Source organism: Oncorhynchus mykiss, chromosome 12 (genome assembly GCF_013265735.2).
Source record: "Oncorhynchus mykiss isolate Arlee chromosome 12, USDA_OmykA_1.1, whole genome shotgun sequence".
Taxonomy (NCBI): Eukaryota; Metazoa; Chordata; class Actinopteri; order Salmoniformes; family Salmonidae; genus Oncorhynchus; species Oncorhynchus mykiss.
In genome coordinates, this window is record NC_048576.1 from 80726618 (window position 1) to 80870208 (window position 143591).

General features: G+C 43.2%; 7 protein-coding genes across 10 annotated transcripts in view; 5 read left to right on the top strand and 2 right to left on the bottom strand.

Moving 5' to 3' along the window:
* The first annotated feature begins 882 nt into the window (after positions 1-882).
* Positions 883-8407, top strand: LOC110538582 (splicing factor U2AF 65 kDa subunit). Its single transcript, XM_021625480.2, has 11 exons — positions 883-1166; positions 1923-2097; positions 2231-2334; positions 2498-2649; positions 2776-2892; positions 3003-3141; positions 3264-3343; positions 5900-6022; positions 6143-6229; positions 6334-6576; positions 6740-8407. The coding sequence occupies exons 1-11, from the start codon at positions 1118-1120 to the stop codon at positions 6875-6877; spliced, it is 1407 nt and encodes a 468-aa protein (XP_021481155.2). The 5' UTR covers positions 883-1117; the 3' UTR covers positions 6878-8407.
* Positions 8408-9920: 1513 nt separating this feature from the next.
* On the top strand, positions 9921-31753 carry LOC110538583 (myosin phosphatase Rho-interacting protein). 2 transcript variants are annotated; one of them, XM_036938657.1, is made up of 23 exons: positions 9921-10160; positions 11139-11216; positions 11371-11436; positions 11988-12139; positions 14608-14692; positions 14858-15029; positions 15874-16063; positions 17097-17202; positions 23120-23224; positions 23463-23519; positions 23742-23810; positions 23948-24037; positions 24156-24265; positions 24430-24961; positions 25083-25187; positions 25315-27984; positions 28157-28304; positions 28472-28589; positions 28916-29075; positions 29331-29432; positions 29730-29816; positions 30007-30166; positions 31172-31753. In XM_036938657.1, the coding sequence occupies exons 1-23, from the start codon at positions 10035-10037 to the stop codon at positions 31186-31188; spliced, it is 5505 nt and encodes a 1834-aa protein (XP_036794552.1). In that variant the 5' UTR covers positions 9921-10034; the 3' UTR covers positions 31189-31753. The 2 variants fall into 2 exon arrangements, with proteins under 2 accessions (XP_036794552.1, XP_036794553.1); XM_036938658.1 differs by having other exon boundaries at positions 24457-24961.
* Positions 31754-31958: 205 nt separating this feature from the next.
* Positions 31959-38046, top strand: LOC110538584 (uncharacterized protein CG5098). Of its 2 annotated transcripts, none has more exons than XM_021625486.2 (6): positions 31959-32091; positions 32988-35033; positions 35377-35470; positions 35563-35612; positions 35892-35963; positions 36797-38046. In XM_021625486.2, the coding sequence occupies exons 2-5, from the start codon at positions 32991-32993 to the stop codon at positions 35931-35933; spliced, it is 2229 nt and encodes a 742-aa protein (XP_021481161.2). In that variant the 5' UTR covers positions 31959-32091; positions 32988-32990; the 3' UTR covers positions 35934-35963; positions 36797-38046. The 2 variants fall into 2 exon arrangements, with proteins under 2 accessions (XP_021481161.2, XP_021481160.2); XM_021625485.2 differs by having other exon boundaries at positions 31988-32368.
* An 8233-nt stretch (positions 38047-46279) lies between these two features.
* On the bottom strand, positions 46280-60346 carry LOC110538585 (serine/threonine-protein kinase SBK1). The gene is made up of 4 exons (XM_036938659.1): positions 60061-60346; positions 55054-55292; positions 50068-50270; positions 46280-49658 (listed from the first exon to the last, which is right to left on the bottom strand). The coding sequence occupies exons 2-4, from the start codon at positions 55238-55240 to the stop codon at positions 48873-48875; spliced, it is 1176 nt and encodes a 391-aa protein (XP_036794554.1). The 5' UTR covers positions 55241-55292; positions 60061-60346; the 3' UTR covers positions 46280-48872.
* Positions 60347-81502: 21156 nt separating this feature from the next.
* LOC110538586 (ras-associating and dilute domain-containing protein) lies at positions 81503-109408 on the bottom strand. 2 transcript variants are annotated; one of them, XM_021625490.2, is made up of 15 exons: positions 108552-109408; positions 107895-108233; positions 107395-107630; positions 105991-106325; positions 100941-101645; positions 100659-100696; positions 99641-99935; positions 97384-97603; positions 96851-97023; positions 91003-91147; positions 89029-89192; positions 88482-88866; positions 83735-83886; positions 82806-82945; positions 81503-82629 (listed from the first exon to the last, which is right to left on the bottom strand). In XM_021625490.2, the coding sequence occupies exons 1-15, from the start codon at positions 108677-108679 to the stop codon at positions 82530-82532; spliced, it is 3555 nt and encodes a 1184-aa protein (XP_021481165.2). In that variant the 5' UTR covers positions 108680-109408; the 3' UTR covers positions 81503-82529. The 2 variants fall into 2 exon arrangements, with proteins under 2 accessions (XP_021481165.2, XP_021481164.2); XM_021625489.2 differs by having other exon boundaries at positions 83735-83889; positions 108552-109406.
* A 3617-nt stretch (positions 109409-113025) lies between these two features.
* Positions 113026-128087, top strand: LOC110538587 (growth factor receptor-bound protein 2). The gene is made up of 9 exons (XM_021625491.2): positions 113026-113410; positions 120501-120575; positions 121800-121935; positions 122167-122258; positions 122390-122509; positions 125200-125389; positions 125759-125854; positions 126086-126202; positions 126425-128087. The coding sequence occupies exons 3-9, from the start codon at positions 121858-121860 to the stop codon at positions 126599-126601; spliced, it is 870 nt and encodes a 289-aa protein (XP_021481166.1). The 5' UTR covers positions 113026-113410; positions 120501-120575; positions 121800-121857; the 3' UTR covers positions 126602-128087.
* A 1691-nt stretch (positions 128088-129778) lies between these two features.
* The window catches only part of LOC110538990 (protein FAM83F), a 14203-nt gene continuing 390 nt past the window's right edge, over positions 129779-143591 (top strand). The window contains exons 1-4 of the mRNA XM_021625949.2: positions 129779-130951; positions 141319-141486; positions 142505-142626; positions 142747-143591. The exon at positions 142747-143591 is cut by the window's right edge and continues 228 nt beyond it. Coding sequence (XP_021481624.2) covers positions 130481-130951; positions 141319-141486; positions 142505-142626; positions 142747-143591 — 1606 coding nt within the window. The 5' untranslated portion in view covers positions 129779-130480. The remainder of the gene's footprint in view (positions 130952-141318; positions 141487-142504; positions 142627-142746) is intronic.

Here is a 143591-nt window from a genome sequence, read left to right on the forward strand (position 1 = left end):
ATGTGGTGATCGATGGTATCAAAAGCAACACTAAGGTCTAGGAGCACGAGGACAGATGCAGAGCCTCGGTCTGATGCCATTAAAAGGTAATTTACCACCTTCACAAGTGCAGTCTCAGTGCTATGATGGGGTCTAAAACCAGACTGAAGCATTTCGTATACATTGTTTGTCTTCAGGAAGGCAGTGAGTTGCTGTGCAACAGCCTTTTCTAACATTTTTGAGAGGAATGGAAGATTCGATATAGGCCGATAGTTTTTTATATTTTCTGGGTCAAGGTTTGGCTTTTTCAAGAGAGGCTTTATTACTGCCACTTTTAGTGAGTTTGGTACACATCCGGTGGATAGAGAGCCGCTTATTATGTTCAACATAGGAGGGCCAAGCACAGGAAGCAGCTCTTTCAGTAGTTTAGTTAGGGTCCAGTATGCAGCTTGAAGGTTTAGAGGCCATGATTATTTTCATCATTGCCATGTAATTAGCCATGGCAAAATATATAGAATAGTTTTTAAAAAATGCTTTAAAACTGCAAGATTTTCTCTAAGTCTCATGGCACATCGGCCCCAGATGTGCGGTCCAGCCCTGCACACACACACACACACACACATGCACTGTTTTGTCAGCTTCACAGCTTCTTTGAGCTGTCTCATTCCATGCCAAATGTTCACCCAATGTCTCCATCTCCAACCTGTATCAAATAAACTTTATTATAAGTGTTGTAGAGAAAACATGTTGCTATCTTCTCATCTTTATACTAATCCTCACGTGGCATTCAGTTTCTCATATTGATTACGATTACAGGATTGACTAAAACTCTACAAAGTGTGATTGCTCTACGTACAAAGTGTGATTGCTCTTGAACGCTCCCCTTGCGCGTCGTTTCTATGATATTCCCTGATCTGCACACTGTTTGAATGTTTGGCTACTCTCGCATCTGGGTAGCTATGTTCTATCACTCTGTGGAATGGGTAGCGCAAGCAGTTTGCCTGGACGACTGGAAAAATCTATGGAGCCGTCTACTACAGTGCTGTGCAATTACAGCTAGCTGGACTCTGGACAGTCTGGTCCGTCAAAGCAGTCAGGCAGATACAGAATATCATCGGTTTAAAATATTGCATTAATCATGGCTGATTTTGAGGAATTCGAAAAACAGCTGAGCGAAAACCGACAGGGTGATTTCCCATTTTATTTCAGCCTTCAATTTTGGATGTGGTTCTAGCTATGGTTCTAATGGTTCTGGCTATCTATTGGCTTTTTGATAGCTAACTAACATTAGCTAGCTAACTAGCATGCATTATTGTGGGTATGTAGCTAGTTGTCAAGTTAGCTAGATAGCTTTGCTAGAAGAGCTAGCCATGCTGTATGCAGATGTAGCTTATTTGACTAGCTAGCTAATTTAATCATTAGCCACTTAATTTATTGATTAGCAAACATGGCATGGCTATAGTTCGAGTGAATTAGCTTATCTAACGTTACCTAGCAAAATTGATAGTTAACTAGCTAACTATAGCTGCACCAGATATCTAGATGCACTCACTGATCTATTGCACTAGCCAGCTAGCGTTAGCTAGCTAGTTACCAAAATAAGCAAGCTAGCTATCCCAGACTGACTGATCAATTTCATTTGCTTGGTCAGCTTGCAGGTAGGTTAGCTATATATTGGTCCATAATAAGCATCCCACTGGAATGTTATGAACTAATTTCTGTCAAATCTATTCACATAGCTGGAAGCAGCTTCTGTGTATTTTACCCCGATCAAATTAAGTTTATTCAAGAGTTCATACTAGCTTATTACAACCCCTCTCTGCATGTTTGGTATGTCAGGTGTATTACAGTGACCCATTGTGCTTAATGAGGCTGAAACATGATTGAATATAGCTACCAAAAGCTTGGCTTATGTTCCATCCTTTCTCTTCCCACCTACATAGAGAGAGAGAAGGAGAGACTCAAGAAGAGGAGCGGGAGTGGGTCTCAGAGCCGCAGTGAGAAACATCGCAGCTGGAGCAAAGACCGGGGCAACCGGAGCCGAGAGAAGCGAAGCCGCAGTAGAGACAGGAGGAGCCGGGAGCAGAGGAGCACCTCGCGGGAACACAAGAAGCACAGGTGAATATTTAGCCCCTGGTACAGTACCTGGAGCCACTCACTGACAGAAGGCAGCATGTCAGGTATACTAAGGTATTGCCTTTTCAGTGTTACCTTTGCCAACAATGAGCCAACATGTATTCCGTTTACTCAGCTATTCTCCACGAAGAACAAGGAGGAAAAGGACCTGCAGATACTGGGATGTGCCTCCCCCTGGCTTTGAACACATCACACCATTGCAGTACAAAGCTATGCAAGGTATCTGTCAGCTTCTCTTTGCCTGTGGCTAATATCCTACTGTAATGTTCCCCTGTTTTATTTATTTCCTGTTAAGTTCATACATGTAAGAATTAATTGTCCAGTACAGTGCCAGTTACTAAGGTTGTGTGAAGTTTCTCTTACTCTCTACTTTTCCCTTCAGCGGCTGGGCAGATACCCACAATAGCCCTGCTGGCATCATCTGCCATGAGTGGGTTGGCAGTAACACCCACCCAAGTGCCCATAGTTGGCAGTCAGATGACTAGGCAGGCTCGACGTCTCTATGTTGGCAATATTCCCTTTGGTGTGACAGAGGTAAACTTCCCAGAGGACTTACGTTGTCTTGCACATTGAAGTGACAACATCGTATTTCATGGTATTTTTGCAGTTACTGTATGGGTTTCAGCTGTTATTTTTTCCTTTATTTATTTCTGTTTTTAGGAGTCCATGGCAGAATTCTTCAATGCCCAAATGAGGCTTGCAGGCCTATCACAAGCCCCTAGCATCCCTGTGCTTGCTGTGCAGATAAATCAGGATAAAAACTTTGCATTCCTAGAAGTAGGTTGCCTTGTGTCCTCTCTCTTCTGTATATGTTGGTGTGTAACATTAGTTGCCTTGCATAACTTACTTAAACTGTCTAACTCCCTGTTTTGCCTCTTCCTCTCCAGTTCCGGTCTGTCGATGAGACCACACAGGCCATGGCTTTCGATGGAATCATTTTCCAAGGTCAGTCGTTGAAGATAAGACGACCACATGACTACCGGCCCCTACCTGGCATTTCAGAGCAACCTGCTTTTCATGTCCCAGGTTTGTACAGTGGCAACATGCTTTCTTAGTTATGTAGTTCACATTCATAGCACCAGTAGATATCAGCTACAGTACAGGTATATTGCAGTTGAACGTGTTTATTGTTGTTTTTGTCTCTCTAGGTGTCGTGTCCACAGTGGTACCAGACTCCCCACATAAACTGTTTATTGGAGGCCTACCCAACTATCTCAATGATGATCAGGTACTTCACTCAAACAGTCATTTCACATTGACAACACAAGCATACCTTACCCTCATTTGTATTACTTTCTTGAACTGGTCACTGAAGTGACAGACTTACAGTATTCTGTTCTGGTTGGGTGGGGGAGAAGTGACCTTTGTCCTTTACACTTACAACCATGTTGAGGCCACAGGAGGTTGGTGGCGCCGTAATTGGGGAGAATGGGCTTGTGGTAATGACTGGAGCGGAATCAGTGGAATGGTATCCAGGTGTTTGATGCCATTCCATTTGCTCCTTTCTGGCCATTATTATGAGCCGTCCTCCCCTCAGCAGCCTCCACTGGTTGAGCTACAGTGAGCTAAATAAAGCTTATAGGCACACGTGAATAAAACATACTAGGGAGTAACAATGGGAATAACATTTGGCCTAAAGTAGACAGTATGATCTTAACTGTAGCTTACGCTCTTTCCCTGGCCATAAGTCCATGACAGGCATTTAGTAGTGTAGAGATGCTTATAGGAACTAACACATTCAGCACTGACAGCATTTGCTTCAGTCACACCCTGCAGGTGTGAGAGTGCTTTTGTGCTAAGCACAATGTACACCCTACCCAAAGGAGAAGTTGCTGTTTGAAAAACATTGAAAAATTGACCTTCAATTGAATTACAATTTTCTTAAAATTGATATTTTTTCAGGTTCTGTTTTCATTGTCTACAATTTGACCAGTGTTGTATGGAAATCAAAATATGAATGTAGTATTTATGTCTGATATTTGTGAATATGCCAGTAACTCCTCCTTTTATGCAGTTTGTTTTTACACTTCTGTTAGCAATCATGAGATTACATTTCATTAGCATTATTCATTAGCATTAGTTAATGTGAACACATTATTTTTCACTCCATAAATCGCTCTGATGTGTTTGAATAAAAACTCAGCTAGTGATTTCATGACTGAACTAAATTGTGAATTAGTATTTACACACATTATTTATGCATAATCATCAACACAGTTTCAATCTCGTTCACTTGATTTAAGAGATAACAATAGTATCTCTATCAGATAAGTAGTTTATAGTCACTTATGGTCCCATGAAAACATACTTTTGAATGGGATAAATGCGTGACCATCTGCTAGCAGGAGCTATAAGTATATGAATTGGTGGGTTAATAGGCTTGATTATCAGTACTCCAGTGAGTGAAAAGTGTAACTGTTCAGCTGTATGCTAATTTCTCATTTTAACCATGCTTATTTGACAAAGGTAAGCAAAGTCCAGTTCATAAGATGGAGCGAGGTAACATGTCCTAGATATCACAATATGCAGGCTTGAGTAAAATTCCTGGTTAAGTCAAATGGTTGCCAACAACCGTATTCCATGATTCCTCACACCAAACATATTACGCCCTGACTGTGCTACATCTTCACTCCAAGCTCCAGAGAGATTGGGAAACGGCATAGTTCTGCAATGTTGTTGTGCACTAAATGAATTGGATTCTAACTTTCCATTCCTCCTGATTTCTTACCCTGATTGTACATTTTCTTATTCTTTTTTACTCTTGCAGTCACTGCTACTGCTTTGATACTCACAGCTCTTTCATTTTTGTTCCCCCACTTTGTCCCCAGCTAGGGGCCTGTAAGATCGTTAAGTCTGCGCTCATAATTTGTTCAGTAGTACTGATCTACTGCTGCCATGCCAACATGTAACACAAGGCAAGTAAGACATTCCGTTCCTCCCATGGATACACTCCTAGCCAGCAGGTTCCCTTCCTGGCTACTCTTTCTCTCTCTCCCATCACTCTTTTGAAACGCGTTAAGGACTAAATTAGTTAGGGGTGGGATAAAATAAACAGATACCCGATTAATGTTAGGTTTTGGGGTGGTTCTCAGCCTTAAAAATAAAGTTAAGACTGTGTTAACATGATGTACTGTCATGAAACAAGTGCATTTTGTAGATGAAGTGATAGCCAATCAGTTTACTTTGATGATGGGTTCATCATTATTGGATTTTATAATCAGTGCACAATTTTCACCACAACTTGTGTTATTACTGTTTAATAACTTTTATTATTGTTAAGGAAATTAATTTCTGGTAAAATATTAATCAAATGAAATACATTACACAAAGTTTGTTAATCCAGTTCTGTCTATCTGTACCTGTTAATGTTTTGTCATACAGAAAATCAGTCATTCAGGGCTCTTTCAAAAATCTCATATATAGTTTCCCTGGATTATTGTGGATTTAGTATATGTCATACTTAAATAGAGTTCATCTGTAAAACATCAGCCGTTGTGTGCATATACAAATTATTAACAAACAATTGATTTGCTTAAGCAATCTTAATCTCATCACACTGAAACTGATAAACATTCTACAATTTTTTTATTTATTTTTTAATACAAGATACAAATATTTTGTTTTCTTTGACCATGTCATTTATTGCACTTCTCCAGGCCATTCACCGTGGTATGATTTCTCTCCTCATGACTATTAGATGGAGGCTTAGAATTCATTCAGTAGAAAATGTGGTGGATTCATATTACCCTGCTTATGCCTCTGCTTGTCTTCATCTCTTATGCAGGTGAAGGAGCTCTTGACATCATTCGGACCACTCAAAGCTTTCAACCTTGTCAAGGACAGTGCCACGTCACTTTCCAAAGGTTATGCCTTTTGTGAATATGTTGACATCAGTGCGACTGATCAGGTACAGATGAGCAAATGCTATGCCTTCTCATGGTTATGATTTATCATTTTTTGGTGTCAAATTAATCTTGTTTTTAAGGTTCTATTCCATATTTGAAAAGTTTCTGTGTATGTTTGTCAGGCGGTGGCTGGGCTCAATGGCATGCAACTGGGTGACAAAAAGCTCATCGTCCAGAGAGCAAGTGTGGGAGCCAAAAACGCCAATCCGGTGAGCGCAGTTCGCTTGTGCATTTTGAATTGCAAGAAACAAATGTGAGTACCAGCAGTCTAAATGTGTCGTCTGTCTGGGCTGTTTTCCTTCCTCCCACCTAGACTGCCATCATCGAGACCCCGGTGACGCTGCAGGTGCCTGGGCTGCAGGGACTTCAGAACTCTGGGCTGCCCACGGAGGTGCTGTGCCTGCTCAACATGGTGATGCCTGAGGAGCTGGTGGATGACGAGGACTACGAGGAGATCCTGGAGGACATCAGTGAGGAGTGCTGCAAGTACGGCAGCGTGCGCTCCATCGAGATTCCCCGGCCTATCGAAGGAGTGGAGGTCTCTGGCTGTGGCAAGGTAAAAGGTTGAACTGAGGTTATTCAGTACAGAATGAGACTCTGCTCTTCACTCTTCAATACAAAACTGTAATACACCACATGAAGTATGAATTGTTGTTGAAGTAACATGTATGTATTTGCTATTTGGATCCTGATGAAGTTGATGGTTATTTTTGTTTCAGATCTTTGTGGAGTACGTTTCTGCTGCAGACTGTCTGAAAGCCATGCAGGCCCTCACTGGCCGCAAGTTTGCCAACAGAGTGGTGGTAACCAAATACTATGATCCAGACATGTATCACAGACAGGAGTTCTCAGGGTAGAGGGGAAACAGGAGGCAATACATGGAATTAACTGGGACCTCCTCTTTCCTGCTTCCTCAAACCTGGTTTCAGCTCTTCAGTATCGTGTGTTCTCTCTCCAGTATTCACAGCTAGTACGTTGTAATCCTATCCTCAATTACTACAGTAGTACAGATTTTTGGGAAAAAATACTACATTTTTACATGTGTCTTTTAGATACTCTAACTGATATATTACACCAACAAAAAATATCTGTGTGCAGTGAATGAATTTAATGAAATGTATACAAATAAATAAAACCATGCTATTTGTGTAGGATTCCCTTTGCAGAAGTAGTATGAATGTCATGTGTGCTTAGATCTAAAACCAGACTGTAACATAGCCAGTGTTGCTGTCTTTCTTAACTCTGGAGTCAATGAGATGATACAAAAGTGAAATGTTTAGATTTCTATTCTGAGCACAAGCTTATTTTGTCTCTTAACTTAAAGAATTGTTAAGTCGAGATGAACCTATATTTGATAGCTATCATACTTTCACTGTGTGATTCTGAGAAGTAACTAACAGTGAAATGTTATTGTATACCCCCCAGAGTCAGATGAACTTGTGAATACCATGTTTATGTCTCTGCATCCAGTAGGAAGGAAGTTAGAGGTAGTTTCACGAGCCAAGTACCATAGACTCCCAGTCATTGAGCTAACGCTAGTTAGCAACTTCCTTAAAATTGCATGTAGAGACATAAAAATGGTTTCCACAGGTTCATCTCACTCTAGGGAAGTAGAAAACATTTCCACAATCCTGAAGTTTAAAACTCAAACACCAAAAAACATGTGTTAGAAAAACACTCAACACTAATATTTACAAAAAGTGAACAAAACAATTGTTTCAAGAAGTCATGATTTGGGCATTTTCACCTCTAAACCCATAACCTTGACATTTGCAGATTGTTTTGTGTTTGTGCTCTGGATTAAGAATTTGTGTCATTTCGATTGTAGCAAAAAATTACAAGGTCACAAAAATACCATACTGGCCATAGAAAGGGACATTATGCATAGTTTTTTTAATAAGAAATATTTGGTCATCCTACAGGAAAGGACGAGGAGATTTTAGAAGATGTGCTTTCAATTTATGTAAATAATGTATGTAGCTAATGTATATCCTGTGTTTTTGTTATCTGATGCTTTCTTAATTGTATGGAAGAAAATTGGTTAATTTATTTTTACCCAAAGGTTTTTTAAGCTTAATGAAAATTGCAGACGTGAGTTGATCCAACATTGTCGTTGTATGACAGTAATTCATATCATTCATCATTACAGTGAGACTACCTTTGAGTGTTTTATTATGTACTGTAAATCACATACGATTACAACAAAAACAGTATGCTTCATTATGGGTACATAGGAAATCAGCTTTCAACTAAATAAATGCAGTTCATTGATTCAAAATAATTAGAATTACTGTTTTTGTAAATGTGGTTTTGAATGTGCCAAAACTGAAAGCATTTTTATGTACACATCTAACCTGGCACTGCCATGCCTTGAATAAATGCCTGCATCCTCTGTCAGTCTATAATATCATTATTGTTGCTATGAAATAAGGCTAATGTCAATTTCAGGACAGAGGCATCTTGTGATATCAGATCAGGTGAGGAAATGTGAATACACTGAACGCACACCAGACTGATTATCAGTTCAGCTATCTGTCAGTAGAAGGCAGCAAAATGTTGCTTTATCAGGCTGGTCTCATAGACTAGACATAACATAGTAAACGAAAATCCAGGACACTCAAATGAGTATAATATGTTAATAAAACATTAGAAAAAAGGTTACTTAAGGCACAAACGAAAGGAGGGTATATAACACAAATCTGTATCAACCCAAAGGTTGCATGTTTGAATCTCATCACGGACAAGCATTTGAGCTATTTTGTAACTTTTCAACCACTTTCTTCTTTTGAGCTACTTGGCAACTGCGTAGCATGTTATTAACAAACACTTTCGCTAACCCTGACCTTAACCCTTTAACCTAACTCTTAACCCTAATCTTAACCAGGGATGGGTAAAATGTACAAAATACAATTACAAAATATAATACACAAAATACCATAAATATCGTATCAAATTAAACCACACAATACTTCTATTTTGAAATGTATTTAATTAAAATACATGTATTTTGTATTTTAAAATACAGAAATATATTTGTAATTAGCCGGCCCAGAATAGCAATAACATTAAAGACACTTCTTACATGCTATAACTGTAAAATGTTGTTGTTTATCTTGCTTAGTTGAATGCCATGACTGTAAGTCACTCTGGGTAAGAGTGTCTGCTAAATGACCAAAATGTATATGTGAAAATGAACATACCAAAATTAACTGCAAAGCATACTGAGTATTATTACCTTGTAATAATAAGGTACCTTGTTTTGGGGTGGAGCTCATTGGAATAATACTTGGCATGCTTTGCAATTGTCAATTTTTACATATACATTTATATTTAGTTCATTTAGCAGACGCTCTTATCACACCATAGTGCCATGAGACTTACGATACCAATGCAGGGTGAAAGGGGGCAACAAAATTGTAAACCACTATAAAAAAAATATATAGAAAGGTATTTTGTATTTTGAAAATACAATTTACAGCTCTCGAAAGTATCTTATTACAAAATACATTGGAGTGTAGTTCAACCCAGTGTAATACAAATGACAAAATACATATTTCAAATACTTGTAACAGAGCTACTACCCATCTGTAACCTCTAACCCTAGCCTAGCCTAGCTAACATTGGCCACCTAGCTAACGTTAGCCACAACAATTTGTAACATATAGTACGGATTAGAATTTGTAAGATAACATACGAATTGTAACAGATCATACGAATTGTAATTTATAACATATAATACGAAATGGATGAACGACATCCACAAATGAATACATACCAAATATAACGTATCATACTGATTTTAGCCTCACGGATTTTCGTTTGGTATATTACGTAAACCCATGAGTCTAGGTTGGATTTATATAGCCAACTCCTCAGCTGCCTAGGACATCCCAGATTTCGAGAGAGCTCAAAGCGCACAGGATTTGACAGATGTTCGAATCGGATAAACTGCACCGCAACGAGAGAATTGGGGAGCATTTCAGATTTTCATAGTTATAGCCCATATACGACAAAATGTCAGGACAAAAGAGTGCGAATCCGTGTAAAAAATTCCAAGCGAACATTTTTTATAAAAGTAAATGTCAGAACTGCTTCAAGTCTCGGGAGCTGCATATTCCAACTGATCATGATAAGGACCAGGTAAGTGAACAAAAATATTTATGTTTTATTAGTTTTAATACTTTGGCTATTACTTTTCTGAATGTTGATGACAGGGATGACAGATGGGCATGCACTCAATGTTATATCAGACAGAGACATTCCTTCATATTGTGTCAGGTATCGCGTTCATTTGTGAAATGTAATGAACATAACGTAATAGCCAATCTTATCTGTTGTAGAAAATGAAGCAATTTGACTGAATGGCCCCAATGCATGAGTCAAATATTTGTCACCACACACCTCCCACACTGTTGTAAAGAGACCGTTGACAGCCCAACTGTCAGCGCTCAGCATGCCATAGGCCACAACAGGTTATTATTATTTTAGAAAACATATACACCATTGCTATCGGATTATTTTGTGCTCATCTCTGTGTGCCTTGTAAATTTAGAGCCATTGGTCATTGAACGTCAGCTAAGTAAGCTCCTGTTTTAAAGCATCTGACTCAGGTGTGAAAGTTAAGTATAAATATCCAAGTCTGTTGGAATTTTTGAGGAAAGAATTATCTCATGTTGAGAAGCACTCATAACACAAGAAACAAAACTCTCTGACAAAGAGTTGAGCAAGTTGAGTAACTGGCAGAGAGTCAGAACATTCCAGTCTTTGGGGACTCGAAAAGAGCACAAAGAGCAGTTTATCTTCTCTTTTCCATGTCAACAATATTACCCTGCCTCTTGTTTACGGCCTGTTGCATGGACATACTTAATCTGTTCACACATTTTGTAAATGCAGCATATGAACACTGAATCACGAACGGTCACTGGCTAATCCTACAAAGGACATTCCCTAAAAAGATAGGATTGTTATTCCTTTGACATTCAAAACATGAATCAACGAGTATTGATGCTCCCTGCCAGAAAAATCCAAGACCCATTGGATGGCATAGAAAAACGATTTAATTTGATAGAACCTTCACAGGTGTCAACTAATTTCTCCTTGTTTTCCCATGCTTGACAGGCCAAACCCATCTATGGAGGCTGGCTCTGCTTGGCTGCTGAGGGGACAGACTTTGACAATCCAATTCAGAGGTCAAGGGTAAGAGAATGACAAATAACTATCTAGTCTTGGACTATGGTTGTACAGAAATGTATCAGTAGTACTAGTTTATATTCTGATAGACCTGCAAGTTATTCAATATTTGAGGCATTATTGCAACATTATCCATAACAACTCTATCTCTAAATGGCAGAAATGGCAGCGACGATTCTTCATCCTGTATGAACATGGCAGCATGAGCTTTGCACTGGACGAGTTGGTAAGAGATTCTGTATTTGAACACACACACACACACACACACACACACACACACACACACACACACACACACACACACACACACACACACACACACACACACACACACACATACACCAAAAAGCTAAGCAAACCAGATCATCCAACATTAATAGAGGTTAACTACAGTGTATTGTCCTGATGTATATTGTCCTTTAATGTTTTATAAGAGGATTCACTATGCATCTTTTAGCCAGATGTTGTGTGTAGTACCAGAGCTGATGATTTGGGATTAATCTGTCCTCTAATTCCACATCCCCCTCTCCCACTGATCTGATCTTCTGAAATCTCCTCCTCTGCCCTCTTTCATGTCACTCTATATAGCCTGTATTAAAACTCAGTTGCAACGGGTAATGTCTTGTTCGTGATGTCCTTTAACCCTCCATAATATCTTTCTATTTCTATTTTTTTTTATTTCTAGATGGTGTACAAAAGATACCATGATTAGCATCATAATCTCTTCCAGAATTTCCAGTCAGACAAAACTATTGACATTGTGTATCATTCCTTTAGACAAGCACTCTGCCACAAGGAACAGTGAACATGAATCTGTGTACAGCGGTGATTGACGCAGAGCCTAAGACAGGCCAGAGGAACGCTTTGTGCATCATCACACCTGAACAGGAGTTCTTTATCCGGGGAGAGAACAAGGAGATCATCAATGGGTCAGTAATGCTTCTTGATATTACAGTATGATATGATATCACTCCTGACTTAACTTCTCTGATATTACAGTATGATGTGATATCACTCCTGATTTAACTTCTCTGATATTACAGTATGATATGATATCACTCCTGACTTAACGTCTCTGATATTACAGTATGATATCACTCCTGACTTAACTTCTCTGATATTACAGTATGATATGATATCACTCCTGACTTAACTTCTCTGATATTACAATATGATATGCTATCACTCCTGATTTAACTTCTCTGATATTACAATATGATATGATATCACTCCTGACTTAACATCTCTGATATTACAGTATGATATGATATCACTCCTGACTTAACGTCCCTGATATTACAGTATGATATGATATCACTCCTGACTTAACGTCTCTGATATTACAGTATGATATGATATCACTCCTGACTTAACTTCTCTGATATTACAGTATGATATGATATCACTCCTGACTTAACTTCTCTGATATTACAGTATGATATGATATCACTCCTGACTTAACATCTCTGATATTACAGTATGATATGATATCACTCCTGACTTAACTTCTCTGATATTACAGTATGACATGATATCACTCCTGACTTAACTTCTCTGATATTACAGTATGATATGATATCACTCCTGACTTAACTTCTCTGATATTACAGTATGATATGATATCACTCCTGACTTAACTTCTCTGATATTACAGTATGATATGATATCACTCCTGACTTAACTTATCTGATATTACAGTATGATATGATATCACTCCTGACTTAACTTCTTTGAAATTACAGTATGATATGATATCACTCCTGACTTAACTTCTTTGAAATTACAATATGATATGATATCACTCCTGATTTAACTTCTCTGATATTACAATATGGACAAGGAGATCATCAATGGGTCAGTAATGCTTCTTGATATTACAGTATGATATGATATCACTCCTGACTTAACGTCCCTGATATTACAGTATGATATGATATCACTCCTGACTTAACGTCTCTGATATTACAGTATGATATGATATCACTCCTGACTTAACGTCTCTGATATTACAGTATGATATGATATCACTCCTGACTTAACTTCTCTGATATTACAGTATGATATGATATCACTCCTGACTTAACATCTCTGATATTACAGTATGATATGATATCACTCCTGACTTAACTTCTCTGATATTACAGTATGACATGATATCACTCCTGACTTAACTTCTCTGATATTACAGTATGATATGATATCACTCCTGACTTAACTTCTCTGATATTACAGTATGATATGATATCACTCCTGACTTAACTTCTTTGAAATTACAGTATGATATGATATCACTCCTGACTTAACTTCTCTGATATTACAGTATTATATGATATCACTCCTGACTTAACTTCTCTGATATTACAGTATGATATGATATCACTCCTGACTTAACTTCTCTGATATTACAGTATGATATGATATCACTCCTGACTTAACTTCTTTGAAATTACAGTATGATATGATATCACTCCTGACTTAACTTCTTTGAAATTACAGTATGATATGATATCACTCCTGACTTAACTTCTTTGAAATTACAATATGATATGATATCACTCCTGATTTAACTTCTCTGATATTACAATATGGACAAGGAGATCATCAATGGGTCAGTAATGCTTCTTGATATTACAGTATGATATGATATCACTCCTGACTTAACGTCCCTGATATTACAGTATGATATGATATCACTCCTGACTTAACGTCTCTGATATTACAGTATGATATGATATCACTCCTGACTTAACGTCTCTGATATTACAGTATGATATGATATCACTCCTGACTTAACTTCTCTGATATTACAGTATGATATGATATCACTCCTGACTTAACATCTCTGATATTACAGTATGATATGATATCACTCCTGACTTAACTTCTCTGATATTACAGTATGACATGATATCACTCCTGACTTAACTTCTCTGATATTACAGTATGATATGATATCACTCCTGACTTAACTTCTCTGATATTACAGTATGATATGATATCACTCCTGACTTAACTTCTTTGAAATTACAGTATGATATGATATCACTCCTGACTTAACTTCTCTGATATTACAGTATTATATGATATCACTCCTGACTTAACTTCTCTGATATTACAGTATGATATGATATCACTCCTGACTTAACTTCTCTGATATTACAGTATGATATGATATCACTCCTGACTTAACTTCTTTGAAATTACAGTATGATATGATATCACTCCTGACTTAACTTCTTTGAAATTACAGTATGATATGATATCACTCCTGACTTAACTTCTCTGATATTACAATATGATATGATATCACTTCTGATTGATCTTTTCTGTAAATTCTTGTCTTTGATGGACAATATTTTGAATCCCTGTCATGTCCGTGTCGTTTTCTATTTACCAGCTGGAGTGAACAACTAGTCGTTTACCCACGGACCTTTAAGCAGAATCAGAAGATGAAACGTAAAGTAGAACCCACTACTTCCCAGGTGATAACTTCTTCTTTTCATAACATTGTAACCAAGATGCCTGGTCACCGGTGGCCTAAATACATGTTTGAAAATATTGCAGAAAAATATGTCAACTACTGTATATGTCAATGATGTGTTATGCCTCTACACATAATGATAATGAAAACTTATTGTGTTCATCAGGAGCCCAGCCCAGCAAAGATGGCTGCCACTGAGCCCAGTTTCTCAGTCATGAAAAGTGGTGACCCTTGCTCCAGCCTGTGGCAGGGAGAGTGGCCCAGTGGGGGTCCGGATGTGGCCCCTGTCTGGACTGTGACAGATACTGATCCCCTGGGCCTGGACGAGACCCCTGCAGGTGTGGAAGCAGGAAACCAGCCAACACATATACACACACACTCAGACAGGCTTTCAAGTCTGTCAGACATTCAAAGCCATTTCCTGCCCTCTAACACTGTCCTAACTTCCTGCAGGTGGTCATGCATACAGGATGAGAAAGTTGGCCTTTATTAGTGGACAGATTCATTACCAGTGTAGTAGTGTTATTGAAATATTGTATAAAAGGATGCATGGCTCATGGTAAACAATCCTCTCTAATATATTTCACAGACACAACTAAGATTAATTATGCGAGCAGAGCAGACATTTCTCTTAATAGCGGTCATGTGATGAACGGTAAGTACACCCTAAGTATGTGGAGGCAGACTTATTGGTGTGTCTGGGCCTAGGTTATAACGGAGAGCAGGATCAACTCCTGTAGTGCAGACTGTGCCTGTAGGGGACTTCATTAGGCTGATGTAGATGACAGGTTTTACAGATGCTTTTCCATGGCCTGGGAGCAGATGAAAAGGAAAACAAACTGGAGGCATCTCTTTAATGAGCTGTGGTCTGTTAGGTGCAACTTTATAGTGGCACTATGTAGGGGTGTCCCTTAAATGTCTACTATGGTCAAACGTGACACTTCCTTAGATGGGAGACATTATAGTAACTATCTGACCAGATTCCTCATGTAACAAGTCTTAGAAGTTCGATTTTTCAGAAGAGGATTCTCATAAAAATCTTGCTATTTGTGTTTCGGTCCAAAAGCAATGACCTAAAGTATCATGCAAAACATAGACCTAACCTGTGCAGTCACAGTCGGAAAACAGCCCTCTTTATTTAATAACTCTCCTCAAGTCATGATCCCCACTACCTCCCTTCAGCCTCCAGTGACTCCCTGACCTTTGACGGTAGTCTGCGGCTCTCCAACGGCTCCTGTATCAGTAGCTCTGTGAGTTCCCTGGACTCTGTGGCCAGCAAGGGGACTGACACCAGCAGCGACAGCCAGCCCACAGAGCCTACGCCATACAGAGACCACCCACCGGCCAACAAGAACAACAGGGCAGAGAGAAGGTGAGAATCATGGAGAAGACATGTTATCAGTTGTGTCTGATATTGGGAGATCTATAATGAACGCAATGTTCTTGGACATTAGTTTCAATTTTATTTATTTGGTTTTGTATTTGTTGTGTGTTGTCATGAAAATGCTAACAGGCATAAACGGGTTTGGCATGGGCTAGGACCAAATGTGCTAGCAATTAGCACTAAAGGACAGCAGATGCCTCCCTGTTTCTCTCTGTATAAAATGGTACACACATTACACACAGCCCAACAGCACATCAAAGATCCATATTCTTCCATTAGGGAGGTAAAGGTTTTTAAATGAAGCTTATAGAAGCACTCCCAGTTTGTTCCCTAACTAACAGCATATACAGTATTTGGGCTACGTGATGGGAATACCTCCTTGGTCTGTGTGTTTCATTCATTGCCTTCTAAGGACAGACAGAATCCTTGCCCTGAATAAGGCCTTGAAATTCCTAAAGTATTGTGTAATTAGATATTTTGAAGGAATTCTATTTCTGAGTTCCTCACAAACTGCCAGTCATCAGAAAGTAGGAGAAATGTCAAGGCAAGACATTACACTGACTGAGGGCACAGTATTATGTTTGTGCCAACTCATACAGATACATACATGCCTCAACAAGAATTTACCATCCCTGTTATAACAGGACAGATGCTACACCCACAGTTTATTAAAGATAGTATTCGCTTTTGTGGTCATACTGTATATACAAACTCTCTATCGGATTCTTCTAGGGAATTCCATCTATGTAATATCTGCTATCTTTCTAAACAAAACATGACACTGGAGGTGAGGATGTCACTTGAAATTCCAATTCAAAAGTAGCACTAGATGGATGTAGGTGACATGGATGTCCTCAGTCTAGGCCCATCTTGGGGGTACAGAACAAGTGGCGGTGACATTATTCAGCTGTCATCCTGAAGTTCTTCCTGCAGGAAGTGATGTCACAGCCCACCTGTGAGGGGCCATGGAGGACACCATGGCTGTTTGTTGAATGACAGGCTTGATTTTCCTGCTTTTCAGCTGTTACAATGAGCCAGGGAAGGCTGGGAGGAGTGCTGTGGGAGAGGACCTGGGTCAGGCTGGATCCAGGAAGGGGAGGAGTGAAGCTCGCAGCAACCAGAGAGAGGTATCAGTCACACCGTCACAGTGTTTTTACATTGCAGTCAGTCCTCCCACTCCCGGTAAGGCTTGTCACATTCCTCCACTATAACACCATCACTTGAACCACACCTCATGATCCAAAGAGTAACCATAGCTTTTAAGAATAGCAACACTTGTTACTCACCAGGAGGGTCCAAGACAAGCATTGCCCTTTCGGCAGAGCCCTTTAGGACAGTGTCCAGTGAATAGTGTTTCCACATCTATACATATAGATTGGTATTTTACACACCATTGATGGAGTCTGTCATTGTTAAGGTAAAGTACATGTGTACACCACACATCTGTTCCCGCTAGTTCTCCATTGGACTTGTTTGGACATGACTCCTAAGACCAGGTGTTGGAGAGGCAAAGATGTCACCTCAAATGTTTCGGCTCTGGCCTGAATGCATGGTGTGTAAGGCTCATGGACAGGGATGAAGCTCTGCTCTTACATTCCACACTGTCAGGTGTGTGTGTGTACCACATGTGTGTCCACACTGTCAGGTGTGTGTGTGTGCCATGTGTGTCCACACTGTCAGGTGTGTGTGTGTGCCATGTGTGTCCACACTGTCAGGTGTGTGTGTGTGGCATGTGTGTCCACACTGTCAGGTGTGTGTGTGTGCCATGTGTGTCCACACTGTCAGGTGTGTGTGTGTGCCATGTGTGTCCACACTGTCAGGTGTGTGTGTGTGCCATGTGTGTCCACACTGTCAGGTGTGTGTGTGTGCCATGTGTGTCCACACTGTCAGGTGTGTGTGTGTACCACATGTGTCCACACTGTCAGGTGTGTGTGTGTGTGCCACGTGTGTCCACACTGTCAGGTGTGTGTGCCACGTGTGCCAATATATGTGTGTTTAGTTCCATACCGAAATGCAGGAGTTTGGCATGGCTAAGTCAATCCTCCCATCAGCCGTGTTGAGGCATGTGTTAGTGTGTGTGAGTAAGACAGGGAGAAGGTGAATAATTCAGGACTGTGTTGTGTTCTCTAACTAAACTGGTTTTGATGCTCTGACGGGGATCCGTCTGCACTTCATGTTGTGTGTTGTAATCTCAGAATGGCATTCCTCTTAGATACATTTTCCATTTACCTAAACATGGATACTATGTAATTAGGGATCTGCCTGTAAGTCCCAGACAAACCTCTGCTAACTCATAACGGTGATGGTATCTTACAGTATAATGACCCAGCTGTTGTATCTGTAGGGAGCTGTTGTATCTGTAGGGTGCTGTTGTATCTGTAGGGAGCTGTTGTATCTGTAGGGAGCTGTTGTATCTGTAGGGAGCTTTTGTATCTGTAGGGAGCTGTTGTATCTCTAGGGAGCTGTTGTATCCAAAGAGACCTGTTGTATCTGTAGGGACCTGTTGTATCTGTAGGGAGCGGTTGTATCTGTAGGGTGCTGTTGTATCTGTAAGGAGCTGTTGTATCTGTAGGGAGCTGTTGTATCTGTATGGAGCTGTTGTATCTGTAGGGAGCTGTTGTACCTGTAGGGAGCTGGTGTATCTGTAGGGTGCTGTTGTATCTGTAGGGTACTGTTGTATCTGTAGGGAGCTGTTGTATCTGTAGGAACCTGTTGTATCTTTAGGGTGCTGTTGTATCTGTAGGGTGCTGTTGTATCTGTAGGGAGCTGTTGTATCTGTAGGGAGCTGTTGTATCTGTAGGGAGCTGTTGTATCTGTAGGGACCTGTTGTATCTGTAGGGTGCTGTTGTATCTGTAGGGACCTGTTGTATCTGTAGGGTGCTGTTGTATCTGTAGGGACCTGTTGTATCTGTAGGGTGCTGTTGTATCTGTAGGGTGCTGTTGTATCTGTAGGGACCTGTTGTATCTGTAGGGTGCTGTTGTATCTGTAGGGACCTGTTGTATCTGTAGGGTGCTGTTGTATCTGTAGGGAGCTGTTGTATCTGTAGGGAGCTGTTGTATCTGTAGGGTGCTGTTGTATCTGTAGGGACCTGTTGTATCTGTAGGGAGCTGTTGTATCTGTAGGGAGCTGTTGTATCTGTAGGGAGCTGTTGTATCTGTAGGGAGCTGTTTTATCTGTAGGGAGCTGTTGTATCTGTAGGGACCAGTTGTATCTGTAGGGAGCTGTTGTATCTGTAGGGAGCTGTTGTATCTGTAGGGAACTGTTGTATCTGTAGGGTGCTGTTGTATCTGTAGGGATCTGTTGTATCTGTAGGGTGCTGTTGTATCTGTAGGGACCTGTTGTATCTGTAGGGTGCTTCTGTATCTGTAGGGACCTGTTGTATCTGTAGGGTGCTGTTGTATCTGTAGGGACCTGTTGTATCTGTAAGTAGCTGCAGGGAGCTGTTGTATCTGTAGGGACCTGTTGTATCTGTAAGTAGCTGTAGGGTGCTGTTGTATCTGTAGGGACCTGTTGTATCTGTAGGGAGCTGTTGTATCTGTAGGATGCTGTTGTATCTGTAGGGAGCTGTTGTATCTGTAGGGAGCTGTTGTATCTGTAGGGAGCTGTTGTATCTGTAGGGAGCTGTTGTATCTGTAGGGAGCTGTTGTATCTGTAGGGTGCTTCTGTATCTGTAGGGAGCTGTTGTATCTGTAGGGAGCTGTTGTATCTGTAGGGAGCTGTTGTATCTGTAGGGACCTGTTGTATCTGTAGGGAGCTGTTGTATCTGTAGGGACCTGTTGTATCTGTAGGGACCTGTTGTATCTGTAGGGTTCTGTAGGGAGCTGTTGTATCTGTAGGGACCTGTTGTATCTGTAGGGACCTGTTGTATCTGTAGGGAGCTGTAGGGTGCTGTTGTATCTGTAGGGACCTGTTGTATCTGTAGGGAGCTGTTGTATCTGTAGGGAGCTGTTGTATCTGTAGGGACCTGTTGTATCTGTAGGGAGCTGTTGTATCTGTAGGGTGCTGTTGTATCTGTAGGGATCTGTTGTATCTGTAGGGTGCTGTTGTATCTGTAGGGACCTGTTGTATCTGTAGGGTGCTTCTGTATCTGTAGGGACCTGTTGTATCTGTAGGGTGCTGTTGTATCTGTAGGGACCTGTTGTATCTGTAAGTAGCTGCAGGGAGCTGTTGTATCTGTAGGGACCTGTTGTATCTGTAAGTAGCTGTAGGGTGCTGTTGTATCTGTAGGGACCTGTTGTATCTGTAGGATGCTGTTGTATCTGTAGGGACCTGTTGTATCTGTAGGGAGCTGTTGTATCTGTAGGGAGCTGTTGTATCTGTAGGATGCTGTTGTATCTGTAGGGAGCTGTTGTATCTGTAGGGAGCTGTTGTATCTGTAGGGTGCTTCTGTATCTGTAGGGAGCTGTTGTATCTGTAGGGAGCTGTTGTATCTGTAGGGAGCTGTTGTATCTGTAGGGAGCTGTTGTATCTGTAGGGACCTGTTGTATCTGTAGGGAGCTGTTGCATCTGTAGGGACCTGTTGTATCTGTAGGGTGCTGTAGGGACCTGTTGTATCTGTAGGGACCTGTTGTATCTGTAGGGAGCTGTTGTATCTGTAGGGAGCTGTTGTATCTGTAGGGACCTGTTGTATCTGTAGGGTGCTGTAGGGAGCTGTTGTATCTGTAGGGACCTGTTGTATCTGTAGGGACCTGTTGTATCTGTAGGGAGCTGTAGGGTGCTGTTGTATCTGTAGGGACCTGTTGTATCTGTAGGGAGCTGTTGTATCTGTAGGGAGCTGTTGTATCTGTAGGGACCTGTTGTATCTGTAGGGAGCTGTTGTATCTGTATGGTGCTTCTGTATCTGTAGGGTGTTTCTGTATCTGTAGGGAGCTGTTGTATCTGTAGGGAGCTGTTGTATCTGGGTGATGTTGTATCTGTAGGGAGCTGTTGTATCTGTAGGGAGCTGTTGTATCTGTAGGGAGCGTATGTATCTGTAGGGAGCTGTTGTATCTGGGTGCTGTTGTATCTGTAGGGACCTGTTGTATCTGTAGGGTGCTTCTGTATCTGTAGGGAGCTGTTGTATCTGTAGGATGCTGTTGTATCTGTAGGGACCTGTTGTATTTGGGTGCTGTTGTATCTGTAGGGAGCTGTTGTATCTGTAGGGACCTGTTGTATCTGTAGGGAGCTGTTGTATCTGTAGGGACCTGTTGTATCTGTAGGGTGCTTCTGTATCTGTAGGGAGCTGTTGTTTCTGTAGGATGCTGTTGTATCTGTAGGGAGCTGTTGTATCTGGGTGCTGTTGTATCTGTAGGGAGCTGTTGTATCTGTAGGGACCTGTTGTGTCTGTAGGGAGCTGCTGTTGGTCATGCGTTTGAGGCTGGGAGGGACTATCACTGAACAGTATCTCCTGAGTCAAGTGCACATCTGTTTGTGAAATGACAGTCACCATGTTCTCAGACTGGCTCCGGTGATTAAGGTAGTGACTAAAGCATAAGTATCAGTCTGTCTACTCCCGACAACAACAAACACATGACCAGCATTCAGGATTAACACTACAGAATAGAACACATGTACAGTCCATACTGGTACACAGTATGCACATTGTACTAGATGTAGAAAACATACTGTTGATGTCACAGAAGGCTGCTGAGGGGAGGATGTCTCATAATAATGTCTGGAATGGAGTAAATGGAATGGCATCATACACCTGGAAACATGTGTTTGATATGTTCGATACCATTCCACTCCTTCCCTTCCAGGCAATACTATGAGCCCGTCCTCCTCAATTAAGGTGCAACCGGCCGCTTGTAGTTGATTTTTCACAGACTATGGCTGGTGTACTGTATATATTTCTGTTTATAATATGAGATACTGTATGAACTGTTGAACCCAGTAATATGGTTTAGTTAGACACATCATACACAGGATGGCCATCCCATGGGGTCAAAGGTTTAACATTAATCTCTGATTAAATCCCTCTGTAGGATTTTTCTCTTAAATTCCTGCCCGACAGAACATATTATCCCATGTGATCATTTATGTTCCTCCAGTTACAGTAGGTTTAGTTTTTTTTGCGGGGGGGGGGGGGGGGTATTGGAGTGAGAGGTCAAATGCCTGTTCACAGTTCACTCTGTCCCCCAGGCTCAGATTCCCCAAATAGTCCCACTTCCCCTTTCTCATCCTATCCTAGGGAAAAGAGACTTCATTGGAAGACAGCAACTGTCCAGAATGGTCAGTGTTGTTGGAGAAGGTAGGAGGCTAGTTCACACTGCTGGCTGGAGCAGAGTGTTCTCTCCCTCATGTTACTGTTATGTGTCCTTGGATAGTTTTCTATGCAAATAGCTGGGCACAGACGAAGAATGTTCTGGATTTACTGAAGTGGTCGTTTTTCCTTTTTTTTTAATTACGAAAGAGTAAAAAGAATGAGGCTGTTGAAGGCTCAAGTAAATGAGAAAATAATCTTGTTTCATATGGTGCCGCTGTCTCTAGTTTCATTTAGCGCTGGCTAATCTAGATTTAAAGGGACTCTCTGATGTGTTTTTTAGAGCTATTTGGTTAGCCAGGATGAAACCCAATATGAGGTAGCTTTGGTAGGTAACAGTCAGGGATATGGGAATCTTGTCAAGACAGAGATTTGGGACTTTTAACATCCCTGGGCTTGTGAGACTGGATGCCAGGGGCCATCAGGGATAATACAGCCTCCAAAGTCTTTTCATACACTCCCCAGCCAAGCCCAGTCACCAGAGTGGAACTCATTCTTAATGTGAGTAAGGTTTAATAGCCCCTGTATAGAGAGCACTTCCTCTCTCCTGCTGTGTCCCACAATAAGCCTTACATCTCACAACACTGCCTGCCAGAGACCTGCCATGACTTGTGGGTTCTCTGCTTGATACAATGCACACGTCCGAGCCGTCTCAGTCATGATAGAGTAAAGGGAAACGACATCTTGTTTTTTATTTGCAACAAGCTTACAGTAATACAGGACATGATCACATTTGCTAATCCATCTGACACCTTCTACATTGTTACTTCAGTAATTGATAGTGTCCTGTTGTTACACCCAGAAACTGCAGTCGTGTGGAGATCTACGCCCAGGTCAACTCACCGTCCCTCCTCCTCAGAGAAGAGCTAAGTCCCTGGACCGCAGGACCTCGGAGTCTGTCATGACTGTGAGTGCTTAATACTTCTGGAATTTCTGTGCACTGAAAGCACATAGGGCCAAGTTGTAAAACATGTCAGAAAACTGTCACAGTTCAAACAAGGATGCTCTCATAATTTAAACAAGTATAAATGAAAGCCCCAAGTGGATTGACGGCAGTTTACTTTTATGTTGAAGTGTCTGAAAACATCTGTATGGCCGTGCCTCTTTGAACTCCTGACTAACTTACTGTCTTATCTTCCTTACAGCCTGATTTGCTGAACTTCAAGAAAGGATGGATGATGAACCTGGATAAGGGGGATCAGGTATAGGAATGGACAGATCCAGAATGTCTTTTACTTTCGTCACTGAACACCTTCTCACGTTTCTACCCCAAAGGCACATGGATCCTGAATGTGTGTGTGTACATTTAGTGATGTTTAAGGTGCTGTGGATCCTTGCTATGAAGGTGAAGCCTGACAGTTCAAATGTATTATGTAGGTTTCTGCATCTACTATCCCTTATAATGTCTGTCTGCTCCCCTCTAGTGGAGGAAATACTGGTTTGTGCTATCAGCTGACAGTCTGAGGTACTACAAGGATTCCTTCGCAGAGGAGGCAAGTTCATGTGCATTTTCATTTTTACTGAATGAAGTACACACAGATATGTGATTTTGTGAGGACAGGGAAACATGGTTTTGTTATTTTTTTTCATCCCAAGTCTTGAATTGATGTTTGTCATCTTCTCTTGTTAGAACTCAGATCTGGAGGGGGAGATTGACTTGACCAAGTGTCATAATGTCTCAGAGCACCAGGTCCAGAGGAACTACGGCTTTCAGATCCATGTAAGACTAAATCTATACCTACAAAAATTGAAATCAACAGATGAATGTTGATCCATTCTATACATACAGTAAGTCTCCTATACTCAATCAAAGTAATATTCCTAATGTCTTCCCTCAGACCCAGAAGTGTGTCTTTACTCTGTCAGCCATGACTGCAGGGATACGGAGAAACTGGATCCAGGCCCTCATGAAGAATGTCCATCCATCTAACGCTCCTGATGTAGCCAGGTAAATGGCGTCTGTAATACCAGCCTCACTACTACATAGTACTGCATTAGTAGACTACCACCATTCTATAGTAGTGATGGGAAGGTCTCTGCCTTTGTTTAGGCAGAATGCCTCATTTCCTCCATCAGTAAGTATTTGTGTTATTCTGTTGCGATTGTAAACAGCTTGCAAGTCCATCACGTCCCTTACAGCCCATCAGAGTCACTGCCCCTCCCTAAGCCAGACGTGACCCAGGACTCCTCCCCCTCCTCTGAGGTCCCTACAGAGAGAGTCCAGGGGCCCAAACAGAGCCGCATCCGTGAGAGGAGACGCGAAGGGCGCTCCAAGACCTTTGACTGGGCTGAGTTCAGCCCTATGGCCCTGCTAGCCTCTGAGCAGGAGGTGCAGCAGGAGACAAAGGAGCCTCTTCGGATGGAGGTAGGGGACCTGGAGAGGAAGAGGAGGCGAGAGGAGAGGAGGAGGAGGTATGACAGCATGCTAGGCTTCCTTGTGGGCTGGGAGATGGACTGTGACAGAGGAGGTATCAGTCCCAGGTCACCCAGGACTCACCAGAGGGTACAGAGGGAGATTGAACAGTGCTGGCAGCAGGTGGAAAGGACTGCCTTTAGACAGGAGAAGACTGTTCCATTGTACACTGAGTCCCAGGGCAAGGATAAAGAGGATATGGGGATTCTACTGGAGACCTACCACAGGAGGGTGAGTCTGTGTATCTCAAAATGAATCCTAACAGGAACAATGTTAACGTTATGAGGTGCTTTCTCTGCTGCTGGTTGGCTTAACGGTGGACTTACTTTATCTCTGTGTCTTGTGATTAAAGGTAGAGGAGTTGAAGGGCCAGTTGGCAGAGTCAGACCATCGCAGGCTTGAGCTGGAGGCTCATTTGAGCACTGCATTAGGACGCCAGAATCATGCCTCCCTGCCGGTAAGGCAAAGTATATGTTGGCCTATTCATAGTATGGATATGCTCTGTATTTCCATCTATAATACTTCCACTTTGCAACAATGATAACTACCTAATTATAGACAATTGTCTTGCCTCCTCCTGTAAGCTTGAGGCCCCAATGTGCCCAGAAGCTGATCTTCCCTCTTTGAAAAGCCTGACTGACATGTACAGGGAGACCAGAGAGCTCCTCCAGCAACAGGAGCTGAAGAAACAGAACATACAGGAGCAGCTCCAGGAGCAGCTTGGCCTGGCCCTGTCATCGGCCCCTCTGGAGAAACACAGCTCCCCTGGAACTCACCCATCACCACCACCCAGCATCTGGCTACATGACACCGAGGGAAACCTCCAGGGGCTGGAGGATCTGTTCCCTGACTGCCCTATATCAGTAAACACACCTGTCATGTCACCAACCTCAGACACAGAACTCTCATCCTACTCTGTGCCTCAGAATGGAAGTGAGAACAGAGGGTCTAACTTGGCCAGTGAAACTAGCTCTCAGACACAGTTTGAAAATGGAAGCCATCGACAGACATCGATTCCAGAATCGCACACAAAAAGTTGTGCATGGAGCCCAGATTCACTGAGCATGGGGGAAACTCAGGAAAGAGCCAACAGCGTGAGAATAGACAACCTACTATGCTGTGAGACACCCAGACCCACGGAGGAGTACGTAGACCCAGACCAGGCCATCGTGATGAGGAGACTATCCCAGGAGGTAGAGCTGCTCAGCAGCCAGAACGAGGCCCTCAACCAGCGTAACCAGGAGATGCTCAACCAGCTGACAGAGGCAGACAGAGAGATAGAGAGACTGAAAGCAGAGCTTATCACTCAGTACAGTGGGCCTCAGTTCCTCCCTGAGGCAGAGCAGCACAGCCAGACCAAAGTGGAAGGCCTGGAGAAGGAGCTGCACAGGAGAGATGAGCAGCTCCAGGAGGCCCAGTCCCTACTAGCCTCAATGGACCAGCGTCTGAAGGAGACAGAGATACAGCTGCAGCTCAGGGAGGACACTTTCAAAGACCTGGGCTTCCCAGCAGAAGAGGATGATGATGATGATGATGAAGAGGAGGAAGCTGGGGAAGAGAATATCAACACACACCACCTTGGTGAGAAGGAGCAGCAACACCTTCAACAGTGTCTGCAGGCCATGGAGGCCAAGCAATTAGAACTAGAGAGACAGCTCCAGCACACAGAACAGACCTGCAGGGAGCTGCAGGCCCACAACACACAACTCAGAGAGGCTGAGCGGTTGTACAGCCAGAGAGCCATGGAGGCAGAGGCTGACATCGTAAGGTTTAATGAGGAAGTAGAGAAGGAAAGGACGGTGGAGAAAGAAAGTGGATTAAGGTGTAGCAGTGAAGGCAAATGGCAGGAGGAAGTAATATTGGATTCAGGTGGAGAAAGGGTTCAGCAAGTGATGGAAGGGATAAGGTTGATGTCCAGAACCTTAGGGAGAGTAGTGCAGGTGATTGACAGGTCAGATATGGATGTGGTAAAGATGCCATTAGATAGAAAGTGTGTGGAGGTGAACAAGACAGTGGTCAGGCAGCTTCAGTTAGAGGAGGAGTTTTGGGGAAGGCTGTTGAACAGTTTGAAGGTCAACCCATCCCAGTCCAATGAGGATAAACTCACAGATGTGATTCTAAGTCAGATTTTAGAACACATGGTAGTGGAAAAGCAAACGCTCCTCCTAGCTCATAGTCTTTTTTCTCATAATAAGAAAGATTTAAACATAAACACTGGAGGCCTGGACAGGATGAATGGATGCAGCTCTTTGAGAGTCCTGGACATCATTGGAAACATAGCAGGTGAAACAGGTTCAGAAATGAAAGAAGAAGATGATGATGAGAGGATATGGAATGTGTACAACCAGCATAATGACACCGATGACTTCCGACATTTCACAGAGATCACACAGGAGAGAATTTACCTGCTCAACCAAATCGCCTCCTCAGTCGGAGCCTCGGCCAATGACGAGCTCCAGTCCCTGGCACAAAGACTTTGTCATTTCCACAATGTAAATGATCCCCGGTTAGCTTCCATACACTGCACCGCCATGGAAGCCTTCTCATCCTATCGTCTCAGTAGGCTTAACACTCTACACAATAGCACATTTCAAGAGACTCAACAGGGACTGCTCATTGCTTCTTCTCCTTTGATGTGCAGCAGATGTGCTGGGCTGCTGAGTGAAAACCAGCAGCTTGGGGCCAGACAGTCAGACCTGGAGAGACAGGGGAGTTCCTCAGTGGGATTAGGGTTGACCCCCCTGAGGCAGGGAGAACACATAGTCTCACAGCAAACAGCCACACAGCTACTAGACACTGCAAGTGAGCAGAAGACAGAGACGCCTGTAATGAATGCTGCAGGTAAAATGGAGGTGGAAAGCCCAAACCAGGGAGTGACTGCAGTAGAGGAAGTGTGCTGGGTTAGAAGGTGTGCAGAGGTGGTGGAGGGTGACTTCCTGACCAACAGCATTGAGAGTTCAAAGATAAAGGTAGAGAGTAGGGTAGATGAGGTAGAGAGTAGGGTAGATGAGGTAGAGAAAGGAATCCAGGAAGTTGATACTGATAAGGAAGTAGAGGAGAGGAGCACTACTGAACCCCATGAAGAAGCAAACACTGTGGGGGAGGAGGAGCTGGAGATTGTGTTATCATCAATGAGAGGTCGTGTGAAGGATCTGGAGGTGCAGCTGTCTGTCATGGCCAACATGAAAGCAGAGCATGATGGGAGAATGGCATCTCTCCAGCTGAAACATAAGGAGGACATAGAAAAGCTAAAGGTAGGGCAACTCCCATAATAACAATTGTCGATGATCATGAATTATATTTTTGGTTGTTCCTGAATTCACTAGAATTAAGATGTAATGAACCAACCCCAGGGAGTAGTGATCATTATAACAATGAATCTGTGGATCACCTAACAGTCCACTGCGTCTGTGTTTGCCCCTGCAGGCCACATATGAGCATGGCTTTGTCACCATGGAGGAGTCCCAGCAGAGGATTGTGGAGGAACTGCAGCACAGACACCAGCAGGACCTGCAGCGCCTGCAGTTAGACACAGACAGACTGCTGGAGGAGGAGACGGCTGCTACTATCACAGGTGAGGGGGGACAGTGTGTGTGTGTGTTGTGTGTGTATGTTTAAAGGTGAAATGTTTTTAGGATATTTACAGTATGTGTGAAGGCAGAGTTTCTCAGAATATTGATAAGCTCACATTTCCATGCCACTCTAATGGAGTGAACATATCCCCTTTTATTGTGGCATTAGCAATTGAAGCAATGAAGAACGCTCACCGTGCCGAACTCAAGAGAGAGATACAGAGGGCATGCCATGAAAACAACAATGCAGGAGATGTGAATCTTGGAGAAATATGCAGGCAACACAGGTAAATGTACTACCTGTTGATCTATGTGGTTGTAAATCGTCAAGGAAAGCACATGGCCAGATAGTACACTGGATTGGCTAACAAACACTGAGTTTTGGACTGATAATCTGCATACTCCCTGTCCTTGGCTCTGTATATGTCTGTCTGTATAACACACAGTGCACCTTGTGTCCAGTCTTGGCCGTGGTTTTCAGCTCTCAGGACCATGTTTTGTGTGTGTGTGTGTGTGTGTGTGTGTGTGTGTGTGTGTGTGTGTGTGTGTGTGTGTGTGTGTGTGTGTGTGTGTGTGTGTGTGTGTGTGTGTGTGTGTGTGTGTGTGTGTGTAGTGAGGAGCTGGTCTCCTGTCACAGGGAGCTGGAGGTGTTGTCCCAGCAGTACTCTCTGAAGTGTCTGGAGAGCTCCCACCTGGGCCAGGCCCTGGAGGCAGAGAGACAGGCTCTGTGTCAGTGTCAGCAGGAGAACCAGGACCTCAGAACTCGCAACCAGGTCAGTCACATTATGACCATGTATCATCACAAGTGTTTCTGCTCCAAGCCAACTAAATCTGCTGCCGGGTCCTCTGTCTTAACACACATAGTAGAATGCATAACGCATACTTTTATAATCGTCATATCAGACTGTTACAACACTCTGCAACAAAACCTTGAGGGTCCCTTACATTTCTCTAAGTATTTCCCAATTATATCTTTGTCAAATACAAAGTAGCAGTGTTAGTAATGATGACTGTGGTTGTCTTCCCAGGAGCTGAGTGGCCATCTTGCTGCAGAGATCACCAGACTTTGCTCTCTGGCCAAGCAGGACGCCTTCCCTCTTAGTCAGGAGAGAGATGTGTATGAGCTGGAGGTAAGTCTTCAGTAGTACTTCACTGCACAATAGCTATGCTGCTTAAGTATAACACAAAATTGTTGGATATAATCTTTATCTAGTCCAGTCAAGTAAAGTTTGATGTAAAGGTAAACTGAATCTGCCTTTGACTGGTAACACCACTAGATGTCACCCTTAGCAACATGACCAACTTACAGCCTCTAAAACATATGACATACTCATGTGCTGTACATTCTGTGCTGATCTATGGCACCTTGGTCCTCTGGTGTTGTACCTGTGTCTGAGGCATCAACTGTGATTCTGTCTGACTGTTAGATCTCCCTGCGTGTGAAGGAGTCAGAGGTGCAGTGCCTCAAGCAGAAGATCACCTCGCTCAAGGATGAACTCCAGACAGCCCACAGGGTGAGATCACAGCACAGCACACAGAATAACAATAGCCTTTGTCTGTATAAATGTATGAAGAGTAGCCATAAAATGGACAACACTATTGTCCTGCTATTACCATGTATTACTGTACAAATATTAGCATGGGTCATACTCTATTTAACCTGGTAATAGTGCCTGTTTATAGCCTAATCCCTGTTCCCCCCAGGATAAGAGGTATGCAACAGAGACGTACAAGGACATCTACACAGAGCTAAGCATCATGAGGGCCAAGGCAGAGAGAGACCTGGGACATCTCAGGGAGAACCTGAGGTTGGCCCACAAAGCACTAGGAGAGCTCTCACCTGCAGTGGACACAGCTAATAATGGTATACATGACTTTAAGCTGGTGGCCCGGCCTTCAGGGATTCAGAGATGAACCACTGATGTGAAAACGACAAGGTGTTGAGTGCTGCCACTCTGAGGTCAAAACCTGCATGACAGCCAAGGTTTGCTGGATGTTTCCCCAACCACCTCTGGTTTTGGCAGCATCACTAGTCTGTATCGTACAGATGTCATTCATTGCGTAATACAGACAATTTGCGAATAACCTCATTCTGTTATGTATCTTAATAATATTGGATGTATCTGAATCCTCTGACTGTTATCTGTGCAGTTTGCTGTAGCATGTCAGTTAGTCCTTTAGATTTTGAATAACCCTTGACGTTCTGTCCATTTCTTACACAAATGAAAGAAAGGGGCTCTAATTAGAAGTCATCTTGTACAGTGTACAGCAGCATAACCCTACAGAGATCTCCTTTGGGTACACATGCATAATAAATATCTGAAACATCTGTTTTGCCCTTTCATGGGCCTTTACAGTGTATCTTAGGGGTGTGGTTGTCCGTTATTCTTCCTCATACATGCACTTTGACCTCTCAATACTGGAGCCAACTAGTTGGTTGTAATCTTTATACTGGAGGCAACTAATGGTTTTAATCCTTATACTGGAGGAAACTAATGGTTTTAATCCTTATACTGAAGGCAACTATTGGTTTTCATCCTTCTTTCATCCATCATATACTCCCTAGTTCTGTTATACTGAATAATAGAACGGACTGTCCTGGTAATGTAGCCAGCATTTTGGGCATGGCTGCACCTTGTGAATAATCTACAAATTCAGTGAATGGTGTAATGTTCTTGTATTTTCTGCATGTCTACGAAATGTAGGAATGTCAGGGAAAAAAATAGTATGCCATGCCAGTATTAGAAAAGCTGTTGGTGATTCTTTATGTGGCCTGACAGTAATCACTTTTGAAACACAAGCTTTACCATTATGATTTAACAGTCTTGATGCTGGATCTGATTTCTGATATTTGTTTCTTTCTCCGTAGAGTGTCAAGGAAGATAACTGCAGCTGAACAAAGAGACACAACGCACAACATGGATTGTTCATCGGTCTATCCATGTTTACACCATTTAGCACTTCGAGATCCAAAGTTATATTGTCAAACATGTTATGTTCTATCTACCATTACTGTACTACAGAATTTTAAAAGCGCATTATTTGAGGATTCTGTATTTTTTTACATCATTGTATCTAAACGCACACTACTATTTAGCCTGTCTACGTTTGTAGATAGGTTAGACATTTTGTAGACGTTTTCCTGACGACTAACATTTATCTCAAGAAGTTTGTAAAATGTGTAGAATTATTACACTGCTTTGTCCAATCCAGTTATTGAACGGGGATATTTCTAAAGACAACTCAGATTACGTTTCATTTTCTTACCTGTGAAATACATGAACAAGTATGTATGTACCGTCTGAGTCTATAATGTAAAAGTATTATTTGTTTGTGAGTGGGTGGTTTTATTTGGAGACGTTTATCTTGGTCCTGCTAGTACACATGTTTATGTTCTTTATTAATGTCAAGTAATCTAATGATAAATTAAATGGATTTATTTTAAATAATTGTATGACCTTTTATCAGTCTGCTACTGAATAATCATCACATAATCAAATCATCAGAGGACAGGGAAATATACAACATATTATATAACTGTATTATATTTTATTTTACAACAAAAAAATAACATCTTTATCATGAATGGAAATGCATACATTTATCATTATTAATAAAATATTTGTTTAGGTCCACATCAAATGAAACTGACAAAACTCTCATCTCCCATAATGCATTGCCCGTTTACCACCAGCTGCCAGCTGAGTTCTTTACCAATGCAAGTAAACTACGATATGCTCTTTTTGGAAAGGGAGCACCCCTTCAGCTTACTTTATTAATTTTAATAAGGTAGGTAAAATAGTTCGTTTATTTACAACTATTTTCCAATAAGTGGGTCCTCGGCAACATGTTTGTTATAACGCATGTTATTATGGATGAATAGCGAGCTAACTCCAGCTAGCTAGCTAAAGTCGGGTTGTCAACACAGTCACTGGCTAACGTTAGCTGTGGTTATATTGCGGCTTTGTTTACACACTGTTTACAAAGGCCTGGATGCAAGTAGCTAGCTAGCCACTAGCCAGCTACCGTCATCAGTGCACTCACCTGCAGCAAGGAACGACGAAGGGTAGGTAACCGGTACAATGTTGAACGGGCAGCTCCCATTTTTCTCTAGTAACGACGTTAGAAAGAGATAATATTTCAGAAATGGATTCTATGTCGAAATGGTATCACGCAATGCGACCTTACATTTTGTAGACTGAATTTTCTGTCACGAGTTGCAAATTGATAGTCATCAATAATAATATTAATGCTTGGTTTAACGATAAATTGTTGTTATAGTGATGCATTAATAGTACAGATGTAGGATCTTAACTTGATCACTCTTGTTGATGAGAATTTTCCTGCACGGCAGGAAATACAAACTTAAAAGTGTATTCAAGGTTTTAAAATGCTTCTAAAGTTTGTAATTTAGCTTTAAAATTTCGTACATGATTTGCCCTAATCAAAAATGTATAAATCCCTACAAAACATGTTTATTAATTATAATCCACATAGCTAATAATTCACATTTCCTGTTGCTTCATGATTATGTTCCTGCTGTAGCAAACTGCCTCAAATTAAAATCCTACATCTATTGTGTAGAAAAGCTACTTTTGAAATTCTGTCTATATAGGCTAGGTTTAAAGTTTGCCTACTGAATAACCTATGGGCTTAACCGTCTTTGTGACTGTATCTGTCTTAAGGTTATGGAGCTGTCGTCTCAAGACCCTCATCCTATGGCTTTGGATCTCTCAAAGAGATGTGGGAAGAGTCATCTGAATCCCAGGACCACAGAGGTTCTGGACCTGATGAAGAAGCCCAGCTGGCACAGCATCACTGATGACCATGTGTCTATGCCCTGCATGCAGCTCCTCTCTGAGAAAACACTAACAGACACAGGTGTCAGACTTTCCTACGGGACTAGGACTTGTGTTCGCTCCCCCCTTTTACATAATGGTATGGACAGAAGCTTACGGGACTCAGGGTTGTACGAGCCACACCCTACAGAAAGCCTAAATGCAGAGAGCCCCATTTCTGAAAGTATTGAGGGAGACGAGAGCCAGAGTGACTCTGATGTCATTTTGCTTGTTTCCAGTTCTAAGGAAGCACCCTCACCTCAGGACTATTTAGACAGGGGATCTGTTAGTCCCTTAGTGAATTCTCCATCCCCTGGCGCTGTCTCTTTGGGTGAAGCTAAAGGTTGTTTTCTACTGCCCCAGACACTGAGTTCCCCCAGTCCTGACAATACATATTCAGAGGATTCATCTGAAAGCACAGAGGAGATGTCGGTGAATGCAAAACCTGTTCTTAACCTGTCGGAATTAGCTGCTGTTTATGGGAAATATGTCAGGTCTCCTGTGGATATCTCAAGTGATGATAGTGATGTCATTGAAGTTCCCATCACCAATGAAAAGAAAAAGATTTGCAGTTTACCTGTTGATGTTCAAAATGAGAAAAGGCTGACAGGTGAAGCTAGTAATGTTGTAAAAAAAAGCATTTCTCCACATCCTAGAACAATAGAGCCTGGGGTCAGCGCTCAGAAACTCACCAACAATGTCACTCGCCATCATTCAAAATTACATACCAAAAACTCAAGTAGAATATTACCCAAGGAACATTCTGGCGACACAATGGACTCAAAAGAGAAGTCATCTAGTTCAGAGGATGAGTCTTGGTTACAGCCAACTGTCTACCTGTACAGGTGTGTAGTAGAATCTGATGACTCTGATGTGGACCGTCGGACAGTTCGACAGGACCCCTCTGAGAGCCTACGTTCCTTTAGAAGGCCACAGAGAGGATCATCACCTGCTACAGAGTCAAGGACCAAGGCCACACATGTGGAAGACACCCAACAGGAGTGGACAAAGCCCTCTTCACCCAGGAGCAAAAGGTCAGGAACCAAGCAGAAAACCCACCAGAGAAGCCCAGCAAAGCAAGCCTCAAGTAGTAGAAAAGCAGCAGCAAGTAAAACAAAACGGAGGAGGGAGAAACACAAACAAGCCAGCTCATCCTCCATGTTCTCCCATGAAGAGGCAGAAATCAAGCTGAAATATGCAAACTACAAACAGGACAAAAGGGCCAGTAAATCAGAGGACTTTTGCCCTTTTGTGCACATGGAGCAGAGGGAGTACTCTGCTTGTACAGTGATCAACGATCAGCAGGAGGAGAAGGATGTGAGGCGGAACAAAGGACAGCAACAACAACCAACTGGGTCTTTGTCTGGTGTCGTTCCTAAGACGTCTTGTTATCGTCTGGGTCGCCTCAGCTCAAAGAGTAAGTGTCAGCCCCTAATGGTGTGCTGCCTGTGTGGTGGGTCTGCTAATGCTGTGGGCCTAGGGGACCTACACGGACCTTACTATCCAACTGGACCTGCTTTGGAGGAACAAGGCAAACAGCAGGCCCAGAGGGAAGAATACAAGGACAGTGAACTGTCTGTAGATTGTAAGATAGGCCTATGTGGTCAGGTAGGGGAGAATGGGTTACATGAACTGAGCAATGTGCCTAGAGTAGAGGCTGTAGTTGATGACTGCTGCATCACAGTCAGTGATAGTGAAAGCTCCACATTGCCTTCAGCCAAAAAGCTCAGAACAAATGGCTGCGTGGTGGACGGCCACAGTCTGCCTATGGTGCCCCACAACACCAATGAATGCTGGATCCACGAGGACTGTGGCATATGGTCCACAGGTGTTTTCTTGGTTAAAGGAAAGCTCTACGGTTTGGAGGAGGCTGTTCGGTTCGCCCAAGAAACAGTGAGTCAAATTCAACGATACCTTTGTTTGAGATAATGTGCATTTGTGCTTGCGTATCTCGAGTGCAACATAGATGAGAACATAACTGAAAATATGATCATATTGCTGTGTATGCTAAATCAAAATGCATTGGTGTCTTCCTAACATTCCTGAAATGTAGGTTCGGTCTGCCTCACTTTATCAAAATATGTAAACAAGGTCAAACTGAAGCAGCTCAGATAGACAGAGGACCATTATGCTTGTGACTAGGTAACACACAGTGCCTTTCTCCTTCACTGTTTCCTTGGCCTCTCAAATACAGCTTTATGCAAACATGCTTTTTTACATGTCCTTTCTTTTCCAGGTGTGTTCAACATGCCACGCAGCAGGTGCAACCATGGGCTGCTTCCAGAAAGGGTGCCCCAATAAGTACCACTACTGCTGTGCAGCTCAGTCAGGTGGGAAGCTGTCCTGCTCTGCCTATGTACAATTATGTCAATGAAGAAACATTGTGTTGACTAAATGTTTTATTTTCTATCTATCTTTGCAGGCTGTGTGCTTAATGAGGAAAACTTCTCCATGAGATGTCCAAAGCACAAGGTAGATGTAGCAGTTGTCATTCCAGCAGTACCTGGTAAAATAACAAAACGCAGGATGTTTAAGGAAATATATGTACATTTGTGAATAGCTATCTTACTAACATTTACAAATGTAGGTGTAATGATTAATAAATGGTGAGCAAACGGTTTGTAAATGCCTTATAAATGGTTTATTATGGACCCTTAAAATATAGGGTTGCCTAAAGATCATTACTTTTTGATCTGAGATCTAGGCTACTAGCGCGGTGTTTCTGAAATATTGCACTTTTGTCCTTTCCAGAATAAATCATTCAGAGGTGTGAACATGCCAGAAAACAGATGACAGGAGAGAAGGAATTGGACACCATGGAAGGTATGTGATTTTCTATGCCCTTGACATGTTACATTCATCATGTGAGACCAGACGGTTTAAAATGTACTAACTATAGATGTGTGTCCTTTGGAAGGGCTCCGGCTTTATTTATAAATAGGACAGTATTTAGTCATTGATGCTCATCATTGTTCTGTCTGTGTATGTTTTATCACAGCTCAAACACTTAAGGTGGATTGCAAAGCTAAAAAGTTTGGGAACATTAACATTTACATTTTAGTTTTTTAGCAGACGCTCTTATCCAGAGCGACTAACTGGAGCAATTAGGGTTAAGTGCCTTGCTCAAGGGGAAAACATCGACAGATTTTTCACCTAGTTGGCTCGGGGATTCAAACCTGCCACCCCCTGCTCTAGAGGATTCCAAATTCAATTTGGATTATTAGTTGATTAAGGAACACACACAATCTACAGTGTCCGTTTGACAGGGATTGTGCACAGACATGTCAGAAAAGCCATGATAATTACTTTGAAGTTTAAAGAGGTTTGAATTCCATATAAGAATCCTAACAGGAAGGTTTAGAGGCACAGCCAGTCGCTCTGCTGTTGATGAGTGCAGGTAGACCTTCCCTCAGTGAGATGAGCTGTGTGGAACATGAGAACCTACCTAGTGATTGGGACCCTGGCAGAACAAGGTGTGAAAAAGCAATGGCACTGATTTGCCAACTGTGCTAAAAGAATATCCTTAATCTGCTGCAAGGGCTTCTGGGTCAGTGTGTGACCCTAGCTACTATATAAGTGTACTGTAAACTTGAGTAACTGATTATTTTTGTCCAATTCTATAACAGTGTCACTGTTCCCTTGTGTTTCCCTGACAGCATCGGATAGATACTCTCCTTCACCCCAGAGAAGAGGCTGTGGAAGAACTGCAACATTCTATTCATGTTTTCTTTTATCTCTTCAATGTTTACATTGAGTCCATGTTACTTTAGTATTATTAATGATTCTGAATTGATTGTACCAATGAAGCCAAATGTTCTTATTGTGTGTCTGCCTGCAGATGGCCGTAGTCTTTTTGGCCCGTCTCCACTGTGGAAGCTTGAGAGTTGTGTTGCCAGGTTTGTTGTGCTGTTTGCTTTGTTGAAAGACCAAAATGTTATATTTTGTTTAAGTTTTATATCTATGTTTGGTCTTTTTACCTTTTAATACTGATTTGACGATTGACATGTGTTTGTGTTCACAATGTGTGACAGAGTTGCTATTGTTTCCTTATTTGATAGGAACCTTTATTTAATAGGAACCTTGAGAGGACAATAGTTGAGTTCAGTATTCATCCTAATTAACTTTGAAAGGCCAACCAGTCACTCCCCTGATAATATGACTTGTTTTGCAAGATTGCTACTTTGAAATTCAGATTTCTGTATGTTACTATAAGGATTTTTGCATCTCAGATTATTCTGCTGGTATGCTTTGGTAATCATTCGGAACTAAATGACAACAGAGGAAGTGATGGATCTCCAGAAAGGCTTCTATGTCTGCGCTTACACAGGGAGCCCAATTCAGATTTTTTATTTTTTTCCCCACTAATTGGTCTTTTGACCAATCACTTCAGATCTTTTCGCATCAAATCTATTTCAGATCTGATTGGTCAAAAGACCATTTTAGTAAAAAAATATATCAGAATTGGGCTGCCTGTGTAAATTCAGTCATAAAGGCATATTTATTTTCTATTTATGATTTAATCATGTTGTGCATATTTATTTATGTAATGTTCAGCTGACATGGTGGTAGTGCTGCTCAATGAGGAAAAGGTACAATGTTGCACAAAGTTTGCAAAGGTTCAACCCACTGGGCACACACTGGTTGAATCAACGTTGTTTCCACGTCATTTCAATAAAATTACGTTGAACCACTGTGGAATAGACGTTGCATTAATGTTATTGGCTCCAGAGATTATCATTTTATACTGGGTTCTGTTAATGCAGTCCATTAAGGAAATGTATGGGTGTTCCAGTCTTACATATGTGTGAGGAAGAGATGGCTGACACATGGAATTAATTGTCTGTAACAGCTTGCAACTGTTGCCTTTTTGTCATCTGTTTGAATAAAAGCTGACATTCCTGTGTAAGATGTGATAATTTTTATCATAATTCATCTCTTTTATTAGATGTAACCGTGATTCAGTGGGACAGGTTAGGTTAAGATTTTCTATATAAAAATGCTCGAACATATGTTGAACTTGTGATGCATACAACAACGGGAAGTCGATGTATCCGTGCTGTTTATGTTCTCTTTATGTATGTACAGTAATTGTAGATAACTGCCCTATTCTAGACTGCTACGGTCATATTGAACCATTCACCCTCTCCTTGTATGAATAATTATTCTGCAAACTGTTCAGACGCCTTCTGTGAGCTATTCATCTATTCCTCTACCCCTGTTATCAGGAATAATCTGCTCTCAATGTTTTACTGCGCGTGTCTGCCTCACTTTTAACTGGGTGTCATCCTGACCTGGTGGGTGGTGCACACAGAGCATATCTCACCTTGTTGAACCTAGAATATAACCGTGTTCCCACCTGCTAAAATAGACTGGCATCCCATTCCTGTGTGAGAGAGCTGTGGCTTTGTCTCCAGGAAGAGGGTTTAACTGAGCAAACCTCTGCATTTTAAGCAGCCAATTTCACAGAGAATATTCAAACAGCTGTTGTGTTTCCTCCCCATGGAAGATGAGACTATATTTAGCTGCCTTTCATTACAAGGGTTAACACATGGACAGCCATTTGGAATGGCAGCTCCATATGCTAACAGTTTGATATCTTAGCATACAGATGTAGGATCTTAATTTTAGCACTTTTGTTGCTGAGAATGCTCCTGCACTGCAAGAAGTACCGATGAACTTTGTGATTTACATAAATTCACTGAAAACCCACACTAACACACAGTGCCTTCAGAAAATGTTCAGACCTCTTGACTTTTTACACATTTTGTTACGGCCTTATTCTAAATGGATTTGAAAGAAATCCTCTGGGATCTGGGGAAGGGTACCAAAACATTTCTGCAGCATTGAAGGTCCCCACTAACACTGTGGCCTCCATCATTCTTAAATGGAAGAAGTTTGGAACCACCAAGACTCGTCCTAGAGCTGCCGCCTGGCCAAACTGAGCAATCGGGGGAGAAGGGCCTTGGTCAGGAAGGTGACCAAGAACCCGATGGTCTCTCTGACAGAGCTCTAGAGTTCCTCTGTGGGGATGGGAGAACCTACCAGAAGGACAACAATTTCTGTAGCACTCCACCAATGGAAGCCACCAGATGGAAGCCACTCCTCAGTAAGAGGCACATGACAGCCTGCTTGGAGTTTGCCAAAAGTCATCTAAAGTCTCTCAGACCATGAGAAACAAGATTCTCTGGTCTGATGAAACCAAGATTGAACTCTTTGGCCTGACTGCCAAGTGTCAAGTCTGGAGGAAACCTGGCACCATCCCTACAGTGAAGCATGGTGGTGGCAGCATAACGGTGTGGGGATGTTTTTCAGCAGCAGGGACTGGGAGACTAGTCAGATTTGAGGTTAAAGATGAACGGAGCAAAGTATAGAGAGATCCTTGATGAAAACCTGCTCCAGAGTGCTCAGGACCTCAGACTGGGGTGAATGTTCACCTTCCACCAGGACAATGACCCTAAGTACACAGCCAATACAATGCAGGGGTGGCTTCGGGGACAATTCTCTGAATGTCCTTGAGTGGCCCAGCCAGAGCCTGGACTTGAACCTAATCGAACATCTCTGGAGAGACCTGAAAATATCTGTGCAGTAAAGCTCCCCATCCAACCTGACAGAACTTGAGATGATCTGCAGAGAAAAAAGGGAGAAACTCCCCAAATATGGGTGTGCCAAGCTTGTAGCATCATACCCAAGAAGACTCAATGCTGTAATCACTGACAAGGTTCTTCAACAAAGTACTGAGTAAAGGGTCTGAATACTTATGTAAATTTGATATTTCAGTATTCTTACTTTTAAAAAATTTGCAAAAATGTCAATACAATTTTTTTGTTTTGTCATTATGGGCTATTGTGTGTAGATTGTTGAGGGGGGAAAAATAATTGTATACATTTTAGAATAAAGCTGTAACGCAACAAAATGTGAAAAAAGTCAAGAGGTTTGAATACTTTTCCGAAGGTATTAATGTATATTAACAGCAGCACTTTTCATGTAGCATACTTTTGGCTAGATACATTTCTTGTGACAATATAGATCAAATTAAGATCCTACACCTGTAGGGGACTGATTATGCTGGATGTCTGTCTGAAGATAACAGATGCTGAAGAGTTTGGTGGAAAATACCAAACATATATTATGCCTCATTGGACAATTATGAAACACTTGCATCATCCAACATAATGTGGGTTGTATTTCAGCCCTTATGACAGTGGAAATATTTGCTTCCTGCATAAATTCCATGACATTTCACATTTTTCCTACAGTACCCTACTGTAAGTATTTCCCCAACCCCTGTCCTCTATCACCAATGTGTGGAATACAACAATTTGACACATCAGTTAATGCTGTGACCGGGTATAAGAGAATAATATAACGCAGGCGTAGGTTGTAAACCCTGTAGAACTCATCAGATGATGATGTAACTAGGGCAGTTCCACTATAAAAGCCTTTTCAAATGTCAACTGGGTATAAGAAAAATGTATTTAACGTAGGTGTAAGTTGTAAACACAGCAAAATGCCAGCATCATAATTGCTAACCTTGTTTGACTTTGGGCCATTTCAGTGAATGGAGTGACCTGTAAGAGCTATCATTTAACTCTGTATCAAGTGTTTTGTTAGGACAAGCGTTTTAGCTGTATCTAAGATAAATAATCGCTTGTTTATCTTTGAGATTAAGTTAAGAGAGACAGGGAGAGCTCTGTCACGCTAAATTATCTAATTATGTTTATGCCTAAAGCCCACACTTCTCTCACCCTTTCACTCTCTTTCTCCATCTCTCTCCCTCTCTTTCTCTCTCCTCTCTCTCCGTCTCGTTCTCACTCCCTCTTCCTCTCTCCGTGCATGCAGCAGCCTTAGCTCTGGGCGCAGTGTTATCTCAGCTCCCAGGACTCTGACAGGCTCATTCGATCACAACCACTATCTCAGCAGCTCAGCACAGCAGCACAATGCCATTGCAGGTTACTCAGAATCTCATCATCCAGGGTCACAAAATAACTGATGCACAACAGGGCCATGCACAGACCATTTGGGGTCAATGAAAAAAAGGGCTCTCCCCCCAAAAATGAATTATCATTCAATTATATCAAATCAATTATTACAAGAACAGAGGAAAGCAGCACAATCTGATGAGTAAAGTATTTTGCTAAACTATTTTGAACTGGAATAAATGCTGCACTTATTAACAATGACCAACACAATTCCAGTCATCATAGAAGATAAGAAATACTATAGCCTACCATTACTAGGCTATATCCAACCCAACTCCATTTGAAATACTGTAGCCTACCATTACTAGGCTATATCCAACCCAACTCCATTTGTTGTCACTATCATGTGTCCCAATGGTTTTCAAACTTTTTGACCCATGACCCCGATTAAGGACTGGTACAAAACCCGCGACGCAACCCCAACGCAAGCACATGCACGTGTGTACACACGTGTACAAATGTAGCCTGTCATTACAGCCATAAACAGTGATGCATTTTCAAAACGCAATATAGACTACAGAACTACGTTTTATATCTGCATTTATAGCTGAAATTCATTCATGTTCGCAGCCAATATCAACTTGGGGTATATCATGTCACTTCTCTGGAGTCCAGAGCAATCATACGGCCTGCTTGTAGCATACTATAAGTGGAGCTTGCAGGATCTGATTGAAAGCATGCTGTTTCTGCACCGCGCCATCATTTTGGAGAACATCCTGCCTGCGGAGTGCTCATTGGCAGCAGGGTTGCCCTGTTCTTCCTCACAAATATTGTAATACATTTTCCAAAATATGTTACATCTTCATCCCATAATATTGAAGGCATGTTGCAGCTGCTTATCCTTAGACAGAAGCCACCCAAACTTGGTCAGAAATATGAAATGATAAATCAAATCGTCAGGTAGACTATTGTTCTGGCAAACTGTATTTTATATGGATGATAAACGTAGGCCTACTATGTTTTGCCTGGCAAAATGGAAAAAAAATTCAGGTCACTTATCTGGATATGCGCGACCCGATACCGTTGATTGGTCATTGGTCAACAATCAAGACGAGCAACTATTTGATTCTGAAGCATAGATGAGAATTTAAGGATGGGCAGTGGATTCATAACGACAAAGACAACGAAAATTATTTTTTTCCAGGGGGGGGGGGGGGGGGGGGGCGGGTCCACCCATGCCTATGCCCTATGCCTAATGCACAAAACGTGAAGGCACAAAATAACATAATTATAACTCTTTTATCTCTGCCAAAATATCTGCCCTCACCAATTCTCTGTTACATAATCAGTCACACATTTGAGGCACACATGCACCACCAACCAGACAGCAACAATCCAGGCAGTATAGATCAAACACCATCTTTACAAATCATGTAAGTGCCCCCACAGTATATCACCATATCATCATAGGTTACAGCTCTGTACTTTGTCAGCGGCGCTGACAATATTTCACCACACTATTACAATTATTATTGGCTTGTGTTGTTGAAGCCCAAAGATAACCTGGAGAATTACGGAGTGCATCAGGTTGACGTATTGGACACTGGGATACATGTTGGACCATGAGGGATGGCTTCTTCTCTCCCCTGGGTTCAATGACCTAGTATCCTCAGTGAAAGAAGTCGTGGAATCGCCTTCACATGAATATTTTATTGTCCTGTAACCATGACTCAATCTACTCTTTGAAAAATAGTTATTCATGTTGTAATGGATAATTTCCTAATAGAGATACTTTTTCATAATTTATGTCTGATTATTTTATAATTTGAGTCAGATTATTTTTTATAATCTGAGTCAGATTATTTTTCATAGTTTGAGTCAGATTATATTTTATTGCTTGAGTCAGATTCTTTTTTTTATTTTTATAATTTGAGTCCATTTCACACCAGTTATCTATTTTTTGCCAAACATATTTTTCTATGTGATATGTCTTAATTTCTTGTTCTCCCTCTATTATTATGTGTCTATTGGTATTGACAGATATTGCTGCACTGTTGGAGCTAGAATCATAAGTATTTAGCTGTATCTGCAAAAACATCTGCAAAACTGTGATTTGATTTTATATTTGATTTGATTTGAGATGTCTATATGTAGAGGACTTGCTCCCAACAATATACTCTTGTGGATGTGAAAAGCCTCCTGCATGTTTACCCCTCAAGGTTTTCCAACCTCCAGGTCTTGGAGATGAAATGTACAGTTCCACTAGACCTGTAAGCCATTCCTCTCTCTACTTGGCAATGAGTTCACACGCTCACAATTGCTCAAGGCTCTTATAAAGGCTCTTCCACACAGTCTAAACAGGCATACTGTGGCCAGTTTAATATCCCTCTGTGTTGGATACAGTATCACACTCTTTTTTATTCACATGTAAAGATGTTAAATCTTCATTTGAGCCAGTTTGCTACAGCAGGAAAGCCATCCTGCAGCAACAGGAAATGGGAATTATTATGTGGATTATAACCAAAGGGACATTTTTGTCGGTGTTGATACACAAAATCAGGTCTGAAATTTCTAAGTGGAAATGACAAACTTCAGAAGCCTTTTTAAACCTTGAATACACTACAAGTTTTCCTGCAACAGGGTGATTGAATTAAGATCCTACATCTGTACAGGTCATCTCTGTGGTCTTACACTCTGTGTGCATGATTAGCTAAGGAGACTGAACATCATTGTATTTTTTTCATTAGAAGTAACATTCAAATAGTATTTAAGGATGTATCAAACCGTTATCCTCCCAGCCGCTCTCCCCCTGCTAGCCACAGCTACAGTAGAGACAGTAAACATGACAGTGCAGTGCAGTGCTCTATAGTAATTGCTATGCTGAACATGCAGTCCTGATGATTTCCACTCCAGCAGCAGCAGCACTGCCTTGGCCAGGGTGAGCTGTTGGTTTCCCTGCTGTGCTGCATCCAAGCAGATCCACAGGCCTGCCCTGGTACTGGTTGTCTCAAGCACGGATGCTCACCCTATTCACTCACCCCTTCTCATTATCTCCACACGCTTCATCAATGTGATACACAGTGTAGGCCCCAGAAAGAATATCAAATATTTTTCAGGCCTCCCGAGTGGCGCAGCGGTCTAAGAAACTGCATCACAGTGCTATAGGCGTCACTACAGACCCAGGTTTGATCCTGGGCTGTATCACAACCAGCCGTGATCGGGAGTCCCATAGGGCGGTGCACAATTGGGTTAGGGGAGGGTTTGGCTGGGGGGGCTTTACTTGGCTCACCACGCTCTAGCGACTCCTTGTGGCGGGCCGGGCGCCTGCAGGCTGACCTCGGTTGTCAGGTGAACCGTGTTTCCTCAGGCACATTGGTGCAGCTGACTTCCAGGTTAAGTGGGCTGGTGTTAAGAAGCACAGTTTAGTGGATCATGTTTCGGAGGACGCATGACTCGATCTTCGACCTCCCGAGCCCGTTGGGGAGTTGCAACAATGAGACAAGATAGAAATTGGGGAGAAAAAATCAAATATACTGTATATATATTTCAAATGAGCTAGCAACATTTTGTGGCCAGTAGTCTCCGAACTACACTCTACATTATTAGACTACATAAGCCTTTTACAAGTAGTTATTGGTTAGTAGTGAGGGTTTACGTGGACTAGAAATCCTGGGTCACATTTGCCGAAAAACCCATCTGGGATTGTATAATACAGACCAGCCCTGTTTTGGATAGAATCACTTTACTGTACATTACAACTGAGCAGAAACAATGCATCAGTGGTTTCAGAATTGAGTGGGGCGTCATTGAGTGGGCTCTCTAAAATACCTTTTAAATAAACACCAGAACCATGATTCATCCAGATGAATTATACTTTCAACACAACACAGAGTGGTCATTTCCACTGTGATCTAGTCTAGTAGCACATCTCCATTCTGTCGCCACCAGCCAGCCATGCTGCAGCCTCTCAGGCACCGCACACTTCAAAGCCACACAACAGATTCAAGCTTAATTTCAGATTGCTTTATTTCATTTTGAATGAAAGGAGAGGAAAGTTTAGGGAAGACAGCGTTCTATTGGATGGTCTGAATAAGAGATGAGTTCTGGCAGCACATGTTCTACAGACAAACTCCACAACAAAATTACACGGCACAGAAAGACAAGACAGAAAGACAAGACAATCCCATAACGTTACTAATAACAAAACACATAAATAACAGATTTATGAAATATCTACTCATGGGAATATATCAGCAGCTGAGAGGCAACAGAACTGGACTGCTGCTTTCAAAATGCATTGATGTTTATTTAAAGACAAAAAAGTGGTAAATGTATTTTTCTCCTGATCAGTCTAGTGTGTTTCTGAGGGGGTGGTGGGTGTGGCAGAGGGGGAAACAGAGCCCAGTGTGTTTCTGAAGGGGTGGTGGGTGTGGCAGAGGGGGAAACAGAGCCCAGTGTGTTTCTGAGGGGGTGGTGGGTGTGGCAGAGGGGGAAACAGGGCCCAGTGTGTTTCTGAGGGGGTGGTGGGTGTGGCAGAGGGGGAAACAGGGTCCAGTGTGTTTCTGAGGGGGTGGTGGGTGTGGCAGAGGGGGAAACAGGGTCCAGTGTGTTTCTGAGGGGGTGGTGGGTGTGGCAGAGGGGGAAACAGGGCCCAGTGTGTTTCTGAGGGGGTGGTGGGTGTGGCAGAGGGGGAAACAGAGCCCAGTGTGTTTCTGAGGGGGTGGTGGGTGTGGCAGAGGGGGAAACAGGGCCCAGTGTGTTTCTGAGGGGGTGGTGGGTGTGGCAGAGGGGGAAACAGGGTCCAGTGTGTTTCTGAGGGGGTGGTGGGTGTGGCAGAGGGGGAAACAGAGCCCAGTGTGTTTCTGAGGGGGTGGTGGGTGTGGCAGAGGGGGAAACAGGGTCCAGTGTGTTTCTGAGGGGGTGGTGGGTGTGGCAGAGGGGGAAACAGGGTCCAGTGTGTTTCTGAGGGGGTGGTGGGTGTGGCAGAGGGGGAAACAGAGCCCAGTGTGTTTCTGAGGGGGTGGTGGGTGTGGCAGAGGGGGAAACAGGGCCCAGTGTGTTTCTGAGGGGGTGGTGGGTGTGGCAGAGGGGGAAACAGAGCCCAGTGTGTTTCTGAGGGGGTGGTGGGTGTGGCAGAGGGGGAAACAGGGCCCAGTGTGTTTGCTTGTGTTAACATACAATAAGTATTTTCTCCAGTGGCAGAAAAATAAATACTGAAACTTTTCACTCTAGAGATTTATTTCAACAGCGTTCCTGCAGAGCAATATTGATTCATGCAAACATTTCTGAAAAACACAACACACAGAGAGAGGCGAGTCTATTCTAAAATGAACTGTTGTGCATTTCTCCCAAATGCCTCATGTATTTCAGATTTTCCATGGTGGACATGATATCCAGTATCCCATCCTGTTTTCCACCTTTTATATTGTTTCCATTTCAAAGGTAAGCCACACAAAATAAAACAAATAATTAAAGTCACATCCCAAACGTACTTGTGGACATGTAGGTAGTATCCCCATAGTCCCACTACATCGTCTGTGATCTTGTGATGGAAGCCTATACAAATACAGCACGTCAAATACAATGGAACAATTCTTTTTTGCTATTTCAGCCCTGGATTTTGTTTTGAGAACAATATCAAATTATGCAAATTTGTGCCACAGCAAAATTTCACTATACAACTATTTTTTTGCACATATTTTTCACTTGAACAATTACTGTACGAGCTGATTTCACACGTTTTCTTTATTAACCATGCAATTAAGAAAATGCTCATCCATTCATCCTTTGATGCTTTCATCTGACATCTGCATGTACACATTTGCCAAACGAATGTATAAAATAAAAAACCAGTCAAAGAAATTCATTTGTAGGATTCTGCCTTTTTACCTACTGTTAAAAGCTAAAAGATAAGAAATGAGTTATGGTACGACATGCCCACAGAACATGTAGGTTCAGCTGGAGGTTTTAAATGATCCCTAAAAGAGGATGTATATGGTGTGTATATGGTATAATACATTATAAAGAGTATACCTGAGAAAACTCTAAATGAAACCACTTTATGCTTTACATAAAACATGAACATTTCGTCCTCATGTCACCATGACACAACAGTCAATAAAGTAAAGTAAAACCATAGTAGCGTTAAGCTTCTAATGGTTATGTCTACTGCAGGCTATCACCTAAAGTCAGCATCGGTGTTCTTATCCATTACTGCATTACTGTCATGGTGTACCAGGCCTAGCAGGCATAGCAGGCAGACAAGAGGAGGTGAACTAAACACTCGGACTGACATAATAATGCACTATAGCTACTGCTAAAGAGGTAATGGCCAACATCAACATAATCCATTCACATGAGATGAAAAGCAGTTCCATGGGATTATATGACATTGCTATGGGGGAAGGTCAAATGCAGTTTCCCTTTTCAAAATAGCTGCTTAAATTGCGCTAGCAGTAAAACACTGGCAAACGTAAAGTATAAAACAAGTCAAATCTCTAATGCTACTTTAGAAAATAAATAGAAAAAATATATGTTCAGAAATCAAGGACTCAAATAAATAATATTAACAAAAACGACATTACATAAAGCTCTTATACCCACAGAACATAAGGGTATACAATACAAACACACCATAGTACCATTGGTTCACATTGCACTATGGTAAAAGTCACAATGACAGCCAACACTCTCTAATTATCTTTTACTGGTGCAATTACATCAGATTCAAAATGGTTTAATTTCTTCCATTATTCCATGAGCCATTTATCAGAGAAGTCATTTTTTGCAGAGAAGTTGCTTGAACATATTGCTTTATGATAGGATCTGGTGAGCTCCAATACAACTTACTAGGACATTATGTTGCTATTCTGTAAAAGCTTGTTTTGTCCTTCACATGTTTGTTGTCTCTGTCCGATCTTGTTGTACATTTTAGTCTGAATATAGCTACAGTACAATACATCAATAAATGCCTGCAGACGCCCACACATCTGTTCAGTAATCAGTACTGGTTGTGATTGTCTTTTGTCATTCCCTCAGAGTTAATCGTCAGTAGGAATGTCTGTCAGAATCTATAGTGAAACAACCACCTCCTTCAAGCACCAACCATCATTTTTCCTCATCTTCCTTTCTCCCCAACCTGGTCTCAGAGCATTTTGTATTACTCTGTTCATAAATCCGTGACACTCCATTTAGCATGATATGCTACGTTTCGTTTCGTATGGTATGTATAATTTGTGGATGTCCATCACCCATTTCGTATGATATATAATGATTTAAATTTCGTATTATATATTACAAATTTTCTAAACGTACATTAAGCTACAAATTTGCAAAAGATACTATATGTTACGAATTCTATCTAGGGGGCTAACTTTAGCTAACTGGCTAACGTTAGCTAGGCTGGGGGTTAGGGGTCAGGGTTAGGGTTAGGGTTAGCTAAAAGGGTTAAGGTTAGGGGAAGGATTAGCTAACATGGTAAGTAGCTAAAAAGTAGTAAGTAGTTCAAAAGTTGCTAGAGTTATCCGTGATGATATTCATATTTGCTACCTTTTGGTTGCTAGACATTCGAGTCATACGCCTGACCAACCACCCAACTTTCGTTTTTGCCTTAAGTAACCACCTGTCTTATGTAACCTTACAAAAAGTAACATATCATAATAATTTCAGTGTCGAGGATTTACATTTACGATGTTACTTCTAGTCTATGAGACCAGGCTGTTCTTCCACCTCTTCCTTTAACCAGGAAGATTGTTCTCTGTTATTTGACCATCGTATGTTAGTGTGTGTGTATGTGTGTGCACATAGCCAATCTCTACACACAGATTTCAATGGGCGTGGCGACCAAGATGCGTCCGGCCCCTCCGTTGTCACGGGAGACACGTTCGTAGCTGCTGGTGGAGGAGGGGGAGCCGGTGGAGGAGTAGTGTCCGCCCATGGGCTCTATCAGGCTCTGCTGCTTTAGCCTGTCCACCAGTACATCCTCTTCAGATGACGACGAGCTGAGCTCCACCTGGGGCCCACTGCCCACTGACCCTCCTCCCGCAACGCTGCTGCTGCCCGACTCATTGTCCAGCATCCAGTGGTGGTTGAAGTAGCTGAAAACCTCCTTAACAGAGCAGCGGCGCTCCTGCTCGATGGACAGGAGCCTGCGGAACATGCGCAGCCCCTCGTCTGTGAAGCGCCGCCACTGAGAGGGCACCGTGCCCGTCCGGCGCCGCTGCCAGCGCACAAACTCCTGGTAGAAGGCGTCCGACGGCAGGGCCTTCTCCCAGGGGAAGTTGCCGGTGAGCATGCAGAAGAGGAGGACACCGAAGGCCCACACGTCAGTGCTGTAGTCCACGCAGAAGCCCTCGTGCTGAGAGGCGTCGCACAACTCCGGTGCCGTGTACGGGATGGTTCCGCTGACACGCTTCACTGGGGAGCCGGCACGCCGCGTCATGCCGAAGTCTGACAGCTTGACCTTACGGCACTCTTTGTCAAAGATGAGGATGTTCTCAGGCTTGATGTCCCGGTGGACTAGCTTCTTACAGTGCAGGTAGTCCAGGGCGATGGCCACCTGGTGGACACAACGCTTAGCCACCGCCTCTGGAAGACCCACCTAAACAGAGACGAGTACACACTGAGGTCAAACAATCCACCAGCAAGTAAAATATTTAAGCCGTCCGTGAGAATGTGTGTTTGGCAATAAGCCAAGGATTTTATGTAACTCTCCACTGTACATGTTGACTAGGGGTTATCAGGTATTACATTAGTTGTAGAAAATAACTTTCCATAAATAGTCTTCAATGGATGACGAGTGGTTAGATAATGACTTGGATTATGTTGCTATCTGAGCTTTTTCTAAAAATAGATATACAGCACCGATATCTCACATTAATTTTACACATGAACATTTATTATGTTGAATCTGTACATTATCCTTCAGCTGGAAATAAAATTGCTTTTATGTTATTCCTATTTCAGACATTATGTTGAGAGCCTTCTATTGTAACAGCAGATGAACACACCTGAGGGGGAATGACGTCGAAGAGGTCTCCTGCCAGGGCATACTCCTGAGCGAAGACGTAGTAGTCGTCTGTCTCAAAGGCAATGCCGAACATGTTGATGATAAAGGGGCAGGGAGACAGGTAGAGAGAGATGCTGTACTCCCTTAAGAAGCTCTTCAGTTTGGTTGTTTTCTTCCTCAAGAACTTCAGAGCCATCTTAGTGCCTAGAACATAATGTACAGTACTGGATGAAAAATGTTCTGTGAGTTCTATGAGACAGTTAGCTGCACCAAATTTAGGCTTGTAAATAAATTAAACTGATATTAATTACCAAACCTGTCTGGGATTAATTCAATTTAGTGAGGTTACAGGATTTCATCCAAGACCACATTTTTTTCACTGAGGGAGTGATCTATAAATATATTTATAAATATTCCAAAGCCTCTGTCAGAATAGTTTAGTCACGACACCATCCTCTTTACCTACAGAGGGGAGGGGATGGGGCTGCATGGGCACTTCAGCTTTGATGCAGCGGATTTGGCAGTAAATTGAAAGTGATTACATACAAAAGTGTTTCAGTAAACACGTACTGAAATAGAGCCAGTAAGTGCAACACTAATAAAATTAGAGCCAATGATTGGGAGGGGGAGCTGCTTTTCCTTTGCCTGTCTGTAAACCCTTGTGATTCATATACACTCAGTATAAAAAACATTAAGAACACCTTTCCATGTCAGACTGACCAGGTGAATCCAGGTGAAAGCTATGATCCCTTATTGATGTCACTTGTTAAATCCACTTCAATCAGTGTAGATGAAGGGGAGGCGACAGGTTAAAGAAGGATTTTTAAGTCTTGAGACAATTGAAGATATGGATTGTGTATGTGTGCCATTCAGAGGGTGAATGGGCAAGACAAAATATTTAAGTGCCTTTGAATGGGGAATGGTAGTAGGTGCCAGGCACACCGGTTTGTGTCAAGAACTGCAACGCTGCTGGGTTTTTCCACCCTCAACAGTTTCCCGGCTGTATCAAGAATGGTCCACCATCCAAAGGACATCCAGCCAACTTGACACAACTGTGGGAAGCATTGTAGTCAACATGGGCCAGCATCTCTGTGGTACACTTTCGACACCTTGAGAGTCCATGCCCCAATGAAATTAGGCTGTTCTGAGGGTAAGGGAGGGGGGCAACTCAATATTAGGAAGGTGTTCCTAATGTTTGGTATATGCAGTGTATAACATAAAGACACAGGAAGCGTGACATGGATTATGTCGTCTGGGAGGAATAGCGCAGAGCAATCTGGAAGGAAACGTCTCAGAACCTTCTACCGACCACAGCCTATTTCCCCGAATGACAGGAAAACAGAAATTAGCAGAGGAAATATGGGAAGGGGACAAGGTCAAGACTAGGAGATGGAAATTTGCCAGATAGAAATGCCTCAATGTCTGTCTCTCCCTGGTGCCACAGTGGCTCTGTGAGCTCAGGGGAAAAGAGAAGCTTCTTCAATAGCATCACCTCAGCTCTGGTCAGAGCATAAAGTAGTGAGCATGCAGACCTGACGCTTGGGTTCAATCTTGGTTTCATCAGACCAGAGAATCTTGTTTCTCATGGTCTAAGAGTCCTTTAGGTGCCTTTTGGCAATCTCCAAGCTGGCTGACATGTGCCTTTTACTGAGAAGTGGCTTCCATCTAGTGGCTTCCATTGGTGGAGTGCTGCAGAAAATGGTTGTCCTTCTGGAAGGTTCTCCCATCTCCACAGAGGAACTGGAGCTCTGTCCGAGTGACCATTGGGTTCTTGGTCACCTTCCTGACCAAGGCCCTTCTCTCCCGATTGCTCAGTTTGTCCTGGTGGCCAGCTATAGGAAGTGTCTTGGTCTTTCTAAACTTCTTCCATTTAAGAATGATGTTCTTGGGGACCTTCAATGATGCAGACATTTTTTGGTACCCTTCCTCAGATCTGTGCCTTGACACAATCCTGTCTCAGAAGCCTACAGACAATTCCTTCAACCTCATGGCTTGGTTTTTGCTCTGACATGCACTATCAACTGTGGGACCTTACATAGACCGGTGTGCCTTTCCAAATCATTTTCATCAAGTTGTAGAAACATCTCAAGGATGATCAATGGTAACAGGATGCACCTGAGCTCAATTTCAAGTCTCATTGCAAAGAGTCTTGAATACTTATGGAAATAAGGTATTTCTGTTTAGATTTTTTATACATTTGCAAAAGAAAATGTAAAACTGTTTTCTCGTTGTCATTATGGAGTATTGTGTGTAGATTGATGAGGATTTGTATTTATTTAATCCATTTTAGAATAAGGCTGTAACACAACATGTATACTTTCAGAATGCACTGTGTATTTTTTCATAAAAGTCCTCTTGGGTTTCTAACCACCTGCACACATCTTTACTCTACCTTGTTTTGTTAATGTCACTGTTTGTCTTTCAATTGTCTTTTTTTGTGTGAATAAATTAAACTAAAACTAAAAACGGAATGTTGAACTATTAAAATCAACAAAAAAAAATTGTATTGGGAAAATATTTGCACTGCAAATAGAAGATAACAAATATTGTCTCTCTATAGTTGTATACAAAAGTGAACACTAAATATTAATTGAACGTACTGTACATTTTGAAGAGATTTAGATGGATATTCACTCCCAGAGAAATTGTGAATATTAATTCTAACTAAATCAGATTTGAAAGTGAAGAACTGTTTTGATAGCTTGCTTCAAAATGATTTGATCTCCTAATATACATTTTTGCTGAATTGTGGTAATCCCACATGATGACTGATATGCAATGAATTATTCCAGAACGACAGCTCTACATTCAAGCTAATATCCACCTGTATGATGGATTGAGTGAGCATTATCAAAGCTATCATCAAACTATAAAATAAAGATTGGTCTCCCCTATGAATCATCCTAATCTGAGATTATACCCAAATTTACAGCCACCCTAATCCAAATTTACAGCCACCCTAATTACACAGCAGCATGATTAAGAAGTCATCATATAAATACTATTCAACACATCTCTGACGGCAAGAAATCTTCTCATTATTTATGTCCTGAGCTGATAACGTCAAATGTTTGAATTTGGGAATGTAATATAGTGGCAGCGTGGGATCCGAGAGCTGGGTAAATATTTTTTACCTTTATTTAACTAGACAAGTCAATGAAGAAAAAATTATTATTTACAATGACGGCCTACACCGGCCACACCCGGACGACACTGGGCCAATTGTGCGCCGCCCTATGGGACTACCAATCACGGCGGGTAGTGATACAGCCTGGATGTAAGTGTTTTTGGACATGATTTAGGTCTAATGACAACCCAGTGACAGTGGTTTTGTACATGATTTAGGTCTAATGACAACCCAGTGGTAGTGGTTTTGGACATGATTTAGGTCTAATGACAACCCAGTGACAGTGGTTTTGTACATGATTTAGGTCTAATGACAACCCAGTGATAGTGGTTTTGGATATGATTTAGGTCTAATGACAACCCAGTGACAGTGGTTTTGTACATGATTTAGGTCTAATGACAACCCAGTAATAGTGGTTTTGTACATGATTTAGGTCTAATGACAACCCAGTGACAGTGGTTTTGTACATGATTTAGGTCTAATGACAACCCAGTAATAGTGGTTTTGTACATGATTTAGGTCTAATGACAACCCAGTGATAGTGGTTTTGGACATGATTTTGGTCTAATGACAACCCAGTGATATTTAGGTCTAATGACAGTGGTTTTGGACATGATTTAGGTCTAATGACAACCCAGTGATAGTGGTTTTGTAAATGATTTAGGTCTAATGACAACCCAGTGATAGTGGTTTTGGACATGATTTAGGTCTAATGACAACCCAGTGATAGTGGTTTTGTACATGATTTAGGTCTAATGACAACCCAGTGATAGTGGTTTTGTAAATGATTTAGGTCTAATGACAACCCAGTGGTAGTGGTTTTGGACATGATTTAGGTCTAATGACAACCCAGTGATAGTGGTTTTGGATATGATTTAGGTCTGATGACAACCCAGTGATAGTGGTTTTGTACATGATTTAGGTCTAATGACAACCCAGTGATAGTGGTTTTGTAAATGATTTAGGTCTAATGACAACCCAGTGGTAGTGGTTTTGGACATGATTTAGGTCTAATGACAACCCAGTGGTAGTGGTTTTGGACATGATTTAGGTCTAATGACAACCCAGTGATAGTGGTTTTGTACAATATTTAGGTCTAATGATAGTGGTTTTGGACATGATTTAGGTCTAATGACAACCCAGTGGTAGTGGTTTTGGACATGATTTAGGTCTAATGACAACCCAGTGATAGTGGTTTTGGACATGATTTAGGTCTAATGACAACCCAGTGATAGGGGTTTTGGATAGATCCAGTTGGTGTGTCCTTTCACTGCTTTATAAAAGAGCGGAGGACAACTGTGCTTTTTGGTGGCTTGTGTATGTCATTATTCCCCTAGATGTAGGAGGGTCATTTGCTCCCCCCCACACACTTTAGAGTTAGTTAAATAAGACTGTAAAGTGTACTGAGCAGATGGTTGACATTTTGTCTTGCATTTTATGTCACAAAGGTTGAAAAGATTTGCTAAAATGGGTCATTTTGATAAGCAATCTGGATGGGGTTTGTGCTTCACTGCTATTCCGAAACTAGGGACGTCGCATTCACTGTAATTATGGTCCACAAATGAATTCTTTAAAGAGTGGAGCGATCTAAATACTTCAAAGATGTGTAAGATTACTGTGGCCGTGGAAAACATGTTAAAAAAAACACATTTTAGATGGAATCTGGAGTGAATCGAAATGTTCTGATTGTAAACACTGATATAAAACCCCAGAATGTTTCATTTCTTTTCACATCAGCAAGCAATGTTTCTGTTTTGTTGAGCTCTGTTGGTGGTCTGTCTGGAATAGACCAACTGACATGAATATAACACATTGGTTATTCTCAATGGCGCAGGTAGCTTCCATCAGAGACAAACTCACCCCTGATTTTGTGGATGACCAGGTCCACTTTCCCATAGGTACCCTTACCCAGCTCCCTGATGACCTCATAGTACTTGCTGATGTCTAGCTTCTCCAGGTTCTGGGCAGCAATGAGCTGCAGCTCCTCCAGGATGTCAATGGAGGCGCGGGACCCAGACCCGTGGGACCCATGGGGAGAGGAGCTCATTCTGCCTGGGAGAGATGCCTGGAGCACAGGGATCTGGTGACTGCTGTTGTTCCTAAAGAAGTTAACAGGAGGAGCAGGAAGGAATGCAAGGTTAAAGAGAGATAGGCACGTAGCCTATACAGTGAAAACGGTGGATACACCAATGGCTTTTGTGTCTCACCTCTCTCTACACACAGAGAGACACACACCTCGCTTATCGACAACATCAAAGACAATGAGTGTTTTGTATCCGAGACAAATAAGCTCTTATGTAACCATTGCATCCTGCGTTAAACACAGATCTACTTTCCGCTGTGTGAAGCCCCTTTCAAGTGACCGAGATCACAGGCCTCAGTTTCCACCCAGAGAACAGTGCTGGGAAACACACAACCACTGAAGAGGAAAGAACAGAGACAGCTAATTCCCTTTCCACTTCACTAATCAGTCACTCGCACTCTGGATTCAGATCATTTGGCTATGCTTCTTCTGTTACTCTTCTGTGCCCTACAAAACTTTGGAAGGCACAGCTCCTGTTAGAGTTCTGTGAGATCCATAAAACCTTTAGTCTAAGTCTGAGCCTCAAATTACTCCGAGCATCAACTCAACATTCACTTGCATGGAAAAGGAGAGACACAGCGAAAACAGTGGTTCATTCTTGACAGGTACTTTCATTATCTTGCCTGCCGGTGAAATTTTGTCAGCTCAGCTCATTGCAGATCTGTTTCAGTCGGCCGTCTGATCCAAGACCATGTAACGACAAGCCAAGAAACACTCATTTGCAATATCCTTTCTTTCATCACCCAGGGCAGACAAATCTCTGAATGACTGAATGAACTTCACGGCCCTGATGGTACAGCAGAATAGTGCCATCTCTCATTAATGAAGATAAGAATGTGTTGAATGAGACAGGATGTGAGAGACATCCTGTGGATAGTCCATCTGTGTATGCCTCAGGGACGGTTCCACAGTGTGTGTGTGTGTGTGTGTGTGTGTGTGTGTGTGTGTGTGTGTGTGTGTGTGTGTGTGTGCACTTATTTTTCTGTGAGTTTGTGCATTGTACATGTGTGACAATTCACTGAGGAGGTTGTTTCAACAGGGGAGCCAGCTGGCTGTCCATCAAAGCAGTACTATGACTACTAGCAGCAGTCGAGTCAGCATCCCACTGACAAGGTTATTAAAACACACAACAGCCTAGGCAGCCCAGTCTCGGTTCTCTTCTACATATGAAGATGAACCAGCGCCTCAAACACACACACACACACACACACACACACACACACACACACACACACACACACACACACACACACACACACACACACACACACACACACACACACACACACACACACACACTTCTGCATGGTTTGTGTCATATCAAAGAGCCTGGAGATGAAAGGAGAGTCAAACAGTGGTAATTAAGCTCTTCTCCTCTGCTGCAGCCCTGACTCAGCCCCACAGCAGCCACCAGGCCCGCTCCCTCGCTGCTCCCAGTCCCCGTCCCTGGAATATTCATGCCCCCAGTCCCCGTCCCCGGAATATTCCTGCCCCCAGACCCCGTCCCCGCTTCATGCCCCCAGTCCCCGTCCCCGCTTCCTGCCCCCAGACCCCGTCCCCGCTTCCTGCCCCCAGTCCCCGTCCCCGGAATATTCATGCCATCGCTATTCCCAGGAGGACCTCTGGGAGCATCAAGCTCTGTTTGTCACACAGATAGAGCACTGTGACCACCGTGCCATGTCTCTCCTCAATGTGATTCAGCTCATCTCTATTCAAAGCACAGATGGAGCACAGTTTGACTGGTGTACCTTGAGTCACAGCCCTCATCCCCACCCCTCCTCCTTCTGTATCCCCATGTGACGCTGGTCTTTGCATAAAGCACTAGAGAAAAGGTGGTCGATGAGGATTGGTGACTGGAGGGCCCAAGGGGCAGTACTGCATGTGGGGGAGGGGCTGGGTAGTACTGCAGATGGGGGAGGGGCTGAGCAGTGCAGTAAGAGGCCTGGACACTGAGGACCTTTTTGTCGCCTTGCTGCATGCAGCTCACAGCTCATAGAGGGCAGACAGGCAGACAGGCTGTAGTTAATTGCTGGCGATGCCAGGGATATTGACTTACAGTCTGGGTTCTATGTGACTATAGGTAGGATACGTGACAACCCGCACAAAGTGCTGAGAAATGGTCATCTGCCTCCTGCTCTCCACACTCACACGTGCACGCAGACACATTTACACTCACACAAACACACCCCACACAACAGAAAGAGCAGCACAGCAAGAGCTGCCTTGGCCAGCTGATCAATGCTGCCTGCCAAGGTCCATTCTTGAGTATTTACACCTAATAATAATGTCTAATGTCTAATCAATAGATCTGGGAGTAAAGAGGTAATCCACCTACAAAATGTTACCATCACTGTAACATGAGCCGGAGTGATTCATTTGTAGATATGCAGTGTAAATTGTGAATATCAAGCTTTGTTAGTAAGATTTAATGTGATTAAGTACGATTTTCTAGAGGGGAAACAACAATGTAAATGACTGATTGACATGTCAAAATCTACACAAATCAAGAGACTGACTGTGAAATGGGATCACAGTTTTGTGATTTATTCTTCATGGCATTACCTGTCTCCCACAGTTACGATGTGGATGATTGCCGCCCAGTCCATGATTAAATGAGGAGTCTGGCACTCTTATAAATGTGTCCCATGTCCTCTGTAACACACGTTCACTGCCTTGTCTTGCTTAGCCATTTAGATTCAAATAGAAACTGTGACATGGTCTTTGATGTTGTAAAATGTATTCTTCCATGGATGCAACACAGCATCCATCTACAGCTGATTGTGTGTGCATAGCATGTCCTCTGTGTTGCTGTTCAGTGCAGTAGGTATTCTAACAAAGGTATCACAGTTACTTAGAGAAGTCCTACTACAGCTTTACTGGACGAAAGGCCGTTGATGCAGTGAGATTGCAATTTGAGTTCTGCTGGTCTGGTAGATAGTTCAATTACCTGGGCCATTGACCATGTTGGCAGGCTGTTGGAGTATGTCCTAAACCCAAACAGAACATCCAGCCAATGTACTGTTTTCTTTGTTTAACTGAGGAGTGGGGGCCATTCGCCTCAATTTGCTGTAAATGTTTGAACGAATCTAACACAGCCCATTTTGCCATCCTCAAAAAAGTACATTGTCCTACATTTCCAAACAGCTAGGGGGTGTGAATATAGTTTTGTGTGTTTGCATAGTACCAAAACTAATGTGCAGAATAGGTCAGCCTGTGTGGAGGGTGCTTTAGTTGTCATGACTCATAACACCTATGAATAATAAGGGTCAACATGGTTTATTTGGTGTTGTAACAGTGAGCAATTTAGACCAAAAGATAGAACAGTGCAGAAGTCCTTCTCCTGGGGTCTGTCCACTGGTAAAATTGGCTATATCCCAAGGACTAGGTGAACTGGGTGCCACTGTTGTTTCCTCTCACAGTCAAGGAGAAACGCCAGACAGACTGGCACCTTGATACCCTTAGCATATTATTGTCAAATACAAACAGGTGAGTGCCAGTAAGAAAACACCCACAATGCCCCCAAACCAGCAGCTCTCAAATCACAAAGCTCACAATTTGAATGATATAACGGTACATCTAGAATTAAGTTTGCGTCGTAAGAGAGGGATGGGTTTCTGTTGTCTCTCACAAACCATTCAAAATCCCCAGAGGGGTTTCTCCAACCTCCACCAACAGCAAAGTCAACTGTTTTCACTCACATTGCTTACATAACACTGTCACTCTCTGTCTGAGAGGAAAGCCATCCAACCTGCTGCTCTGGGTAATGCTGAGTATCTGAATATGATCCCCATTACATCTACAGTATGGTCAGTGAGGGACACTTCACAAAGAGTATAGTTTGCATATGCTCTGAATGCTACAGCTGTTTCTCCACCTCACACTGCTGTATGGCCAGTGTGAGATGGAGATGACAAAGGCAAAGGTTAGAATAGATATCCTCTGAACGCTCTGGCTAAGTGACCACAGAACACACAAGTCTTTGGATCACATGTCCCAGCACAGACAAAGCATAGACACTATTATCGTCAGACGCTATTATCTACAGCGTCTGACGAGAACAAGGACATGTTGTGTCTACAAGCAGCATGGAGGATTCATATGGAACTTTACTGTAGGTGTTAAAAGAATAGAAAAATAATTTGTGTAAAAGGTAAATGTGCGTGTGTGTGTGTGTGTGTGTGTGTGTGTGTGTGTGTGAACAGACAAACAGATAAGGCACTGAGGAGAGGAGCATAGGAACATCAACACCAACACACAACAGTTTACAATGACAGATGTAGCACTTGAGCACATCATATCCATTTCAAATGGCCTTCTACACAGGTATTTATTAATAGACATAAATATCACTGCAATTCATTGGAAGGCTATTTCACTATGATGCTGTCAAGCCAAATGGCTTCAGCCATAGGCTATCATACCCATTGTCCTTCTCCTACTGTTGACTATACTGGTCTCAGGCTACATGTTACGATGCCGTAGAGGTATTAAATAATAGGTTACAGTAAGACAATAATGCACAACAAATAACAATTTGAGAGATGTAAGCACACAATTTAAACCACCAAGCTAATTCTAAACCATATGTTAAAGCACATCGACTTGCTTGTAAACATGCCATTACGGGATGAAAACAGACCAGCAGGAATAATGAATGTGTGAAACATTATGCAAAATCAACAAGCAGGTATATAAAATCCAAATAAAAGCACTGATAAATTGATTGAAATTGTTATGATCCAACCAACAATGATGATTCCTTGTTATCAATCAATGTCTCTTACCTCTCAGATTGCGCTGCATGCAAGAGCTGGTGCTGTCATTCCGTTCAGCAGAAACTTTACTTGTATAGCAGGATAAACCGTTACAGGACTGGTCTGATTTTCAGTGCAAAATCGTGTCTCTGAATAGTGCAGATTCAACGCTTTGTTGCCAATATGCACAGCGGCGCACAATAATATCACCTTGCTGGTGCTTCTGTCTGCTTCGTCAGTACCTCTGTCAGACTGTCTTGCCCTATTGTTTCTGTCGGCCTACGGCTGCTAGATGCAACTACCGCCAGGCAGCGAGACTGCATCAACGCCAGCCCTCCGCAGCGGCGGTCCAATCCGAGAGCAGAGCGAAGCAGCAGCGGCGCGACATAAGGGAGGGAGGGGGTCTTGTCTCCATACAGATACCCAACATTCTCTCTCTTTGCGCAATGGGAATAAACAAGTAAAAAACCAGTGGAGGAGATATAATGTCATGTATTTGAGTAATATTTGACCCAGGACGTTTAAATAGCCTACAAATGTGTGTGGAACAAGTGTTGGTATCGGCAGGTGTCAAAATCGAATCAAATTGTATTTGTCACATGCGCTGAATACAACTGGTGTAGACTTTACCATGAAGTGCTTGCTTATGATCCCTTCCCAACGATGCAGAGTTAAAACATAATATAGAAAATAGAAACACAAGAGGAATCAACTAAAATACATGAGAATGGAACTACATACAGGGAGTACCAGTACCAGGTCAATGTGCATAGAGTGGGTACATATGTACATGAAGGCAGGGTAAAGGTGACTGCATCAGGATATGGACAGGTGGACAAGTGATTGACAGGTCAGGAGTTTGGACATAGGCTTTTGAAATGATGCCAATATTATGGATGCTTTAGTGCAGCAGTCAAAATGGTACTGAAAGCAGGCCTATTACATTCTAGACCACCATGTCCCATGGGACAAAGAGTAGCCAAAGCATGGCGTTTGAATTGTCATTGTCAACTTCTGAATCAGAACAAGGCATGCATTTAGATTGTAAAACTTACTCAAGGAATGAATAAGTGAGTCAAGGATATTATTTACATAACAAATGTAATTGAAATTCACAGACAGGCAGGTCAAGCAAGGTTGACCCATAGCAGGTCCATGTCAGAGGCAACCGTGCAAGACAAGTGATCATGAGTGTGGAGTGGGAGTAGCCTTTAGTGGTGGTCTCAGAGAAGATGTCTCAGAGAGTTTGATTCATGGTCACAGCAGAATTCTACCATGGCAAGGCAGTAAAGTATTCCCACATAAAGATTACAGTGTACTGCTGACCGTGATCTGCCCTGGCAGCTCTTTCCATCCTCAGTGGTTCTTCGTGACATTGAACCAGTGTAAAGCTGTGACTATGTGGAGTGAGCCAGAGACTAGAGTCTGAGAGTAGGCCACTTCATTGCTGAATAGGCTAGTTCAGAATTTCCGTTTTTGCATTGAATCACGTTCTCACAATCAGCATTTACCGTTATTAGTAAATTGCAAATTGCTGGCATGTGAGGGTGGAGAATTGGTGTGCTGTTCATTTGTAGATAGCAATGCACACATATTTCAAACTATTGTGACAGGTAGGCAATTGCATCCACTCACATTTTTCCCCCCAAATGCACTAAATCAGGCTGTGAATGTGACCAGAGTACTGGAGAGCATGTGCCCGAGGCAACGGCTTTCATTTGTTATATTTCTATGAGTATCCATTTCTAAACGGACACAGAGGACAGGCTTCCCACTACGTTAGGATCCCTCTCCACTGCACTTCTAACCGGATTGCCTCCAGAACATTTTGGTTTGGTCTGATTCATCCTCATCTGAGCGGGTCCAGACGCAAGACCTGCGTCACAGCAGTGGATTGGTATTCTGCTGGTAACAGGATTTGCCTCAAGTGAAAGACGGGATGATTTCTCCAACTGGCAGTCTGGCATGGCGGGACAGTTGTTAACAGGCCCATTAGACATGCACACGTCAGCAGCAGAAAACATACATTGATTTATTTGGAGGCATGGGCTTGAATTATTATTTGGCATAACATCGAGAGAGAGAGAGAACGAGTGTGTGTGTGTGTGTGTGTGTGTGTGTGTGTCGGGTGGGGTGGGGGGGGGGGGGGGTGAAGGGGGAATTACTTTCCATTGTGGCACCCTGGTCTGAACATCAGAGAGCACTCCTGTGATGAATGGATATAAATGGAAATAAATTATGTGACACAATAGTAACAGATTGTGTTGACAGTCTGAATGTTCTCTCCATCGATTAGTATAAAGGACTCATTTTCTCCTCGGGTCCTCATCATGACAGTTTACAAAAACCCTCTCTGTGTCCCTCTGTGCAACACAAACAACTAACTTATTGAGCTGTAAAACATACAAATGTGCCTTGGGTTAAAAATTCTGGTGTAAAATGTTCCAGTGTTGTGGCAGACGGCTGAAATATACATGTTTTCCTGAGCACCGTTAAGTAGATGGCTGTTGGCTGATTATCATGGCTCCCTGTTTAAATGCATTGTTTGATCAATTCCCCTGCAACTGGAATAATGAGGTCCCAGGGTTCTGCTGTAGAAAGCAGAGCACACAGACAGACAGACAGACAGACAGACAGACAGACAGACAGACAGACAGACAGACAGACAGACAGACTTGCTTTTGCAATATAAACACGTTCCCATGCCAACAAAGCCTTTCGAATTGAATTGAATGGCGAGAGAGAGAGAGAGAGAGAGGGAGAGAGAGAGAGAGATAGAGAGAGAGAGAGAGAGAGAGAGAGAGAGAGAGAGAGAGAGAGAGAACAAGGGGAACACCTGCAGCAGTGGCACAACCTCGGCACCAGCACCAGCCTTCTGCTATAAGTCTCACGCACAAACACATAATGGCACACTAGCACACACCTGCTCACACAATCTCACACTAGCTCACACGATCTCACACGATCTCACACTAGCTCACACGATCTCACACTAGCTCACACGATCTCACACGATCTCACACCAGCTCACACGATGTCATACTAGCTCACACTAGCTCACACTCATCCACACATGCGATCTCAAATGCTGTCTTCACAGACAAAATCATAGGCATTCTCATAGGATATGAGACTTGGACCAGGGAGAAAATGTAACCTAGATATAGAGATGCATCCCGTATCCTCTCATCCATTCCATTTCATTTGGACTGATTTGCATGCTAGACAGACGCTGGCTGCTGTTATTCAGTGTGACTGACTGACATTGACTAGGTTTATTAGAGAGCCAGGCCGTCAAACAGCTGGGGCCCCTTCTTTGAAGGTTACTGTGGCAATCTCCCAGAGTGCTCCACACCCGACATGACATCCCCCTGGGCTGCAGCCCAGTGTCCTAATCTCTACCTCCTGCAATCCCTCGCTCATTGCCTCCTAAACAACAACACCACTCAGACCTTGTGTACACTGCCCTTCCTCCTACATCTCTGCTCTGTACAGCCATTTCCTCTGAGATAGCCAGGCCTCATTTCTCTGAGCTGATGTTAATATGTTGTTGTGTTTTCTGAACACTGTGTTACTCTTTCAGGGCTTCGGAAATGAGCAGAGGAAGATTGATGGGGTTATGTAATTAGGCCTTCTCAAATGGAGAGTTTGCATGGCAAGGGGAATTAATCAGGGCCAGCGTGGTGGCAGTGTTTTCAAAATGCCTGACAGCGACAATGTCAAATCAAATCACATTTTATTTGTCACATGCTTTGTAGACAACAGGTGTAGAATAACAGGAAAATGTTTACTTACAGGTCCTTTTTATAACAATGCAGAGTTAAAGACAAGATACAACATTTTATAAAAAATTGAAATAGGGACACAAGGAATAAATACACAGTGAAAAACGAATACAAATAATGAGTAAAAAAACATGGCTTTATACAGGGAGTAGAAAATAACAAGGCTTTATACAGGGAGTAGAAAATAACATGGCTTTATACAGGGAGTAGAAAATAACATGGCTTTATACAGAGAGTAGAAAATAACATGGCTTTATACAGGGAGTAGAAAATAACAAGGCTTTATACAGGGAGTAGAAAATAACAAGGCTATTTACAGGGAGTAGAAAATAACAAGGCTATTTACAGGGAGTAGAAAATAACATGGCTTTATACAGGGAGTAGAAAATAACATGGCTTTATACAGGGAGTAGAAAATAACAAGGCTTTATACAGGGAGTAGAAAATAACAAGGCTTTTTACAGGGAGTAGAAAATAACAAGGCTATTTACAGGGAGTAGAAAATAACATGGCTATATATAAGGAGTAGAACCTAACATGGCTATATACAGGTAGTACCAGTACAGAGTCGAGGTGCAGGGGTACAAAGGTTATTGAGGTAGCTATGTAATGTACATACAGGTAGGCGGTAAGTGACTAGGCAACAGGATAGATAATAGACAGTAGCAGCAGCATATATGGTGAGTGTGAAAGTGTATGTGTGTGTGTGCATGTGTGTGTGTGTGTGTTGTCAGTATGCATGTATGTGCATGTTATGTGTGTGTGGGTGTATGTAGTGTGTGTCTGTGTGAGTGTTGAGAGGTTAACTGGCAACCTGCCATCATAGAGTTCAACATCAGAACACTCTTTTTCCACTGAACCATAGAACTGCAGGGATCACCAGAAATCTAACGGGGTCACAAATTACCAGTAACAATCCCCAACCTCTGGAGGCGCCCATTTCCGCTCTTTTCCACCAAACAGTGACTGTAGTGGGGCCTAAAACAACAATGTTCTGGGCTGTTCTGGGCTATGTGTGATTAAAGCACCCCACCCAGTACAGTATGTTATGGGAACACAGGAAATCCACTGGATTATGTAACTGGCCTGTTATAATGGTTTCTGTCAGCCTCTGAGGCAGAATCAAATCTATTGATCATACCTGGGCTCTATTGTCCAAACCTCTAATGTGTGTAGAATAAAAGCACAGTTGTGAAAAAGCTTTCTGCTTTTTGGAGCTCTCCTGTTGTTGAACATCTGCCGTGTGGCGTATGTGTTCGAAAACAGTGGAGTTAGCAGCCCATTGAGGCCGAGGAGAGCTTCACGTGTAGCCGACACTACACTACACTGACACGTGCAAGTGTACACCAGGAGAGAAAGATGTAGACCTGGACACTCTGGCCGCTGCTGTCTCTTCTTTGGGAATAGAACTGTGACGACAGCGGCAGCTGATCATGACGTGCAAACGTGCCTTTAATTAGTTAAGGTTATTGTAGTATTCTGGGATCATGGGAGCCAATCACAACAGCTTCATGACTCAACAACAAGGGTATATTATGAATGAAAATATGACTCAGTTTGTTTGTCCAGTATTGCATTTGTAAAACACCTTGGATTTATTTTTTCCAACGCCATGTCTCTGTGTATATGTGCATGTATCTTTGCAAGTGCATGTGTGTGTTACGTGTGTATGATGTGTGTGTGACGTGTGCCCGTGTGTGTAAGTGTTAAGAAATACAGCACGTCTCCGACAAACCGACACAGCTGCGCTCATGGCTATTCCCACGACATGCCGTTCCAATCCTCTGACCGGCGCTCTGGTGCACAGCTCACCACACAGAATATTAACATTGTCTTATTATCAAGGAACTGCAGCACCAGACACCTCCCCTCCCTGTGGAAAGGGGGAGCCAGCCAGGGGTAGGAACTAAAGAGGGAGAGAGGCTGTACCACCACTGCACAGTCCAGCTATTCCCAATTCATTCCACTCAATAGAGGCTGATGTGTATCTGCCACAGGCTGACCTCCTGTGGCTGCAGAGCCAGGGAGAGGAGAAAGACAATAGGTTTTTAATTATCTCAGTGGAAACCAGCCTTGAACTTTGGGTTTTCTCTCTTGCTGTTTGGAGAAACGTGACAGTGATTTAATGACCAGAACCATTCAGAATGTATTCTGAATGGTTCACTTTCAGCCGACACGTACATCGATGATGCACATCAAAGACACAAGGCAAATGACACTGGCTGTCTTGACAGAAGTTTGGCAGTGACATTTTCTCAGCTGAAGTACTCTCTCAATAATCAGTTGCAAATGTTCAGCAAGTGTGAAATTCAAGTCTGTCTCTGCAGGCTGCTGCTGCCAGAGTACAAAAGATCATGAAATCCTGCATCTCCAAATCTAACCAATAATATTTCAAATAAACATGACACATAAAGAGCTCTCAGCTCATCTCCAGCAGAGCAACTGAACAAGTCAGTGAGTCAGAAAGTCACCTCAATGAACCAGATTTCAGAATATATAAAAGACAGGTTCACCTAAGGATTGCACTGACTATGACGCATCTGCAACCAAATATAAACCAGAATTTGAATGCTTTTTGACATGATGACTCACATACATGGATTGTGTGGTATCCAAAACATGGCCTCCATTCAGACAAAGTAGAGGTTTGTGTATTTGAAGTGATGTACTGCAGTGTGCACAGTGTCCTTCATACAGTATGTTCTAACCACACCACACACCGCCTTGGTGAAGCAGTCTGCAAGTAGCTCCCTACACAGACAACACTACTCCTAATGCAGGAGACCAGATGGGATGAGCCACTCTCTAGTCACAGTAAAAGTCCAAATTGTTCAGTCTCATCCCTTCAGCAGTGAGGCTCCCCAACCCTCTGACCGTCCTCACCCTTGGGGCAGCTGGCTGAGGTCTTTGTGTTCCCTAGCCTTCAGCCATGCTCTCTGTCCTCACCTCCACTCGCAGGCCAGCACGCCATGCCGCCCTGCTTCCACTCTCTGCCGCCTGTCGAATCAAAGCGACAGGATTAAAAGCTGCCTCCTGTCCTTTCTCTTCAAGCTCTTATTTATTTATATCCACAGAGGGAATGCAGCAAATGAAATGTCACTTTGAACTGACTTCAGAGGGCGGTTTTCAAAGTGATCTTGGTTATGCCACATGGATTAAAGCCGACTGTTATTTTAATTTAATTTAAATGTAATTGATTTAATCCCATAGTAGATCCTCACCTTTTGATTCAGTGGGATATAGCCCCTGGTGGCCTCGGATGTGAGAGTGCTGCCCACTTGCATTGTGTATCTTCATTCCAGCCTGTGTGTGACTGAACTGAAGAGGACATGAGCAACATGCCACCTCTCCATCACACTCTTCCCAATCCTCCTCTCTCTCTGATCTTCCTTTTTGCTCTGCCAAGTCCCACTGTGAAGCTGCAGTAGTTGAAGTATACAAAACATTAAGAACATCTGCTCTTTTCATGACTGACCAGGGGAATCCAGGTGAAAGCTATGATCCCTTATTGATGTCATTTGTTGAATCCACTTCAATCAGTGTAGATGAAGGGGGGAGACAGGATAAAAATAGTTTTTTTAAGCCTTGAGACAATTGAGACATGGATTGTGTATGTGTGCCATTCAGAGGGTTAATGGGAAAGACCAAAGGTTTCAGTTCCTTATAGTTGGGTATGGTAGTAGGTACCAGGCACGCCGGTTTGTGTCAAGAACTACAACGCTGCTGGATTTTTCACCCTCAACAGTTTCCTGTGTGTATCAAGAACGGTCCACCGCCCAAACGGCATCCAGCCAGCTTGACACAACTGTGGGAAGCAATGGAGTCAACATGGGCCAGCATCCCTCCTTGTAAAGTCTATGCCCTTATGAACTGAGGCTGTTCTGAGGGCAAAAGTGGGTATATAAGGAAGGTGTATTTAATGTTTGATATAGTGTACAACAACAAACCAGTCACCAGCCACCACCAGGACACAGCCAGTCACCAGCCATCACCAGGACACAGCCAGTCACCAGCCAACACCAAGACACAGCCAGCCACCAGCCATCACCAGGACACAGCCAGTCACCAGCCATCACCAGGACACAGCCAGGCACCAGCCATCACCAGGACACAGCCAGTCACCAGCCATCACCAGGACACAGCCAGTCACCAGCCATCACCAGGACACAGCCAGTCACCAGCCACCACCAGGACACTGCCAGTCACCAGCCATCACCAGGACACAGCCAGTCACCAGCCATCACCAGGACACAGCCAGTCACCAGCCACCACCAGGACACAGCCAGTCACCAGCCATCACCAGGACACAGCCAGAGCAACTTTACTAAGAAGAGACTGACTGAACTCACAGCACAGCATCATAATGCATCACAGGACAAGATATACAGCAATTTGTCACGAATACCACCGAAGGTGGCTCCCCTTCCTGTTCGGGTGGCGCTCGGCGATCGTCGTCGCCGGTCTACTAGCTGCCACCGATCCCTTTTTCCTTTTCGTTTGTTTTTGTCTAATTGTTTTCACCTGTTCCTTGTTGGGGTTTTGGGATGGGTGTTATTTAAGTTTGTTTAGCCCGCTGGTGTTTGTGCGGGCTTGTGGTTATTTTACGTTAGTGGTTTTTGCTGTCCGGTATTTTTTAACAGTGGTTTTGGGTTTGTTGCATCTGTGTTTTGGGCTTCACCCATGTTTGTACCTGTTACTGTGATTGAGGACATTAAAGCGTTTTTTTCCATCTACCTTCTGCTCTCTGCGTCTGACTCCACACCCATCACTCTCCCGGCATTACACAATTAGTCTCACTGTCAAAATAAGCACTTCTCTTTTGTCTGGAGTTTGTTGTGCACTGCACTGAAGGCTAGGATTGACGTACAAAAACAATACCCTTGAACAATATCACAGATACACATGGCACATTTATACTGCATGAGGATCATATTTGCATTAATTACATACAATACATAATGGACCAAGGATAGTCTAGCAGGGGCATTAGTCTAGAAAGTCTTTAGTCAGGCGCATTTTGGAATGAAAGACTAGTCATAATCCTGGATAGCAATGGCTTGTGGGAGGTTGCTTGTCCTTATTCTCCAGTCTCAGAGACACTCTGCGTAATGTTCTCCTTCTAAAGCTGTGTTACATCAACTTCAATGATGCCTCCCTGAAAATAGGCATTGGATATATCCCTTTGTTTTCTACTGCTGTTGGCCTCACAGTTGGTGATGAATTGATTTATGGTTTGTGGCTTAGTCAGGGCTCCTGAACATGCTGTGCTCAAGAGAGTTTTGGCTGACTTTATTTTTGACTGATGTTCAAAAGCAATGACCTGCTGAGGTTCACTGTTCTCAGCGAGGCACTGGGTGTTATTGGCAAGTGAATTGGCACTGCCCTGCTGCTCACAAATCAAAATGGCTTTGTGTCAAAATCAAAATGACGGCTATGCTTGAGGGGTTATTACAGACAATAAATGTCATTATAAATGAACCAAAACAACCAAAACTGAACGAAGAGTTAGACTAAGATGATGACCTGGAAACAGTGAGGAGCAACCCAGACAGAGATGAGTGGATGCTCCATCATCTGAGTCTGGTGATAAGGTGCCCACCGCCAGCTGGGATGAGGAGGTGGAGGAATGAGAAGTTGCCTGCCAACCAGCTGGGAAGAGGAGATGGAGGAATGAGAAGTTAGCCACCAAGCTGCTCTTCAGTCCAGTCACGCTGCGGTAGGCAGTGCTAGGGCATCACAGGGCAGCGCAGTGTACAGGAACACCCACTGAGCCCATGCTGGCCTGGAAGTAATGCTACACTGAGGATCCCAACAGAACAGAGACAGAGTGTAGGGGTGGAATACCAACTAGTTCCACAGTGGTGGCGAGTATTGAACTTTACTTAAACAAAACAAACACTATCTAGTACTTTGGTCTGTTCTGTTTCCACAGTGTCTTTCCTCTGCCAAATAGATTATTCCCAAATAACCTTATAGAGGTTGAAGAGTTTCAGGCTGAAGTCAGGTGGATAAGAGAGCTCAACACAGGTTGGTGGCACCTTAATTTGGGACTCGTGGTAATAGCTGGAGCGGAATTAGTGGAATGGTATCAAATATATCAAACACGTGGTTTCCATGTGTTTGATGCCATTCCATTTACTTCGTTCCAGCCATTATTATGAGTCGTCCTCCCCTCAGCAACTTCCTATGGAGCTCAATGTATGTATGGTATCATATCTGTTGGCCCCTATTGGATGTTTCTCTCACTTCAGTCCAGTTGGCAGACTCAGCCCATCCTTAGATTGTTTATTCTTCAGTCCCACTGCCACAGTGTCTCAGATGCAGCCTGCCTTCAGTGTCTACAATGTCCTGCAGCCTGCGTACAAAAGAATACAGCCGTGCCATGAATAGAGAAGCGTGTTTCTTAAATCTCTTCATATGGAACCAGAGGCAGAGCTGCTGCTGCCCTCCACCGCTACAGCTGACAGTACCTTAGCTCAGAATGGGCATTGATGCAAGGGAGTAATCTGACAATGTGTCTCGTCTCATATTCCTGAACATGCAGGGATCTGTGGACTTCTCATGTCACCAAGAATGACAAAATCCCTAAGATCCTATTTATGTCAGCTGGATGCCTTAACAGGAGCCAGTCATTCTGTGATGACATAAAACAGAGAATACATGGTCTCTTAAAACAGCCCTGTGGATAAAGAACAGGGTATTACAATTTAGGATCATTATAATGTAGCAGTTGGTATCAGAAGTGCAGTTGATGAAAATGCTGACATCTAGTGGTAAAGAGATGAATAAAGATATGAACAAGATTGAATGTTCATTATTATTTGGCTATTGATAATAACACTGGCTTCAAATAAAATATGTTTCACTAACGTTCATAACAAGTCAACAAATTATAGCACAAATATACTATAGGCAGCCATGAAAAATGTATGAACTATATACTCGTGAATCTACTATCGACTCCTTTTTGGCTTTGTGCAGATGACCTTTTAATGGTCATTCTTGTCACCTCCCTTGGCAACGTGTCAACATGGTGCCTAGAAAGATTTTCAGTAAACAAAAAGTAGGATAAGGCGAGAATAAATGATTCCTAAAAAACATGAGGCCACCAAACGTAAAAATAAGTAAGTAGATTGTGAAATAAGAACAACTTCGAAAACACATGTTATATTTCTCGGGCAACGGCACAACCCCCAGCCTAAAATAATTAATGGAGCTGCATTGAAAATATAGTGGAACATCACTTCAGAAAAAAAACATGTTTTTATGCATTGTCAACAATGCTAAACCAATGGACACATTTAATTTCACATGACAACATTGTAACAACACACCTCGACAGTAAAATCACAGTAGTCCTACTTTACTTCCAACAGGGGGCGTTGTAACACAATATTTTGCCATACACTGAGTATTCAAAACAGAACAGCTGATCGTTCCATGACATAGACTGACCAGGTGAAAGCTGTGATCCCTTATTGATGTCCCTTGTTAAATTCACTTCAATCAGTGTAGATGAAGGAGAGGAGACAGGTTAAAGAAGACTTTTTAAATCTTGACAAAATTGAGACATGGATTGTGTATGTGTTCCATTCAGAGTGTGAATAGGCAAGACAAAATATTTAAGTGTCTGAACGGGTATGGTAGTAGGTGCCAGGTACATCGGTTTGTGTCAAGCACTGCAACGCTGCTGTTTTCTTTGCACTTAACAGTTTCCTGTGTGTATCAAGAATGGTCCACCACCCAAAGGACATTCAGCCAACTTGACACAACTGTGTGAAGCATTGGAGTCAAGATGGGCCAGCATCCCTGTGGAATGCTTTTGACACCTTGTAGAGTCCATGCCCCGACAAATTGAGGCTGTTCTTAGGGCAAAAGGGGTATTGTCATACATTGAGTAAAAAATGTCATAGGTTATAGGTTATGAGGCAATGTTTTTATGGAAGACTGGTAAAAATGTAAGGGCCTGACCATTCAGTATCTAGTATAAGAGGCAATCTTTTAATCTATGAACATCTGTATTGCTGTTGGAATCTGCTGGTGCTTTACTCTTAATCAGTTTCCAGACTGGACACTGCAATGCAGGGCTGACTCATGTAGTTCAAAGTTATTAGTCTTCTACCTGCTGTTGCTCTCCACCACCACCCCCACCCCATACACCCCTCATACCCCCCTCACAGCCACAGTCTGTGGGACTTATAGGTGCCCTCTGCCCCCCAGCCTGGTCTGGATATCTGCTGGGAGGGTTAGGTCTACAGTGAGCTACACCCCAGACCCAGAGCTGACGTGTCCCCCTGAGGAGCTCTACACCGGGCTCCCCAGTCTCCAGATGAAATTTCCTGTGTCGGGGAGGGGGGGGGGGGGGGGGGGGGGTGCTCTCTCAGGGAAGGGCTCTCTCTCTCAGGGAAGGAAACCTGGGAGAGCAGTAACCAGCACACTCTGGAGCTTGGTGTTTAACTAGTCACCACTATGTTGTTTCCTGCCCTCATTGTTATAGATAGGGAGGAAGGATGAGACATTTCAAATCCTGGTTTGCCCTTTGTCAGTCTTCACTTCCCATTACGTCAGTCTTCATTTGCCATTCTATTTTGGTCAATGTCGAGTCTGTATCTAAATGAAAAGGTTTGTTGAATCACGACTCAAACATTGTACTATTAAAAGGAAATGGAAAAATAAACATGTTTTGGAACCACCGTAACTCATTTCTCTTTGTCTTCAGAGCCCAGAGTGAGACACTGAAGACCAGCACTGAGGCCATCACAGATCCAAACACAGACCCCAATACTGTCTCGTACCCTGGAACACCTATCAACCAGGACATAGTGAAGGAGAAGAAAAAGAAGAGGGCTATTATACTGACCAAAGATGAGAAGACCATGGTATGGTGCAACACATAATACTCAAATATACACTACCGGTCAAAAGTTTTAGAACACCTACTCATTCAAGGGTTTTTCTTTATTTCTACTATTTTTTACATTGTAGAATAACAGTGAAGACATCAAAACTATGAAATAACACTAATGGAATCATGTAGTAACCAAAAAAGTGTTAAACAAATTCAAATATATTTTATATTTGAGATTCTTCAAATAGCCACCCTTTGCCTTGATGACAGCTTTGCACACTCTTGGCATTCTCTCAACCAGCTTCACCTGAGATGCTTTTCCAACAGTCTTGAAGAAGGTCCCACATATGCTGAGCACATATGCTGCTTTTCCTTTACTCTGCGGTCCGACTCATCCCAAACCATCTCAATTTGGTTGAGGTCGGGGGAATGTGGAGGCCAGGTCATCTGATGCAGTACTCCATCACTTTCCTTCTTGGTCAAATAGCCCTTACACAGCCTGGAGGTGTGTTGGGTCATTGTCCTGTTGAAAAACAAATGATAGTCCCACTAAGCCCAAACCAGGTGGGATGGTGCATCACTGCAGAATGCTGTGGTAGCCATGGTGGTTAAGTGTGCCTTGAATTCTAAATAAATCACTGACAAGTGTGACCTACAAAGCACCCCCACACCATCACTACTCCTCTTCCATGCTTTAGGGTGAGAAATACACATGCAGAGATCATCCGTTCACCCACACCGTGTCTCACAAAGACACTGCGGCTGGAACCAAAAATCTCAAATTTGGACTCCAGACCAAAGGACAAATTTCCACCAGTCTAATATCCATTGCTCGTGTTTCTTGGCCCAAGCAAGTCTCTTTGATATTGAGATGTGTCTGTTACTTGAACTCTGTGAAGCATTTATTTAGGCTGCAATTTCTGAGGCTGGTAACTCTAATAAACTTATCCTCTGCAGCAGAGGTAACTCTGGGTCGTCCTTTCCTGTGGCGGTCCTCATGACAGCCAGTTTCATCATAGCGCTTGATGGTTTTTGTGACTGCACATTAAGAAACTTTCAAAGATCTTGAAATGTTCCATATTGACTGATCTTCATGTCTTAAAGTAGTGATGACTGTCGTTTCTCATTGCTTATTTGAGCTGTTCTTGCCATAATGTGGACTTGATCTTTTACCAAATAGGGCTATCTTCTTTTATAACACCCCTACCTTGTCACAACACAACTGATTGGCTCAAACACATTAAGAAGGAAAGAAATTCCACAAGTTAACTTTTAAGAAGGCACACCTGTTAATTGAAATGCATTCCAGATGACTAACTGACTAGGTATCCCCTTTTCCGTTTTACCTTATGAAGCTGGTTGAGAGAATGCCAAGAGTGTGCAAAACTGTCATCAATGCAGAGGGTGGATACTTTGAAGAATATCAAATATAAAATATATTTTGATTTGTTTAACACTTTCTTGGTTACTACATGATTTGATGTTTTGATGTCTTCACTGTTATTCTACAATGTATAAAATAGTAAAAATAAAGAAAAACCCTTGAATGAGTTGGTGTTCTAAAACTTTTGACCAGAAGTGTACATTAGGAGCCTTATACGTAGTACGTAGTAGCAATGTGAGGACTCTCAAATGCACCTTGTGAGAACCTAGCCTGAAAGTGTTATGCAACAGGGCACTGTGAGAATGGTTTTGTGTTTCATCCCATAAGGCCGCCTTAGAGAAAACCTGCCAGGCCTTTAGGTCCAACCAGACGGAGTATGAGCGGTTTATGGATCACACGACTCTCTGGCTCCAGGAGCACCAGGAACAGGCAGTGGAGCTGTTCAGCCTGTGTGATACAGACAGCCCTGGTACCATCCCTCTTCTGGGTAATCCATCCCTCTTCTGGTCTGTTACACGCTCATTCCCAGCCAAATGACCCAATATGAGCTGGAAAATCTATCAAAGCTTTAATCTGGGGCTCATGGCTGCAATTAAGGTATGTCAAAGGATTACCTCATAATGAGTCCAAATACTATTTTCATTGCTAGTAGTTCACTCCAGCATGTTTCAGTGAGTTCCATTTGGAAATGTTGTGATGATTCTTCCCACTGTAGACCCCTTGAAAAGTAAGGTCAAATGTAACTGGCTGTTCTCAGCTCCTTTAAATGTAACATAAAGAAAACCACCGTGGCAAGCGATTACAAACCGTTTTATGAGAATCCTGAGTCAGTCCTATCTGAATGCCACTGACTGTGTAGGCTTTTATTGAAGATATATAAGTGCTTATGGTCAGTGTTCTGATTCAGACTGCTTAGAATGCAAGCACTTGTTCATTTCCTGGAGAGCTTGTAAGTGGCCATCTCACCCCCCACAGAAAACAGCTCGTCCTGGGAAACAAAAACAGAACAATGTTCCTTTTGTCCTTCAGGCCCCAGACATTGAGTTTACTGTAAGTTTCTTCAGAAGAAAACATTAATCCTTCAGAAAGTTGGAGCCAAGGAGAACCAAGGAGCACAGTCAGCCTTAAACCTTAAATCCATCATTCAGGCCTCTTTTATTTACATTTTATTTCACCTTTATTTAACTCTTGGCTAATGCCTCTGTGGATAGAGCCATCCAATGGCTGATTCACTGGAGAAATAGCATCATCATTGGTATAAGAATCACTATCTAGGGGATTAGCACGTTATAAGGGACATATAATAGCCACAATGTCTGTAGATTGTCTCTGGTATAAAAAGCAATAAGTTCAAATTGAAAATCCCTTACATCCTTAGGTATGACAGATTTGGGGATTCCATGCCTGCAATTTCAGCTGGATCTGCTGCCTCAGCTACTGAGGAGAGGCAACGATGGGGAGATTGATTACAGGGACATGAGCAACCAACTAACTACAGAGAGTAAGGTAAAGCAAAATCAGCATTCTATTCTATTCAAATCAAATCAAATTGTATTTGTCACATGCGCCGAATACAACAGGTGTAGACTTTACAGTGAAATGCGTACTTACAAGCCCTAACCAACAATGCAGTTAAATAAAAGTAACAAATAACTAAAGAGCAGCAGTAAAATAACAATAGCGAGGCTATATTCAGGGGTGCCGGTACAGAGTCAATGTGTGGGGGTACCGGTTAGTCAGGGTAATTGAGGTAATATGTACATGTAGGTAGAGTTATTAAAGTGTTGAAACATAGATACGCAATAACAGAGAGTAGCAGCAGGGTGAAAGGGGGGAGGGCAATGCAAATAGTCTGGGTAGCCATTTGATTAGATGTTCAGGAGTCTTATGGCTTGGAGGTAGAAGCTGTTTAGAAGCCTTTTGGACCTAGACTTGGCAGTCCAGTACAGCTTGCCATGCGGTAGCAGAGAGAACAGTCTATGACTAGGGTGGCTGGAGTCTTTGACCATTTTTAGGGCCTTCCTCTGACACCGCCTGGTATAGAGGTCCTTGATGGCAGGAAGCTTGGCCCCAGTGACGTACTGGGCCGTACACACTACCCTCTGTAGTGCCTTGCGGTCAGAGTCCGAGCAGTTGCCATATCAGGCAGTGATGCAACCTGTCCGGATGCTCTCGATGGTGCATCTGTAAAACCTTTTGGGGATCTGAGGACCCATGCCAAATCTTTTCAGTCTCCTAAGGGGGAATAGCTTTTGTCGTGCTCTCTTCACGACTGTCTTGGTGTGCTTGGACAATGTTAGTTTGTTGTTAATGTGGACACCAAGGAACTTGAAGCTCTCAACCTGCTCCACTACAGCCCCGTTGAGGAGAATGGGGGCATGTCCGGCCCTCCTTTTCCTGTAGTCCACAATCATCTCCTTTGTTTTGATCACGTTGAGGGAGAGGTTGTTGTCCTGGCACCACACGGCCAGGTCTCTGACCTCCTCCCTATAGGCTGTCTCGTCGTTGTCGGTGATCAGGCCTACCACTGTTGTGTCATCTGCAAACGTAATGATGGTGTTGGAGTTGTGCCTGGCCATGCAGTCATGAGTGAACAGGGAGTACAGGAGGGGACTGAGCACGCACACCTGAGGGGTCCCCATATTGAGGATCAGAGTGGCGGATGTGTTGTTATCTACCCTTACCACCTTGGGGCGGCCCGTCAGGAAGTCTAGGATCCAGTTGCAGAGGGAGGTGTTTAGTCCCAGGGTCCTTAGCTTAGTGATGAGCTTTGAGGGTACTATGGTGTTGAACTCTGAGCTGTAGTCAATGAACAGCATTCTCACATAGGTGTTCCTTTTGTCCAGGTGGGAAATGTGGAAATGTGGAGTGCAATAGAGATTCCATCATCTGTGGATCTGTTGGGGAGGTATGCAAATTGGAGTGGGTCTAAAGTTTCTGGGATAATGGTGTTGATGTGAGCCATGACCAGCTTTTCAAAGCACTTCATGGCTACAGACGTGAGTGCTACGGGTCGGTAGTCATTTAGGCAGGTTACCTTAGTGTTCTTTGGCACAGGGACTATGGTGGTCTGCTTAAAACATGTTGGTGTTACAGACTCAGACAGGGAGAGGTTGAAAATGTCAGTGAAGCCAGTTGGTCAGCGCATGCTCGAAGTTAACGTCCTGATAATATGTCTGGCCCTGCGGCCTTGGGAATGTTGACCTGCTTAATAATTAAAGCTAGGGGGCAGAATTTTCACTTTTGGATAAATAGTGTGCCCAATTTCAACTTCCTGCTACTCATGCCAAGAATATAAGATATGCATATTATTCATAGATTTGGATAGAAAACACTCTGAAGTTTCTAAAACTGTTTGAATCATGTCTGTGAGTATAACAGAACTTATGTAGCAGGCAAAACCCAGAGGACTAACTGTTCAGAATTATTTATATTTTTTTCCCATCTCTCTTCCCTATATTGTCTTTGCCATTGGAAATTTAATTGAAATATACTTCCAGTTCCTACATCTTCCACACGATGTTGCCAGTGTTTGGAATATGGCTGAGGTTTTTTCTTTTATTTCAACTGTTCCGAGTTGGCAGGAAGTAGGCCAATTCGGAACAGGGGACCCTTTTGTGAGTTGCACAAGACGTGATGAGTTGGTTTCTTTTCATTCATGTATTGAATACAGATTGCCCCGTCTACAATTTGATCGATTATTAACATTTAAAAATACCTAAAGTTGTATTTTGGCAAAGTTTCCACTCGTTATTAATGGCACCTGTTTGAACTTGTTATCAGTATAAAAGACACCTGTCCACAACCTCAAACAGTCACACTCCAAACTCCACTATGGCCAAGACCAAAGAGCTGTCAAAGGACACCAGAAACAAAATTGTAGACCTGCACCAGGCTGGGAAGACTGAATCTGCAATAGGTAAGCAGCTTGGTTTGAAGAAATCAACTGTGGGAGCAATTATTAGGAAATGGAAGACATACAAGACCACTGATAATCTCCCTCGATCTGGGGCTCCACGCAAGATCTCACCCCGTGGGGTCAAAATGATCACAAGAACGGCGAGCAAAAATGCCAGAACCACACGGGGGGGCCTAGTGAATGACCTACAGAGAGCTGGGACCAAAGTAACCATCAGTAACACACTACGCTGCCAGGGACTCAAATCCTGCAGTGCCAGACGTGTCCCCCTGCTTATGTCAGTACATGTCCAGGCCTGTCTGAAGTTTGCTAGAGAGCATTTGGATGATCCAGAAGATTGGGACGATTCGATCTTAGTCCTGTATTGACACTTTGCCTGTTTGATGGTTCATTGGAGAGCATAGTGTCCCGCTCTTTGAAAGTGGCAGCTTTTAGCTCAGTGTGGATGTTGCCTGTAATCCATGGCTTCTGGTTGGGGTATGTACGTACAGTCACTGTGGGAACGGCATCATCGATGCACTTATTGATGAAGCCGGTGACTGATGTGGTGCACTCCTCAATGCCATCAGAAGAATCCCGGAACATATTCCAGTCTGTGCTAGCAAACAAGTCCCGTAGCTTAGCATCTGCTTCATCAGACCACGTTTTTATTGACCGCGTCACTGGTGCTTCCTGCTTTAATTTTTGCTTGTAAGCCGGAATCAGGAGGATAGAATTATGGTCAGATTTCCCAAATGGAGGGCGAGGGAGAGTTTTGTACACGTCTCTGTGTGTGGAGTACAGGTGGTCTAGAGTTATTTTTCCTCTGGTTGCACATTTAACATGCTGGTGGAAATTTGGTAAAACGGATTTAAGTTTCCCTGCGTTAAAGTCTCCGGCCACTAGGAGCGCCGCCTCTGGATGAGCATTTTCCTGTTTGCTTATGGCAGTATACACATTGTGTGTGGTCTCAGTGCCAGTTTCGGTCTGTGGTGGTATGTAGACAGCTATGAAAAATACAGATGAAAACTCTCTCGGTAGATAGTGTGGTCTACAGCTTATCATGAGATACTCTACCTCAGGCAAACAAAACCTCGAGACTTCCTTAGATATCGTGCACCAGCTGTACGATATATACAAATATACATAGACCGCCACCCCATGTCTTACCAGAGGCTGTCGTTCTATTCTGCCGATAAAGTGTAAAACCCGCTAGCTGTATGATGTTCATGTCGTCGTTCAGGCACGACTCGGCGAAACATAAGATATTACAGTTTTTAATGTCCCGTTGGTAGTTTAATCTTGCTCGTAGGTCATCGATTTTATTTTCCAATGATTGCATGTTTGCCAATTGAACGGATGGCAGTGGGATTTTACTCGCTCACCAACGAATTCTCTGAAGGCAGCCCGACCTCCGCCCCCTTTTTCTCCGTCTTCTCTTCACGCAAATAACAGGGATTTGGGCCTGTTCCCAGAAAAGCAGTATGTCCTTCACGTCGGACTCGTTGGACTCGTTAAAGGAAAAAGCTACTACCAGATAACAGTTGGTTAGGAGCACGTAAAACGTCAGCCATCCTCTCCGGCGCCATTCTTCACCCACGCCATTCTCAAACATTCTAGTGTGGATGTTTGAGCATGTTTCTATTGGTTTCTATTGATGTTTTATCATTCTGTTTGAAAGAGTGGAGGGTAAGGATGAGAGAGAAGAGAATGCTGTTCCCTGCTGTTTTGAGATCACTAGAGAGAAGCTACAGCCCAGTCCTAACTGTCAGCTGGGATTGTGGAGCCCACCACCTCCTGAGACAAACAGGTAAGACATTCACATACACTACATACTGCACAAACCAGCACTCAGACATACAGTATCTATACACACAGAAACAATCATGCTACAGTACATCACACAGACAGGTCCACTTAAAATGAACTCCCATTGAAAATACATGTCAGCCATTTATGTTTACCCCGGAGGTTCGAAGTCGCCTGTGTAAAATGAGGCAAAGCTAAAAGCCAACAATTTGTAGTCAAGATGAATTGTTTCACAAATTCTTGTGGTTCAATTGGAACAAACAAGCAGCACTAATGAACAGTAAATATGTAGGATCTGCCCACAAATTGCTGCTATACCAAAACAGCCAGTCTGTGAGGTTAACCATGACAACCAACCCTCTCAGGACAAAGCTATTTCTGACCTTGTAACTCTGTGATCAGAGCTAACACTTTGGGACACATCTCATAAAGACCTTGCATTGCACAGTAAGGAGTATAAAATAGCATAGCTGATCATAAGAGACAGTATATTAATCATCCACCTATTCTACTTCCAAACATGTTTCAGGTTCATTCTTCTGAGTATCAGGCTTATACTATATGACTACGGAGGAGCCCATCCAGGGAGCTTTGAGGTGGTTTCTTCCCAGGAGCACCAGGGTGTCCAGCCTGTTCAGTTTGATCGAGGAGCGGGTTGGGATCCAGACCACCAGCCTGCAGGTGTTCAGAACCAGAGTTCCCTCCCAGGAGTCCTTCCTACCGCCAGACAGCTCTCTGGGGGAGTGTGGCTTCACTGGAGGCCCTGAGGACTCACCCAGACAGGCAACACTGTTCTATGACTACAGGCTGGAGTTCAGTGACTGCCCCATCCTCAACTGTGACCACTACTTTGGTTCTAAGCGACCTCAGATTGGGGAGGACTACTTTGGTTCTAAGCGACCTCAGATTGGGGAGGACTACTTTGGTTCTAAGCGACCTCAGATTGGGGAGGACTACTTTTGTTCTAAGCGACCTCAGATTGGAGAGGACTACTTTGCATCAAGGCCTGTCTAGGTGACCTGTATAACTTATAGTATCAGCTGTGTGATTTACTATATCAGCACTTTTTTGATGTACAGATTTCTCTTTGTGTTACTAGCACCACGAAGCAATTACAGTTGATAATTGGCTGTGTTTAGCTAATTATTAAATCTGATAATTAAAAGTGCATTAATGTCAGCGTTATACGAGGGGAGAAAATTGACGACTTGGGCAGAACACTCTTCAAAATCAGCAGCTTCTGACATAGTTTTGTGTTTACCTGCAAGCATGAAGTATGCAAAGTGTGAGATTGCCTTTTCAATGCCAAAACAACCATTTTCCTCAGGGCACAGTGGAGAACCCTGGGGTGTGTCAAATTGAGTGGTGTAGTGGAAAGTGCTGCTCTAGTGGAAACCAAAGGGCACTATAAATGGCGGCTCTTGTGGTGGCCCACTAAAGCGTGTCTGCCCTGAGTGAGACACACCCTTGGTTCCCTGCTACCTCCCCCCGTTTAAAAGCACTTGGTCAACAGCTGGAGTCCTTATTCCCCCCAAAGTGTGCCGTTGGTTTATTTGTCCTTGTTACGTCCCACGTCGTAGAGTTCAACCATCTGGGGATGCAGGTTGTACCGTCTGTGAGGCAACAACCTCTATGGGTAGAAGGCAATGTAGGGTTGGGGAATAACTCAGGAATTTTGGAGCTCTGATTTTGCTTTAAAATCTAAATAACATTTATTTAATATGTTCAAAAATACTGGACAATATAAGTATAAAAAAATGGAATACTCTTTTATTTGTCATCAATCAAATTGAAGACTTAACACTGTTAAGAGAGATAGTTGACTTAAAACTGTCATAAAGAGTCATTTGTTTATAAACATTTCATAAACAGTCATAAGTTATAGTGTCACTGTCACTACATGGGAAAAGTCAGAGATGTTTAGCAGTGATACCTCCAGGAATCCATATTAGATTATCACTGAGATCCACTGAAATGTCTTATAGATAACCATAGAGTCCATGACAACCTTTCGTTATACTGTAGTGCTTCAGAAAGTATTTCACTAATAGCACTTCAGTAAATATCCAAAGTATACAGCCACTACAACATTAGAATGAGTCATAGTTTTTACTCAAAAAATACATTATAATTTACAGTTCTATAAAAATGGTATATTTGCATAACTCCTTATGGGTTTTGGCATTTGTAAAGCTGAGCAATCTTCAGACAGAATGCTGTGCACTAGCCATTTGTAGTCAGTAGATAGTGTCCTTGAAGACACTGAAAAAGCTCAACCCTGCTCAACTGCCTTAACCGCTGTTCTTTTCTGCTCTCCAAAACCCAGTGTTTTCTGGGTACGAAGGACAGCTCACCATGTACATTTATTCACATGCTGGCAAGAAAAGGGGGCAACAGAAAACACTTCTGCAAAGCTGTCTGGACCATGTTGTTGATACACATGTAGTGTTTGCGTTTGAAATGGCATTCATTCAAAAGGGGTGCTTCAGAGAAGACTTGAGCAATAGTGGATTCAGTCTAGTGGTTTCATCCACCTTTGAGTGTCCTCCTGTTCATTCTATGTACAGTAAAGCTTCATTTAAAATACTCAGTGAGAAGAGATTATTCACCAAAACAAAATAAACAGTCAAGTGTCTTATCCTTTGGTTGAGGAACACGTCTCGTAAAGTACTGACAGACAACTAAGCTCCTTAGTTGGATAAAAAGAGAAGATTAAGCTCCCTTCTGAGGGTCAACGGTCACTTGGGGAAGCCTCCAATGAAACCTTCCTTCCACTCAGCATGTGATCACTGAGCTCTTCCCCGTTGATTTGGACTCGTTTTTGGCCACCAGCAATCTGAGGGCATCTCCAGATGAACGAATGAGCTCTCTACCACTTTGACAGAGAGAACGAGAGAGAACGTCAGAGGGTGTGTTAAACAGAGGGAGGGAACGACACTACTCTATGTTGTGTTTTATAACTCTTACTACCTAAATAATATCCAGTACTCTATTACAACTTCTTAATCAACACAGGGTGGTAAAGACCAGTCTCCATCTTACACTACTTACATGTGGTATTCCATGCCCACCAGACTGATGCCGTTCACAGCCAGGATACGATCTCCCAACCTCAGCTTCTGGCACTGGGCGGCTGGGGACTCTGGTACCACTGACTTGATATAGATCCCAGTCATCTTCAGAGGTGTTTTCTACACAGGACACAAGAGGATGCAGGAAGCGTTGAGGTTGGGTCTGAGGACATGCCGTACCTACACTATAGTATCATTACAGGAACATCTCCGCTGTTTCAACTCTATCCTACAGGGGGCACCACATGTTATAGAATCCTCCACAGCACTACACCTGCATGCATATACATGAGTAGAGGCTTTCACAGACCAGGCATGTTTCTGTTATGAATTAAATGATGAAAATAGCACTTTAGTGGAATTTGAAGCCAAAGGCAGACATTGGAATGAGGGTAATAATAACCATTGCAGCTGCCTATTGTGCAATAGAGGAGTCTACCGGTTCTTAGAAATTAGCTTAGTGTTCTCAATGTGGTTCATGGCTGACTTCAAAAGGAGGTCAACACATTTACCACATGTTGTACACCTGTTAGTAAACCCAAGCTTAAGCCCTCACCCACATACCATAACCACACACACACACACACACACACACAAAGTCCCACATAGGCTCAACAGCTCTTCTTGCGATCTGTAGTTGAGATCTACGTCACAGTTCAACTCATCATTCATTTCAAGCTAGATTTCCCTGACTTTGATGCATGATGATGTAACACAGTTAATCATGGGGAATATGTAACCTTTGTAACCAAACAGAATATTAGAGCTTTTTCAAGTTCCATTGATTTCCCCATGCAGAGAGGTGAAAAATAAGAAAGGGAGGTAGAGAAACAAAAAGGAAGATGAGACTTGGGTGAAGGAGATGAACAAAGGAGGAGGTGGAGGAATAAAGACAAGGATTTCACCTACCATTCCATCCACCAGTGCCAGGCCTAGACCATGAGGTCCTCTGTGTAGCTCCACAGTAAACACTTCATCCCTCTCTTTCTCCTCCTCTTCCTCTGCATTATCTTCCTCCACATTCCCATTCCTTCTCTCAGAACATTCCCTTGGGCAGCTGCCTGCTGAGGAGACACACACAAGAACACCCCACATTATACACAGTATCCAATCCAACCTTAACTCTGTTTAAAGTTGTACTTTTCCTGTTATTGTGGTCATTTTAATGAAATTATAAAGAAATCATATCACTGTGGCAATTTGAGACAGGGTTTACTTCAGGAGAAAACATGAAAGTAGTGTCTGTTCCCCTTTGGTTTTCCCTCTACAGTACCTTCTAGGGGTCTCTGTCTGTCTGTCTGTCTGTCTGTCTGTCTGTCTGTCTGTCTGTCTGTCTGTCTGTCTGTCTGTCTGTCTGTCTGTCTGTCTGTCTGTCTGTCTGTCTGTCTGTCTGTCTGTCTGTCTGGTCATATGAAAGAGAAGTTCACAATACTGGGCTTGTTTTGAAGACCTGAGGCATTAGTGTTATAAGGATTATTATTTCTACCAATAGGAAAATATATGGATCAAAGACTGGAGGTTCATCTGAGCTGCTTCAGAGGGACACGCAGTTGGTTTGACCTCCTCAACATACATATAACTACCACTAATATTGAACACAGATGTTGCATTTGGACTCCATATAAAAATCATGTCAAGTCTGAGTGCTATAAAACTGTGGGGAGTCCACTAAATGCATAGACGTTGTAATGAGAACCATACAGAACCCCACTGAGAACAAGCTCTACATGTAAAGCTTTGGGGCCTTGGGAAAGCTCTTCCTCAGGTTGGTCCGGTGCTCTGTGGTGTATTTATCCTGTCACAACAACCTAGCCACCAGCAACAGTACCACCAGCATGCCCTACACTTTCACCCCCCCCCCTCCCCTGGTGTCCCCCTGCTCTCCCCTGGTGTCCCCCTGTTCTCCCCTGGTTCTCCCCTGGTCTCCCCCTGGTGTCCCCCTGCTCTCCCCCTGCTCTAACCCTGGTGTCCCCCTGCTTTCCCCTGGTCTCCCCCTGGTGTCCCCCTGCTCTAACCCTGGTTTCCCCCTGCTCTCCCCTGGTCTCCCCCTGGTGTCCCCCTGCTCTCCCCTGGTCTCCCCTTGGTGTCCCCCTGGTCTCCCCCTGGTGTCCCCCTGCTCTCCCCTAGTCTCCCCCTGGTCTCCCCCTGGTGTCCCCCTGCTCTCCCCTAGTCTCCCCCTGGTCTCCCCTAGTCTCCCCCTGGTCTCCCCCTAGTCTCCCCCTGGTCTCCTCCTGGTCCCCCTCTGGTCTCCCCTGCTCTCCCCCAGCCCGAGCCCATCTGCCCCCCATACAGGACCTGCTCTGGACAATGCCTGTCCCGATTAAGATTCCACGCACCAACCCAACTGTAAATTCCCATGACGGGTCAGCCACTGATCTTTTCTCTCCTGACATCACCACCTCTCTGTAATTCTTGGTACAGATTAAAGGATTAGCAATGCTACCAAAAATAGCGGTAAGTTACCGTTAGCGCCCAAAACCACCGAGGTTGAGAGCAGAGAGCAGGAGCACTCTATGGGACTGGGAGGCCACAGTAATACATGGAGGGAAGCTATGGCCAATGTCATAACCAGGGATATGACATGATTAGAGAATATTTCTGTGAAAGTGGGTAATGTTCAATAGTACATCCTTTTCATACAATATCTTAGGTTTATGACAAACTATTAAACCATAGAGCCCGTATAAAGACAAGGGCCATTGATCGTAATGAGTTCTGATTATGATCAACAAAATGGAAGCTTTAGTAAAGCCCTATTTACACACAACCACAAAGGGGGCCAGGAAGCTTTCAGCAGGCGGTAAGCACTTACACACAACCACACAGGGGGTCAGGAAGCTTTCAGCAGGCGGTAAGCACTTACACACAACCACACAGGGGGCCAGGAAGCTTTAAGCAGGCGGTAAGCACTTACACACAATCACACAGGGGGTCAGGAAGCTTTAAGCAGGCGGTAAGCACTTACACACAACCACACAGGGGGTCAGGAAGCTTTCAGCAGGCGGTAAGCACTTACACACAACCACACAGGGGGTCAGGAAGCTTTAAGCAGGCGGTAAGCACTTACACACAACCACACAGGGGGTCAGGAAGCTTTCAGCAGGCGGTAAGCACTTACACACAACCACACAGGGGGCCAGGAAGCTTTAAGCAGGCGGTAAGCACTTACACACAACCACACAGGGGGTCAGGAAGCTTTCAGCAGGCGGTAAGCACTTACACACAACCACACAGGGGGCCAGGAAGCTTTAAGCAGGCGGTAAGCACTTACACACAACCACACAGGGGGCCAGGAAGCTTTAAGCAGGCGGTAAGCACTTACACACAACCACACAGGGGGCCAGGAAGCTTTAAGCAGGCGGTAAGCACTTACACACAACCACACAGGGGGCCAGGAAGCTTTAAGCAGGCGGTAAGCACTTACACACAACCACACAGGGGGCCAGGAAGCTTTATGCAGGCGGTAAGCACTTACACACAACCACACAGGGGGCCAGGAAGCTTTAAGCAGGCGGTAAGCACTTACACACAACCACACAGGGGGCCAGGAAGCTTTAAGCAGGCGGTAAGCACTTACACACAACCACACAGGGGGCCAGGAAGCTTTAAGCAGGCGGTAAGCACTTACACACAACCACACAGGGGGCCAGGAAGCTTTAAGCAGGCGGTAAGCATTTACACACAACCACACAGGGGGTCAGGGAGCTTTCAGCAGGCGGTAAGCACTTACACACAACCACACAGGGGGCCAGGAAGCTTTAAGCAGGCGGTAAGCACTTACACACAACCACACAGGGGGTCAGGGAGCTTTAAGCAGGCGGTAAGCACTTACACACAACCACACAGGGGGTCAGGGAGCTTTAAGCAGGCGGTAAGCACTTACACACAATCAAATGTTACACAGAGTGTTTGTCTCTGATTTAGAGTTGAGGGAATTTTCTGGTTTTAATCAACAGGAAAGATTCTACTGGACTAAAGGGCTTTTATTATCTAACCTGTTGTTTGGATATGACCTGGGACTGTGGTATCTGAAATCAGAAACATTCAGGATTCTCACAATGTTTTAGATGAAGTGGCATCAAACGTATAGACTCACTCTCTTTTGCTAGGTGTTTGACTCAACGATTGTATATCTTGAGAAAAGGTCAATGTACTGTATAGGACAGGCGCACTAGACTACTATTTGAGAATGTCCGGCGGTCACACACATTTCCTAGGTGGCAAAGGTCCGGATAGGTATTGTCATTAATCGGCATAGTAGCAAACCCCCACCTCCCAACCCATGCGACCTCAAACTGTTTAAATTGTACACAGCCACATTGCTGGCTGAGAGAAAATGTTGTCAGTTTAAACCTAATTTCCTGAAATTCTACGCATTTTGACGTTTTAAAGCTAATTTCTTGATATTCTACACATATTGACATTTCTGTGTGTTCATATGATACCTGACTAACTGAACAAAATCAATGCGGGCTGCTGGTGTTGAGGCCCCTGGGCATGTAATCTGGCCATGATAACTACAGGATTTAGATAGCTGGTTAGTCTAATTTACCCATCTAGCTAACATCGGCTAGTAGTAATCCACTGAACATTTCTGACAGGTTATAAATAGCTCTCTAAGGTCTGTCAGTGAAGGACATAACAAGAGGAACTTGATCCGGACTGTGCTCCGCCTGTTGAGTATGGCTGGTATAGGACTTATACAAAAGTGTTAGAATCTTACACATTGTTTGAGACATCGCTAGAGAAAGCTGACCTGATTTAGGGAGGGGGACGTTATTGCTATCCCTGGAAGTTAACCCTGGAAGTGTCCCTCCCAGTTACGGAATAAGATGTTTAGTCCTTTCCTCCCCTTTCTCAGCTCAACTCCTCCACCACAGAATAAATCATAACCAGAGAGCAGTCTGCTCGCGTTCCCCTCCCATCCACTCCTACAGATGACCTCATGAGCAGAGCTTCAAAAAACAATAAGCCCGAGGAGAAAATTGCCTTTCCTCTACACATGGAATCCACCCTACAGGGAGAACACGACCTTTACACAGCCAGAACAGCTCTTTATTCCTCCAATGACCTGTAGTTTCTGTCCAAAGTCAATAGGGTTGAAGAGATGAAGGGAGGATGAGAGCTCTCCTCCTCCTGTCATATCAAGCACCTTGTGTCAACCTGGAGCCACTGTGGACAAATATGCACCAGGGTCTCCCGGGTCAAGCAGACAAATTCTTCCTTTAATGGAGCCTGTCAGTCATTGGTGGGTTGATATTACGTGGGAGGCACTAGCGACCTAACTCCAGGGGTTACGTACATGAGCCACAGTGTGAGCCGAGGTGGCTGTATTTGCTGTGACAGGAGTTTTACATCACTTTAATCAAAACCCGCAGAGGGAGGGAAAGGCCATGAAGGGATCCTTTGTTATTCTTTGTCTTCATAATTCATCCAATGTGATTGAGACAGGATCCGTTTCTTTTAGTATTACTATGTACAGTATGTGCCCCCCACTGTTACAGCATCATCAATCCTCTGTTATGATTGGTCAATAACACACTTCAGCTGACACATGGCTTTTTATGCTTCTTTTCTGTCAATCAGAGCTGTTTGTATTGTAACTGAATGCTCTGTAACTGAATGCCTGACTGTATGACATAGCCCTCTGTGTTACCTTTCCTGTGCTGCCGTGCTGCTCCCTCCTGCAGGTCTGCCTCCAGCTCAGACTGAGACAGGCCCATTCCCTGGGGGGTGTTGGGGGGCGTCAGCAGGCAGGAGGGGTCCAGAGCCAGGCTCTTGTGGCATCCCAGGTCAGCCTGGCTACTCCTAGGTAGGGCGTTCTGCAGCTCCAGACTCTTCAGCTTGAGGGTCAACTCTGCCTCTGCCAGGCAGCAGCTTAGGTCACCATGAGACCCCCGGGCCTGAGGGGGCGCCGCAGGGCTCAAAGAGTCCACCTCTGCCCTGAGCGAGGGGCGGGGAACTGGGTCAGGGACCACTGTGACAGAGGGCGAGGAGCGTGAGGTCGCAGACTTGGCGTCTGTAGCTGTCCCGCTTAGTGCCTGAAGGGAGGGACAAGTGAATAAAGCGGGGTTAGAAAAACATCAAAGTTAAAATGTCTAATTTACTGAGCACCACCAGTTCAGGGCGGCCACTGCCTCTCATTAGATTGCATATTTGTAAAATTTGGGTACACAGAGTCAGAAGGTCAGATAGGTGGTTACCTGCTGTGTTGTTTGACTGGTGGGGAGACTACGGATGAAGTCCTGCAGATGGCCGAGCTGCTCAAACAGAGCGGGTTCCGTGATTGGTTTACCCAACTCCAGGTGGAAGGTGTTGCTGGGCAGGATAAGGGGAGGGTGGTTGTCAAAACTCTCCAGGATGCCAGCTAGAGGAGGAGGGAAATACAGGACATCATTAAAGACAGAAGACGTGACTCAGAAAAGATTACAACAGAAGCTCTGGAAGAGCTTTCTCACGGTGTACACTACATTATTTATACTTGTATATTTCCTTTTACTTCATTAACTTCATTACATCTGATTTGCAGGTTAATCCTTTAGATTCTCCATTTAAAGAAAGACAGTCATGGCCTCTAGGACAAGATAAAGTTCCCCCCAGGGGGTGCCAGCGGGAGTTGGGCCATTCACACAGAAGAGGTGAGGTGACAGGGGACAGAGAAGGGAGACAGGTGCCAAGTCCTATATTGCGAGGGGCGGATTTGAGAGTTAACTCTGTGGTGAGACTGATTGGGCTGGACAGGGTTCTCCTCTCTAACCTCCCCCTGTACTCATGCTCCAATTTAGAGTTAGACTGGGGCAGGCAGACAGGATTACTCTGGGGAACACACTCAGCCACTGTCACAACTCCTACCGAAGGTGGAACCCCTTCCTGTTCGGGTGCCGCTCGGCGGTCGTCGTCACCGGCCTACTAGCTGCCACTGATCCTTTCTCCCCTTTCTGTTTATTGGTTTCACCTGTTTGTGTTTTAGGCTGATTAGTCAGGCTTTATTTACCGGTAGGCCCGCCTGCTCTTTGTGCGGGATTGTTTTGTGTAACTTGAGTGCACGTCTGTGGGTTACGTGTTTCCCATTTTCATGGGGTTTGCTGGACAGTTTAAGTCCCCTTGTTTGGGGCATTTGTTTTGTTGTGCACCCTGTGTTTTTGTGGGGTTGGCTTATGTTCGCCGTTTTGTGCATTAAAGTGGCACTACCCTGAACTCTCTGCTTCCTGCGCCTGACTTCTCACCCACTACACCAAGAACGTTACAGCCACTCTCAGACACAACAGGGAATAGGCCTCTAGTTACTAATACCTTGACTACACCACTCGCGTCGCATTGCAAAATACATTTAGAGATCTATTATTCAATTATTGCACCCACACTGCTTGCACACGTTAACGAGCGTCTGCGTTGCCAAGGGCTAAAACAGAAGTCCTTTCTGTTTCTGATGCAGATCGCGCTGCAAGTCCTGCCTCTCCCATCTCCTCATTGGTTTGTAGAAGCAGGTACCCACGTGCCATTTCCTCATTGGTTATACCCACGTCGGTGATTGAAAGACGCACTGCTGGTCGTCGTGGTAATACTATGAAAGTTTAGATGCCAATCACCATATAAGTGCAGAGATGAAAAAGCCTGGAAGGAGGAGAGATGACTAGAAACGATTCGGTTGACCGTTTAATGTGTGGATTAATTGTCAAAGTAGAGGACCTTGTGCATTTCAGGTAAAATAACAACTCAATGTTTATATCCCAGGACAAATTAGCTAGCAACAGCAAGCTAGCTAAATAGGACAAATTAGCTAGAAATTGCAAGCTAACTAGCTAAATTGCCATAAATGTTTAATGCTTTTCGACCTGTCCCCAAATGAATGTAATTGGTTCAGAGTTTGTGTTGATATTTTAACCTGTCGTGATCACGTTTGGTGTAGGGGGACAAAATACATTTATGCACGATGGCTCAGCCGGTTTGGGTTCCGTGTAACCTTATCAGGGCATGGGCGACAGTCTGATCTGATTGAATCTTGGCAGAGTGAGTTTGTATACACAAGCGTACAGACTACATAGGCTATGTGAATTTGTTTGTGTCCAAGAAATACGTGTGTTTGTTTGTTTCAAAATATGGTTTATACACGTGAACGTGTCTGTGTGTCTGTTTGGCTACCCGCCGTGACTCTGCTGTATCTGTGTTCCACTCACTGGTCCTGAGGGCAGCCTCCGCCTCGTCTGGCGAGGGGTTCCAGTCTGCAGGACAGGCCCTGCCTGGGTTATACTCCCTCAGCATGTGGTGCAGTTGGGCTGGGTTCAGAGGCATGAACTCAGTCCTCAGAGAGCTCCATGATGCCTGAAACACACACACATATGTACACTCACACGCTACAAGAATATCAATGTACAGGCACAAGGACCGTGATACAAGGAATATGATTGCATATTTCACAAAAGAGTAAACATGGCATCATTTAAATGCAAAAGCTGGCAGAGCTGTTTGATGTCATTGTTGTTAGTGAAACTAAAAATGACAGGGTAGCATTTCCTCAGTGGGGTTATTTCAACACAAAGCTATTTGTGTAAAAAATATTTCAAACCATAAATCTGTCCAAGTACTGTAATTGCAAATTTGTGTCATTCCAATGACAGATTATGTGGTGATGAATTTATTAGGAAAATAAATCTAGGACTGTAAGTAATACTTGTCATGCCAACCTCTATCACTGTCTGTAGTAATAAAATCAACACACACACACACACACGCGCAAACACGCACGCACACACACAGAATGAAGAAATGTTCAAATGCTTGATTGTGGAGGTCAATGTTCCTGAATGTCACATTTTCCATCCATATGACTAAACATTGGTGAGACATAAACGTAAAGTGTCAGATGTCATCAGAAGATGTGCTAATTACAGCGTCTAGATTTCTGTATGTGTTATATGACTATGAACAATCAGGTGTTTGTTATCCTCTCAGTTGACCTCTGTCTGGTTAGTGGGAATAAACACACAAGAGACTTCATCTTCAACTATTTCCTCATTCACTCAGACACACCTTAGAGCTGAGGTGTTTTAATGACTCAGTAACTAACCAGAAAGACATAGGTGAACCATTTCAAGATGACATCATTGGCATAGAGGTGTTATTGGTATGCTGACAGGCATTGTGTAGAATATATCAGACCATATTTACCCCAGCCTTGTAACCCGTCATTCCTCCAATGAGCACACCCTCTTTGTCGCATGACAGCACAGAGGCTGGCCAGAAGGAGGAGTTATGAATGTCATCCTATGAATGTCCAGGGGCTGCAGGAAGACTTCTTTTTTACATTATTTTAAGTCTATATTTACTATATCTACTATTTGACTTGGTGTATCCCAATCATAAGTGGCATAACATTACGGCATCAATGACACAATCATCCTAACTTTGTATCATCGGTAATTACTGGAGACTGAGAGAGCTCAGCCATAACAAAACCATGCCACATCACTGGTAATTTACTATGTCCCTCACTCTCTCGAGCCCAGAACTCCAGATGGAAAACTGAGAATATCACAAGGGTGTGTGCTCCATTTTACCTACCACAACATCTGACCTCGTGCCATGGGAGTGATCCATACACAAAACCACCAGCCTCCTAGCAACAGTCCCCACGAATAGAGGAGAGAGGCAGCCTTTGACTGAGGGGAGACTGGTTCTACTACTGCGGAGCTGTTTTGGGGCTGTTACCATGGCTGCCTTCTGGTTAGATATTGAGAACAGGTGTTGTCTCAAATTGTATTAGCCCCTTATGGCTGTGGATTGAAGAGTGAAATGCTAGACTTTCAGTCCGGTTGCACTGAGTCTCAGCAGGCTCCTTTCTCAATTCCTGGTGAATCAGATCAAGAAACTATCAACTCTGGATCTAAATTAAATATGAGGGAAGCTGCAGGAGAAAATACAACTTTCTGACTGAATTTGATGCTTTAGGGCTGTGCAAACTGTGGTTTTAAGATAAAACCCACAAGTATCCACAACAACAGTGCTGTAATTGGGATGAGTAGGAGGTGATTCTCTCATGTACTAACCCGGGAGAACATTACAAGACCATGACGTGTCCACAGCCTTCCGGCAGCCCCTGGACATTCATAGGATGAGACATACAGTAGTGTGGGCCTGTCACGGCAGAGGTCACTCTTTTCTATGAAGGTGACAGGGCTAAAGCCAGCCTTGTGTCACACACAGACTGGCAACAGGTTTTCCCAATCTCCCTTATCTTTACAGGTGTCATAAACATGACCAGAAACAGGATATGAGTGTGTGTTTAACATTTGTTTCTCCACTTATTTGTTTAATTTGTTTATTTAAACTTTATTTAACTAGGCAAGACAGTTAAGAACAAATTCTTATTTACATTGACGGCCTACCCCGGCCAAACCCGGATGACGCTGGGCCAATTGTGCGCCGCCCTATGGGACTCCCAATCACGGCCGGATGTGATACAGCCTGGAATCGTGTTAACTAACCCAACCACCACCAGATATGTTCAGGCTCAACTTCCCCCAGTAAACATGATCCTCCTTTCAGTGGATTACAGAGAGAATGGCATGCTTAAGGAAGGATTAACTACTCAGTGGCACACAGTTTAAAGCCACAGGCATCAACAACATGGGATTTAAACATACATACAGTGAACCTGGCCATGACCCCACTGTCCGAGGATGTCTAAGGGGGAGTTGGTACATGCAAAAAACACATTTCCAATTCACACGTCTATAATATACACACTTGTACATGTGTGAAACATGATAAATATAAGCACCTACCTAATTATGAATTATTATTATGCCTATTTGTTTAAGTTCTAGGTGCAAGGACTGCCTATCTTGGCAAAATGTGTATTTTCTTCATCAATAGATGAGAAGTCATTGCATAATAGGAGATGTAGAGTACAATTTGGTGGGAGAAATTCCATTGTTTCCAAGCATTCTTTTCCCTCTCCCACAGCTCTGTCAGGCTTTTTTAATGATGTCATGTGGTGGTGCGTGTGAGTTCCACTCAGCTGACATCCGTCAGTGAAAATAAGCTTTCAGCTCTAACATTTTCAATCTGTTCCATACCTTGTAAAACACCTGTGGTCTACAATGGATACATTCAGAATTGCTATAGTGGACAAAAATGTTGTCATTAACACCCCATTGCTTCATTGCTTTACCATTACATCTAGGTGTTGTCATCACACCGATAGTGTTAAGACCATACTTAGGCTAACTGTTCTCATAATATCAGAAGTGTGTATCGTACTAAGATAATAACATTGTGATAGTAGTTTGAATGGGCCATTGTGGGGTGAGAGATGTTGTTTGTTCACTGCCACACTAGTTGTGGGAGAAGGTGTGTGTACACAGACTGTTGGTTTTATACCTCTATAGCACCTTACTAAACATTCCCATGCAGGTACCTGAAGCCTGCAGTATTTTTCCAGATCTGATAACTGGCCAGGGCAGGGGAATGTTTAGTAAGGTGCTATAGAGGTATAAAACCAACAGTCTGTGTACACACACCTTCTCCCACAACTAGTGTGGCAGTGAACTACTTCAACAGTATCACCTCCATCAAAGACAACATGCATTTCTAAGAGTAAAACCTAGTTAGCAATGAAATGTAGGGAAACAGAGTTTCAGTGATGATTCATGAGTGTTTTCAATGTTTTGTCAGATTTTCCTAAATACTTCCCGAAGGTTTCCCACTCGAGGCATGTTCGGTATGCCAATAATCTCCTGTGGGCAGATTCTGCATGTAGACCCAAGAATCTGCCGGGACTGAATGGGATCCCTGTGATAACGAACTGCAGTAGTTTCAGTCTTTGGGTTTTCATCACTGGTTATATGCACTAGAGGTCGACCGATTATGATTTTTCAACGCCAATACCGATACCGATTATTGGAGGACAAAAAAAGCCGATGCCGATTAATCGGACGGTTTTTAAAATGTATTTTTAATAATAACAATTACAACCATACTGAATGAACACTTATTTTAGCTTAATATAATACATCAATAAAATCAATTTAGCCTCAAATAAATATTGAAACATGTTCAATTTGGTTTAAATAATGCAAAAACAAAGTGTTGGAGAAGAAAGTTAAAGTGCAATATGTGCTATGTAAGAAAGCTAATGTTTAAGTTCCTTGCTCAGAACATGAGAACATATGAAAGCTGGTGGTTCCTTTTAACATGAGTCTTCAATATTCCCAGGTAAGAAGTTTTAGGTTGTAGTTATTATAGGAATTATAGGACTATTTCTCTCTATACCATTTGTATTTCATATACCTTTGACTATTGGATGTTCTTCTAGGCATTTTAGTATAGCCAGTGTAACAGTATAGCTTCCGTATCTCTCCTCGCTCCTACCTGGGCACGAACCAGGAACACAACGACAACAGCCACCCTCGAAGCAGCGTTACCCATGCAGATCAAGGGGAACAACTACTCCAAGTCTCAGAGCATCTGACGTTTGAAATACTATTAGCGCACACCCCGCTAACTAGCTAGCCATTTCACATCACATTACACCAGCCTAATCTTGGAAGTTGATAGGCTTGAAGTTATAGACAGCAGAGCTGATGGCAAAACGCACGAAAGTGCTGTTTGAATGAATGTTATGAGCCTGCTGCTGCCTACCATCGCTCTGTCAGACTGCTCTATCAAATCATAGACTTAATTAATAACATAATAACACACAGAATTGCGAGCCTTAGGGCATTAATATGGTCGAATCCGGAAACTATCATCTCGAAAACAAGACGTTTATTCTTTCAGTGAAATGCGGAACCGTTCTGTATTTTATCTAACGGGTGGCATCCATCAGTCTAAATATTCCTGTTACATTGCACAACCTTCAATATTATGTCATAATTATGTAAAATTCTGGCAAATTAGTTCGCAATGAGCCAGGCGGCCCAAACTGTTGCATATACCCTGACTCAGCGTGCAATTAACGCAAGAGAAGTGACACAATTTCACCTGGTTAATATTGCCTGCTAACCTGGATTTCTTTTAGCTAAATATGCAGGTTTAAAAATATATACTTCTGTGTATTGATTTTAAGAAAGGCATTGTTTATGGTTAGGTACACGTTGGAGCAACGACAGTCCTTTTTCGCGAATGCGCACTGCGTCGATTATATGCAACGTAGGACACGCTAGATAAACTAGTAATATCATCAACCATGTGTAGTTATAACTAGTGATTATGATTGATTAAGTTTAATACTAGCTAGCAACTTACCTTGGCTTCTTACTGCATTCGTGTAACAGGCGGGCTCCTCGTGAGGCAGGTGGTTAGAGCGTTGGACTAGTTAACCTTAAGGTTGCAAGATTGAATCCCTGAGCTGACAAGGTAAAAACCTGTCGTTCTGCCCCTGACCAAGGCAGTTAACCCACCATTCCTAGCCGTCATTGAAAATAAGAATGTGTTCTTAACTGACTTGCCTAGTTAAATAAAGATTAAAGAAAAGTGTAAAAGAAAAAGAAAAAAAGAAAATCGGCAAAATCGATGTCCAAAATTACAGATTTCCGATTGTTACGAAAACTTGAAATCGGCCCTAATTAATCGGTTGACCTCTAATATGGACTATCAGGATTGAACGAAGGCGGGGCTTAAACTGCTCGGCTACAAGTGATTCACATGTGGCCCACACAGATCGGAAGGGGGGGGGGGGGGGGGGGGGGGGGGGGGGGGGGGCTTTGGATAAGAGTTTCTTTTTGCGAGGGTGGAAACGTTGCAAACTGCCAGAACTCACAATTCCTAACACGTATAGACCCAGAAGTAAATCACGCAGTTGACCAAATGAATAATGATTTTACTTTTGGGTTAACAGAGATTAGTGTACCAATAATGAACTGAGACACTTGGTGATGTACAGTCTAATACACTGTAAAATACCATTTTGATACACTATATGTTCAAACTGCTTTGGACATCTTGGCTGCAGTGTTATTTAGTGCTCTGACTCAGCAGACCAAACCGAAACAAGAAGTGAAAATAAAGGAAGTGCCCTCTGACCTGTAGTAGGTTCTCCTTGGGCGTTGCCAGCAGATTGACAGCAGCAGAGAGCTTCTGGAAGAACTCCACAGCCAGGTCCCCTAGGCCCATCCCCTGTATCCAGTCCATCAGCAGGTCCAGGTTGGCCCTGATCTGGACCCCTCTAGACCACTGGTAGAACCCACCTCCAGAGCCTGCAGAACAAAACACCATCCAGACACGCTCATGTAATGTCGATCATAGCTATTGAATGTAATGAAACTTCTATAAGATGCAGCATGCTAGCAGATACCCATAGACTTCCAGTTATTGCACAAGCTCTAGTTAGCATTGGCTCACGAAACTACCTCTAACGTTCTTCATAGTGGACACAGAAACATAAGAATTATATCCACAAGTTCATCTTACCCTGGGGAAAGTCCAAATCCCAAAGTATCCCATTAACACATACAGTGTGTATTTTATGAGGATACTTGTGATAGGACTTTAAGGATTTTAAGATTTGATCCTACAAAACCCCATGGATGACAAACAGAGCATGTTGAAGGTCTCACCTCTCTCCATGAGTGCGTTGAAGAGGGATGCGTTGGTGAAGAAGAAGAGGTAGGCGCAGAGCTGCGAGCTGATGTCAGAGTGCACCTGGAAGGCGTTGAGCAGAGACAGCGCCTCCTTCAGGACATCCAGGATGCCACTCACGCCCTCGGGCACACGCAGTTGCCCGCTCTCCGAGAACGGGTTCCCATCCAGCAGGCTTGGCAGTGCCGAGTACATACTCTGAGGACAGAGAGAGGCATGCTAGAGGTGTTAGTCACAGCTACATGACTTTACCTCACTGTACCATAGTCTAGCACAGCACCTCTGTGAGAGAGGGAGATAAGAAACCTTACAGTCACAGCTACTGTACCCAGTACCACTAATATAGAAAGTATACTGCATTATATATTGATCTTTAAAAGGGACGTTTTGTCAGCGATTCTCACTTTATCAGCCATACGCTCTATAAAATAAACCTTCATCAACATGCGAAAATTTGTTGACAGATTCAGTAAAACTGCAGAGGAATCAGTGACTTAGTCAACAGGGCTATGCCCACTGACCCTGAGCTCCCTGAGCCAATCAGAAAACAGTCAGAGCCCAAGGAGGAGGGGTTACAGAAAGCCAGACAGGGACAGACACACTTCCCCTCCAAAGGGGGATAGCCAGGGGCCTGATAGCCAGGGGCCTGATAGCCAGGGGCCTGATAGCCAGGGGCCTGATAGCCAGGGGCCTGAGACTGTCCAGTCTTGACACTCACCATTGTTAACAGTGTACCATACACAGTCCTGGGAATCCCATTGATAACACTGGTGCCACTGGCCATTCCTGACAGAAACACAAATGTTTCCCAGTGACTCAACACCGCTCTGCCCCCTCCAGCCTCCTGATAATTCCCATAATAAATAAATGCCAAGTATCATAAACTAGCTGATAATAGCCCATGCTGTTGACTACTAAGGAATGGCAGTACCAGTGAGTAATAGGCATGAGAATAAACTTATCCTACAACTTCTCCTGGAGTGTTTTGTCTCATGGTTAGTTGTTCCACCAATTAGGTGTCTTTTGAGTAGTGTAACTTGTTGGAAAAAACAAAAATGTTATATTTCACCTACTTTTAGCATTCTGTCATAAACAGTACATGTTCTAAAAAAACGTTTTTTTCCAACTCATGAGGTTAAATAAAAAAATGGACTATAGTAAGTGCCTATTAAGTGCCAAATAAGGTAACAGGGTTGACCGTAACAGGATTGACCGTAACAGGGTTGACGACTTCATCTTAAATCATCCATAAATCCCCTTGTGACAGGGGGAATCTAAGCTTGTTTCATGCAACAGGGAGAGCTAGAGCCTGTAACTATGGGGGAAAAAATGACCTTCCCCTCACCATGTAAAAATGTAAATGTTCCTGTCAACAGGGAAAGTTGACAGGCATGTGTAAGCTTTCTTTTATCAATGGTTTCTGCCATGAAACGGAAATCTAGGGACAGGAAGAGGTGGTCTCGGAGCATTCAAAACAACAACAGCACATACAATCCTGTTCCTGTTCCCACCCATGCCGGTGCTCCCTCCCATCCTGGAACAGTCATCGCCAGGCATTGGGTGTCTATTGCTGGTCTCTGGGTTACTGTGGCAGTGATGGTGCTCTGTTAATGTCATAGAGTTAGTTATAGGGCCCAAACATAGGAAACTCCAGTAAACCCTGCCTGGGAGTGTCTTCCTGGGGCTCACTGTTGAACAGGATAGACCTTTTGTTGCTCTCTATAAATATTTCAAAAGACTTTGGAAATACCCTCGAAGTGGATTTACAGAATATTAAAAAGATGATAAGTAGTCCTTTATTCCACTGGAAAAGATGACACTATCTGACACGCCTATCCTTACTGAGAGAGCCAGAGGGAGTGTGCATGTTTCCCCTGGTTTATTATGGCTTATTGTCTGGCATGCTACCAGCAAACGGAGAATGGTGTTCATAAGGTCTCTAGTCCTGCTTCCCGTAGTCCACAAGCAAAAGATGGCTTTCTATTTGGGCTGTGCAAGGTTTTCTGGAGCAAATAGTCAAGGATGTTATTATTTGTGTACATGTGCGGTGTGTGTGCTAATTGTGTGTGCAAGGCACGTGTCTATGTTTGTGTGCATGCTGCATGCATGTAATCTATTGGTGAGTGTATCAGTGGAGGCTGGCGAGGGGAGGATGGTTCATAATGATGGCTGGAACGGAGCAAATGGAATGCCATCTACAATGTATGATTATAGTGTGTGTGACTATGCACTGACCTTGGTGAGGTAATAGACAGACTGCTGGAAGGTGAACATGATGACCTCCTCCAGGACCGTCATGGCCTCCTCACTGGCAGTCCTAGTGGACCACATCTCTGACTCTGGCTCTGAGCCCTCCTCCTCCTCTTCCTCCTTCCTCCAGGGCAGCAGCTGGGGAACGTCATGCTGGATGAAGTGCAGCAGCTCGATGGAGTTGGCCATCCACAACACCAGCGGCCGCAGGCCTGGGATCAGCTCCTCTATGCTCAGCAGCTGCACATCCTCTGGCTCTTGCTGGACATCACTGAAGCTCCTGCAAGGGGAGACATATAGACAGGTCTGAGTTCAGTACAACAGCCAACAAATACCCTGTACTGGGTGAATGGCACTAAAAGTGGCTTGCAAGTGACTCATATTTTACATCATGAATCTATCCCTTGGAATGAATGCTAATTTAAACCATTACATTTGATTTCCATGTGCAATTGAGTGAAATATGAAATGAAACATTCATTCTTAAAAATCCTTCCTCCTTTCTCAGCAGGCAGCTAAAGCACAGCTTTGGAATACAGTGCCCTACAATAATGTTCCATAATATTAAATCATCATGAGATATCATTTTGACTTCATACACTTCAATGGGCGGCATATAGAGAAGTATGAACATCAAGAGACCATGATTCATTCTCAGCTTCTTATTCTGTAAAGAAGTCACTGGGACATGTGACAATGAGAGAATACTATATCTGTGTACTACACATCCCTCCCAGAAATTCAAGTAGCATTGTTGTTGGAATGTTCCAATTGTTGTTGGAATGTAGTGGAAGGCAGTAGCATCATATTCTAAGACTCCTAGCTCTACATACATGTATATGACTCATAGCAAACACTCATAGCAAACACTAAAGTTGAAAGGGGTGTTAGTGTCAGAGGCAGCAGGTTGCCACTGTTCTGCACCCTGTTGTCATCTTTGCTGTTCATTGTTAGCATTTCTGGGGAAGGCTGAGTGATTGAGGTTGGAGAGGCGGCTACTCACCTTTCTGGTTGGATCACAGCAAGCTCCTTTGTCTTCTCCTGCAAGGGGACGAGATAAAGACAACATTAATTTCAAACCAGCAGCAAGCCTATCTAAGTGATATTCCATCCTGATGACACCTTACATTACATTTCTTTCTTTGCAGTACCCTTGAGACACACAGTATGTTGAATTCCTAACCATTCAAGGTTTATTTGTGGCGTGATGATATAAAAGGTCAATCGTTTGACTGGAGAGAGTGCATTGTTTTTGTGCATAGTGGAGGTGCATAGTTTTACTCACCCACATGGTGAGCTGGATCCGACTGGCTATACGGAGCAGCAACCTTCGGAAGTGTGTCAGCTGGAACGTGGTGGCTGAGTGTTGGATGGACAGGCTCAGCAGGAAGGCAGGGGTCAGTTTGGCCTCGTCCCCATTGGGGTCCACCATGACCAGGACCTCCTGCAGGACCCTGTCCTCCTGCTCCAACTCATAGCTCAGAGATACCTCTCCACCCTCTGGGTCCTTCCACCGAGGAGGAGCCGGCTTCCTCTGGACCCTAGGCCATTTCATGGGGAGGGCGGAGCCACATGATTGACAGGAGGATGACACTCCCATTCCTCCGCCATGGTCGGGGCAGAGTTGTTTCATCCAGAGAGGGGTCTGTGGGGCCCCTGGGGCGGCGGTAGGGTCTTTAAACATGAACAGGTAGTGTCGGCCCAGACCCACCAGGTCCCCAGGGGTCAGCTCCACCTCCTCCTTCAGGAGGAAACCATTCCGGGTGACGGGGGCTCCGTGGAGGGGCTTCAGCAGGGTCAGAGTCCGCTTGGTGTCCCCCGGGAAGGAGTTGGTAGAGTCCAGGCGCCTGACACAGCAGTGCTGGGGAAGAATGTCCGGGGCAAAGAGGAGGATGTCCACCTTGAGCCTTTCCTCATCCTCTCCGTTACAGTGCTCCCTGCAGCAGCCGAAGATGGTGGTGGTGCCGCTCATCAGGTAGATGACAAAGTCCTGCAGCGTAGAGGAGGGGCAATGGAAGGTCAACCAGCAGAATCCATGAGAATGACTGGCGCATTAATTAATGAACTGGTTTCAGTTTGCAATATGCTATGATCATTAGAAACTACTATGTATTAACTACACTGTAATTACACTGCTCCTGCCTAGTACCTAACTACAAAGTAAACACATGCACTTTGACACCACAATACAAAGTGCAAATAAAAGACCTAGGACTTTAATAGAGAAGTTGTGTAATCGTTTGGAGATTGATCAAGCAGGCGCATTAGAGGTGTGTGTTATGTGAGGACAGAACAGATCCAGGATAAGCATGTACTGGCAGTGTGGTGGAGGGACAGGAATGGAAGGGCTTAGGTGTGAAACCATAAGTCCATGTTAAATGAAATCAAAGTACACAGATTCGCAGATTTGTAATTTTTTTAAAGAGTTTATTAGTCACATGCGCAGGGTTGTAGATGTTATCGCAGGGTACAGTGAAATTCGTATGCTCTGAGCTCCAACAGTGCAGGATAGAAAAAGAGAAGTGAATTTCGACAATAATAATAATAATAAAAATAATATTTTATACACATTTACAACTGTAGCAATGATAAATGTGGGGGCAGGGTAAGTGTCCATTTGGGGTGGGGAGGTAGACTGTCCATAGAAGGAGCAGCAAGGGGGAGTGAGAAGTGGATGAAACAATCACTTTTTTTTAAAAACAATACACACATAATCTCCCCCAAAAAAGAAAGAACGAGCAAAAAAAAACAAAAAAAACACTGAGTACAAAACATTATGCTCTTTCCATGACATAGACTGACCAGATGAATCCAGGTGAAAGATATTATCCCTTTTGACGTAAAAATCCACTTCAATCAGTGTAGATGAAGGGAAGGAGGCAGGTTAAATAAGGATTTTTAATCCTTGAGAGAATTCAGACATGGATTGTGTATGTGTGCCATTCAGAGGGTGAATGGGCAAGACAAAAGATTGAAGTGCCTTGAACGGGATATGCTAGTAGGTCCAGGCACACCGGTTTGTGGCAAGAACTGCAGCGCTGCTGGGTTTTTCACGCTCAAAGGTTTCCTGTGTGTATCAAGAATGGTCCACCACCCAAAGGACATCCAGCCAACTTAACACAACTGTGGGAAGCATTGGAGTCAAGATGTGCCAGAATCCCTGTGGAACGCTTTCGACACCGATGAGGTGCCAACAAATTAAGGCTGTTCTGAAGGCAAAGTATTAGGAAGGGTTCTTAGTGTTTTGTACACTCAGTGTATGTGGGAACTCCTTCAAGACTGTTGGAAAAGCATTCCAGGTGAAGCTGGTTGAGAGAATGCCAGTGTGCAAAGCTGTCATCAAGGCAAAGGGTGGCTACTTTGAAGAATCTGTTTAACACATTTTTGGTTACGACATGATTCCATATGTGTTATTTCATAGTTTTGATGTCTTCACTATTATACATACAATGTAGAAACTAGTAAAGATAAAGAAAAACCCTTGAATGAGTAGGTGTGTCCAAACGTTTGACTGGTACTGTATATATATACCATTTCAGGCCCCCGGTGATGTGCACGCTGAGGAAGCTGAAGCTTTTGATCTTCTCGACTGCAGCCCTGTTTATGTGGATGGTGGCGGGCTCTCTCTGCGGTCTCCTGTAGACCACAATCAGCTCCTTTCTTTAGTTGACGCTGAGGGAGAGGTTATTTTCCTGGCACCACTCCGCCATGGCCGTCACCTCCTCCCTGTATGCTGTCTCATCATTGTTGGTAATCAGGCCTACCACTGTTGTGTCATCAGAAAACGTGATGATTGAGTTGGAGAAGTGTGTGGCCACGCAGTCATGGGTGAGCTGTACAGGAGTGGGCTGAGTACCCCTGTGGGGACCCTCTGTTGAGGATCAGTGTGGGGGAGGTCATGACCTTCTAACACCACCCGTCGCTCGGTCATCTGTCCCAAGTCTATTAAAGGCAATTTATGGTTGATCTGAAAATGTAGTCGGAGGCTCCATATGGAGGGTGTGTCGCAATTGCTGAGCCTCCGGAGGCATGCAGAGGCCAAATCAAGCTCCGTACCGCATCGCACCTCTCAAATTTTGTAACAATGCGGAGGGCTCCTTATAGCTCCACATTGACATGATTCGTTGACGGTAGGTGGGGGCGGTACGTCATGTATCGTCAACCACAAACTCACTTCCTTGACAACTTCCTTCACTATAACCCTGCTCTTCTATAACCCTGTATGAAAGCCCTGATACTGTATCATCCCAGCTAGCATGGAAGCCAATCAGCCGCTGAGCAGTGTGTTTGAGCACATACACTTAACTAACTAAATGGTTAAATGGTATTTATTTTCCTGCACATGATATCTGGCAGAATAGATCAAACTGTCTAGGAAGGGAGTTAATAGCTATGAGTCAATGTGAATTGTGACTACACTGACCTGCACTTGAACAACAACACTTACAAGGAAATCAAATCCACTACAGCTCTCATGGTTCACAGGTGATTAAGTTCAGGAAAATCTGGTCTGGAAACACAAAGACACTTTCGAAAATAACTAGTCAAGCCTGAAAATAACTAGTCAAGCCTGAGAAAAACTATTTCATTTATGGAGCTGGAACATTTGTATTCCATAGGACTGATATATGAGTGACTTATTGTTGTCGAGTGGCCAGACCAGGGGCGGGCTCAGTACTTCCCCCAGTATCTGGCACACCCCACCCAGTGTCCTGCACACTCAGCAGTCTCCACAATGAGGATCAAACAACAGAGAGCAGCAGCATTTCCTGTTTCTAGGAATGAGCCTGGTTCTCTGGCTCTCTGGCCCTCTGGCCCTCTGGCTCTCTGGCCCTCTGGCCCTCTGGCTCTCTGGCTCTCTTGCCCTCTGGCTCTCTGGTTCTCTGGCTCTCTGGCCCTCTGGCTCTCTGGTTTTCTGGCTCTCTGGCCCTCTGGCTCTCTGGCTCTCTAGCTCTCTGGCCCTCTGGCTCTCTGGCCCTCTGGCTCTCTGGCCCTCTGGCTCTCTGGCTCTCTGGCCCTCTGGCTCTCTGGCTCTCTGGCCCTCTGGCTATCTGTCTCTCTGGCTCTCTGGCCCTCTGGCTCTCTGGTTCTCTGGCTCTCTGGCTCTCTGACTCTCTGGCCCTCTGGCTCTCTGGCACTCTGGCTCTCTGGCTCTCTGGCCCTCTGGCTCTTTGCTTAGGCCACAGCCTGCCACTCTCACTCTGGTTTTGCATTGAAATATCCAGAATGTTTTGTAAAGGAATAAAAGTGCAGAAAAAAATCTGTCACCCACAGAATCTCTTTTTGAAAGGAATATATATATATATATATTTGTTGAATGTGCAGCTTTTGTGCATAAATGTGCATGTGTGTTCTGGCATGCACGAGCCTGTGTGCAAATGTGTAAGCTAGGCATGTGTACGTGACCATCCACTGAGTTTGTTTAGACATTACAGTGTTCCTTTTGCTCTATTCTCTAATACTATGTACCTTTAATCAGGCCTATCGCCACCTCCACTGCAGAGCCAGCAGGGCTCAGCTGAACTGTGATTGTGAACACAGTGTTCCTTATCTATTCAACGAGCCCTGACGACAGACAACACATCCCAGTGTGGGAACTCTACTGCTGGGACAGGGCCAGCTCCGTCTTCCCGCCTCTCCAGTACATGACCCAGGCTGGCCCACTCAGTGTGTGGACACGAGGATCACCTGTCCACAACATGCCGGTCTACTCCGACTCTGCTTGAGCTCGTGGCTCCAATACTCTGAGCCCATTGTATAATCCAGCAGCAAGACTCAGTCTCTCGCTGTCCCTGTTATAGCATCCTCACTGCAGCTAAAGCCCTCTGCTCTCTGCTCCTCTCTCTCACTGTCTCGCTCTGTTTCTGGGGATTTTAACCCCAGGTTTTAACCTAAGAGGTGCAGTGGGAGCCTCTATAGTGTAGTGGAGTACACTTGTTTACGCCTCAGTGTCTCTGATAAGCCTTTCGTCACAGTGTTTCAGCCACCCTGCCAAGAGACACTTGAGAACCTTGAAAGGTCTTCAGTGGAGCAGCCATCCGGCTCAACCAATTACAGCTGCTGCTATCTGGCTGCCCAGGCCCTCTGTGAAGGATTTCAACATGAATGTGTCGCAGCCGGACACATTCTCCAACCGTACAAACCTATTCTGAGCCTAACTATTCAAGAAAAGACTGACTCTTATCTAACAAATTGACTTCAGCTGTGTCAACTGAAGCCAATCCTTTCATTAAAGTTACTCATCATTTAAGTGAATCAATAATCCGATAGACAAACAAATGCATCTGGGTTTAATGTATAACAGTGGCAACAGCTTCACTTCCCAGTTTTCCTACCTGTCTGTAGCTGTATCCCTGCAGTAGCAGGAAGTAGGGGAAGTCAAAGGGCGGGTGGATGGAGTACTGGGTGGTATTGTCGTCACTGCTCTCCGTCTCCTCCTTCTCCATGCCCAGACGCAGGGCCTCCTTGTCGGCCTCGGCCTCCGGGTCCTCCCTGATGAGCTGGGCCTTCTGCTGGGCCCGCACGGCCTCCTTCTCCATGGCAGACAGGTCCATCTCACTGAGACTCCTCCACATCCCCAGGCCCTCCACATCCTCACCACTGCCGTCCATGAACAGAGAGGTGACCCGCGAACGGCCCTTCTGGAGCTTACGAGCCTGGGCGTTGATACCTGGGGCAGAGAGGAGCACGGGAGAGAGGGAGGATGAGACTAGATGCAGAGAAGTGATTACTAATCATGTATTCATAGTTCATTACAAAATCATTGATTGTGTCCTGATATAGTCACTGTAACATAAACTTCATCATCTATGCATAAACTGAAACTTCACCGTATACTAAACACTCAATAAACTATTAGTGGAGATCTTCCATCAAATCATTCCAGTCCATCACGCACCAACATATCATAATGTTTTACTGAGTTGGCTCTCAGTCAAACCAAACATAGAAGGGGAAGGAGAGGAAATCTGGAGGTGTAGTGAGAGGTGTTGTCCTCTATCTGATATCAACAGGCGTTCCTGGCTGTTGGGCTGATGTACCGCAAAATAAACACTGTTCAGCTCATTTGGAGCCATTAAGCACCATGGAATGTCCAGAGAGCTCAGCTTCACACCAGCTAACAGCTCCTGCTCCCAGGCCTTATCAGCTGTGGAAGTGGGCGTTCTTCCACATTGTTCTGCCACACTGTGTCAGGGGGGCTGGTCAGGCCTGCAGAGGGGGCAACTTCCCCCAGCTTCCCCCAATCAGAGTGGAGCAAAGAGAGTGGAGGGTGATGTGGGGTTTGATGAAAACTGAAAATCACAACAAACGCACGCCAAAGTCAACAAGACCACACAGTGTCCAGTGTGCAGGAAGCAGGCTCTGATGGAAAGAATAACATGTGGAACGGTGGAGACATTCAGGTCCCAGCGGAAAAAGCTTATCCAGCCACAGCCAGTCCCCTGCCCTGGGGGCTTCAGAGTGACCTGTTGGGACCCTGTCGTCAATCCCAGATAAGAGAGAGGGGACACTCTGACCTTGTCTACCCCTCACTGCAGCTTTTGTTTTTCTCTGACCTCTCACTTGCCTGCCATCTCCCCTGCTCTGTCTCATGATAAGCTGGACAATGGATTCTATTACCCTACAGTTAGTGACAGAGATACGAGATCCAATGCCACCCCAACAGAGACAGAATGATGACCTGGGCTTTAGGTTGTTGTTAGTGGGATCACTGAGCTGCACCTGTGTGGTTGACGTACCTGCAGTGACGGTGTCGGTCTCTTTAGCAGTCTGTTCCTCTACGCTCACTCTCTTCTGGATCTCAAAGCGTCTGGAGAAGCCTTCTTTGGGTTTCCATAGCGACTGCAGCATGAGGGGCTTCTCGTGGTCACCCACGACCCGAAAGCACTCTGTCTTCCATTGGTGGTCTGCTCCGGTCTGGCCAATCACGTCGCACAGCACATATCGACTGGGATCCTCTTTCTCCAGACAGTATCTAAGCAACAATAAAAGAGGTTCAGTCAGAATACCATGATAAGATGTAATTCCTCCTGAAATAAAATGACTTTGAGATCATTTGGGTAAAATATCCATATCACCAGCTTTAAGTGATTTGCAATGGTTCACACAATATTAGGATGAGCAGTATTGCAGTCCATGCCATTCAGCCTTGAGGAATGTTCTCTTTCTGCTTGCCTGTTAGCATTGAAGTTAATGCTAACAAATCACATTATGCCAGTGGGCATCCCTAACCCCTCACCTCTCAAGGGCCTCTTTGACAAGTTCCTTGGCACTGGAGCGAGTCGTGGCCAGCACACTCTTGTAGTTGGTTCCCTGGCAGATGTCGCTGCCAAAGATCCTTAGGATACCTGGGGCAGACATCTGACTGGACAGCTCAGCAGGGTCATCTGCAGCCTGCATGTCCCCCGCCATGCTCCTGCCATCTGGGACATGCCCCTGTCCACTGTCTCCCCGCAGGAGGGGGCTCCGGTTGAACACCGTCGACAGTCTGTTGTTGTGGCGGCGGATTTTGTTCTTGGCCGGCTGCCTCACGCCTGTACTCTCTGCTGAATGGGTGGTGCCATCCGAGGTGTTGGACCTGAGAGAGGGAGAAATGGATGGGTAGATGGAGAGACAGAGAGAGAGAGAGAGAAATAAGAGACAGAGACATAGATAGTGACAGAGTGAAACAGAGAGAGCAAGGCAAAGATGTAAATGAAAGTGAGAGTTCAAGAGAGGACACAAAATTAATGGGTAATTAATAAGAGGACAGTATTTCGAGCACCTCTCTACAAATAAATTATATTTCTATTGAAGGCCATACCTCCATTTGAATATACAAAATCCCAGGCAGCTGCATGTAACAAAACTGAAATCCTATTCTGCAAAGTAGACACACTGGATATAAATGACTTACTGCAGGGATCCATTGCTTGGATTCCTCCCCAGCTTTGCCAGGCTCTTCTTTGGCGAGCGGATCAATAGGCCCACTGGAAAGTTGAGGGCTTGTTTGGATACGTGACTACTCCGTTCCTCCGAAATCATCACGACTTAGTTCAGATGTAGGCTATATTATAGGTCAAAGTGCTCCCTAGAAAGCACGGTAAGGCACTATTCTCAAAATAAACTATTTGTGACAAATATACTCAGTCCATTGTGGTATTTGACACTGGAATCCACACTTTCTCGTGGTGATGAAGCCAACTAGGAATTTGTCAGTTCAGGCAGTTTGTAAACTAACTCTGACAAGTTTTCGTAAAGAAGCACGACGTGGAGAAAATGTATTCTCGTCCAGTGGCATTAGACATCAGGCATCTTCCAAAATACACTCGCTTTCAAATTACAGTTATATTCCGAATTTCCAACTCAACAATATCAGGAAACACAAAATACGACTGTAATCCGTTCGATACAATTGTTGCTAAATTGTTTTCATGAACAGAAGTTAGTTGGTCAGAATCAGATACAATGTATCCACGTTCGGGACAGCTACACGAGCGCTAGTTTTAAAAAAAAGTATCTTCTAAAAATAAATAAATACATCCAATGTGAATTACTTCTAATAAATGATCAATTTCAGATACTTAACTAGACTATGTGTTATTCGAAGCACCCTGCGATTCTTGACCTGTCTGCTCCATGCCATCTCTCCTTATCCCGTTAGGCGCATTCAACAGTTCAGTGCCCAACACTGATAGTCTGGTAGAATGCAACCTGTTTGAAAAGTGGTGCTGGAGTTACTACCCTGACGTCATTGCTCATTTCGCGCATGGGAGAGTTGTGGGGAGGGATTTGAAAATGCGATGAACTGAGTAAAGGAGCACGGATAGAGCTAGCTATAGGACACATCTTTGTATCTGTGCCATTATAACGTATGGGACAGCATGGGCAGCTCAATTGAGGCTATCTCCATTTTAAAGTAGTACATTGTCTTCTTCTTCTTCTTCCTTGGCTGATTCCTCCCAACTCATAGGAATTCCTACCCAGTTGACTACTTTAAAATGGTGGAAGCCCTCAATGGCAATGTCCATGTAAAATGGGTTATATCCATGAGGAGTCATCTATCTTCCTGGATGGGCGCAAACATATGCAAAGTATCAAACACATCAACATATGTAAACCACATGTTTTACCTGTTCCTTATATTCCATTCCAGCCAGTACAATGAGCCTGTCCTCCTATAGCTCATCCCACCAGCCTCCTCTGCTGTACATGTACTGCACCAACTTAGATGATCTTCTTGGCATTCTTGCTCTATGCTTAGGGCCCCATCTAGTGGCTAAAATAATTTCATGACCAGAAAGTGTCTGACACTGGTGTCACACACACACACAATCACACATGCACGTGCACGCGTGCACACACACACACACACACACACAAACACTCACTACGCCGCTGGTTGGTCACAAACGGATGTGAGTGAGTGTGGAACCTGCAGCTGTAGATGAGGTTTGGCTGGTTTGCTGACATAGTTAGGCTGGGGATTCAGGACAAACAGTGTTGAGTCTATTGCAAAATCCCAATGAAATCTTCCTCCTTTTAAGAACCACTCATGTAAAGTATTCAGTGATGGAAAGAGTACCCAAATGTCATTCTTGAGTAAAAGTAAAGATACAAAACAAATACACTTATGTAGTACATTCAAGTATTTTCACATAAGTACTTCACACCACTGAAAGTATGTGAGTGTGATGATGAAAGGTTCTTAGAGAGGCAGCTTTAATAGGAATTTTGCAATAGACTCAACACTGTTTGGTCTGAATCGCGGCCTTAATAGCTTTGAAATAGTAAAAGCAAGCTAAGCATTCATTTAAAGTATGCTGGTATTTTAAATGATTTTTTTGTTCCCTTTTTTGTTCCCTTTTTGTTCCCGTTTCATAAAATGAGTTTGGCATTTCCGTAGAATGCTGTAGATTTTTTTCAAGTAAGAATATGTATTATCAGTACAAACAAACATTTTTTGAAGAAAATATTACATTTCCCATATACTGGATATATTGCTCATCATAGAAGCTTTGGACGAACCTGCAGGGACCATAGTTTAATTATGTTGTTACTGCAGAGTGATAAAAAATGCTTTATAAACTGGGTGGTTCGAGCCCTGAATGCTGATTGGCTGACAACCGTGGTATTTCACGGGTATGGCAAAACATTCATTTTTACTGCTCTAATTACATTGGTAACCAGTTTATAATAGCATTAAGGCACCTCTGGGATTTGTGGTATATGGCCAATATACCATAGCTAAGGGCTGTATCCAGGCACTCTGCATTGCGTCGTGCTTAAGAACAGCCCTTAGCCGTGGTATATTGGCCATATACAACACCCCCTCGGGCCTTATTGCTTAAATATAAACCAAAAGCTCTGTAAATAAATGGGAGAGTATTCCCTTCTCCATAAATCTACTGTAGGCCTACATGTTTTGTTCAGCTGGATGTTTTCATCAAATCCATTAATTGGAAGGACATTGATATGCACTAAATCCTTGATTATGTTGTTTATTTTTTATTAACTATTTGTGTTGTTGAGTATTGTTTCACATTTGATTATATTCTTAACATTAGCAAAAGTGAATAGAAATATGTCCGATTACAACAGGACATTTATACCCTGCCTGCCTAGCAATAAATTATGCTGACACACCTCTTTCTCTCTATCACTTCATTATGTTGTGTTGACATTGTACTAGGTGCTGTCGTAAGCACTGTAACATTGCAAATTGTAAATTGTTAACTACAGTTAAATGGAAGGCTGTCACTATAGATTTTCACACTTCCAGTGCAATACACCGTTGTCACTATAGAAAGAGGTTGTGCAGTTTATCATAAACTTACAGTTCAAGCCAGATGTTTGAAAGAGAAAGATCATCTATACTACTTAGTCCAAAACTTTCCCCCTGTTGCTGCTCTGGCTCTGAGGGTTGAATCGTGCTAAGCTGAGGGCCTGCAGGTGCAGCTATAGACTGAACCCTGGGGGCTTACACATTACTTCCCCATGTCAACTGAATGTCATGTTTACTCTGCTGTCCATTCACATTCCGTCCTCTGCTGCTGTCACAGTTGAACAATATTATGTGGAATTTCATTGCCAACTATGCTGACTTAATCTGGTGATCTTTAGTTCAACTTTACTACAACTGGTGTGAAGAAAATAAAAGAGGAGTTTGAATAGTCATTTCTACTCTGTGAAAAATAACTTGTCATTTACATCTAGAACATCAAGTGGACCAAGTTTTAGAGTCAGCAAGAAATAATATTGAACTAGAAAAAATTGAGAGTGAAACCACGCTGTAATCTCTACGGGTTTGACTTCCTGTCACAGACTGCAGCTTTAGTTAGCAACATGTGAAGGCTTGCACAAGAGACTGCTAAGTGGAGGACAGAAAGCATGTGTTTTATACCATTCCATTATTCCGTTCCAGCCATTATTAAGAGCCCATCCTCCCCAATTAAGGTACCACCTGCCACCTTCGGCAGAGCTACACTATCTATCCCTCAGCCTCTTTGCATGGAGTAAACTCCCTGCTTGCTCTCTATAATGATGGTCAGCAGCATGTGTTATGAATGTATAGCCCAAAAAAACACACCAAACATGCATTTTTCTAAAGAGAAATATGAGGACTGTAGATAACTTTATATAACCAAATTCCAAAGCCATCTGTTTCCATTAACTGTATAATGCAGGCTGAATTATATAACTTATATTGGTTTGAAAGCCTACATTGATATGTTTTGATATGTGTTGATATAGACAGGAATTAGCCTATATGATCTGTCATAGAAAGACAGTAGGTTACTGAAATAGAGCTCGATAACTTCAGTTTAGTTTGTTTGAGGAGTGTCAATGTTTTATCGTGGGAAGCCCATTTCCAATGAGATCTTCATGCATGCCATCTGAAAGAATGTGAAACATTTGGACATGTTCAAGATGATGCCAAGGAGCATTAATTTGCCTATCCGAAAGACACATGGAAGATCACAGGAATAAAGTCTATACTGTGTGTGTGTTTGCTTGTGTAAATCATAATGTTTCATCTCATGCAATAAGCCTTCATTACATATTGTCACATTATTCATTTAAATGTATTTTTATTTTATTTAATCTTTATTTAACTAGGAAAATCAGTTAAGAACAAATTATCAGTTAAGAACTTATTTACAATGACGGCCTACCCCGGCCAAACCCGGACGACGCTGGGCCAATTGTGCGCCTCCCTATGGGACTTCCCAATCACGGCCGGATGTGATACAGCCTGGATTCGAACCAGGGACTGTAGTGATGCCTCTTGCACTGAGATGCAGTGCCTCAGAATGTTTGTGGTCAAGTACAAAAGTTCATTTTGAAAAGGGGCGGTATCTAACCAAGTGCATACGCCTTTATTATTTATTGTCACATTATGAAAATTATCTGTTCTATTCATCAGCATTTTTGAGGTAAAGTCCAAAAGTTCCTTTTGAAAAGAGGCGGTCACTAACCAAGTGCAAGTAACTGGTTCATCTCCGCGGTGGGACTTTCTTCTATTGTGCGTGTTGGAGAGGGAACTCGAAAGTCTCGGCTTTGTTATACTTCAATGAAAGGACGCGGAAGTAAACAGTCTTTAACGGATTTGTTTTATTTAACCTTTATGATTTTACGAATATGACGTTTTCCTTTTGATGCGAACTTGCGAAATTTTGACTGAAATTATGATCTAGTAGGCAAAGCCCTGTCTGACTGCGTAAATTTCCCGGCCTCTTGTGACTGTCAACGCGTGGCTCTTTACATGAGATAAAGGTAAATATAATTTTGCAATATACAGTTTACCCATTTGAAGAAAGCTAGATTATTCTTACATACGTGATGTAACCATAAATGCAAATGTAATATACCCACTGTTATATGGGTAGCCAAATCATATCACCAAAATGACCAAACCTCTTATAATGTCATGCTGGCTTGAAGACACTGCTCTAATCTTATGAACAGCTGTTACAGTCATACCCACTCCACTTTTTCTGTAATGTAATTAATTATAATAATTAGTCAGCTTCCTCTCATCTGAATTGTGAATCATTGCTCTTTAATGGTTAGAAAACTGTCTCTCTCTCAAGAGTGGTATCCCTATAATTTGTTTGAAATCTTTTATATTCTGAAATTGAAATAAGTGCCACATAGAGAACTTTAACTACCTGTTTGATACAATCAATAACTGTCCCCAGTAACCAACAGTTGTCCACAGACATTGGTGAAAAGGATATGCAATATAGTTCTGGAGCACATAAGTAGGCTATGAGACAACTTGTTACCATATTATGCAATGCTATTATAAACATATAACAACAAGGATATTATGTTTGACCTAACAGTTGAAATATTTTCATTATTGCTAAATTATTTGAAAACTAACTTTACAGATAGTCCCCCTGCCCATGCCATGGTGATGTGAAAGGTATTTTGAAATAGCTTTTTGTTTGAACGTTTTTTCCTCATATAGCTTCTCCTCTGGGATGTGGTAATGTATAAGTAGTAGGAGATAAGTTCAACAATAGTTGTATTTATGTGATGAGGAAGTATGTTCATAATGTGTTTTTTTTTTACATGAAACTCAGTTAAAATAGAAAGCCACTGAAGAGGACAGGTGCACTATTGAGCAAGCTTTATAAGTTCATGTTTTTTCGGGGTTGTTTTTTTTGCTAAAACAAGGTCCTCGATTCAATCATAGTAGGCTAGCCATGTCAGTCTAATTGACATAGTGTGAGCTACTATGGTGTGTCAAATAGATCACAAACAGTACAGTATCACTGGATCTTTCAATGCTTTACATGGTGGTAAATTGTTGTTTACTAAAATATATAGAACTTGTTGAATTTGGATTTCCCATAATTGAGAATGGATGGATATTTATAAATGGTAATGCAGTATTGTCTAGTGCTGTTCTCCTCAGTGCTGGGTAGTTGGATGTCATAGTTACTCTCAAAAACACATTCTGCACATTCCTCACTAATCTCTGATTGGTGAAGTGTAGAGAAATGTTTAGCGCCTTCACATAGTTAGGCTTTGCATAATGTAAATCCTTAATTATAAAACTTACCGTTTCTAACATTTCCAACAAAGAAAATGATGCACGCTACTCCGTAATAGATCTTACCACTTCTACAATGTCTGTTATTTAATAAAGATATCTGTTTAAGACATCATAATCCTATTTCTTTGACTAATGGTCAAATGTTTGGCCCCACAAGACTATATAACAACCGACTGGGCTGTTGAAGAGGAACAAAAGTGCTAAGAAAAAAACAGTTGGGAGCAGAAAAAATCCAGCTAAAATGAATGTGGGCAGTGAGAGTTGAAACCACTGGAAATATCCCCTTCACCCAGGTCACCGTACCAGGGGAGCTCTAGGGACGTTGGCACATTGCCAACATGCCCCTGGCCCACCTCACTGGTGACATGTTACTAGAGTAGATCCCCTCTGCTCTGCACTGTCTCTTCCCAGGGGACTCGGCTACTGTTTTGTTACTGTTTTACATGTTTGAGACTTCCATCCTCTAGAGCAGTGGTTCCCAAACGTTTTATAGTCCCGTACCCCTTCAAACATTCAACCTCCAGCTGCGTACCCCCTCTAGCACCAGGGTCAGCGCACTCTACAATGTTGTTTTTTGCCATCATCGTAAGCCTGCCACACACACACTATACGATACATTTATCTAACATAAGAATGAGTGTGAGTTTTTGTCACAACCCAGTTTGTGGGAAGTGACAAAGAGCTCTTATAGGACCAGAGCACAAATAATAATATAATTTATCTCTTTATTTAACCATCTTACATATAAAACCTTATTTGTTAATCGAAAATTGTCAATAACTCACCACAGGTTGATGAGAAAGGTGTTCTTGAAAGGATGCACATAACTCTGCAATGGTGGGTTGCATTGGAGAGAGTTCAGTCTTAAATCCTTTCCCACACACAGTCTAGCGAGGGCTGAGAATCCACTCTCACATAGGTACGTGGTTGCAAAGGGCATCAGTGTCTTAACCGCGTGATTTGCCAAGGCAGGATACCCTGAGCACAGCCCAATCCAGAAATCTGGCAGTGGCTTCTGATTAAATAACATTTTCACAGAGCCACTTGTTGCAATTTCGATGAGGCACTCTTGTTCAGATATCGGTAAGTGGACTGGAGGCTGGGTATGAAAGGGATAACGAATCCAGTTGTTTGTGTCATCCAGTACCTGCATAATTACGCATCCAACTCACTCAGGTGCTTCGCTATATCACATTTAACATTGTCCGTAAGCTTGAGTTCATTTGCACTCAAAAAATCATACAATGATGGAAAGACCTGTGTTGTCCTTGTTAATGCAAACAGAGAAGAGCTCCAACTTCTTAATCATAGCCTCAATTTTGTCCTGCGCATTGAATATAGTTGCAGAGTGTTCCTGTAATCCTAGGTTCAGATCATTCAGGTGAGAAAAAACATCACCCTGATGGGCCAGTCATGTGAGAAACTCATCATCATGCAAGCGGTCAGACAAGTGAAAATTATTGTCAGTAAAGAAAACTTTAAGCTCGTCTCTCAATTTAAAAAACGTGTCAATACTTTGCCCCTTGATTACCAGCACACTTCTGTATATTGTAAAAGCGTTACATGGTCGCTGCCCATATCATTGCATAGTGCAGCAAATACACAAGAGTTCAGGGGCCTTGCTTTAACAAAGTTAACCATTTTGACTGTAGTGCCCAAAATGTCTTTCAAGCTGTCAGGCATTCCCTTGGCAGCAAGAGCCTCTCAGTGGATGCTACAGTGTACCCAAGTGGCATCTGAAGCAACTGCTTGCATGTGCGTTACCACTCCACTATGTCTCCTTGTCAAGGCTTTTGCACCATAAGTACAGATACCAATATGAGCAGCAGCTACGTTTGGCTACATATGGACCGTTAGTGGAATTCCAGCGAGAGAGTGACAGTTAATGTGATTGGATGTTAATTATTTGTCTAGGCTACCTGTATTTGACATTGTGTTGTTATTTCACTGAACACTAGATGGTTTAATTTTATTTTTGGCAGTGAAACGAGGCTAATCAGGCAATAAAAAATCTTCACCCAAATGTATAGCCCCGTTGGAAAATATAAATGGACTGTTTGAAAATGTGAAGAAAAACAAATATTATTATTATTATTTAAAAAAAATGTGAATCACATTTTAATTTGGCGTACCCCCGACGGCATTGCTTGTACAAATACCTGTTCTAGAGCACTCAACTCTTACCCTGTGAGGTCCGTAGCCTGCTGGTTTTCTGTTCTACCTGATAATTAATTGCACACACCTGGTGGCCCAGGTCTAAATCCGTCCTTAATTAGAGGGGAACAATAAACAAATGCAGTGGAACTGGCTTTGATGTCCAGAGTTGAGTTTGAGGGCTCTAGAGTGACAACAACAAGGTTCTGTCTGTCTGTCTGTGTGTGTGTGTGTGTGTGTGTGTGTGTGTGTGTGTGTGTGTGTGTGTGTGTGTGTGTGTGTGTGTGTGTGTGTGTGTGTTCACGGCTGTCTAATAGCAGAATTGTCCTGACAGCAGAATGATTAAGTGGTTTGTGGGATGTATTTGACCAGTGTTTTTTGCAAAGATTTTATCAGTGGTTTATGCTCATTGGGGTAAGGGGTTTTGTGGTGGTCAGTGTAGTGTCTTATCTTACTATATCTCTCTCGTCAGTCTTACCTTATGTCGCGACATTGTATTAGTTAATGTGACGACTGTTGTTCATCGAATGATTAAATGTTTCTAATTGCGTGATTAACTGAATCAAGCAATTATTAACTCATTAACCTGGGGCACCATGGGAAAATAAGTTTTTATTGAGTTTCTATTTCCCAAATTAACGCAAAAAACATCAGAATATCGATTTTACAACAGCCTCTAATTAACCAGTTACCTCTACAATCTTGTTCTGAACGTTGTACAGTCCGTGAATCTGCACGGACTCGGGTCTCACCAATGAGTTCGTACCACACCAATCTTAGTTTAATATTTATTTACAAAAATCTAAAATGATGATAAAAGATACACATAGACAAAACACATTATAGGCTATTGACTAGAACTTAGTATAACGGGCCAACACACTATGGCGCATGTTACCCAAAATGGGGATTTCAAAGAGAGAGAGGAAAAAGAAAGTACACGAGAGAAATATACATTTGGGTGAATTTGTCAGATATGCTATTCTAACCCTAGCCTTGCCCCAAACTGCCGCTCTTATGGGTCAGAATATAATGATGTAATTACGTGGGGTAGACCTCTGAGGATTCTCTGCGTGGACCGTTCAGGGTTCCGTTCAGGCTGCTCGATGACGCACTTCTCCAGCGCACCTTTCTGGTCGTCCTCACGATGTCAGTGTCCTTTTGGCTTAGGAGTCTGTTCCCTCAACCTTGCTCTGGAAGGGGTCTTCTGAGGACAGACAGCTCTGTAGCTCAGAGTTCACAGCATAGGAATGAAACCTTTTAGATACCACGATTCGCTGGGATTGGATGCTAAGGGGGTCCGGCTTGAATTCACCTGCTTAGACACAGCTACTTATCCGTAGCTTGGGTAGAAAAATATTTATTTGTTTTCAAACTTGTGTTGCGTTCTGGGTTCGTTTACTTTTTAGACCTTGGCTGCAGCTTGGGTCACGTAGTCTTCTGTTAATTCTTTACTCACAGGTTTTATAACCTTGGGTCAGAAGTGGGTGTAATCGCATTTAGGGCAATTCTCTGGGCATACCAAGTTAAGAGCAAGGTCTAGGTTTTTTTCAAATCCAATTTTAGACAACTAACTTAACATTTCATCTTTACCAAAACATTCCCTTTGATTTGGACATTTTCCACACAACGTACAATGTATAAACATCAAACATATACTAGGAAAGCTCTTCACGTTACAATGTTTTCATAATAACGTCATCTATTAACCTTTAATAACAAAACAAAAATTACATACATTTTCATATTCCATCTACCACCTTTGTGGCTGACGGAAACCATTGTTCCAAAGTCCCTTTATTTCATGTTTAATGTTCTGAGGCTGGTTCTCCATAGTAACAGGACAAAGGAATTTGTCTGTGGCCTGAGATTTACCAGGGGTGTGAGGGGTCATAAAACCCCTACATCTTCAGACCCCTAGATCTCTCCTCCTCTGTTGGCGTTGAGAGATAATCTGTAGGGTTGTGGTCTCCTGTAACCTGACCTGATCAGGACAGTCATGACACTTACTATATCTCTCTCGTCAGTGTAGTGTCTTACCTTACTATATCTCTCTTGTCAGTGTAGTGTCTTACCTTCCTATATCTCTCTTGTCAGTGTAGTGTCTTACCTTACTATATCTCTCTCGTCAGTGTAGTGTCTTACCTTACTATATCTCTCTCGTCAGTGTAGTGTCTTACCTTACTATATCTCTCTCGTCAGTGCAGTTGACAGTATTTTGAGATTTGTTGGATGTATGCAGTTTATGTATATGCTTTTTCAGCAAGCTGCTGGGATATGTTTTATCTAAAATCAAAAGTAAGAGTTATATTGATAATGTTTATGAGGGCTAATCTGCAATGGAATCAGGAGGTTCACTTCATTAGTTAAACATTAGAGCCATTCGGTGAGGCAAGTGATTTAAAACTGAAGTGCTTGTTTGGCTGCATGCATGTTTTACTGTGTTTACGGTACATGGTTTTATGGAGCGAAGGAGTTAAATAACACAGATTGAGTGCGTTTCTGTGTACACACATGGTTCAACTGAAGTGGGAATAATTTAGATTAAACAATTTGTTGAATTTATGTCAATGGAATGTGTGGTGATATCCCTTGACCTTCTCCTTGCACCCCCAAGAAAAAATACTATTGTTATCATATGTGGGCTACCGAGTGGCACAGCAGTCTGAAGCACTGCATCTCAGTGCAAGAGGTGTCACTATAGTACCTGGTTCGAATCCAGGCTGTATCACATCTGGCAGTGATTGGGAGTCCCATAGGGCGGCGCACAATTGTCCCAGCGTCATCCGGATTTGGCCAGAGTAGGCCGTCATTGTAAATAGTAATTTGTTCTTAACTGACTTGCCTAGTTAAATAAAGGTTACATTTAAATAAAACAATTCTATTAAACTGATATGTGAGCTATTACTATCAATAAGTGAATATGTTGTGTTGACTTTAGAGAGGGAGACAGAGGAGAGTCTCCTCTTCTGGTTTAATGAATAGTTCCTGTCTGGTAAAAAAAAAGGGAGAGAAAGAGATACATCTGGGTTTGACAGAAACACACAGAGTTAAAACAACTTTCTACATGTAATTGAATTTCATCTTCAGTTGTCCTCATCTTGTTTATGAGGCCTTCCATCCGGCTTAGTAGAGCTCTGTGAATGATTCTCATTATCATCTATCTACCCTCACTCATATCCGCTCTGAATAAGACAGAGAGGGGGAACAGTAGGGGTATTTTACTGCAGAGTAGGAGTTTTAATCAGGGTATAGGATTGGAGCCGTGGTGAGCAATAGAAGCTGATACTACAGCGCTGGTATTGGCTCCCTCCGGTGTCTGATGGCTGAATAGGTAGAGAGGTAGGGATATATTTATGAAATTGTATGTAATCTTGTGTGTATCTATGGTTCTGGGGATGGATAATGTATGTGATTTTGGAGCATACACTGCAGACCCCCCTTCAACCACACACACGTGGGAGAGCAGCAAATTGAACATCAAAGATAATTACCATCATGAGATTTCAATCTCTAAAAATTACACCGTTTTTTTTTTTTACTTAATTGAAAGGGGAAATGGACAGCTCCTGATGTTGTTTGTCCTCCTCTGACTCGCTCTTCTGCCTGTTCCTCCATGCTCATGTCTGTTTATGTATCCCGTAGGTAAACATTACCACATGGTGAATGCTACGAACTACCGAAACAAGAATTGTTCTCTCCTCAGCTTCGTGACAGAAGGTAAGGGGAAGTGTCTGGCTCAGACAACTTTTCTCTGTTTTGCTTCCATTTTAAATGATTTTCCAGTTTCCCCATTTCTTTATTTCTCATTTTCCATATCTAAACTTCATAGCTAGGAATGGGATATATTTATCTAAAGTTATACTTAGGGTTGTGTTCAGAAGGATACAACTGAACCAAAGGATTTTGAAACTAAATCTGTGTTCTTATTGCACAACTCCTCTCATGTCATCTCCTCCATTTCAATTTTTTTTTTTTGCGTTTTATCCCACTGAATGTATTTCCCCATGCACTGGTTGTTACAGCCCCAGGTGCAATATTCACAGATTACAGAATGTACAGCATAGTCTAGTCTAGGCTGGTAACAATTGTATTTTGCAAACCACCACTGCACCACCTTAGCAGAATTACCCCTCCAGAGTTAAGTTACTGGCAATATCGACCTAAAATACAAGTATACCTGCTGTAAGCTGTTTAAACAGTGCAGTTATTTGTAGGCCTATGTTCCTTAAAGGAGCATATAGGAGCTAAGGACTTAAATGTCTAATGCAGCCATTTTCATCTCAATATCAAATCATTTCTGATTAACAATTAAGTACCTTACTGGGATTTTTTTCAATTAAAATGGTCAAAAAGAAACAAAAATAGCTTCTTAGCTAGAAGTAGGCTAGGACTCTCTGGGAGTAGTCTGAGTGAGGAGGAGAAAACTGAAAACTGTAGCTGTTATTGGCAAAGAGGTAGAGGGCTGCCGGTCTGACAGAGATCATTGAGGCGCGGTTATAATTGTTCATGCTGCAGGTGGAAGCTGGCGATCAGACAGACAATTTTGGGGATGAGAATATGTTTTTGAAAATGCTACAGACAGCTGTATTGGTCTTTCATACAGGACTAGTAAAACATTGTTTTTTGCATTTTTAAATAATTATTGTTTTTAGGGGGTGCTGCAGCACTCTCAGCACCCATACTTCCTGTGGCTATGATCAGGTGTGTGTGTAGTCTCAATTAAAATAGTAAGCTATAGACTATGCATCATGTGTGTAGTCTCAATTAAAATAGTAAGCTATAGACTACGTATCATCATTTTCACAAATACACAATATTATTCCAACCTCAGTGTCGAAATATATCTAAAACATAGGAAATAACATGTTTGACTGCACTGTATAGTTGGCTTACTTTGAAACTACCAACCCACAACTCTCCCTGACTCATCTCATTCCATAGACCGACTGCAGTCCTTCTGCATCCCTATTCCAACTCTTTGACCCTTCCACCGCTCGCCATGGAAGCCAGAGGAAAGTACGAGTTTAATGCTACGGCTGAGGATGAGCTGAGCTTCCGAAAGGGAGACATCCTGAAAGTGAGTATGACCTGAGAATGGGAGGAGACACATTACAATTCAGAACAGCGTGCCATAGTAAGACTAAAGAATGGGAGTAGTACAACTGAGTGTGGGACTTGGCTTTAAAGACACATTCCACTAATCTAATTCCTAAATTCTGCACACAAAGTTCTACTGTTGTATTCTGCTGTAATATTAAACCGAAACAGTGAGATCTGTTGTTTTTGTATATCTTTGTTCCCTAATCAGATTCTAGGTAGTCAAGATGAGTGGTTTAAGGCAGAGCTGCATGGACAGGAAGGCTTTGTGCCCCAAAACTACATTGAGAGACAAATCCCAAGGTGAAATAAAGTTAAGGTTTAGTCATTCTCATCCATAAAATGTATTTGAACACACACATACAACATGAGTTTGTATGCTTAAAGTAAGTACAGTATAGCCACATCTGTATACTGTATCTCTCTCTGTCCAGCTGGTTCAAGGAGACGGCAAGCCGCAGCTCTGCTGAGGAGCTCCTGATGTCTAGGGAGGTGGGGGGATTCTTGATCCGTGGCAGTCAGAGCTCCCCTGGAGAATTCTCCATCTCTGTCAGGTGGGTGGGTGTAGTTTCAGGCCAGGATATTACAGGGAGCTAACTCACTGATTACAAAACTACATTTCTTATGAAATGTCTATGAGCCAGGGGAAGAATTCAGTTTCTGTAGGCTATACTTGATATTATTGGTACAGCTTTTCCTTGCAATATCTAACATAAGCCAGCAGGGGACAATGAAAGTACTGCACCAGAGAAACAGTTGACTTTGGATTTATGGAATAGGACAGGACACAACTAAATTGTTTGAATCATAACTCATCACATCCTATCATTGTTTATTTAAACTTTATTTAACCAGGATAAGCCCATTGAGACCCAGAGTCTCTTTTTCAAGGGAGACCTGGCCAAGAAGGCAGCAACATTCAATACATTACAGAATTAAAACAACATGATCCAGCCTAAAAAAGTCTCCCATCAATATTTTAAATTCATTCAGTGGCACTACATATCTAGATGAAACATGGATTGTAGACTATTCCATTCAGTGGCACTACATATCTAGATGAAACATGGATTGTAGATTATTCCATGTGTCTAGTGCACAAAAAGAGAAGGCAGTCTTGCCTAATACTGTGAATGTCCTGGGGACTTTAAGTAGCAACCACCTAGCAGACCGGGTATGGTAACTGCTGGTGGTGAAGGAGACCAGACTACAGAGGTAAAGAGGGAGTTTACCCAAAAGGGTTTTGTAGATGAAAACATACGAATGTATCTTTCTGCGCATGTAAAGTGAGGTCCAACCTACCAATGGTGGGTGAGTGACTTGGCATTTGTAAAAAAGCGCAAGGATGCATGATAAACAGAGTCCAGTCTCTGTAAGACGGAGGAGGCTGCATGCATATACAACAAGTCACCATAATCAATGACAGAGATAAAAATAGCTTGAACAAGCTTCTTTCTAGCCATAAGCGGGAAGCAAGCCTTATTTCAATTTAAGCTTTGTCACAAGATTATCCTCATGAACGTTAAAGGACAACTTGTCATCCAATCAAATACCTAGGTGTTTGTAGGATGACACTTTTTCAATGGATAAGCCACCAGATGTGACAATGCTAACGTTCTCTGGCAGAGTTTTAGCTCCTGTAAAGGTGATGAATTTAGTTTTTTGTACATTCAAGACTAGTTTGAGACCATAAAGGGAGGCCTGCAGTGACTGAAAAGCAGTCTGGAGCTCTTCAACAGCCTGAACCAGAGAAGGAGCACATGAATATATGACTGTATTATCTGCATATAGATGTAACTTTGCTGGTTGCATCCCATTTCCAAAATCGTTAATAAAAATTGAGAACAACACAGGAGCTAAAATGGAACCCTGAGGCACACCTCTATTAATCTCTAGAAAGCTAGACTTGTGATTGTCAGTATATACACATTGTGTTCTGTCAGAAAGATAGTTCCTAAACCAATTTACTGCCCCTTCACTGAGACCAATGTTTCTGAGTCTAGCTAGCAACAATTAATGGTCAACTGAATCAAAGGCCTTTGCTAAATCCACAAAGAGAGCAGCACAATATTGCTTTTTATCAAGTGCATTAATGATGTTATTTGCCACTGCCATAGTTGCAGTTGTGGTGCTGTGCCCCAATCTAAAGCCAGACTGAACCCTGCTCAGTATGTTATTTTCAATTAAGATGTTTTTTAACTGTGAGTTCACTAGGGATTCATAGACTTTGGCCAGGATAGTGAGTTTAGAGATAGAACCATAGTTTTTAGCATCTGAGAGATCTCCACCCTTTAGCAGCGGGAGGACATAAGCTGATTTCCAAATGCCGGGTATGGAATTGGTCAAGAGACAAGAGACTCAAGTTGAAAATGTGAGCCACAGGTTCAGTAATAATACCAGCTGCTATCTTTAAGAGGTAGGGATCCAAGTTGTCTGGACCTGCATACTTTTTAGTGTCTATTGCCTTTAGTGCTTTATAGACCTCAGTATAAGAAACAGGCTCAAAGATCAAATGGTTCACATGAGGGCCTATATCATAGTTGACTGTAACAGAGCTTACATTAGAGGCCTGGGCCCACCATTATCAAAAACTGAACCAGCAGATATGAAGTGCTTGTTAAAACCCCTACAACATCGGCTTTGTCCTTCACTTCATTAGAATCCATCATTAAATGGTCAGGAAGGCCAGAGGATGCATTAGAACCTGACACTGATCTGATTAGCTTCCAGAACTTGGTAGGGTTGTTTAGGTTCATCTAATCGACTGCATCTAAATAGTAATCTGATTTGGACTTCCTGATCAATACTGTGTATTTGTTTCTTAGCGCTCTGAAGGAGGCCCAGTCAACAGGAGCATTTGTATGTCTAGCTTGAAACCAAGAGATATTTCTCTTTCTAATTAATTCTGCCAAGTTATCTGAAACCCAGGGATTGTCCCTTCCAATGATTCTGAATTTCTTCACAGGGGCATGCTTATCACAAATCGACACAAATGACATATACAAATAGTCCCAGGCAGTGTCAACCAGGGTTGGGGTAAATTCCATTTCAATTCCAATTAATTCAGACACTAAACCAAATTCAAATTCCAAATCTTCCTCATTGAAAATCATTTAAATTGAAATGTCAGTGTACTTCCTGAATTGACTGGAATTGACCCTAAACCTGCATTGTACTGTATGACTAAGAGGCCAGATGTTGTGTTGTGACATGCTTCACTGATATATAAAACCTTTCCCCTCAGACATGAGTTTGACGTGCAGCATTTCAAAGTGATGAAGGACAGCAAAGGCCACTACTTCCTGTGGTCAGAGAAATTCACTTCCCTCAACAAGCTGGTGGACTTCTACAAGAACACCTCCATCTCCAAGCAACGGGACATCTACCTTAGAGACGGTAGCCGGGATGACCAGAGCCCATCTGCACCCCAACCGGTATTTCAGCCGTATATTATCTCAGTTCAATCAACTCTTTAGTGAAGCCTTCCTTCCCTTTCTTGACTTCCCACTCTTCTGTATCTTCTGTATTCTCAAGCACACATACAGGAACTGAAATCAGTGAGCTATTGCACCAGAATGGTCAATTAACCAATGTACTGCATGGTGATGTCACCATGGAAAATCAAACCTCTACACAGAAGGTCCTGTGTAGATTGTACTTTCAACCAGCAACTATCAGGAAATAACACTGATCAAACGTTTTTGTTAGTTTCATCAGCTGTTGTACAATAGGATATAAAAACGACATTTTGACTGCACTGGGCCTTTATTAACCCTTTCCTGTCCACATCCTTCTGTTGTCAGTTGAAGAGGGGGAGTCTACCTGAGGAGAGGAGCTATGGGGCCCCTACTGCAGCCACGTCACACCGCAGGGCCTCAGACCTTCCTCACAGTCAGCAGGTAAACACCACTCACCCCAAAGTACAAACCTACACTACCTACAATGCAGTCTTTTGAATCATGTCGGTTTTTCAGAAGCTGCTATGTACCATGGTCATGTAAAACCATGTCATTGCTTTTATTTGATTTCATCGGGTTTGTAATGTTTTACTGTGATTCTGAGACATGCTGTAGGTTGATTTAAAGGTTAGAGTCTGACTTGAGTTCAACCTCTCTCCTCTCTTCCCCCAGAGTAAGAGACCTGGGATGGAGGTGAGGGCTCACACCATAGGCACCCCTGGTAGAAACACCCCCCTAACCTCTCTCCCAGCCCCCCAAAGGACATCTGAAACCATGCCTCATCCACAGGTACATTAAGCCTACTGTAGTCAGTAAATGGGGGCTCATCCTTGATGTCCTCTGAAATTACTGGTTCTTATGGCCAGCTATTACCTAACACAGGTGTGTGTGTGTGTGTGTGTGTGTGTGTGTGTGTGTGTGTGTGTGTGTGTGTGTGTGTGTGTGTGCGTGTGCGTGTGTGTGTGTGTGTGTGTGTGTGTGTGTGTGTGTGTGTGTGTGTGTGTGTACCAGAGGGCAGTCATACAGGTGAAAGCAGTGTACAACTTCACAGCGGAGGAAGGGGACGAGCTTGGCTTCCGTGCAGGTGATGTCATTGACATTTTGGATCACTCTGATCCATCGTGGTGGAAAGGAAGATTGCGGGATAAAAGTGGTCTGTTCCCTGCCAACTATACCACACCATTATGAGGAAAGCTTAGAGAGAGAAAAGTCGCTCTTTGGGCTTCTCCAATCATATGGACTGTGATGATAAGAGTCAGGCAACACACAGAAACTTCAGCAGCCCAAACTGTAGGACTAAAAATAAATTGGTTCACATATGATTTCTGATAACATATGCTCACACATTTATTTTTATTTTAAAGCTGGTGCTCAGCATGAAACAATTGACATACCTAAATGACATTGATTTATAAGCAGAGGCGGACTTACCATTAGGCAGAAGAGGCAATTGCCTCAGGCCTCACATCATCAAGGTGCCTTATGAGCTGGGCATAATAATAAAATACTAGCAATCTTCTTCTTTTCCCCAATAATGTCTCCGCATGAGACCTCACAACTGGTTTATAATAATGGACTATTCCACCTTGACAGAGTTCCTGTGCATTGTTTCACGCGATATGATTGCAAATTTGACTTTCATTGTAATTAAGCTGTATCAATGAGATGCTTTCACAGCGGGGCAGAGAAATGTGCAATTAACGCAACCAGTGAAAATAAAAGGAAAGAAAGAAGATTTAACAGAAAAATGTTGTAAGTTAATCCATTTCTTCTACAAGTGCTGCTTGTAATACTGACATTGTCATCGAGTCAGAAGACATGTATGTGTAGACAATGTATCTGATGCAATCTGGCCAAACAGAGCATGGCATGTCATACGCTTTTTGGCCAGACAGAATCAGATACATTGGAACCATATAGAAAGACAGGGGCGTTGTTTGGCTCACTAGGATAATCGGATCATCTCCAATGAGATAGTTTGTCACTTGCAAATTGAAGGAAATTGTTTGGATGCTACTTTAAGAAGTGATTGTTTGACAATCAGATGGAAACATCATGACTTGTGTTCATTTTAATCACAGCCCCCGCCCCCACAGGAGGCCTTTTGCCTTTTGGTAGGCCGTTATTGTAAATAAGAATTTGTTAAGTGACTTGCCTAGTTAAATAAAGGTTACAGGTTAAACAAAAATGGCACATTAAAAGGTCATTTCTTTTTACAGTTAAATGATGTCTTTACTATAAAACCCATAACAAAATGTTGTCCACCCAAATCATTAAGTCCGCCCCTGTTTGTAAGGGAACTTCCACAACCCAACTACAGTGTCATATCCATTGGAGGTTGAAAACTGGGAGCTATGCTGCCACACATTTACTGTATGGAATTACACTTTTTGTATTGCTACCTTTTTGTATTGTTTGTAGTGCTTGCTTTTAATTGTAAGGTCGCCATAGCAAATTATGTCTTGTTAGTGAACTACCAAATTTACAATGTCAGTTTGGGTATGCTTGTGTCTGTCTAAATTAAAACAATGATGTATATAAACCCTGGCTTGCTGATGCTATGTATTGGCCAATGAGATGCTTTGAAACCACCGGTCGGCCATATTGTCACTCCTCAGAAGCAGTCTTCCATAGGAATTCTTCAGTATTTAATTTAAATGTTTTTAAGACAAAATTACATGTATTTAAGTATTTTTTTGTTGTAGTTGGGACAGTATTTTCAAAAAAATATTCTATTGATCTGACACTGAGAACTACAGTATATTCCCGACCTGCAGTGTTGGGTAATAGTGAACTACATGTAATTCAACTAGTAATTTAACTACATTTTGCAGTAGCTCAGTGGTAGTTGAACTAAATTCAATCTAGGTAGTGTTTTCAGTAGTTATATAAAAAAAATTGCAATGTAACGTTGTAGTAACTACTGGAAATACACACTACTTTTTATTTCAAATAAAGTAAAATATGAGTGAAGTAGGCAATCGTTTCCATTATTTTTCAGCATCAGATTTGCCTAATCCAATTACTACAGCGTTACATTGCAAAAAAAAATGAATTAACTACTGAAAACACTACCTAGATTTGAATTTAGTCTTGCAATTTGTAGTCTATGACATTTCAGATTTACATATGATAATTTTTCACAAACAAGTGTGGATGTAGTAAACTACGTTTCAAAGTAACTTTAGTTAAGTAAACTATATTTTCCTTAAGGGAAGCATTAGTGTAGCTTAACTTCTTCCAGAGTGAAGTAATTGGTGGCTTGGTAAACTAGCCTACAGTACCAGTCAAAAGTTTGTACTATTTTCTACATTGTAGAATACTAGTGAAGACATCAAAACTATGAAATAACACATATTGAATCGTGTAGTATGCAATAAAAAAGTATTTTAGATTCTTCAAAGTAGCCACCCTTTGCCTAGATGACAGCTTTGCACACTCTTGGCATTCTCTCAACCAGCTTCACCTGTAATGCCTTTCCAACAGTCTTGAAGCAGTTCCCACATATGCTGAGTGTAAGGGGTGCGAACTGGCGGCAGAGAAGTCAGACGCAGGAGAGAAATAACTGTGTTTCCAACGGTGCAGTTTATTAACAAAACCCACCGGAAAACAGAATAATAAAATAAATGGGTACATAACCCAACGCACACCAGGACAGACGTGCACAATAAACAATCACCGACAAGGACATGAGGGGGAACAGAGGGTAAAATACACAACATGTAATGATGGGATTGGAACCAAGTGTGATGGAAGACAAGACAAAACCAAAGGAAAATGAAAAGAGGATCAGCGTTGGCTAGAAGGTCGGTGACTTCGACACCGCACGAACAAGGAGAGGGACCAACTTCGGCGGAAGTCGTGACACTGAGCACTTGTTGGCTGCTTTTCCTTCACTCTGAAACGTTAAATGTTCTTGACATTTTCCGGATTGACTGACCTGTCAAAGTAATGATGAACTGTAATTTCTCTTTGCTTATTTGAGCTGTTCATGCCATAATATGGACTTGGTCTTTTACAAAATAAGGCTATATTCTGTATACCACTCCTACCTTGTCACAACACAACTGACTGGCTCAAACACATTGAGAAGGAAAGAAATTCCACAAATTAACTTTTTACAAGGCACACCTGTTAAGTGAAATGCATTCCAGGTGACTACCTCATGAAGCTGGTTGAGAGAATGCCAAGTGTGCGAACCTGTCATCAAGGCAAAGGGAACCAGGTGTGAAGAATCTCAAATCTATTTTTATTATTTTAACACTTTTTTGGTTACTACATGATTCCCTTTGTGTTATTTCATAGTTTTGATGTCTTCACTATTATTCTACAATGTAGAAAATAGTGAAATAAATAAAAACCCTGCAATGAGTAGGTGTGTCCAAACCTTTGACTGGTACTGTATATTTTCAGAGTAGCTTCCCCAACACTGCTGACCTGTGACCAAATGTTTTTTTTTATGTATGTCACAGAACCAGAGCATCCAAGAAAAGTATCCGAAGCACAGGGTCTGATAAATACATTTGGAATTGAACTGTTTTGGTTTTTGCTTTGAGTCATTTCATTTTAGTTGGCTAGACATTACAACATCATGTAGGATAATTTATCTGTATTGAGTTCTATGTTAAACCTACAAGCCTATACACTACAGTATGAATGTGCTTTACGTGACACCACTCAATTCTTGGTTGGCCTTTATGGAAATTCAAAATAATCACATTCTCCATGCAAGAATTACCTCAACCACACACAAAGATGGCGCCGTACTGTATGGCTGCCGTCTTTGCTATTTTGTGATTATTGTTCCTTGTTTTATAGTAAACCTACTACTTATATCGATTACTGCATTGTTGGGAAAGAGTTTGCAAGAAAGCCATTTCACTGTTCTTGTGCACGTGACAATAAAACTTGACATTTGAACCAGATTATAACAGTTTAGAACTCCTCCCCCTACTTCTTGAACGTCACCTGAGTACGCACCCAACACCTACAGGTAAAGGTGTATGCAAAGGAGAACTGCGGGGGAAGGAAGAATTAACGGTTGGCAAAATTCCGGATACCGCTGCTATGGCCGAGTCTCAGCTTCTGTGCATGGACGAAGATCATGTCAACGAAAAGATACCCGAATCCAAAGCAGAGTTCTACTACTGCGAGGAGCAGCGAGCCGCGCTCGAGCAACTATTGAAGAACGGTGATGGCGCGTTCAAGATGCGACTGAAAGAGGACAACGTCAGAGACTTTCTATCCGCCCGCGAGATTAAATGGATTCGAAAAACTTTTGATGAATATGATTCCGATAGTGAGTCCGAGAAGGGCGAATACGAAAAGGCTCAGGAGTCCAATGCAGACTCGGGGGTCCACTCCACATACTGGCCTCAGATGTCGGACACGGATGTCCCGCCGCTTGACATCGGCTGGCCAGGCAGCACTAGTTTCTATAAAGGTGTCACTCGAGTATCCGTTCATACGCACCCACCCAAAAACAAGGGGCCCCATATAAAAGAGGTTGTCAGGAGACTCATTCAAGAATCTAACAAGGTAATTACAGTTCTAATATAAATTGATAACGGCATATTACAGGTGAATAACGTAGTTTACATACTTTTTTCTCAGCCCTAAATTATTGAGTGATGCCGTCACATTGTTCCCCCTCATTCTTTGTAGCTCAGAACAGTTTACAAATTACTTTGAATCCTGAGTCAGCATGACCCTGAATCATGCATTTGTGTTCTTCATCTTGACAAGTTATAAAATGAGTTCTGTTAATTTAATGTAAACTTCTCAACACTACATAGGATAGTTAGTGTCAGTTCTAGTGGCCTATTTATCAGGTCTGAATTTGTCAGTGTAGTTACTACTGTCGTTACATAGGCCTATTTATCAGGTCTGAATTTGTCAGTGTAGTTACTACAGTCGTTACATAGGCCTATTTATCAGGTCTGATTTTGTCAGTGTAGTTACTACAGTCGTTACATAGGCCTATTTATCAGGTCTGAATTTGTCAGTGTAGTTACTACAGTCGTTACATAGGCCTATTTATCAGGTCTGAATTTGTCAGTGTAGTTACTACAGTCGTTACATAGGCCTATTTATCAGGTCTGAATTTGTCAGTGTAGTTACTACAGTCGTTACATAGGCCTATTTATCAGGTCTGAATTTGTCAGTGTAGTTACTACAGTCGTTACATAGGCCTATTTATCAGGTCTGAATTTGTCAGTGTAGTTACTACAGTCGTTACATAGGCCTATTTATCAGGTCTGAATTTGTCAGTGTAGTTACTACAGTCGTTACATAGGCCTTTTGACAGCAAACTCATTTTTTTGACATGAGGTTTTAGTGCTTAGAGCATTGGACCAGTAACCGAAAGGTTGCTAGATCAAATCCCGATAAAGGTAAAAATCTGTCGTTCTGCCCCTGAACAGGTAGTTAACCCACTGTTCCTAGGCCGTTACAGGTGAATAACGTAGTTTACATACTTTTTTCTCAGCCCTAAATTATTGAGTGATGCCGTCACATTGTTCCCCCTCATTCTTTGTAGCTCAGAACAGTTTACAAATTACTTTGAATCCTGAGTCAGCATGACCCTGAATCATGCATTTGTGTTCTTCATCTTGACAAGTTATAAAATGAGTTCTGTTAATTTAATGTAAACTTCTCAACACTACATAGGATAGTTAGTGTCAGTTCTAGTGGCCTATTTATCAGGTCTGAATTTGTCAGTGTAGTTACTACTGTCGTTACATAGGCCTATTTATCAGGTCTGAATTTGCCAGTGTAGTTACTACAGTCGTTACATAGGCCTATTTATCAGGTCTGATTTTGTCAGTGTAGTTACTACAGTCGTTACATAGGCCTATTTATCAGGTCTGAATTTGTCAGTGTAGTTACTACAGTCGTTACATAGGCCTATTTATCAGGTCTGAATTTGTCAGTGTAGTTACTACAGTCGTTACATAGGCCTATTTATCAGGTCTGAATTTGTCAGTGTAGTTACTACAGTCGTTACATAGGCCTATTTATCAGGTCTGAATTTGTCAGTGTAGTTACTACAGTCGTTACATAGGCCTATTTATCAGGTCTGAATTTGTCAGTGTAGTTACTACAGTCGTTACATAGGCCTATTTATCAGGTCTGAATTTGTCAGTGTAGTTACTACAGTCGTTACATAGGCCTTTTGACAGCAAACTCATTTTTTTGACATGAGGTTTTAGTGCTTAGAGCATTGGACCAGTAACCGAAAGGTTGCTAGATCAAATCCCGATAAAGGTAAAAATCTGTCGTTCTGCCCCTGAACAGGTAGTTAACCCACTGTTCCTAGGCCGTCATTAAAAATAAGAATTTGTTCTTAACTGACTTGCCTAGTTAAATAAAGGTTAAAAAAAAAAGAAAAAAAGAGAAAGGGGAACGTGTCTTAATTGTTCTTCATTGACCTACAGTGCCCTCAGAAAGTATTCATACCCCTTGACTTTGGCAGTCATGTGAATTCAACAAGAGATGTGTGTCCTTAAGGCTTAGAACAGCCAGGTCGTGGCTCAACTGAGGAGTCATACTTGAGGAGTCGTACTGTAAAATGAACCAAGGCGATTAGCAACAATGTAAAACATCTACTTCTATTTTGATTTTTATAATGAAATGAAACGATTACATAATTGATGATTTACTATTGATTTCTGTTATGTTGTTATTATCATAGATATAGAACACTGATATGGTAATCTCAATCATCTTCATTTTCTCCCCTTCATCACGTCATTACGTTCTACAATGAATTATCAACAGTTAACAGGAGTTTTGAAATGAATGTTCACAGTAGATCTCTAACTGGATGGAGCACATGCAGTAGATAGGCATGTTGTAACAAGCAACGCCCCATGTGGAGGAGCTGGAAAGGCCAAACATTTCACAGTTGTAATTGTCAGACAGTTTCACATCAGAACCTGTAACAAGTCATTCAAAAGCGTTTCCCCAGCCTCACGTCAGTGTTTAAAAACACATCCACACGACGCTTTGTCCTCCCACATCCACTGTAATTCAACTCACTCCATCAAGAGTCCCTCCCCCTCTAAATGGCTGCGTAACCTGTCAGTCATGCTGCCTGGGACTAAATGTCAGGAGGAAGAACTCGCATAACTCTGGGGTTAAGCTTGGCACAGGAGGACACGGCTATAGGGCAAGGAGATAAGCATGCAAACTTGAGCTTAAACACTGTGGGTGTATAAGTAGCCCAAATCCAGATAAGAGACTGGAGTGTTTGACCAGGTTACAGTTAACTTCTCTGGAACAATGGAATAATGCATACTCACTTTACATTCACATTTTATCTCCATTTCATGCAATCTCAATGTTAATATTTTTTATCCTCGTACATGCAAATTTGATTCTTGTCCATATCCGGTTTCTGGCTCTTCATTGGTCCACTGTTGACACAGTCCCAAAATGTTTTGCTTGTCAGCAGTCAAGTTTTCAAGACATTGAACTTTCAAGAAGCAAAGTGTTATTTCCACATCATCTTGATGATGCAACATATTGTGGGACTGTTTCAACAGTGGACTAATGGAAAAAATACCAAAAGATGGTATTTCACTGAGAACAATGCAAATGAGGGGTCATCGTACACTACTTGAGACAGGTTAATGATCTACTGACAGGGAAGACAAACCCGTGACCAGCTGTTCTGTGTGCATATGACTAGCTATGTCAATGAACTAAACAAACTGAAATAGTTGACAGGCCGTCATTTTAAATACAAATTCGTTCTTAATTGACCTGCCTGTTAAAATAAAGATTAAAAAATAGAAAATAAAGGACAAGCCAGGAAGTGACTCTAGCCTTACTATAAAAAGGCCTTCACTGTCCAATAGTTTGTCATCTCCACTCCTTTACCATTGTCAGCATAAGGCAGAGAGCATTACACTGTACAGTGTACACAATACACATTACAGTGTGGTACAGGACTAGGTCATAGTAATGCACCAGTGCTCACATTTCTTCACATGCAAAGTCTGTGCTCCTGAAAGACAACCAGTTCTGTTTTTACCTAAACGAATGCCATTCAAGGATTATAGGATTTGCATTTCAATAACTGTGTGTGTTTGTGTGGTTGTGTGTCTCTGTGTGTGTGTGTGTCTGTGTGTGTGTGTGTGGTTGTGTGTGATTGTGTGGTCGTGTGTCTGTGTGTTAGAGGTCGACCGATTAATCGGAATGGCCGATTAATTAGGGACGATTTCAAGTTTTCATAACAATTGGAAATCGGTATTTTTGGACACCGATTTGGCCGATTAATTTTTTTTTTTTTTTTTTACACCTTTATTTAATCTTTATTTAACTAGCAAGTCAGTTAAGAACACATTCTTCAATGACGGCCTAGGAACGGTGGGTTAACTGCCTCGTTCAGGGGCAGAACGACAGATTTTTACCTTGTCAGCTCGGGGAATTCAATCTTGCAACCTTACAGTTAACTAGTCCAACGCTCTAACCACCTGATTACATTGCACTCCACGAGGAGACTGCCTGTTATTCGAATGCAGTAAACCAAGATAAGTTGCTAGCTAGCATTAAACTTATCTTTTAAAAAACAATCAATCAATCAATCATAATCACTAGTTATCTACACATGGTTGATGATATTACTAGTTTATCTAGCGTGTCCTGCGTTGCAAATAATCGATGCGGTGCATATCTGTCATGCGTAGATGTAATAGGTGGCAGGGAAGTCAGGCGCAGGAGAGTCAAATGGAGTGTAAAATGGAGTCTTTTAATAAAGTCCACGGAGTATGCTCCATAACACTAAATGTACATAAACATGGGTACAAGGACCCGACGCACACCTATACAACAATCACACTACACTGACAATAAAACAATCTCTGACAAAGACATGAGGGGAAACAGAGGGTTAAATACACAACAGGTAATGAATGGGATTGAAAACAGGTGTATGGGAAGACAAGACAAAACCAATGGAAAATGAAAAAAGGATCAATGATGGCTAGAAGACCGGTGACGTCGAACGCCGAGCACCGCCCGAACAAGGAGAGGCAACGACTTCGGCAGCAGTCGTGACAGTACCCCCCCCCCTGACGCGCGGCTCCAGCTGCGCGTCGACACCGGCCTCGGGGACGACCCGGAAGGCGAGGTGCAGGGCGATCCGGATGGAGACGGTGGAATTCTGATAACATGGAAGGATCTAACACGTCCTCCACCGGAACCCAGCATCTCTCCTCCGGCCCGTACCCCTCCCAGTCCACGAGGTACTGAAGGCCCCTCGCCCGACGTCTCGAATCCAAAATGGATCGAACAGAGTACGCCGGAACCCCCTCGATGTCTAGAGGAGGCGGAGGAACATTACGCACTTCAGCCTCCTGGAGCGGGCCAGCCACCATCGGCCTGAGGAGAGACACATGGAACGAGGGGTTAATACGGTAATGAGTGGGTAGTTGTAACCTATAACATACCTCGTTCACTCTCCTCAGGACTTTAAACGGCCCCACAAACCGCGGACCCAGCTTCCGGCAGAGAAGGCGAAGAGGCAGGTTTCGGGTCGAGAGCCAGACCCTGTCCCCTGGTGCGAACACTGGGGCCTCACTGCGGCGACGGTCTGCGCCAATTTTCTGGCGCCTTATGGCACGCTGAAGGTGGACGTGGGCTGCCTCCCAGGTCTCCTCAGCGTGCCGAAACCAATTGTCCACCGCAGGGGCCTCGGTCTGGCTCTGATGCCAAGGAGCCAGAACCGGCTGATACCCTAATACACATTGAAAGGGAGTAAGGTTAGTGGAGGAGTGACGTAGCGAGTTCTGAGCCATCTCTGCCCAGGGCACGAACTTCGCCCACTCCCCCGGCCGATCCTGGCAATAAGACCGCAGAAACCTACCCACATCCTGGTTAACTCTCTCCACCTGCCCATTACTCTCGGGGTGAAAACCTGAGGTAAGACTAACCGAGATCCCCAGACGCTCCATGAACGCCTTCCAGACCCTTGATGTGAACTGGGGACCCCGATCAGACACTATATCCTCAGGCACCCCATAGTGCCGGAAAACGTGTGTAAACAGGGCCTCTGCAGTTTGTAAGGCCGTAGGGAGACCGGGCAAAGGGAGGAGACGACAGGACTTAGAAAACCGATCCACAACGACCAGGATCGTGGTGTAACCCTGTGAAGGTGGAAGATCGGTCAAAAAATCCACCGACAGGTGTGACCACGGCCGTTGAGGAACGGGTAGAGGTTGTAGCTTACCTCTGGGCAGGTGTCTAGGAGCCTTGCACTGGGCGCACACCGAGCAGGAAGAAACATAAATCCTCACGTCCTTAGCTAAAGTGGGCCACCAGTATCTCCCGTCAAGACAGCGCATCGTCCGACCTATCCCAGGATGACCAGAGGAGGGTGACGTGTGAGCCCAATATATCAATCGGTCGCGTACAGCAGACGGAACGTACAGACGACCAGCTGGACACTCAGGGGGAGAAGGCTCTGCACGTGACGCCCGCTCAATGTCCGCGTCCAGCTCCCACACTACTGGCGCCACCAAACACGAAGCTGGGAGTATGGGAGTGGGATCCATGGACCGCTCCTCTGTGTCATACAGCCGAGACAATGCGTCTGCCTTAACGTTCTGGGAGCCTGGTCTGTAAGAAAGAGTAAACACAAAACGAGTGAAAAACATGGCCCACCTTGCCTGGCGAGGATTCAATCTCTTTGCCTGCCGGATATACTCCAGATTGCGGTGGTCAGTCCAGATGAGAAAAGGGTGTTTAGCCCCCTCAAGCCAATGCCTCCACACCTTCAAAGCTTCTACGACATCTAACAGCTCCCGGTTCCCCACATCATAGTTTCGCTCCGCCGGGCTGAGCTTCTTAGAAAAGAAAGCACAGGGGCGAAGCTTCAGTGGCGTACCCGAACGCTGAGAGAGCACTGCTCCTATCCCAGCTTCGGATGCGTCCACCTCCACTATGAATGGCAAAGAGGGATCCGGATGAGCCAGCACAGGCGCAGAAGTAAACAGAGTCTTCAGGTGCTCAAAAGCCCTGTTCGCCTCAGCCGACCACTGCAAGCGCACCGGGCCCCCCTTTAGCAGTGAGGTAATGGGAGCTGCCACCTGACCAAAACCCTGGATAAACCTCCGGTAGTAATTGGAAAACCCCAAAAAACGCTGCAACTCCTTTACCGTGGTTGGAGTCGGCCAATTACGCACGGCTGTAATGCGGTCGCTCTCCATCTCCACTCCTGAAGTGGAAATCCGATGCCCTAGGAAGGAGATGGATTGTTGGAAAAACAAGCATTTCTCAGACTTGACATATAGATCATGCTCCAACAGGCGACCAAGCACCCTGCGCACCAGGGACACATGCTCGGCGCGTGTAGCAGAGTATATCAGAATATCATCGATATACACCACTACACCCTGCCCGTGCAGGTCCCTGAAGATCTCATCTACAAATGATTGGAAAACTGATGGAGCATTCATCAACCCATATGGCATGACCAGGTACTCATAATGACCTGAGGTGGTGCTAAATGCCGTCTTCCACTCATCACCCTTCTTAATACGCACCAGATTGTACGCACTCCTGAGATCCAATTTTGTGAAAAAACGTGCCCCGTGCATTAACTCAATAATCGTATTGATCAGAGGTAGCGGGTAACTATATTTCACTGTGATTTTATTAAGACCTCGATAATCAACGCACGGGCGTAAACCGCCATCCTTTTTTTTCACAAAAAAGAAACTCGAAGAGACGGGTGAAATGGATGGCTGAATGAACCCCTGATGCAGGGATTCAGAGATATATGTCTCCATAGCCTCCGTCTCCGCTTGCGACAGGGGATAAACATGACTCTTGGGATATGCAGCGTCTACCAGGAGATCTATCGCACAATCCCCCCGTCGATGGGGTGGTAATTGAGTCGCCTTCTTTTTACAGAAGGCGAGAGCCAAATCGGCATATTCGGGGGGAATGCGCACGGTGGAGACCTGGTCTGGACTTTCCACCGTAGTAGCACCAACGGAAACCCCTAAACACCTACCTGAGCATTCTCGCGACCACCCTGTGAGAGCCCTCTGTGGCCAAGAAACAGTGGGGTTATGACAAACTAACCAGGGTAGTCCTAGCACCACAGAATACGCAGGAGAATCAATAAGGAAAAGACTAATCTTCTCCTTGTGACCCTCCTGCGTTATCATACACAAAGGTGCGGTTACCTCCCTGATAAACCCTGACCCTAATGGTCGACTATCTAAGGCATGAATAGGGAAAGGCATATCCACAGGAACAATAGGGATCCCTAAACTATGAGCTAGACTTTTATTAATGAAATTTCCAGCCGCACCCGAATCAACTAGCGCCTTATACTGGGAATGCAGTGAAAAGTCAGGAAAAGAGACAGAGACAAACATTAGTGCAGCAGAGGGCTCTGGATGAGAATGGTGCCTACTCACCTGGGGTGACGCCAGAATGCCCTGCCTGCCCTGTCTATTCCCAGAGGAACCAACCCGGCACCGACCAGCAGTGTGCTCTCTGCGACCTTGAATGGTGCTCGAGCGGGAACCCCCTCCGGTCTCCCTGCGCACCATCCCTCCCAATTCCATAGGTTCGGGAGAGAGGGTGCGGGAGGATGGAACAACCAGACCCCGATCTAGACGTCCACGAGTAGCCAGCATGTTGTCCAGCCTGATGGACATGTCCACCAACTGGTCGAAGGTGAGGGTGGTGTCTCTACAGGCCAGCTCCCGACGGACGTCCTCGCGTAGACTACAACGGTAATGGTCGATCAGGGCCCTGTCGCTCCATCCAGCGCCGGCAGCCAAGGTCCTAAACTCCAAGGCAAAATCCTGTGCACTCCTCGTCTCCTGCCTCAGATGATAGAGAAGCTCACCCGCTGCTTTGCCTTCAGGTGGGTGATCGAATACTATCCGGAATTGGCGGGTGAACTCCTCAAAATGGTCCAGCGCCGCATCCTCCCTGCTACACACAGCGCTGGCCCATTCCAGGGCTTTCCCGGTGAGGCATGATACGAGGGCGTAACTCTTCTCACGGTCAGATGGTACTGGGGAGGCCGTGGCTAGATACAAGTTCAGTTTAAGGAGGAAACCCTGGCAGCCGGCAGTATCTCCGTTGTATCCCGTAGGTAGGGATAAATGGATCCTCGATTCCGGAGAGGAAAAATCGTTCACGGGAGATTCCGGTTGTGGTGGTGGTGGCGCTGGAGAAACTCCCTGTCTCTCCCAGCGATCCATTCTCATGGCAATGTGATCCATGACGGAGCTGATAACGTCAATCTCCCTAGCTTGTTCCTGAACGCGTTCCTCCAGCTCCATGGGCATAGTGTCCTCTCCTGCTGACTTCATATATTCGGTCAGAGATTCTGTCATGCGTAGATGTAATAGGTGGCAGGGAAGTCAGGCGCAGGAGAGTCAAATGGAGTGTAAAATGGAGTCTTTTAATAAAGTCCACGGAGTATGCTCCATAACACTAAATGTACATAAACATGGGTACAAGGACCCGACGCACACCTATACAACAATCACACTACACTGACAATAAAACAATCTCTGACAAAGACATGAGGGGAAACAGAGGGTTAAATACACAACAGGTAATGAATGGGATTGAAAACAGGTGTATGGGAAGACAAGACAAAACCAATGGAAAATGAAAAAAGGATCAATGATGGCTAGAAGACCGGTGACGTCGAACGCCGAGCACCGCCCGAACAAGGAGAGGCAACGACTTCGGCAGCAGTCGTGACAATATCGTTGCTCCAATGTGTACCTAACCATAAACATCAATGCCTTTCTTAAAATCAATACACAGAAGTATTTATTTTTAAACCTGCATATTTAGCTAAAAGAAATCCAGGTTAGCAGGCAATATTAAACTAGGGAAACTGTGTCACTTCTCTTGCGTTAATTGCACGCAGAGTCAGTGAATATGCAACAGTTTGGGCTGCCCAATTTGCCAGAATTGTACATAATTATGACATAATATTGAAGGTTGTGCAATGTAACAGGAATATTTAGACTGATGGATGCCACATGTTAGATAAAATACGGAACGGTTCCGCATTTCACTGAAAGAATAAACGTCTTGTTTTCGAGATGATAGTTTCCGGATTCGACCATATTAATGCCCTAAGGCTCGCAATTCTGTGTGTTATTATGTTATTAATTAAGTCTATGATTTGATAGAGCAGTCTGACTGAGCGATGGTAGGCAGCAGCAGGCTCGTTGGCATTCATTCAAACAGCACTTTCGTGCGTTTGCCAGCAGCTGTTTTTGACTTCAAGCCTATCAACGCTCGAGATTAGGCTGGTGTAACCAATGTGAAATGGCTAGCTAGTTAGCGGGGTGCGTTTCAAACGTCAGTTGCTCTGAGACTTGGAGTAGTTGTTCCCCTTGATCTGCATGGGTAACGCTGCTTCGAGGGTGGCTGTTGCCGTTGTGTTCCTGGTTCGAGCCCAGGTAGGAGCAAGGAGAGGGACGGAAGCTATACTGTTACACTGGCAATACTAAAGTGCCTATAATAACATCCAATAATCAAAGGTTAATGAAATACAAATGGTATAGAGAGAAATAGTCCTATAATTCCTATAATAACTACAACCTAAAACGTCTTACCTGGGAATATTGAAGACTCATGTTCATGTTCTGAGCAAGGAACTTAAACGTTAGCTTTCTTACATAGCACATATTGCACTTTTACTTTCTTCTCCAACACTTTGTTTTTGCAATATTTAAACCAAATTGAACATGTTTCATTATTTATTTGAGGCTAAATAGATTTTTATTGATGTATTATATTAAGTTAAAATAAGTTGTATTCAGCGCATGTGACAAATACAATTTGATTTGATACAGAGATATCATCCCCCTCTGTTCTTCCTCTATAACGGTCCTATGTGTGATCCTCAGGTAGTAGCCGTGGTCATGGACCACCTTACTGACCTGCAGATCCTTCAGGACCTATTGGACGCAACACAGAGACGAGGGGTGGCTGTGTACATCATACTGGAGGCTCGTGGTATGCCCCACTTCCTGGATATGTGCACTCGTTTACAGGTCACTGCTCTGCATCTACGGGTAAGACAGGGATGCTTTGGCAGGCAGTAGGCAACAAACAAACAGGAACAAATGATAGTTAGCTATGGTATTACCATGTCATTACCATGTAAATAGCAGAGTGTCATGTGAACGGAAAGTGCAGCCACAACTTCTTGGCAGTAAAAAACAGAATATTCCTCTGGCCTATTATTTTATTATCATCCATATTGGCACACTGTCTATACTGGTGTAGGATCTTAATTTGAGCCAGTTTGCTACAGCAGGAAAATAATCCTGCAGCAACAGGAGATGGGAATTATTATGTGGATTATAATTCATGGGCATTTTTGTAGGGGTTGATACATTTTTCATAAGGGAAAATCAAGTCTGGCATTTCAAAGTGGAAATTACAAACTTCAGAAGCCTCTTTAAACCTCAAATACACCATAAGTTAAAAATGTCCTGCTCCTGCAACATGGTGATCAAATTAAGATCCTACATCTGTAGATGTTGATCTATGTAGACTAAAGCTTGTGCAGTAGATCTAGCCTATTTTATATGAAATGCCGGATAACCTAGTGTGTGTGTGTGTGGTGTCAGTTGATAAGCCTCTGAAAGGCCCTTCCAGTGTTGAGACTCTGTCATTGTTGTTTCATAGAAACTGCTGTTCATTGAGCCGAAAACAATCCAGTCCTGTGGAACTTGATCCTTGACCAAACAAGTGTTAACAGCATAGGGTAGCATCCTTCTGACGTGTCTGTTTCTGTGTTTATGTCTCGGACAGTCTTTTTCACTCTCTCCAACTCACTCCCATTCCTTGCTCAGTAAATAGACCTGCCTCGACTGTATACTCAAGGGGTTTAACTCAACCCTTGCATCACCAGTTTCGGATTTGCTTACCTTGAAAGTTTACTTTGGTCGTGGGTGGTAACAGCACAATTTCCCTTAGTCTTTGATATGATACTGTTCAGTACTTGCAAGTCTGATAGTCACTGACTCATGGTTTATTTTAAAATAAGGGCACCTCTCTAACTCAGTATCTGTGTTACTCTTTCAGAACCTGCGTGTGCGAACGGTGAAAGGTTCTGGGCTGGCCCTGTCATTTGGCAGGCTGCCCGGCTCTCTGTGCTCCAAATATATGCTGGTGGACGGAGAAAAGGTTATGTTTGGCTCTTACAGGTCAGTCATTTTCTCAGTCATACACTTCCACTCACATTCATTCAGCCAGAGCAAACATGATTTTTTCCTACTCTTTGAGCTTTGAGTCTGTGTCTCACTCTCTTGTTCTGTCATCTCCAGCTTCACATGGAGCTCCTCTAGGATGGACAGGAACACCATCACAGTAATGTCTGGGCAGGTGGTGGACTTCTTCGACAATGACTTCAGGGAAATGTATGCTGTATCTGAGAATGTGGACCTTTACAAGGAGTTCCACATAACCAAGCCTCCCATGCCTGTGCCGGTACGGAAGGTGGTGGTCCCCAAGCCCCTGTTGATATCCACCTCCCGTTTCCAGGTGTCTCTAGGGGACTCTCGGGGGCAGGCTGACCAGAGGGTGCCTGCACATAAATACCACAACCCTAAGTATTCTCTGGTGGTGGGGAACAGTCTCGGGCTCACTGGGTCCTTACAGGACCTCTCCACACTCAGAGACTCACTGGGCGGTGGACTCGAACGGAACGGACTGTCGACGCTACTCCATGCCAAAGGGGGCAGTAGTGTGGAACTGGACAAGGTCACTGCGAAGTCCCCCAGTTCTCCTGTGGAGGATGAGGAGGATGGGAAGGGAGGTTCGCAGAAGCACCAGGACTTAGGTGGAAAGAAACAACGCAGTTCTTTCAGGCTCTTCCTGAAAGGCAGAGGATCCAATCACAACAGTGAGACTATAGAGGAGGATGGGGCCACACCTTCAAGCCCCTCCTCCACCCGCCCAACTCCCTGCCCTAGCCGCCCAACCCCCACCCCTAGCCACCCAACTCCCTCCCCTAGCCGCCCAACCCCCTCCCTTGCCCATCGAACCCCCTCCCCTACACGCCCAAACCCCTCCCCTACCCTCCCAACCCCCTCACTTACCCACCGAACCCCCTCCCCTTGCAACCCAAACCCCTCCCCTACCCACTCAACACCCTCCCCTAACCTCACAA

What these genes read in the sequence shown, in the direction of transcription:
- LOC110538586 (XM_021625489.2), bottom strand. Translation starts at nt 108,679, where the DNA reads ATGATTTCGGAGGAACGGAGTAGTCACGTATCCAAACAAGCCCTCAAC. An exon ending in GTCAAAGAGGCCCTTGAGAG is followed by an intron (nt 107,631 to 107,894) that starts GTGAGGGGTTAG and finishes ATTGTTGCTTAG; the next exon opens with ATACTGTCTGGAGAAAGAGG. An exon ending in GTGGGCATGGAATACCACAT is followed by an intron (nt 82,630 to 82,805) that starts GTAAGTAGTGTA and finishes TCTCTGTCAAAG; the next exon opens with TGGTAGAGAGCTCATTCGTT.
- LOC110538584 (XM_021625486.2), top strand. Translation starts at nt 32,991, where the DNA reads ATGGAGCTGTCGTCTCAAGACCCTCATCCTATGGCTTTGGATCTCTCA. An exon ending in CTGCTGTGCAGCTCAGTCAG is followed by an intron (nt 35,471 to 35,562) that starts GTGGGAAGCTGT and finishes CTATCTTTGCAG; the next exon opens with GCTGTGTGCTTAATGAGGAA. An exon ending in TGAGATGTCCAAAGCACAAG is followed by an intron (nt 35,613 to 35,891) that starts GTAGATGTAGCA and finishes TGTCCTTTCCAG; the next exon opens with AATAAATCATTCAGAGGTGT.
- LOC110538585 (XM_036938659.1), bottom strand. Translation starts at nt 55,240, where the DNA reads ATGAGCTCCTCTCCCCATGGGTCCCACGGGTCTGGGTCCCGCGCCTCC. An exon ending in GGTCATCCACAAAATCAGGG is followed by an intron (nt 50,271 to 55,053) that starts GTGAGTTTGTCT and finishes ATTATGTTCTAG; the next exon opens with GCACTAAGATGGCTCTGAAG. An exon ending in TCGACGTCATTCCCCCTCAG is followed by an intron (nt 49,659 to 50,067) that starts GTGTGTTCATCT and finishes GTCTCTGTTTAG; the next exon opens with GTGGGTCTTCCAGAGGCGGT.
- LOC110538582 (XM_021625480.2), top strand. Translation starts at nt 1,118, where the DNA reads ATGGCTGATTTTGAGGAATTCGAAAAACAGCTGAGCGAAAACCGACAG. An exon ending in GCTGAGCGAAAACCGACAGG is followed by an intron (nt 1,167 to 1,922) that starts GTGATTTCCCAT and finishes CCACCTACATAG; the next exon opens with AGAGAGAGAAGGAGAGACTC. An exon ending in AAAACTTTGCATTCCTAGAA is followed by an intron (nt 2,893 to 3,002) that starts GTAGGTTGCCTT and finishes CTTCCTCTCCAG; the next exon opens with TTCCGGTCTGTCGATGAGAC.
- LOC110538587 (XM_021625491.2), top strand. Translation starts at nt 121,858, where the DNA reads ATGGAAGCCAGAGGAAAGTACGAGTTTAATGCTACGGCTGAGGATGAG. An exon ending in ACCTTCCTCACAGTCAGCAG is followed by an intron (nt 125,855 to 126,085) that starts GTAAACACCACT and finishes CTCTTCCCCCAG; the next exon opens with AGTAAGAGACCTGGGATGGA. An exon ending in AAACCATGCCTCATCCACAG is followed by an intron (nt 126,203 to 126,424) that starts GTACATTAAGCC and finishes TGTGTGTACCAG; the next exon opens with AGGGCAGTCATACAGGTGAA.
- LOC110538583 (XM_036938657.1), top strand. Translation starts at nt 10,035, where the DNA reads ATGTCAGGACAAAAGAGTGCGAATCCGTGTAAAAAATTCCAAGCGAAC. An exon ending in GCTTTGCACTGGACGAGTTG is followed by an intron (nt 11,437 to 11,987) that starts GTAAGAGATTCT and finishes TCATTCCTTTAG; the next exon opens with ACAAGCACTCTGCCACAAGG. An exon ending in AACAAGGAGATCATCAATGG is followed by an intron (nt 12,140 to 14,607) that starts GTCAGTAATGCT and finishes TCTATTTACCAG; the next exon opens with CTGGAGTGAACAACTAGTCG.